The sequence below is a fragment of the Alosa sapidissima genome, chromosome 16 (genome assembly GCF_018492685.1).
Source record: "Alosa sapidissima isolate fAloSap1 chromosome 16, fAloSap1.pri, whole genome shotgun sequence".
Taxonomy (NCBI): Eukaryota; Metazoa; Chordata; class Actinopteri; order Clupeiformes; family Clupeidae; genus Alosa; species Alosa sapidissima.
The window spans coordinates 31739779-31873089 of NC_055972.1; the positions used below are offsets into that span (position 1 = coordinate 31739779).

Consider the following 133311-nt stretch of genomic DNA (forward strand, 5'->3'; position numbering starts at 1 on the left):
AAAGGTTTTATAACAATGCTACATCTTCTTTGGCTATTCTACAATCTATTCACCTTTTCAGCACCAGTAGGCTACTTTCTGTGCAGCCGCACACACACACTCAGGCATGCCAAACAAGCATACACAAAAGTTTCAAGAGTGGGGGATGGAGTAAAATATGGAGACAAATTGAAGTGTGATTTATTTTCGCGGAACGGATGTACAGGACTGAGCGGCGGTCATATTGTGTACCGCTATGCGGTACATCTAGTTGTTTTTGCACTTGTTCGTGATCGCTCCTAGCGGAACTGCAACAGATTGCAGGTACAAGAGAGCAAAACCCTTCAGTGACGTTTGAAGCTTCGGACGTCATCAGTCACGTGCTTATGCCAATTTGATACAAGCTCTGCTACACTGTGTCGAAACAGTTTGCTTGGCGGGAGTGATAGACTACCAGCTTCGGTGCCTCAGTGAACGTCCCATCACTAGTTTCAGGTTTCACGCTGCTGGCAATATTGGAACTTTCGTTACTGTCGCTAGTTTCACGCTGCTGGAGAAAGGGAGCAGAGAGCTTGAGGAGTCATTTTTCACCTGGATCCGTGTCGGTATGTAACCCCTTTACTAGTTCTCAGTACGAGTTCCCTGCTAATGAAATCGACACGGCAGCGCAATTCTTGAAACCGAGCGCTGCTGTGTTTAAAATAAACAATGTGGTTTAGCATGCTATCCTGTGGGGCGTTAACGTAACAAGCTACGGATTATCGTTCATGACCATCTTATTTGTGATACCGGTGTTGTGTGCCTTCTGGTTTTTCCACCTAGGCTACTGGTTTCCTTGTGCGTGCTCGCCTAGCTCACCACACCAGGAGTTGTCAAACATCTAAAACAATTGTTTTAGACAGATTTGAAGTTGCATTTCATATCAACGCAATGAGCACTGCACTACAACCACTCAGACGAAAGACGTTATATATATATATATATATATAATTGCAAACTATATCATTAAAGGTGCATTAAGCTTTGTTGGGTAACGTTACTTCTGTTGACGTTCAAACACAACAGAGAGCTAGCTCGCTACTCACTCCCAATTGAAACTCACAAACGCGCATGCCGTTGTGCTAGTTTAGGGCTAGTCCACACGTATCAAATCAATCTTTTTTTCCTCCGTCTTCCCTGGAACCTTATCAAGAATATTTGCGTCCAAATGGATCCATCTCAACATGACTCAACACGTTACTTCATATCCTAGGCCTATAGGTGGCACTGTTTCTCTTACAGAAATTGACCAAAGCTTGCACGCTGTAGGCTATACAAACAGACAGAATAGGCTAGGACGAAAATGGCTAGTGCAAGGAAACCAGAATTGTTTGTGTGGACTGATGGTGAACTGCCAACTGTAGTCAACTGTAAAACTAATAAACTTAATTTTTACAGTTTGTGAAGGGTACAGTCCCGTCCTTTATTTGGCTAATGCATGTACAAATAATCTCCTTTACTTTCTTTGGTTGTATGATAGTCCGCGATTCACATTAGTTTTGGCTATCACCGCAAATGCATAGGCTACTAAACGCTAGGTCTACCCAAGTTAGGCTATTCTGTCGCCACATTTATAATATTGCTATAATACCTTCGTTAGTAACAGTTAGGGCTGTCATTTTTGTGAAAAAATCCTGTTCGATTTGTGTTCATTGAATCGATTGTAAAATCGATTGTTTTTATGTCTAAAGACGTTTCCATTTTCAACGTCAAATATAGGCCAATCCACAAACAACTAACAGGCATTAGGACGAACGTAAAGAGGGCGCTTGTAGACGCAAGCTAGCAATATTTCTGATTATTTATTGGCGTGAAGTTTCGTGCACAATGACAAACAGGAGTGCAACATTCTCGAAAAACAATAAGCCGAGTGGACTGCCATATTACGTCAGTGACAAACATGACTGCAGGCTTCAACGTAGCTGTGTTTGTGTTTACGATTAGAAATGTCAAACAAATTTCGCCTACGTAGAACTCGATTGCACAGTTTACATAGCCTACCGCTTTGTTCTTCTCCATAGTTTGATATACCAAAAATCCGAAGTACTTCCACATCGAACTCCTCAAGTTATTAGGGCCTATCATTCGTCTCTGTACATGTCGCACAGGTTGATCGTGTTGTCCTCCATTTTTTGGCAAAACACGAGCAGCACAGCAGCTGATTGAAACGGCTGTTTCCGGTGCGTAAAATTGGTGGGAATTTTCTTTTTAGCTTTCGCAATGCTTACTGCACTTCGGAATTCTTTTATATTCTTGTTTGTGACTTTTGTTACAGCTATCTTTTTTATTTGTTTAATTCGTTTAAAATTAATAGTGTAAATATTTGGTTAAAATCGATTCCCTATTTTAGTTTTCGAAACTTGTGTTGTTTGGTCCAATCGATTGTGCAATCGATTTTCGAACGTAAAGTGACAGCCCTAGTAACAGTCGATACTTTTGCCTGCATCAAATGCATCGCGCATTCGCATTTAGTGCGCATCTACCATATAGGCTTAACATGAGTGTGTATGTCTTTGTATGCTCATATCTGACTTCACTAGACTATGAATGCTTTTATTTATGTTGTAAGACATTTAAAATAAATGAATGACACCGGCACTACGCACAAATTAATTTAAACTTACACCGCACTTCCCTAATAACTTCTGACTAGTTCTCTCGCGTCACCGACGATAGCTAGAAATGCATCAAGAAAACACAGGGAAAACACTGTTCAGTCCACCAAGTCATGATAATGATCTTCTCATGCAGTCATGAGAATGAGTCATGATTGGCGCTGCGCAGCACCAGTTGTGATATTTATCCTGAGTGTAATCGTAGGTAATGTCATGTATGAAAACTAGTACTACTATTGTTAGGCAATACTATAAGTGTCAAGTCCAGGGCAGCTGAGGTGTGGCGATGACATCACTCTGCCTCCGCCCCTCGGAGGTTCACATTTTCACGAAGCAGTGAGCGACAGAATATGCAGAAAGATCTTGCCAAATGCGCGGACATCAGCGGTTCATGTAGGCCTATCATGTGGCATTATCCACACAAAATCCTTTACAAACAGGAACGTGTCAAAGTAAAACAACAAAGGTTTTGAAAAAATCCTGTTTGATTTGAGACATAAGAATCGATTGTAAAATCGATTTTTCATGTCTAAAGACGTTTCCATTTCCATTCCATTCCATTGGCCCTTGAGCCAAAAAGTTTGGCCACCCCTGGTCTACAGTGTCACAGTCGGATGATGATTCAGAGTCAGAGGTTTGTGTGGCGAAAAAGGCCCGAACCCACCATTTTCAGGAAGACTGCCTGCGAGAATACAGCTGGTTGAGGAGAAGAACTCCATGAACTGCGAATGTTGCAGTCGCTATCCCAGAACTGAGGGGAACACGAAGTTTGCCGACAGTGCAGGCACTTTGCAGTTTAAACACAATACACTAGATAAACACAATTTAAGCCTCAAGCAGAGAATATGCCGTGATATGTTAAAAAAGTGCACAATAAAATGTGACACTGAATTTGAAACGGCACATTGTAATTTCTGCATCTATTATCAAAGTATTTATTAGTAATATAATGTAAATTGGTAGAAATGTGAATATTTGATTAGCATGTTGATTTACGGTGTGTGCCCCTAAATTTCCTGGTTGTGCCCCTAAAATGTTCAGTTGGGCTCCTAGTGAACACATGTAGTCTGGAGCCCAGAATGATGTCCATGTTAACTGGTGATAGGCCCTGCATGATGTCCATGTTAACTGGTGATAGCCCATGACTTGAGCAAACACAGCGAATGCAAGCCTTGAACAATGCAGATTTATTTTGCCTCACATACCAAAACAGCTACAACAAACTGGCATGACCCCACTTCAGACGTTGTTCATTTTTGGGGACAGAAACACACATTGTGATTATAATGGTCTCTCCACATCGACTTTATCCAGAAAAAGGCCCAGCAGAGGTTATACTTCCTGAGAAGAAAGTTTAATCTGCCTAAGGAGCTGCTGACCACTTTCTTTCTACTCAGCCATCATTCAGTCTGTCTGCACCTCCATCATTGTCTGGTTTGGGTCTACCACCAAACGGGACAGGGCCAGACTGCAATGGACAATTAGGGCTGCAGAGAGGATCATTGGAGCTGACCTTCCCTCCATCCAGGACCTGTACCGGGTCAGGAAAAGGGCAGCAAAGTGATCAGACTTAACATCGAGGCGGCTTGATCAGGACCATCTCGAAATTCCCCCACAGCAAATAAACAGAATGTAACAGTTCAACACCGCCCAGAACCAATAAGCAGTCCGTAGTATCTCGTCGGCTCCCTCTGCCACTGGACCTTCACAGCCAGAACAGCGCAACAGTCGGTAACTCTTATGTCCGATAACATTCTCGCTTTACACAAGGTGTGATCTTCCCATGCTACCGTCCATAGTATAACACGGTCCATAATGTTATCCATACAAGATATCAGAAAACAGTCCATGTATGAGCTAGCGTGTATGTTGTATATGCATGTGTGGGTACATAACTGCTGATACGGAGGGCAGATGAGTGCCAAAACTGCAGTTTTGACACTTGTAATGCAGTTATTTTTTTTGTAAAGGCTATTATAATTATGTCTGGGGTAGGCAATAGGTGAGTTAGCCCACCAGGAGTGTGTGTGTGTGTGTGTGTGTGTGTGCGCGTGTGCGCGTGCGCGCGAGCGCGACAAAGAGAAAGGGATGAGTGTGTGTGTGATGAGTTTTTTTGGTGTATTGCTCACTTGAATTAGTTTACTACTTAGAATTTCCACAACTTAACATCATATCGACTCACAACATTAGTCTACTGCCGTTACAAATACCATACGTTCTAACTAGCTAATACATTAAATCAGGGAACATCAGTGTTTACATTGCCTTGTCGGCTACGCTTCGTGTGCTGGTGTTAACAACTGGATGCTTTCGGCTCAGATGTTGAATCATCGTTGACGTGCTGTTATGGTACGGTAGTTCTGCTTTGCAGTGGACACATTGCACCTTGTCTTCTTTTCTAAGTTTGAAATGATCCCAAAACATTCTCTGCCTTTTACGGACGGTTATAACTGTCCGTGTGAAGCAATAATCCCTGAGCTGAGTAGGCCACATCATTTTCCATCACTTTTTGTAATCGAATTATTTGAATTAGTCGAGTAATCCTTTCAGCCCTAGCCTAAATGAATTAAATTCCATAGCCTAGGTAGGTTAGCATCATAAACTTGAGAGGTGCAAGTCAGCACATCAACTTAACATTAGCCTACTATTATTTGTTGTGCGGCCATAGCATCACTTAAACTAGCAGCCATGTTTCGCTACTTTTCACATGACAGCTGCAGGTTAAAAGCTGCGTGTGTGTGTGAGGACGAAAGACACATAAGCTATGGGATGTGCCGACTGTCATTCTCTAATACAAATTGGTATTATGACATTTCTAATTTCAGGGTATTGCGATACTTTTGTAGTATTGATGCACGGTGCAACACTAATCAAAGGAGAACAAACGCTTAGTTCATGGAGAGACGGCAGATGCAAGGAAAGTCTAGGCGCTGACCCGTATGACCCAGGAAAAAATTTTAGTCACACCCTTAAAAATTTTGGTCACACTCTAGAGCCCTGTACTGCGTAGCTACGGACCAGCTGGCTACAGTTACAAATGCAAAGTCAAGAATATCGCTCATTCTCTTGTCCTTTCAAGTGTCTGTTAACTGTTGGTGGGAAGACATCTTAACAGTATGGTGCTCCAAAATCAATTACAACCTCTCTGTCTTTTCTAGAATGGAGCAGTCAATGGATTATGGGAAAGAAAGAGTTGTTGCTCTGGTGGATATGGACTGCTTTTATGTACAGGTAGAGCAACGGATCAACCCTGAATTAAAGAATAAGCCATGTGTTGTGGCTCAGTACAAGACATGGAAGGGAGGCGGGTAAGATTCTATCATGTCTGATTGTAGTGCATGTCCTCTTGCATAACTAGGGTTGGCCAATATGCATTAACATGCCATGATAAAAAAGTATCCGTCAACACGAGACATTTACATCGATTGTCTGCCGTTATAATTTATTTGCCTCCGGTGTACTTTGGAGTGGGTAAGACTGTTTTTAGTGGCACATACACATACTGACATACTGACAAACACATACTGATGACGTACGCTAGCCTAACAACTGCAAACTCTGCAATTAGAAGGACTGGATGAAACGTGTTGGAAAAACGGTTTCCACTAATAAATGTCTTACTTGCTAACTTTGAAATGAGGTCCTATGCCCCTTTTAAGATCCAATTTTGTCATATTTCTTTAGCATCATTGCGGTGAGTTATGAAGCAAGAGCACATGGGGTCACCAGAAACATGTGGGCAGATGATGCCAAGAAATTATGTCCAGACCTCCAGGTGGCAAGAGTCAGGGAGTCTCATGGCAAGGCAGATCTTACACAGTGAGTTAAAAAACATTTTAATCTGCATCACATTATGATGCTATCCAATTTCTGTATGTAAAACCATTTTGCCATATCTTGTAATTGCTCCCATCATGAACATGCTGAACCAAACAACTTGTCTCATGCACATATTTAAGTTACTGCATGCACTGGGTTTTGTACACAAGCATGCATGTTGTACATGACATTTCCTGAACGAAATACCAATGCTTGCAAAGCAAAAAAAAAAATGTCAGTGTGAACACAAAACCAACAAAGTAGCCTAAAAGATTATAAAGGTTAAGTAGTGAGAGTTAGATCTACAGGTGGGTCTCAAAAAATTAGAATATTGGGGAAAAGTTCATTTTTTTTTCTGTAATTTATTTTAAAAAGTGAATCTTTCAAGTGCTTCGTATAATTAGAATATCATCAAAAAGTTGATTTATGTCAGTAATTCCATTCAAAAAGTGAAACTTTGATTTTAACTGACAACTAATGAAAATCCCAAATTCAGTATCTCAAAGTTAGAGTATTACTTAAGACCAATAGAAAAAAAGTTTTTTTAGAAATGTTGGCCAACTGAAAAGTATGAACATGAAAAGTATGAGCATACGTCTGTACGTGGTGGTTCTTGAAGCACAGACTCCAGCTGCAGTCCACTCTGCAAATCTCCCCCACGTTTTTAAAACTCACCGAGTGGTTAGTGATGTCCGTTGATGTTCCAAAACAAGTAGCGTAGCGAAATACAGTTTCTGTCCTGTTTTATTTGCCATTTTGTAAAATCCCATTGATTTCTGTTGGAAGACACATTGCTCCTTAACCTGTTGAGTGAATTCTTTAAGACAATGCCATTCCCCAGAGAGTGAATTATTTTCCTGGCTCCTTCTAGAATTCTATGTGAACGTTCTATAGTTTCAGTGTTCTTAAAATTGTTTAATGGCAGAAAAGTCCCTGAGGGTAATTGTTGCGTCATGTTATAGAACCTTTTTTGAAAACGTTCTAATCACATATTTGTGATCGTACTCCCAGGGGCCCAGCTGCATCTGATCACATATTTATATTTGTGACCATACTCCTCAACAGGTTAATATCACTGCGCTACCGGAAACGGAAAGGGGGTCTGTTTACGGTTGTAGTCTTTCCCCCGCGAGACCTACTTACTGTCTTTGCTTCAGACTTAAATATTGAGTGGAAGTTTATAGCATAACCATTTGTAGCATAACCATTGTAATCTTTTTCTTGCAGTAAAGCTACTATATATTGGCAAAATTGTGGTGCCACCTCTGTCCCTTGGTGCCCTACGCACAGTGTGTGATGCGTGTGGTGTTAGGGCCAGCACTGATCACTGTGCTTTTAACAAAACTTTAAACTGAAACTTTCCACCTAAAAGCCACTCACCGTTCCTCTCCATCTTCAGCTAACTCTCCGGCCCGCGGCTACCCCTGATATCTGAATTGGGCCCCTCAGTCAAATAACATGGGTAACATTATGTGATATGTCTTAACCTGTGTTATATAGGGGCCATATTATGTTATTCACCCCTGATATCTGAATGGGGCCAAATAACACAGGTAAAGCTGTGTGCCATTCAGTTCACTCCTCTATTTGTTTGAGAACAGAAGATGGAAATTTGCTTCTCCTGTATGTATATTGCCCGTTATTTCATTACGATTCAATTTTGCCTTCAGCTACAGGGACGCAAGTGTGGAGGTCATTGAAGTGATGTCACGTTTTGCTGTGATTGAGAGGGCTAGTATTGACGAAGCCTACATGGACCTTTCTGCAAGTGTAAAGCAAAGACTTAGGAGCATAGAAGATGTACAGATTGAGCCACACCTCCTGACGTCCACCTTTGTTCAGGGGTACCCACAGGCTACCACCAGCCAGGATAAGACTGAAGATGCTATGTTGGATAATGGTCTGTCTTGAGTTACAACCAGTTTTCTTGGTGTCATATCAGTTGAAATCATATGATTGAATATCTGCAACACAGTCAGAGAACACAACAATTATTTTGATTACAAATCTTTATATCTTACCTTGCCAATGACTATTTAAGCAGCTTGACACAAGTGGGAGTGGTGTTAGTAAAGGATATCACCACGGCTTACCGAAGGCTTACGGAGTACCGAAGGTAACAGCCGTGTTTATCTTTTGCCAAACCACGACCACAAGTGTCATATTGCTTTAATACAACAGTTCCATTACCAACTAATTTAGTTTGAAGACACAAAATTGTGTTTTCTATTGCTTTTTAGATTTTTTTAGTTTATCCCCCACCCATGTAAATAGTTCCAATCTTATTCTTCTTTGTGCCTAGTTCTTGAGTTGATGTTTTTGATTGGTCTTGCTTTGTTTGTCCCCACAGATGCAGTCAGATTAAAGGGCCTGGGCCAGTGGCTGGCCTCTTTGCCCCCAACAACGCAAATGGATAGTGCAGACCTGCAGCTGGCTGTGGGGGCCATCATTGTAGAAGAGATGCGGGCTGCTGTTGAGCAGTGCACTGGCTTTCAGTGCTCAGCGGGAATATCCCACAACAAGGTTAGTCTCTTGTATAGTACGCTATTATAAAATACTAGTGCAGTGCCCGTTCAAACATGCTATTCCTGTAGAAAATCTGTAGCCCAGTTACATGTCCTCAGGTAGGCCTGATAGTATATTATAATATAACTAGAAAAGCATTTCCTGAAGGAAATACAGTGCATGAAAATGCAAAAAATATGATGTAAAATATCATACAGAGTAAAAACAAACTATATTGGTTGCTAGGTAGATGAGGTTTAATATAGTTGGAATGACTGACCAGTTAAATAGGTGGATAGTTTATGTGGTTAAATGATTTGCTTGGTAGATAAGGTTTAATATAGTTGGAATGATTTGATCGGTTAAGTAGGTGTTTAATTTAAATGGTTAAATTATTTAGGTAGATAATTGACGATAACTGACAGTTGGAATGGCTCTGAAATGTTTGCTAGCAGTTATGCTAACTATTAGAGCCCGACCGATCTATCGGCCGGCCGATATTATCGGCCGATATTAGGCCTTTTCCAAACTATCAGTATCGGCATTTATAATGGCGATAAATGAATATTTAAAAAATAAAATAAAAACGGACGAAACACCCTTCAACCATGTCATGAGTGTTGGCGTTGTATAGTTTGTCCACCAGAGGGCACTCTACACCGTCCCTGCTGGCAACACTCGTGTATAACGCGCCACACATCCTGCAACCTGCTGATCCAGCCAGAGTCGGGCAGAGAGAACCAGTTATCCGCGAGTGAGATCATCAGTGTGTTCATGGTGATTTAGTCACGAGACATACATTTCTTGAAATAACAATTAAAAGAACATCCCCATCAGTTCTCTTAACTCAAATAAGCATGACAAAATTCGTGAAAACAATGTCCAGTTTTGCTGCTGTTAAATAAGCCGAGAGTGAAGCGGAATTAGCTAGTAATTACGTTACGTTGTTACAGTGTAGTTGACTGTCTGTCCTTTTAACTTTTGACAATGTGACTGAAGATGTATTTCTTTAATAGCGTGACAGAATAGAGACGTATCATCTCTCCCTGGCCTGTTATTTTGAAAGCGTATGTTTTACAATTTGCAGTATGACGTAATCCATTGCTAAATTAGGGCTCATCATAGACTAGCTAACCACAAAGCTAGCTAATGCTATGAATATCAGTGGAAGACTGCTAACGTTAACATTAATGAGCTTGGAAACCACAACGAACTTATTCTGCCTAAATAAAGTAACGATTTATTACTAGTATATCTGTAGTTACAGTCCCTGCATTGTAAAATGTAAATTAGACGTGAGAGGAGTGAACATTTAGACATAGAGAAAAAGTATCAAACGTAGCTTGTGCAAAATGTAGCTTGTGCATAAAAGTTAGCTTTTCTTTTACACGTGTGTTAAATCCAATGACGCCAAGTGTGCGCTTCAGACTGTCGTTCAGCCGCAACAGAGTTACATAATGGATTTAGATCACTAAATAGTAGGTTTTAGAAGGCAGGCAGCAACTGATGATTGAAAATGGTTTGATGTAGCTTGATGGAAATCATTTTAAAAGTGCAGGTAAAGATTGTAATGACATTGTAATTATAAGGTAGCTTATAAGGCAATTGGGACTAATTATTACACACGCACACTCAAACATTTAAGAGTGACCTTTATCTTGTTTAATGATAATACAAATGATGATGATAGTAATAATGTCATCATTATTTTTTGTAATTGTTAAGTCTTAGTTCAAAGTTATATTTACGAAGCTTCTTGTTGTTATTGTGTTTTTGTTCAAAAAACTAAATTTCATATCTTAAGTTTCTATTTTTATACATTTTATTTATCAGAACTTTAATATATTTCGATGTTCCTCTGTTCCACTGTGACAATATTATTTAAAAATAAACAAGTTTGTTTTTGAAATGCATTATCATATTATTTTAGTCAATACTCATAAATAACTACAAATAACTAATGTTAGGGAAATCTGTTAATGTTTTGTTGCGCGTTTCTGAAAAAAAAAAAAAAAATATATATATCGGCCGATATATCGGATTTTTAAATCAACAAATATTTGTATCGTATCGGCCTTCAAAATCCTTTATCGGTCGGGCTCTACTAACTATGTTATCAAAGATAATAATGCTAACCAAGTTACTTAACTTAGTTAACTTAGCTAATGTTTTCATTTTTAGTAGTTATGCTAACTAGCATGTTAGCAATGCTAACATGGTAACTATGTTAACCATGTGACTTAGTTAACCTAGCTAATCATTTTAGTAGCTATGCTAACTAGCATGTTAACAATGCTAATATGCTAACCATGTGACTTAGCTAATCATTTTTAGTAGTTATGCTAACTATGTTAACTAGCATGTTAGCAATGCTAACTATGTTAACCATGTGACTTAGCTAACTTAGCTAATCATTTTTAGAAGTTTTGTTAAAAATGCTAGCAATGCTAATATGCTAACAATGTTAACCATGCTAACTAGCTACAGTGGGTAGGAGTCATAGTTGATGACAAGTAACAGTTACAATAGCTGAACAGTTAAAAAGTTAAGTAGTTTAAAGGGTTAAATTGTTTAACAGTGAAATATTGTAGTGAGGACTTCTAAATAGGGCCCGTTTGTATGCTTAAAGCCTGAGACTGGCAGTTGATCCAGGTGGCCGGAACACCTGCCATAGGATTCTAATTGCTTAACGGCTCTATTGTGATGTCATCAGCCCATGTTAAGTCTATGGGGAAATTTTGAGTAGTTTTTAATTAATAGTTGAAAAAGTATAAAAGTTACAAAGCTGAAAAATACATAGCCCACATGTCCTAAGTAAGACCTACGTAACATAGTTTGAATGAATTTTCTACGTTAAACGGTTGAAGCTGCATTAACTTCGTTAGAAGAAGAAGAATAAGTCAGAAGAAAAAGCCTTGGAATAACAGTACAGTGCATTTTCATCCGCTGTAATAAATGTGTAGTGGGCAGAATTTTGGACATTGCGTTAATGCACATAGTTTTTGACCTGTATGCCCGATTTTCAAAATTGAGGTACTGTTGGATCAAGCCGAGTTCAATCTACCCTATTCCACTATCTGCTCCTGTTGGTGAAACGCAACTGAGCAAGCACACATTGCAGTTCCTTGGAAATACTTGTAGTTTATATTCTTCCTTTTTACAGTCATGGAGGTAACCATTTCATTACCTGTTGTACACTGTTCAAGCTGTGTTTGTAATAAATAAATATCTCAATCTCTGAATCTGAAAAAAATATGGTCAGATGCTATTTTATAAGCCTACAATATCCTCCAGAATTATTGGCACCTCTGATAAAGTTGACTAAACACCGGTATAAAAAATAATCTGTTGGTGATTTATTGTAATCTCACTATGAAAAAATGAGGAAAAATCCAACCTTGAAGGGAAGAAAATGTATTTTGAGAAAAAGTAAAATCTCAGTCATCAAATAAATATCTTTAACAAAAACACGTCGCTCACAATTATTGGCACCCCTGCTTGTAATACCTTCTTAAGCCTCCTTTTGTGATGGGGATTTTGCCTCCAGCTTGTAATATTCCCCTATGACACCCCATAAAGTTGGAGAAAACAAAACAAGGGATTTAAGACAGTTCGTCTTAATCTCCCCAGATCGTCCAGATTCCAGATTCCACACGTGTGCATTGACCTCTTTGACTCACCCCACTATTTTTCTATGGAGTTTAGATCAGAGGACTGAGATGGCAACGTCCGAAGCTTGATTTTGTGTTCGGTAAACCATATTTATTTTGATCTGGATGTTTGTTTTGGTTCATTGACCTGATGAATGATCCAATCATGACCAACTTTTAGTGTCTTGGCAGTAGGGATGGGCATAATTAATCGATAGTTGATCATTAAGAATTTCGTCGATCACGTTAATTTGTTGTCGATTAAACTAATGCATGTTGCGTTACATAGTGTGTCTTGAAGCAATTAAATGAATCACTGTGTGGCAGCAATTAAGCATTATACCACCCGGGGACAATAGGTCTATTTGACGCTATAGGCTACTCAGTTACCTACGAGTTTCCGTTTTGATTTATGAAGAGTTCACGGTGAAGTGTGGCGTGGGACCATTTTATCTTTTAAAAAACGATTGTCAGATCTAAGCATTATTATGTTTTTGGTTGTTATTGTTTAACATGATTCTTTTTTATAATTTATTATTTTGGAACAAACGAGGGTCTGTTTAATCTGAACGGCGGCTCGCATTCCGCTGCTTTAGAGCACCGCAGCGTAGCGCTTGATATCTTAAAGTTTAGCCTAACCGAAAGTCCAGTTTAACTGCCACAAGTTATTCTTCTTGTGATAAAGATCTCATGGAGGAAAAACACACTGTATTTTTGTATTTTCATTGCCTTTTTAAATTTTAATTAAAATTAAATAAATAATTTTAATTAAAGTTAAATAAATAATGAATTTTAATATAGGCCTAGAAATATTAATAATTAATCGATAGTCGATCGTTAATTCTCCAGACGATCGACTATGCCCATCCCAACAGATCTCCTTTGAAAATGTTCAGGTTTTTCTTGGTGTTAATGATACCATGCACCTTAATTAGGTTCCCAAGGCCTTTGGGAATAAAAACAGCCCCACAATAGCACAGCCCCTCCACCATTATTCTCATTAGGCATGGGGTTCTTTTCAGTATATCCATTCTTCTATGTATGCCAAACACACCTAAAGTGCTCTGTTTTAATGATCTGAAACGCAAGTATCTTTGCGCAAAACGCAAGTAGCTTTGTGGGCGGATCTTGGGCACTGTTGCTATTTTACAGGCGGGATAAATGACTGTTGCGCCCGACGCATATTTAAAATGGGTGGGTCTGAAGTAGCAGTTTACTCATGGGTGTGGTTTGGGCGAACGTGCAATAAACCAATCAGAGAGTCATCTCGCATTCCCTTTAACAACAGGTGCATTTGTTCCATGGCGGATTGCTATTATGATGGCGGAGAACAGTCAGTTAGGAACAGTTTGCTATTGATTTTTCTTTTTGACAAAATGTAAATACAGAAATGTCACAAAGACATACTTTCCGATGTTTTGGGCTCACTCTAACTGAATCACTATGAATGCATGGTGATATTTTGCAATGTTCTTCTGTCAGATAACCTCTCCTCTCCCGTGCTGCTGCTTGGGCATTTGGGTTAAATTGCATCGGCATATGCAGTTCAACATCACGTCTCCTTAAGTCCTAATATTTCCTCATTTGTCATCAACACATCCATGATTCATGGAAATGTTGTGTACGCTAGATTTATGCTTATTTTCCCCACATCTTCATTGACACCACAATGATCCCTCGTATTTTCCTTGTAATTATATATGATTTGCAGAAATGGGAACTGCTGCGTCCGTGTATATGAGAGGAGCAAAGTGTATGTGCTTTGTGCACAACCTACATTATGGCCAAGCAGGTGTACGGACGTACGCACTGTACTTACCATCACGCAACTCAACAACGAGAGACAATTTCCTCTATGTGTGTCTTCACACCAAGTTGACCTACAATAACTTCCCAACTCTGCACAGTATCTCATTAACTGCATGACAGTAGGATATTTACAATATTTTCTGTAAAATAAGTTTGTAAATACGTTCAAAATCAACTTAATGCACGCACAACTTTTGTTTGAGCAGGAGAGAATAACAACACATGGACGCAGCAATTACAGAAATTGTAGGCTTGCTACTTTCTTTTACCATTTATGGTTGCTGGTCATCAGCACACAATAAACTGATTTAAGCTAATTCACTAACTCAAGACTTCAAGGCCATCATGGATATAAAACGTTATTGAAAACAATGAAAGGATGGAGGCAGCAAAGCTAGGAGTTATTTCAGATGGGTAAGGTAGGCAAAATTGTGGTTGTCAAAACATTAGTGTTACAGCTGGAATAATGATTATAGGCCAGGGGTCGGCAACCCGCGGCTCCGGAGCCGCATGTGATTTCCCTCCATTTCAGTCAATGAGAACACTTTAATTGTTATTGTTGATGTGTGCGCTTGCTGTAGGCTAGATAAGGAAAATGTCAAAAAGGAAACGTCAGCTACCACAACTTGCGAGAGTGAACACAAGGCTGAAATGGGAAAGTTTCCATCCGAAGACTGATTCTGAAAACGCGAAATGAACTGCCTGTTATATCGCACACTGCAATGAGTTAATATTGCTGTGTTAACCCTGTTCGGTTCCACTTGCATGTGAGAAATCTTTCTCACATATGAAAAATATAAAGACAAACCTGCGCTTACGTTTAAGGGCAATTCCGCGCAAAACTGTCAACAATGCCATGGTATTTAGTTGCCGTTATGGATATGACCGTTTTGCGTGGAGTTGCTCTTAAATAGTGACAGCCTCAATTCTTGCATGAAACTTCACCTCACTGAATATGAGCCAGCCAGACTCCAAGGCCATCACCAAATCTAATCTCTGGTAGGCCTAATGTGAATTGAATGTTGTGTTGTTAACTATGATGTTACTTTGCATACCAAAGGACACTGGAAAAATAGGGGGTGATGTTTAGCCTACATGGGAAGCCTAAGGTCTTGTCATTCCACTTTACATTTCAAGTTACTTGCACATTAAAACTAGTAGAAAATGTAGGCTAGCTATTTAAAAATCCTCTGTTGAATGAAAGTAACTGTACGTTAAATATCCAAACTTTTTCGGAAAACGGACAAATATTATCAATCTGTGGCGGAATTGTTTTCTGAATCTGCAAAATAGCACAAGGATTAAAGCCCCCCTGTGTAAGAAATTCTCCCATCTAGTGGTTAGGAGTTATATAGCAACCAACCTCTCAAGCGCTGCCTCCTTTAGAACTACGGGAGCCGTCACACATCAAAACTGACACTAGTTCGGGACTCCTAGCACGTCGAAGCATAAACTTCTCTCTGAAAGCGTAACTCTCGCCAGAATGCACCCTAGGGTGTTTTGTGAATGTACACAAGTCAAACTTTTGTTTAAAAGCAAAATTATGTCTGAAGCGCAACTTTCAAGCTTGTCCGTGTTGTCGTTTTTGGGTCAAGTGGAGTTTTGAATGGGAACTGTTTTTTGATACATGATCGCGTCAATATCGCTATTTTTAAAACACTAAGAAGGCTCGACACAACATGAAACTTCGATTGAAGTATCATCAGTGTCTCTACACATGAACTCGAGCATTGAGGACATTGTTCGTGTACACAGTGTTCACTAAAAGAAAGGTTTTGAACAACTCACTTGGGTGTTCTACTCGCTGCCATCATGCCAGTCAAGGATTGAGTTGTCCAAAACCTTTCTTTTTAGTAAACTGTGTGTACACTAACAACGTTCTCAATGCTTAAGTTCATGTGTAGAGACACTGATGATACTTCGATCAAAGTTTCACGTTGTGTCGAGCCTTCTTAGTGTTTTAAAATAGCGATTTTAACGTATCAAAATAGTAGGCTAGTACCTACGACTCCCATTCACGAAAGTTTGACTCGGGTAACATTACATTCACAAAAACACCCTAGGATGCATTTTGGCGAGAGTTATGCTTGAATAAGCAATAACAACATATTCATAACATTTGTGTTATTTTATTTTAACTATTTTATTGCCATTGCTTGTGCGATGCCAATGCAACTCTTTCGGACCAAGCTAGCTAGCTATCGTTAGCACAGTAAACGGAAAGTGAAAGGGAACGGCTAGGTAGTAGGCTACTGCAGCTAAGGACTTTTGTTAAACTATATTGTTGCAAACTAAACTGAAATAACACGTTCAGCAACTTTGTGGTCTATTAGTCCTAGCATAACTATGTTAGGCCAGAGCCTGTTTACGGAGAGCCGGATCACTCCCTATTAACTCCATTGTACCTGCAATATGTTGCAGTTCCGCTAGGGGCGATCACGAATAAGTGCAAAAACAATGGGGATCTATCGAGCTAGACAGCTAAATTTGTCTCTTTCACCTGGTTGTCGTTGAGAAATTGAAGATTTGATTGTGGTTTCTGCAAGCTCAATATGGATTATAGGTCAAAAGTTGAATGAACGAGTAGTCACGTCCTTTCGATTTCTTACAGATTGGGTCGTTGTTGCCCACAACACACTAGCTTTCTGCTAATGAATGACGTCATTGACACATTTGAAAGGCTTTTTAGAACAAATAAGTGACTCAAAAAATAAAATACTCAGCAGTTTGTATTTTCTCTGCCCCCTCTTTTGACTGCAACATTCGAATTTCTGAGCAAAAAATTATATCCCGAGAAAAGTGGATTTGATGGGTACAGCTCCATAAGCCTCCATTCATTCTGCACTTATTCGTGAGCGCCCTCATGTGGAACCAGAAAAGGAACTGCAACCAGTTCAGAAACCGGAAGTTTCCCGAGAGTGGCGGTTCTTCCCTTATTAGACATTCTCTGGTTAGGCTAGGTTGTCAACTGTCTCTGGGTCTAGAAACTAGAGATCAAGTGAGCTGGTGACAGATCACGAACAAAGTTATTTCTCTTTATTTATTTTGTTGGAAAATACAATGTCAATGTCGGACTGTTAGGAAGATATGACTTGTAGAATATGGGCTCGGAACTTACATTGCTGAATGTAGGGAAATTCTGCAGATGAATCCAAGCTAATGTTTTTCTATGCATCCAGACGCCAAAGACTGAGCTGTATTCGCATATTATGTCCCTTGCTGGCCACCGGTATTTTAACATGGCGCATGTACACGGCTAGTCGCCCCTGTGCTATGTAGATTTAAATTAGGATTTCTAAGCCAATTGGTATGCTTCGAAGTGGTGGTGGTGGTGGTAATTAAACATGAATGAGGCCACATTTATGAAGGGTAAATGTTGATTTTGTTAACAAACTGAAAACGTTACACAGGGGGGCTTTAAAGTTCTCTGTCGTACGACGGATTTCCGTCAATTTGATTTTAGAAATGCCATATTTGAGATCGATGCAGATCCGATGAGAAAAAATAAATAAAAAAAAGGGGGGAGGTCTATCACTTTTTCTTTTGCTTTTCTTAAGGCAACTACAAATATTAAGTCTGATGAATTAATGTGATGTTAAATGTTTAAAGACCTAATGTAGACCTAGTGTTCTTGAACTTTCTGTGTCTCAATCAGTGACAGCGCAAGAAGATACGTCAGCCATGAGTTTCGCTTTGTTTATGTTGTAGCTACACGCTTGTCTAATTAGCCTGTGGAGTGTTTGCTTAAAAAAAAAAAAAAAACACGTCTGGAGGACTAACGGTCTAAAAGTTGGATTATAGTAAGTATAAGTAAGTATACAGTATAAGTATATACAGTATACTCTTTTGATCCCGTGAGGGAAATTTAGTCTCTGCATTTATCCCAATTAGTGAAACACACTCAGCACACAGTGAACACACAGTGAAATGAAGCACACACTAATCCCGGCGCAGTGAGCTGCCTGCAACAACAGCAGCGCTCGGGGAGCAGTGAGGGGTTAGGTGCCTTGCTCAAGGGCACTTCAGCCGTGCCTACTGGTCGGGGTTCGAACCGGCAACCCTCCGCTTATAAGTCTGAAGCGCTAACCAGTAGGCCACAATCGAGACAGCTGATAAGGTTGGCAATCCGTTTAACTTTTTTGGATATGATGCATTGTGAGCTCTATGTGTGAAAGAGAAGGTGTCCGGCCTCATTGATGTTAATGATACCTTAATTGGCAGGGTAAAACGTCTTCCTGTTTCTGTCTTTCCTGTGGACTTTTCTCACAGGTGTCTGAGAAAACAGTTTAAAAACTAGATGTACCGCAGAGCGGTACAAAATATGACCGCCGCCCAGTCCAGCACATTTTTTCTACAAAAATAAATCACGCTGAAAGGCCTATATGATTCTGTCTCACTAAATTGCATTATCCACACTCAATTCTCACTGGTATCTGCTAGACAACAAGTACCAAAACATGATTAGTTCATAGATTTCACATGTAGAATTCATCTTATACAACCCCACCCCCATCTTGACTGTTCATAATTCTGAGAAATTCTTGAATTGTGTGCATGTGCGCCTAGGCCTTACGGTTCTCAAGATATTCACAGAAAACTGTGTCTGCCCTACCCTCCTTTCGGGGGGTCCAGTCCAGCGGGGGGCTACAGATCAAAACAAAAAACGATGGTTCCATGCTATCCATGTGGGGTTACATGCCCACCAAGTTTCGTGTACCCCAGTCTTTCAGTGTCCCAGGAATCCTTGTTGGTGTACGGTCACTAAATGTACACATAAATCATTTTATTGTAAGGCCCCCCATGAACAAAAGTTCACAAAACTTGGCATGCATTCGGAAGGTGTCATAATGATCCTACACTTTCAATTTCGTGCAGTTTTGACCATGTCAGCCAGAGATAATGTGATGCTTTTTAATTTTTAACTAGGTGGCGCTATACATGAAATAAGTGGTAATGGGATGGGTTGACATGCCCCCTTAAGACCAACATACAAAAAAAGGTGGACCTCCTAGGCCCTACGGTTCTTGAGATATTCACAGAAAACTGTCTCCGGCCACCTACAGGCCAGTTGGTGTATAGTAACATAAATTAATTTATTGTGTGGCCCCCCATGAACGGAATTCCACGAAACTTGCCGTGCATTCAGATGGTGTCATAATGATCCTACACTTCCATTTCGTGCAGTTTTGACTATGTTAGGTCACAGATACCTGCGATTACAACAGCTCATTTTTACTTTTTTGTGTTTAACTAGGTGGCGCTATACATGAAATGAGTGGTTTTGGAATGGGTTGACATGGCACCTTGAGATCAACATACAAAAAAAAATGGTCCTCCTAAACCCTACGGTTCTCGAGATATACACAGAAAACTGTGTCTGCCCTACCCTCCTTTCGGGGGGTCCAGTCCAGTGGGGGGGATACAGATCAAAACGAAAAACTATGGTTCCATGCTATCCATGTGGGGTTACATGCCCACCAAGTTTCGTGTACCCCGGTCTTTCAGTGTCCCGGGAATCCTTGATGGAAATTTGGACAAAAAAAAAAAGAAATCTGACTAAACCTCTTCGCTGCGCGGCGGTCATAATAAATGGATATGGGCTTGACTGTTGGAAGCGAGGGAGAACGGCAAGCCATGGTGTAAAGAAATGCAATAGGAAACAGTTTTAGCACGCCACCAATCAGAAGACCGCCATAAGGTTAATGTTCGTGCTCTTCAGGACATCTTCCCTACCTGGTGCAACTGCCACCACGACAGAGGTAGGCTATGTTTATCTATGGCTTACCGTGTTTGCGCTCAGAAAGTATGCATGTATGTATGCATTTCATAGCACAACACGACCTGTCCCTCACCATATCGCAACCTCTTGTCAACCTTATACGATCTGTTGCTGAAGACAAAGCGCCATCTCCAGATTGTCATTATCAAATGAACAGACCTCCTGCATGAGCAAACACAGTATTGCTGCTCATTGGAAAACTGAGTTGTCTGTAAAACTCAAAACTACCATGTTTTCATTAAATGCTGATGAGGCAACAAATGGAAATATGGACAAGATCTCGAATGTTCTGATTCGTTACTTTGATGAGGAAATGGGAAGTCTTGACAACTTGATTTTACTTGGTGTTGAATTGCAAAAAAAATCTCCCCTTTAAACACTTTTGGCCTGAAGTAATTAAATAAGAGTGTACGTTAAAGCCTTTCTACAATATTGCTGCAGTAGAAAAGAACAGCAATGGCTAGTCAGCAATGGTCAGGGATGGTACTGAAATATTGTTTTGTTCATCAGGAAAACTCAATCTCTATCAAGAACACTCACAATTCGCCTTATTCACACGACACTATTCTCTTTTCGCTGAACCGCCCCCAGGAGCGCAAGTTCATTTCGTAATTTAATGACCTGCATCTGTAGAGGGAAAATTCCGCTGTGCGTTCAATGCAAAATAGGAATGATACAAGCGGCAGTGTATAAAGTAAATTGCGCTATGTGCAAGATAGAGCCCAAAGTGTTTCTAGCCAAAGAACGCAATTTTCATTTCATCTGACAAAAGACCACACTTCCAGACAAAGTCACCGTACCATTCAGTAACTCCTGCCGTTTACATTGGTAATTAAATGACTGGACAGGCTTTTACCTGGCATGCCCTCTACATCAGCGGTTCCCAAACTTTTTTTTTTCCACGGACCACCTTTTACATCCTGACTCGGTTCGTGTACCCCCACCATCCAACACATAATAACGTAATACATTCTATTGACTCATTCCGGCCATCATGTTTAATTAGCCACCCTACATGATGACAAATAACAAAATAAAAATGTGCAACTGGTCTGAGCTAAAAAAAACAGTGTGACATTAGACTGGTTAGATAAATCCACGTGAAGCCTAGGCCTATATGCCTCATCATTTCGTTTTCTTCTTTTCTGTCTCGTCCTTTCTTTCATCCCCCTGCGTTCTGGAGCCACCTCCGCCTTAATCATTCTACCCCCATCCCATTGTTACCCGTCTCCTGCTGTTTCTCTCGCTTTTCCTCTTCCATTGCTTTGATTAGGCCTTTTGCACAGTGCCAGTTTTCCATGTTTGCGTACCTAGCCTATACTTCCACGAAACTAACGAGCCAGATATTCTGGCTGCCCGCAGGAAATCACGTGCATTGTGGGTAGCTTATTTTTTAATGAAAACATAGCCTACTATAGAGTTTACAAATGATTTCCTTTAATTTTACATTTCCATATCATTATAATCCAATTCGAAATTATGTATTATTAATTAGATTATTAATTAATTAATCATTTTAACACCTTTCTGACATTGTCCTTTTCATCTCGCGTACCCCCTAGTGGGAGCTCGCGGACCACCACAGTTTGGGAATCCCTGCTCTAAATAATCTATTATCAGTGAGGTCACTTTTGAAGAGTTTTTAGGGGACTTGGTGACCCCAAGATGATACCTTTGTCTGTAACTCTCCAACAGTGGTTGTTTTAACTGTAAATATAGGCATTTTCAACAAAGTACCTAGTTTCTATAGACATTCTCTGACTTACAAATGTCAACACACTATTTTTTTTTAATTTAAATTTAGCGTAATCTTTTGTCTTTCCGATGTTGAAAAATGACTAGAGGATTTAGCTTCTGTGTGACTTTATTTTCATACCATAGTGAAAAAGAAAGAAAGTCCTGAACTACTTCTGAAAGTTCAGACACTCTGATTAACTTAAATAAGTTGAAACTAGATAGGAAAATGCTTTTGTTTATAAGATTTTTCAGGGGTGCCAATAATTGTGAGCAACGTGTTTTCGTTAAAAAAAGTCGTCACTTTTATTTTTATAGCGCATTTAACATGCACAGAGTGCAACACAAAGCGCTCCACAAACAAGACACATAACAAAAAGACAAAAGATGCCGGACGGAGCGACGTAGTCGCCAGCGTACCCGAGACACCTAACGGTAGACATGCAAGACAGACAACAAACAAAAATGAACAAGTAATAAAATAAAAATAAATAAAATAAAAAATAAGAAATTAAAATAAAGAAAAGTCTGTGTTAACTTAGTCCAACTCAGTCCAATGGCAATGACATGGCGCACAGCTGCGTCTTCAGTCCAACCCGGAGGATCCAACGTTAACATAGGCCTAAGTAAGTAAGTAAGTGACGTTAGTAGGCCTACTTGTAGATTGCAGTCTAGAGATCACTAGAAGCATATTTATTCATTACAGTGTGGTGGTCTTTCTGCTGGGCCTTAGGCCTGTCGCACCTCCAACGGTGCCTGTGGTGGACTGCATGGCAGGGGTCGTTCACTTCCCCTGAGGCAGGCCTAACCCTGACCGCATACCGCACGGTTTTGCTGCAGGGTCTTCAGCTGGGGACCACCGCTCATTGACTTTTCGCCCCTTAACCCAGAACATCTCCTGGTGGTGGGGCAGTGAACAGGGACGTCTCCCTGACACCCCCTGCAGCAAAACCTAATTGGATGTTACTCCCCAAGCCTTGTCTCGTCGTTTCAGCCAGAGCCAGTGGCTTGCTTTCTCCGCTTCCTCAGAGAGCTCTTTGGTGGATCTGCTCAGTGTGGCTCCACATAGTCCCAGGTCCTTGAGCAGGCGTGATGTAGTTCTGCCTACAAAGCCTCTGGCTCCCACCTCCACCGGGTACAGCCTCACACTCCATCCACTTTCTCTGCACTCCGCGACCAGGTCTGCATACTTTGCCTTCTTTCTCTCATATGCGGCTTCCAGTCCCTCCTCCCATGGCACTGTCAGCTCGATCAGTATTGCGGACCTCACCGCTGCAGACCACAGCACCACGTCTGGTCTTAAGGTGGTGCTGCATTTCTCCTGTGGGAACTGGAGCTGCCTTCCCATGTCTACCTCCATCTTCCACTCCGCCCCTGGTGTTAATAGCTTGGCGGGTGGTCTCCTGTTGGTATGCACTGTGGGTTCCCCCTGCCTGAGGAAGTGGATACTGCGTCGGTTCTCTGATGGACTCTGGTTGTTTGCCTCCTGCCGACTTTTCTCCAGCACCTCTGCCAGCTTGCTAAGCACTTGGTCGTGCCGCCATCTGAGCCGACCCTGTGTAGAAGCTAACCGTCTGAAGTCATGGCCGATCCCGCAGATCAGCAACTTGGTGGACCCCCAACAGCGACAGCCTGATGCTCTGAGAGACTGCAGAGCTCCCCAATGTCAATAGTAGTTTCGAACGTTAGCAGCTAGAAGCTAGACTGCTCAATGATCAATCCAGACTCCAGGCAAGGCAGATGGCAGCTCACAGGTAAATAGCAGCTCGGCGGCCGCAACAGATCCCTCGCAGAGTAGGCCCAGGTCCAGCTGTCCCGATAGATCTCCTCGACCAGACAGTGAAGTGCAGCACCTCTCACGGATGGATGGATGGAAGGATGTCAGTCCAGGGCAAAAGCTAGTTCTAGCCATAGCAAGCTGCCAATGTACTTGGAAGCAGTAAAAGGGACTAAGAATAACATGACAATTATTGAAAATAACATAAATGAAGAGAGAATACATTTAACTAGACAAATAAATACAAAAAATTAACATGACATTACATAAAATTACGAACATTACATAAAAACAAACAAAAACATGATGCCAGACGGAGTGGCGTGTCTCGCCAGCGTCCCTGTAACTTAGCAATAGTAGGTGGAAGGGTGGATTTTTCCTCATTATTTTCATTGTGGGAGTACAATAAATCACCAAAATATTATTTTTTATACCTGTTTTTAGTCAACTTTACCAAAGGTGCCAATAATTCTGGAGGGTACTGTATTTAGGTCCGTGTCTAGTTAGTTCATTTGAAATTCAATTGAGAATCCAAACTCCAAAAAGGGAAAAAATAAGACTTATTTCTTTATGCTCAGATCAGATCAAAATCAGAAAATAAAGGAAATTGACCTAGCTTAAAGCTGGAAATTGGTCAAGTTAGTTACTACAATCACAACAAAAAACAATTCTCTCTCTGTTTCTCTTTCTCTCTCTCTCTCTCAGGTCCTGGCTAAGCTTGCTTGTGGCCTGAACAAACCCAACCGCCAAACAGTACTTCCCCTCAGCTCAGTTACCCAACTCTTCAGTAGTCTACCCATTAGCAAAATGTGAGTTCTGCATCATTTCATTTATGTCTTTTTTGTACATGGTAAGCTGTGAATGCACAGTTGGAACTGTGGGTAAACCATTTTGTCCTTCCTCATAGTCGTAATCTTGGAGGTAAACTGGGGGCCTCCATCACAGAGACTATGGAAGTAGAGAACATTGGAGAGCTGGCAAAGTTCACTCAGGGCCAACTGGCTCAGCACTTTGGCGTAAAGACTGGGTGAGGCCTTGAGTACAGTTAAATCTCAAGTTAACAAAAATTCTTAATTGAATAGATAATGTTGTTTATTTTGTGCTTGCTTATGTATTGGTTATATTTGAATGTCACATGCTTCTTTTGTAGTCAGTGGCTGTATGACTTGTGTAGAGGAATAGAGTTTGAGCCAGTGAAGCCTAGACAGCTGCCAAAATCCATCGGCTGTAGCAAAAATTTTCCAGGAAAGACCTCTCTGGCCACCAAAGACCAGGTAGCATTCTGCAAGTCTCATCTTTGCAAAGTCCATTGTAACAACATGTGCAAATACCAGTATAGCATAGATGGACACTTTTTACCATAACTGTTTGACTTAATCATTTTCTCAATAGGTCCAGCACTGGCTTGAGCAGCTAGCTTTGGAATTGGAGGAAAGACTGATCAAAGATAGGGACATGGTGAGGAAAATTACTCTGACCATGATTTCTTGCAGGAACCATTACAAATGCAGTCTTTGACTGAATCATGTTAAACTCTTCTGCCCCCCCCCCCCCCCCCACAGAATGGACGTGTGGCTAAGCTTCTGACTGTGGGAGTGAGGCTTGCTGGAGAAACAAAGCCTAGCAGTTACTCTCGTTGCTGTGCTTTGGCACGATATGAAGCCAGCAAGATCTCCACTGATAGTTATGCAATTATTAAGAGCCTGAATTGTGCTGGAAACCACCAGCAAGCCTGGTAAGTAAATGAAAGTACACAGGGAATGGTACCATCAGTATTCAGGATGTTGAGTACTTTCAATTGCTTCTTATTTCAAGATATTTAATCACAACTGATTTGGTTATATTTACTGTTACTCAGGTCCCCTCCCCTCACCCTTCTACACCTCTCTGCCAGTAAATTCAGCGATGCTCCCACAGCTTCATGTAGGGGAATCACCAGGTTTCTGAGAAATGATGTTATTTCCACCCAGATACCTCTTTCATCCCACAGTCCATCTGCTAGCTTGGCAATCAACAATCAACAACTACCAACACCTAAGAGACCAGGAATGATCGAGTCCTTCTTTCAGAATGTTGTCAAGAGAAGGCAAGATCATGTTGAACTTTCAGAGGGTGCTGAAAATGAACTTGAAGACAGTGGAGAGGAGGAAAGGACGGATGACAAAAAAAGTTTACCTGAAAACAGTGCCTCCACCTCATCCAGCATGCAAGTAACATCCTCATTCTTTCAAAAAAAAAGTGCAGAGAAAAAACACTTCCAGTCTTCCACCACCACAGCTGATGGTTCAGGTGTTGCGTCTTACCAGATGGTGGAGGATTCCTGTCAGAGTAATAAACATGCTGTTTTTCACCCTGATAAAAATACATATACACCTACCAGTGATGGCCTGTGTGGCATGACCGAAGATTCATCTGTTCCGGAGTCTACTTTGAGCCTCTCCTCAGATGACCATATGCCATGTGATCGGTGTGGACAGGAAGTGCTAGCCTGGGAGATGCCAGAGCACACAGACTACCATTTTGCACAAGATTTACAGAATTCTTTTTCCTCCCCATTACCTTCTCTCTCTTCATCCAATCAGATCCCAGCTAACCTGTCCAAAACAAATGTTTATCCAAGGTCTAAGACATCACCTCTCGCCACTGGTAGTAGAAAACCTAGCAGTGGTTCCGGAAGACAAGCCAAAAAGCCAAAGCTAGCGGGCACCGTCACCCTCGATTCCTTCTTCAAAAGGAGTTAACATTGAAAAGTTTTGATATAGACCTTACATTTATTAAATTTTCTATTTATGAGTAAATTAAAGCCAGAAATACAAGATTCAACTCAAGAGAAGCCAACTATCTCAATGCACACATTTCTCGTATTTTATTTTTATTTACATAAAAGATCCTGTGACTGCAAACTGTGAGCAAAATCACCATACTTGTATGCTAGTTCAGATGAGAGGCTGTTAATCTGTACTTTCAGAAAATTGGTAAATATAATAATGGCTTTACTGGTTGGTGGTATGTTTTCTGAGAAATGATACCCGCTTCCATGGCACCGCAGCCTCCCAGTCTGAAGACATTCCAGTTAACAAGCAACAAGTGGTGGTGTTTTTGTGTTGACAACGTTCTGTTGTAGATTTATTAATAGTGAAAGCATAAAATTAGGAAAATTAAAGTTTATTTACTACATTTCTCATTATTGTTGTACAGTAGCGTACACTTTTGATGTAGCCATTACATTCAGAGTATTCTGAAAATCAATACCAATTGAATGAATGAAATGCCAATTCTTCCATTGTGCTGCTTTAAGCAGTGGCATTTGGTGTTAAAGTGGTACCCAGTTAATCTAAAACTGACTGAAAGGGTCATCTTCCCTGTGCATAGTGCTAAACCAGATGGTCCGGGCACGCAATGGCAATTCAGATGCCATTCCTACTGCCAACTGCTGTGCAACTGCGCTAAATGTCACCTTAGTCATATGTTACAATGCTGCTATGCTCTGAACGTGTCAGATTGCTAATTTGTAGCTCTGTTCCAATGTGACTTCATTTAAACTTCTCAAGGAGTTTGGCAAATTGATATACAAACGTAATGCGGCCAAAAAACTGGAACTACGTCATAGGTGTGCAATTATCAAGGAAATAATTGATGTTCTAAACACTGCATCGTTAAACTAGACGTTTTAAACACGCAGTTGCCCCTGGGTCCATGATGGGAAATTTAAAATGACAGTTCCCCTGTTACTCCTATCCCTGCTCATTTTTGTTGTGTGTAGGCCTACTGTGTTTGTCATGGCCTAATTTGCCAACATCAAACATGTTTTGTATTCAAATATAAATTCTTCAAAATGGAAACATTGACTCACTGTAAAAGCAGTTCACTCACCCATCCAATTAGTCATCCACACAGGTTACTCCCTAACTGACACACCTCACATGTGTAGCCTAACTCACCTCTCACACAATTGAAGTTGCTTTATTAGCATGACAGTTGGTGGAACAGTATTGCCCGTTAGCAAACTCATTAAATTCAGAGTGATCACTCTTCACTCTTACTTTTCTAGTGTAAGAGAACAAAGGCTACTTTGTTTGTCTTTGGGCTTGTGATTGATTATAAGTGTTTTAAAACTTTTCAATATGTAAAGTATGATGTATTGATAAGAATGATATATTGAAAGCATGATTGATGGCATATTAAGATGTAGGCATGGGCAATAGTGTTGTGTGGGTCAACCCGTTACCCGCGGGTCGGGCGGGGGCGGGTAAGCTGGATCAAAAAATATCGCGGGTCCGGGCGCAGCAGGTCAAAAACTGACAAAGCACTTCTCACAGTTCTCACTTAGTTATTAATAATGTAGGCTACAGAACATTAAGTGCAACAAACCTCCTCCTGCATAAAACGGGTTAAGATATGATTAGTCTACAAGACCTTCTATCTTCTCTTCCCCTCTCCCTCTCACACAGGTGCGTGACAGAGGGCAGAGGGTGCGCTGCAACCCTCTGCATTAAGTTATACGTCTGCGCTGCCTCTGCAACCCTCTGCATTTAGTTATAGCCTACGTCTGCATTAAGTAGCCGATGCAGTTTTGTTAGGTTCGTGGATGCATGCTATAATGACAATTTTCAACTTTCTTTCATTAGACAGATTTCTGGTTCAGTTCATAAAAATGTAAAGTTTAGGCAACAGAACACATCTGTGTCAATGTGTGGATGCGCGCGCGCGTCCGTCCAGAGAGAGTGAGAGTGTTCATGTTAGGCTACATGATGTAGCCTATTACTTGTGTTTTACCTTTGAATACATCAATAAAGAATGAAGGATCTTTCAGTTTGTTTATTTATTCAGTAGGCCTAGCCTATGTCCATAAAGCTAGATTCAGATTCAATTAATCCAACATGCTAGTGAGCCAAGCCTAGTGCAACAACTTGCTTTGTTAAAGCATATAGCCTAGTGCAAATTCTTTTTCTTGTTTGTTTCAGTGTCTAGTTAATAAGAAAACATCGTCTCTACCTCAATATGGACTACAAAGGATAGCCTAGGCTTTATAGGTACATTGGCTTTTTTTTTTTTTGTCGGTTCGGGTCGTTAATCAGCGCATATTTTTGAGGGTCGGGTGGGTGCGGATAGACTCTCCTGACGGGTCGGGTGGGTGCGGATGTTAAAAAACCTTAACCTGCGCAACACTAATGGGCAGGGGTGGGCTAAGCCCATCCAAACAAAGGCTAGATTTACAAATAACGTACAAAAATGCAATGACCTACAATTTCAATAGCCTACAATTACATATTGTTAATAGTTATCAATAACAAAAAGCCTTCAATATGAAGAAACATTTGATATGACTCCCAATGAATGACAGCATATTTTATGTGTAGACCCTAATTAATTCCTATAAGTCTATTTTGATACCCATATCTAAGTGGGATTTATTATCCCAGCTGCACCAGGTAAATAGGGTTCAGTGTCCCGCCGGCGGGACGGTTACCCCACCTCCCCCCAACATTCTAAATCAATTGTATGCACCATATTGCTATGTAGCATAGTAATGTTATACACCATTTGAAAGCTTTGACTCTTCTCTTGGGAATCCAAAAATTAATGTACAATCTGTATAGTGCTTTACATTCTCAGATTAATCTTATTATGTCTCAATTAAATTTGATCCAAAATGCCCCCCTCCGCTTTTGGTGCTACCCTGACCTCTGGCTGCAGTGTAGCTGCAGCACAATAACTAGATGCAACATATTGGGTACTGAAATATTCACAAGAATCCATAGAAATTGAATCTTCATGTTGTATTATCCAATATTACAGATGTATAGTCTATCTTATACACACTCATTGAACCAACAAAGTAAATGCAAAAATAGACTTTTTTTGTAATTATTCCGTATTTTGTGTAGTCAGTCTATATCAGAACACCTGACATACAATCTAAATAGTCCACAAGAAACCTCAAAGTGTTACCTTTCATTTGAGACCAGGATTATGCGTCTACACAAAGGGGTTCATGTGCAGTAAGCATTTGATTGTCAATATGCATTTTGGATAACCAAAAGTCCTATGGGGAGTTTCCATAGGCATGTTAACAAAACGCATACCTTGGCAAATAATGGTCTAAAGCACTCATATTTTCATTCTGTATTGATCTACAGTACTTTTGCACACAGCTTCACACGACCTGGTGCTAGCGGATGCCGCCTTTTTCACGGCTGTCTGGGGGACTTGTGTGAATCGCGCAGATCCGATGAGTTTTTCTTTTTTTTGGGGGGGGGGGGGGGGGGGGCAGGGGTTGAAGTGTCTGATTGTAATTTCATCAAAGTTAATTCTGTAAATTAAAATGACTAAATAAACACATAGCCTACCGTCCATGGTCACATACAGTCCATGAAACATAGGAAGTGTAAGACAACACAGTTGGGCTCAGTTGTGTTTCTAAGGGATATCAAGACGGCTGACATGTGGTCAGTTTAGAGATGCTTGTAATCAGGCAGAAAGAAAAAACTATATTCTAGCCTCTGTAACTCTCTGTGAGTACATCACACAGTTATGTTTACTATTTCCAACGAAAACTAGGTTCTCAGCTTTCTAAAGAGGTCCAACATTTGATGGTAGCCTAGGCCCCAAAAGAGGTGGGAACACAATGCCCTTGTCACAGTGCAATTTCAGGCAAAAACTTGACATTTGTATTGAGATCCATGTGGTTAATGTCATAATGTCATATGCCCTTAGTAAACAGCACATCAAACAGACAACAAACAGTTGCAAACAGTCAGGCACGAAGTGCTCCGTGTTCCATCCATTATTAGAGTCTCGTGACGCTTGCTTGCTCAGTGAACAGCACATCAAACAGACGCAAACAGTCAGGCACTTGGTTTCATGAGAGATCGCTAGTACCCGCACCCAGGCAAGCACGAACGCACGGACTAGCGATTGCAGTGAATAGGCCTACCGGACAGCGGTAAAATTAACGGGAGATCGCCTGACAGGGAGGGCACGTCATCAAGCAGGTTTCGAACCGGTGATGCTGGGACAATTGTTCATATGCTCCGCACACCGACGTCTTATCCATTGTGCTACTGCAGCGATACTGAACCAAGTGCTCCGTGTTACATCCATTATTAGAGTCTCGTGACGCTTGCTTGTAGCGTGTGTGGGTCAAAGGCCCTAGTTTTCGTAAAAAAAGATTTTTATTTCTCAGGCTGTTGCAGTTGATATCAGTGATTAATATGAATGCCCTCAGTGAACAGCACATCAAACAGACGCAAACAGTCAGGCACTTGGTTTCATGAGTTTCAATATCCTTCACTGTAAAAAAATATTAGTTGATTCAACTTAAAAACGCGTGTAACCTGGTTGCCTTGGGATTTTGAGTTAATTGAAAATAATACAATAAGTTAACTAAATGAGGCAAATAAGTTGTGTCAACTTGAGATGGCTAGTTGATCTGACAAATATGACCTGTTCCATTAACTAAGGAGTCATTGTTGACACAACATTCTATTTAGTGGATGCAACTTCAATTATGCATCATGTCAACTAACCTAGTTGAGTTGAGTCAACTCAAGTCGTCATTAACTTAACAACATAGAAGTCGTACTGACTAGTATTTTGAATTTGTATTGACCAAACATTTTACTTAATACAACAAGCTTTATGAAGTTGATCTAACTTTTCCACAAAAGTAACCTGGTTGCCTTGAAAATTTAAGTTGTTCTAACTCTTGCTTAAGTGAACATGACAAATGCCCTTTGCTATGCATTGTGTTAACCAAACTGGTTTGTAATACAAAAATATATACGTAAACATGATGTACAAATCAAGAAGACAACATTTATTAAGCATATTCAATGAGCAACAGATTATATACAAAGATTTGTTGCTTGACAAATCCACAAGTGTGGTTGTGTGAGTGAGTGTGTGAATGTTTGACCCATCGACAAAATTTCTGTGCCCACCACTCTAGTTCATCCAAAACAAACCAGAAAAGGGACTCAGTAAAAGTCAGGTGTCTGTAAAAAGAGAAAGAAAGCATATGTTACAATTGACCCTGTCCATGAATATAATTAACTCAGCTTGTGTGACAAATAAAAGCAAACCCACAATAGCAGCCTAGAAGTCAGGTGCAATAGTTAGAAGTAATGGAGATATGTATTACAGTTGTGCTCATAAGTTAACATAACCTTAGCATACACATACATTTAAAAATCATCTGATCTTAATGTCGTAATAAAAAAAAATGAGGAAAAATCCAACCTTTAAGGAACACTTATTTATTTCATCATTCATTCACAAAGAAAATTGTTGTACTTAAAGGCTGGATTTTTCCTCATTTTTTTTTAAATTAAGGCATTAAGATCAATTTCCAAAAGTATCATACCTAATTGCAACACTGTCTGCAGAAGCTCTTTCCTTCTTGCTTAAACCACCTTTCTGATGCCTAACATAGATCCTCCCCCATCTGACGTGCAGTGCCAGCCTCTGGCTCCAGGCTGGGACTTGCTGGATGGCACCTAAAAAAATAAAACAGCAATTGCTATACATTATGTTATTGTTGATTAAGATATAAATCAAAGCATTACAAAATAAGTTGGTAAGTGAATCAGGTGTACAAACAAAAATGATAATTACCTTATGAAGGCACCCTTGCCACCATCACCATCAATGTTAATTCTTGATTTGTGACTTTATTTGTGAGGGTTTCAGTTTCTGTCAATAGAAAACAAGATTTAACAAAATTATGATTATGCACAGTTTGGCATATATTCAACACATTATTTACATTACCACCAACATAATGGTAAACATGGCTAAACTTCATGTGATGTAGTCGCCTACCGTAGATTACCTTTGGACATATTGCATTTGCATAGATAGCATTGCTAGGTAGGCAATGTTAGCCAACGTTTACAGTAGCCTATAGGCTATATATTTATTCATGATGCGCCCTTCTCAGCTCGTCTTAGCGGCACGGCAAGTGGCAAATAGTAGGAACAAACTCAGCGGAGAAAGATATCAGTAGATACTTCTGATTTGTATAGTGTTTTGTTCACTTGGATTTTGGAAATGTTACAGAGAAATATGTTAGCCCTTCTGCCTCCAGACCATATAGTTGCATCATAGGTCCTCTTGTATCAGACAAAAACGATGACTGGCTAACCACTTTAAACTACTTTAGCAAAGTCCTTGGCTGCATGTTGTGAGCAACAGGCAAACGCAAGATACAATTGCAGTCCAATGAGATGCAACTTTATTCTCTGCGATCATGGCAATGTTAGACGATGACGTTGGTGGAACAAATATAAGTTCGCCAACCTTGACTTGCCTTGTTTCCTTCAGCTGCGACGTGTACCGATGTATGAACAAGACAGTAGGCTATAAATAAATATCGGGGTAAGTTACAGCTGACAATAATGACGGATCTTTACTTAATGCTATTGAGTTTATTAGATATGGGTCCATACGTTTATCTACTTATATTGACGAGATGAAGCCGTAGGCTATGTGCTCTGCTCAGCTCAAATCTACATGCTACAGGCGATTATCACATAGAATAGTCTATAGAACTGGAATGTCATATCAACAATATGGCCGTGGCGGTGTTTGCGAATAAGCCCTATTATAAAAAGCTACAATAATGATGATTAGTTTCTGTATTAATGCATTACATTGCACATTTGTCAAACAAATTAGAGTGTGCACAGTGACATACCCCATAGCCCTCATTGAAAACACACACACACTTACAGCATGTTGAGGGCAGCAGCCATGGCTTCCAGACATAGTCAAGTAGCATGTTGTAGTAGCGGGACAGACCGACTTTGCCCTGGTCTGTTGATGAAGCCCACTACAGTCATAACAACAAACAGACACATGAAAAAAGGGGATAAACTAAACACAGTAACAGACACAAATACATGCAAATAATGTTATTTGCTATTCTACGTGTGTGTGTGTGTCTGTCTGTCTCTACCTGGTGAGTGAACTCTCTTGCGGGATTCGAACTTCTTTTGTATGGAAGTGGGACACATTTGGAATATTCCAGAATGCACTCAGTGTTCTCAGGGAAGCAGTCCTCACAATTTACTGCCTGCAAACAGGGAACAGAGGGAAATTAAGATTAATAAAATACACATAACATGAAAAGACCATCACTGAAGCACTACTGCCCTCACATGCATCTTAAATGAACACATGCCTTGGCACAAGTCAGGTACAACCAAATAAGGGCTATGAAATGAAGAACATTTTGCCTAATGCTACCCATACATCAGAATACTTTGACAAGATTTGGGAAAGATTGGCTTTTTTTAACTAATGCATTCAAGCTTTACTCATTACATTACATTACATTACATTACATTTGGCTGACGCTTTTTAACCAAAGCGACTAACAACATGGTAAACAGTAAGTTTTTAGAACAATTCTCACAATTTTAGGACAGTTTAAAAAAAAACATTAGAGTACAGTAAGAATAAGTGTGTCGGTGAGTGCTGTTTTTAACAGTTACTTGTCAGTTTAAAACGGCTGGTGAGTGCTAGGATCAGTAAGACTTGTTGTAAGTGTTGCTATGAGAGTAGATGTTCTCTAAAGAGCTGGGTCTTCAGGAGTTTTTTGAAAGTGGAAAAGGATGTCCCTGTCCTTGTAGGAACTGGCAGTGTGTTCCACCAACGAGGAACAACAGATGAGAAAAGTTTGGATTGGCTTGAGCGTACCGGTGGTAGAGCTAGACGTCGTTCGTCAGAGGAGCGCAGCGGTCTGGAGGTAGTGTAAGTCTGTATGAGGGCATTCAAGTAGGTGGGAGCAGAACCGGAGACTACTTTGTAGGCAAGCGTTAGAGACTTGAATTTGATGCGGGCCGCCATAGGTAGCCAGTGTAGCTGGATGAGCAGCGGGGTAACATGTGCCCTTTTGGGTTGGTTGTAGACCAGGCGCGCCGCCGCGTTCTGGATCATCTGAAGTGGTTTCACTGCGCAGGCTGGGAGACCTGTCAGGAGGGCATTGCAGTAGTCGAGTCGTGAGATGACTATTGCCTGAACCAGAAGTTGGGTAGCATCTTGAGTCAAGTAAGTCCTGATTTTCCGTATGTTGTAGAGTGCAAAACGGCATGACCGGGCGACTGAGGCAACATGATCCGAGAAGTTTAGTTGGTTGTCAAGAACAACTCCTAGATTTCTTGCAGTCCTGGTCGGTGAAACAGACAGGGAGTCAAATTTGATGTTGATGTCGTGGTGTATGGTAGGTTTAGCTGGGATGACCAGCAGTTCAGTCTTTGAGAGGTTCAGCTGGAGGTGGTGTGCCTTCATCCATGTAGCTATGTCTGAAAGGCAATCCGAGATCCGTGCTGAAACCAGGGGGTCGTCAGGTGGAAAGGACAGATAGAGCTGTGTGTCGTCTGCATAGCAGTGGTATGAGAAGCCGTGCGAACGGATAATCTGTCCCAAGGAGGTGGTGTAGATAGCAAAGAGGAGGGGGCCCAGCACTGAGCCCTGGGGGACCCCTGTGGTGAGATGGTGAGGTGCGGATAGCTGACCAAGCCATGATACGTTAAACGAGCGTCCTGTGAGGTAGGGTTCAAACCAGGAGAGAGCAGAACCGGAGATTCCCATGTCAGCGAGTATAGAGAGAAGGATACGGTGATTAACCGTGTCAAAGGCAGCCGATAAGTCAAGCAGAATGAGTACTGATGACCGAGCGGTCGCCCTGGCTTCTTTTAAGGCTTCTGTTACAGACAGCAGAGCCGTTTCAGTAGAGTGGCCGCTTTTGAACCCAGACTGATTTGGATCCAGAAGGTTGTTCTGTGAAAGGAAGTCAGAGACCTGTTTGGAGACTGCTCGTTCAATGCCTTTGGATAGGAAAGGCAGTAGTGAGACAGGGCGGTAGTTCTCGACTTGAGCAGGGTTGAGAGAAGCTTTCTTAAGTAACGGTGTTACCCGGGCCATTTTGAACGCTGTTGGAAATGTGCCGGAGGTTAGCGAGGCATTGATCACATGTGTGATAGCTGGAGCGATGGTCGGGCTGATGGACTGAAGTAGGCTCGTAGGTATAGGGTCCAGCGAGCATGTGGTAGGACGGCTGCATGTCAGGAGTCTGGACACTTCACTCTCGGAGAGAGGCATGAATGCTGAAAAAGATGTTCCAGCAGTCCCTAGAGGTTGTAGGAGTGCGGTATCTGAGTCAGATGCGTTGAGTGGGCATGTAGAGAATTGACTACAACCTTTCAATAATCTTACCCAAATCTGGTCAAGTCTTCTGGTGTAAGGATGGCTTAATATAACACTATAGGTTACCCTTCACAAACTAAAGATCCCTTGACTTGTCGGTATCATATTGAGGTAGGTCAACAACCTGTTCACGTTAGCCTACGTTAGTGGCTGCTAATGACCATGCAGGCTAAGTTATAGCTATCGATAGGTTAGCTAACGTACTCGTGCCTGATAGCCTTGGCCATTTCATTCAAACTAAAACTTTACATCCATAACGAAATCTCAGACAGACTTATTGTTGGATATGATATTACTACCATTCCAGATATTCCACACAATGGTAAAGCTAGTTATTGGAAAAGTTAACATTAACAGCTAACGTTAGCGATGTTAGCTCGCTAGCTAGCAAACGTCAGCTAATTCTAACATGACGGTTAACAAACGGTTTAGGTTAACATTAATGCTACAATATAAAAACAGTATTTTCCTAATTAATTCCAGTTTTCAATTGGCATACAAAAGTACTGTAGTTCTTACCTTGGATATGATGACGGCAGAGTTTGTACAGCTTGCAGTCAGATGCATGAGAGAAAAGTGACGGTTGAAGTCACCACCATGGGCTCTGGTTTACCCATAGACTGTATATATAGAACTGGACAGTGTGGCTGCATTCTGCAGTGTTCTATGGAATTGAAGCAAGGGGGCAGGCGAATTCCCGGAAGTAGAAGAATCGACGTAGGCTGGAGGGACCACCTCTCTGCTAACTCCCATAGAAGTCCATTCATTCTAGGATTTTTTTTAAATACCATAACTTCATATAACATATATCCTGTGCCGATATTGTAGCTTCTGTGTAATCTACATAAACACTACAAAGGCAAAACAGACTCCATTACCTCGTCTGTAACGTTGGTTACCCGTAAGAAGAATAGTTAGCTTGTTCGGTTGGAGGGAAGCTAGCTTTGACGTAATCTCTCTTTCGCGCCGTAGGGAGATAACCGTATTGTTTGGATAAGAAGCTCAGTCCACCTTACTGTCTATGACGGTAACTCATAAGCAAAACCCATAGATATATCTATGAGCAAAACCTAGCATACACGACCGTATGTTAAGGTAAAGCATTACACAGAGGCAACCTAATAATAATAAAAAAAAAGTAAACCTATTTTTTTTAAAAAACGGCACTAATCATTTCAGAGGTTTTCGATGGATTGACCGTAGGTCGGAAAAGTGGAAAGAAGATTAGCTTCAAGGCTATAACTTTTTTGTTTTGTTTTAGCATGACTGTTTTTGAAGATGATCATGTATGGTAGCTTCAACATTAACACGACTTGGTGAGAATGATATTAATAATAATACATAAATAAATGTTTAACTTTGATGACTTTGAAGGCGAAGGAAGTGTGAGAAGAATTTCTGTGTATCTATCATATGAGTTACAAGATTCAGTTCGATGGCTAACGTCACGAAGTTAAGTGTGAGTCTGCGCAGTACTGGGGGGACCAACTGAAAAATCGTTCTATTTGACTCAGTGCCCTCTCATTGAAAACGACGGAGTCTGTTCGTCCATTTCTTTTACTGTCTATGAATTGAAGCCGCCGAGGCGACGCCATCTTGGAAAATTTGGAGCCAATTTGAAGTGCGGCTGCGCAGCAAAAGTTGAAGCATGCGCAGTGAAGACAAAGATCCTTGATTACTAGCAAGATAGAGCAACGTAATTCGTTACTATGGGAGCAAAACGGGACAGTTCCGGTCTGCATAAGTGGGAGTGTCACCCTACGTCACTAAATAAACTTTCTCTCTTAATAAGCAATAACAACAGATAAACATAATTGTGTTCACAGTATTATTGTCCATAATCATGTATGATACCAATGAATCATTCTTAAGGACATGATATGAATAATTTAATTAGTCATGTGAACCGAGCTAGCTAGCTAGCTAACGCTAGCTTAAAATGCTATACAAGTGGATGGTAGTAGCTATGGCAATACAGCTATGCGCTAACAAGTGACTAGTAGTTGAAGGACTTCGCTTAAACTTAATATACTGTTGCAAATTCGCTTGAGTATAAACTATCCACTTTAACTAATGTCAGTAGTGTTATTCAGCTAGTTGTCATTTCAAAGAAATTACACTTCTCTGTTTAAAATGTTACCTTAGCTAAGAGGCTAGCTAGCATGATAACAACCGGACAGTAACTGGCAGCAGCATGGTCTAATATTAAGTTATTTTATTACAAATCCGAACACTAAAAAATTACACTATTAGGCTTGAAATGATCCCAAACACTTACAGATTATGACACAATTTTCCAAAAAACCCTCAACAAATCCAGAAAGACAAAATGACCAATTTATTGGTAAAATTCCACAAGTCTCCATTGACATTAGTGCAGCAAGGGCTTACTCTGGTCTGCATAAAGGGGGATATTCCCCCCTCCCCCTTGCAATAATCGAACGCGGAAATTGTCGAACGTTTGCGCCTCTCGCTCCGCTTGAACCCTCTCTGGTGAAGAGGAGTCGCGGTCAGGCACGCCCACTCAGTTGCCACTCAGCGAGTTAAACACGCCCCTTGTCAAGTGAAACCCGCCCCCTTCTCCTTTCCACAACGCAGGTCGACTCGGCGCCGAAGGCTAGCTGGCTGGATGAATTTTGTGTCTGTGAGTTAGCTAAACAGTACAAACAACAAGCGGTTTGTTCTTGTCTGGTAAGTGTTCCGTATCAACTGAAAAGTTTTTTTTGTCTATTGGTGTTCTTACGTCTAAGAGAGCTTATTATGTTGATTATAGACTGTGACAAGTTAGTATGGTGAATACTAATGAGCTAACAACAGAAATACGGACAGCGAATTACATGCTAACGTTAGCAGCAACATTAACGTTACCGTTAACGGGAGGCTAAGTTAGTCGTTGAAGTGAAGATTAGCACACAGCTCCCGTAACAGTCGATGCATGATATACTTGGTTTTATTAGTTGTTGCTGTTTTCAAATATCTCAATGTATGCCATCTCAACATGAAGTAACCATTGACTGTACATGGGGATTAATAACACTAGCAGCTAGACAGTCAGTACAGTATATAATGTGATAAAGCAACGGTATGATGTGATAAAGCAACGCAAATTAACGTAATGTGAAGCATGGACCTCATCAAACTCATGTTAATGTAACTACTAGCCAGTTTGCCAGCGTTGCATTTTTTCTAACGTTAACGACAGACACCTCTGTTAGAGCTACTTCTAGGTCGGTAGCATAGATAGACTGTAAAAAATAGATCGGTAGGTCTGTAGTTGTAGACCGCATAAGTGAATGATCGATAAATGAAACGCCTGCATTAAACACTACGCCAAAAACCAGTCACTTCCCAGGGACATCGGTGAACATTTGAGAAAGACCTTAGTTTGTCATCTAACGTCCATGATCAGTCATACTGATAACGTTATTTTTCAAGCTGACGCAAGTTAATAACATTCACACCGCATATTTAAATGTGTAGGCCTAGTTAACATTAGGTAGGCTGTGAAGTTTATTGCACACATATATTTAATTAATTGGTATTACTAGTGGCGTTGAGTGCCTGATTAGATGCTTTGTGATGTTGTAAAATTGTCTGACTAACTTTATTGTAACTTTCCTTTTTGCAGGTAAGATATGGGTGATTGCTGAATGTACTGGAGGTGGTGGCAGGGTGGTCTCCATGGTCTACATTAGTCTGCAAGCAAGGGAATGCCTACGTGAAGTGGTTTGGCTGGGGTGGTCTGAGGTGGCATGTCCTCCCCCTTTCTCCAAATCCCCTGACATCCATCTCCCTGACATCATCACCCACCGTCACTGGATCAACCTGAAGCCCCTTATATATGGGACATGGAACAGCACCACTACGTTCTGAAAACACATGACTTTCAATAACTTGCGTGGCACCAAGAAAGGTCTGCCGCTGCTCTGAACCTTCTGTTAATGTGACATCATTCATACTTGAAGCTGTACACATCCCTTTGTTTCTATTTTCTTTATTGATGTCACCCAAACTTCAACTTTCTGTATGCCCCTGAACTCACACAAATTGTAAATTGCAATGCGCCATTTAACCAGTGGTGTAGTCTAGTTAGTTAGTTGTAGTGGTGGGTATACTGTGAGCAACCCCAAATGTTATTAAATACGTATCCTTGCCTATTTTAAATGGGTATACTGAGATGATGATGCTTTTTAAATGGGTTTACTGTGTAGTCCTGTGTATCACGTAGACTATACCATACCACGGTCATTTAACTGCCTTGGTATTTAAGTCAGAGGCCATTGCTTAGTATTTAACTGTAGCCTACACAAAGATGTAGACATTACAAGAATATTAATATCAGAATAATTATTGGTTGATACAAAATCAATATTGAATGTTTTTTTTAATTTCTTTTGTGTGATATAACATTCAGAATGCTCCAACATGACTGGTCTTCAATCAGCCAAAGAGGACGCATCGTAACTCCTCTCCTAGTTACTCTCCATTGGCTCCCTACAGTAGCCAGAATTAATCTCTCACTTTGGCCTATAGGACACTGACTGGATCTGCTCCTTGTTATTTTAATTCAATGATCAAGATATACATCCCCAACCGCCCACTGCGGTCTTCTGATGAGCGTCTGTTGTGTCGACCAGTCTTAGGTCAAATTCAAGACTCTTTTTCTCAGTGGTTCCATGTTGGTGGAATGAGTTGCCCAGTGCTCTTCGTTCTTGTGATAGTTTTTGGTCTTTTAAGCACTTCTTATACATTATGGTTTGTATGCAGTAGTACTGTTTTATTTTCATTATATATTTTATTAAAAAAATATATTACATTGTTTATTATTGATATTCTCCTTAATGTAGTCTTACCATGTTTTTGTTATTATATTATTGATTTAATGGGCATTATCATTTATTATTGCTTTCCCCCCTAATTTTCATTGTTTATTTCATTAGGCTATTGATTGATCCCTGTTTTAAGTATTATATTGTTTTGTATTTGTTAAGGGTAACCATAACCATCATCATAATGTGGTATTTTCTTATGCACTTGAAACAAAGAATAAAAATGTTTCTTTAAACGTAGTACCACTTTAAACACATCACACACTGAACAGCAAAGTAGCTTCCTGATAATGTGTAAAATGTTTACAGAGTATCCTGATGTAGTAGGTCCATGTTCTCATATTTTTACAGCTGACATGAAGGCTGCAGTATTACATTTTTGATTTATAATGGAGCACCCGATCTCTGGTGAAAGACTAGCAAGCATGTGGTAGAGGCATACGATTACAGACATATTGAGAGAGCCTATAAATGAGTTGTCACAGTTTTCAATTTAGACGTATTATTTTGAAATGATGTACGTCTACGGGAGGATTTACACATCACTGGCAAGACCTGATCAAATCATACCAATGCAAAATGCTTCTCCAGCAGTGCAATCGCAGGTAACAATGATACCTTAACACATTTTCAGATACCGCTGTTCTGAGCATACTAAGCAAATTGGCCATTTGTAACTTTGAATCCCTCCTCACGTTAAGCTATGGTCCAATAATGTGTTCACTAAAACACAAGTAACGTTATTTGTCGGGCTGATTCATGAATGGGCATTCCAAGGTTGTCGACCTAGCAGGCTAGGTGGCGTTTATTGCCATTCGCAAAACTAAGCAAGAGTTAACGTTAATGAAACTTAACATCGCCTTCTCCAGTGACAAAGTGTATTCAAATGAAGTTGCAACGATGATGGCGGCAATCACTGGTTACGTTAAACCATTTGAAACAAGTAGGACTGTAAATTATGGTGACTATGGCTAATGTCACTTCGGATCAATATAGCAGAGCCCTTTTACTTTACCTATCAACTGGCTAATGCTAGCATGATGTAGCATGCTATGAGCTAATATACTTAGCATCTACGAAAGAACAGCACATATCTTTTTTCACAAAGAATCGGTCACAACTAACAACGATGTCTCTTACAAACAACTACACAATGTATGACTATCAATATGTATTTAGTCAGACTGTGATAAGATATAGCCTAATGATAATAACAGCAACACTTATTTAGGTTAGATGATGTGTCGAAATCAGGTGTCGTTAAAATAAGTGAGCGATGACGTGGTAGTGTCTGCAGCCTAGACGGTAAAACATAATGGACAAAGCGTTGTGTCTGCAGCCAGGCAGCTGTCAATCATATGTGTAAACACGCCCTTTTTAGATTTGTTAATATAACATTAAAAAAAAATATTTCAGCGAGAAAAGAAAAATTGTGTGTATTGAAGCATCTTGAAAACTTTTTTTCTAATAAAAAGTTGTTGATACAAAAATAGTTTTAGGTGAGAAAAGTGACACAGAAAGTTGGCTACTTGGCCATTGAAATACATGGGGATGGGTGGAGTTACACATTGTACTGCAGCCAGCCACCAGGGGGCTCTGGACTAACGCTCGCATCACTCTTAACAGACGGCACACTGTCCAGTTCTATATATACAGTCTATGGGTTTACCCATAGACATAATATACATAGACGCCGCATTGGCTGCTGGAAACAAGAAATGCGGCCGCCATCTTGGACCGGTCATACTCCTCATTGCGTTGCAGCAGAAAACACAAGATGACAGCACTGTGCAGCATGTTCCTGCTCAAATCGGCGGACCATACTCGGGGGATTTACTTTTCACAAGTAAGATTTAACATTACCGTACTATTGGTTGTATTTTGTATTTTCGAACAATGTGGCCTGTATCATAGCTACATGTATGACCTTTGCAGCAAAAAAAACCGCGTGAAAATCTGTTCGGTATTCAGTGAGATATGATTAATTAAGTGTGCTGACAGCTCATTGCACCGGCCAAACAGATTACACTGAGTGGAGTGGATGACCGGTCCAAGATGGCGGCTCCAAATCTCGTCAGCGCTAGTAGGGAGCAGCGGTCGATGCGGCGTCTATGTATATTATGTCTATGGGTTTACCCTCACGAAAAATTACTTCGAGGTGCGGTTAGGTGTCTGCGCATGCGCCATTTACGTGACGCAGCGTGAAACGGAGGTGAACTATGATAACTAGTGGATATGACAAGAAAAAATAAGTTGTACCAATTGTGTCATTGGTTTTCACCACAAAAACCCAAATATATAAGTTATCTGAACAACAGAGTTAAATTTAAGTCTACTTGGCTAAATATTACAAGTTAACATAACTAAAAGGGAAAATATTTTTTTACAGTGTTGTTCTCATACACTGTACTAACTGCACGACTATGGAAGTTCCATCGCGTTTGAGATGCCCGGGGCAACCTCCTTGCTACAATGCCGTCCAAAGTAGCGCTTCTCTTCGGAGAGTGTGAGAAATAGGCCGAAAAGCCACTGATGTCAGAAAAGAAGCATCGCACAGGTGTAATCGATGAAACAGCCTGTTGCCTCACCAAATTCAACTGATGTGCGTAACAGTGTAAGAAATGAGCATTTGGATAAATGTCCTGAATTTTCCTCCTCACTCCACCTGGCTCCTCGCATTACACTCGCCCCATCAAATGTCTGCGCTATCAGCCTATCCCTGTCCGTCTCCTTATCAGGTGAACAAACCACATTCAGCTGTTCCAGCAGTAGCCTACTTTTGAGATGGCCTCTGCAGTCGTGCCTCCACCAATTGCCTTGAAACAAAAAAAACCTCTCCTGCACTGTGTTGGCTGCATCTATATAACGTAATACAACAACTAGCTGGCAATGAGTTGACACATCGGTCGTTTCATCGGCCTGTAGGCCTACTGCCATGAATTCTGTGTTTTTCAGGTCCTGTATAATGTGTTCCTGCATAATGTCCAGCATACAGTCCAGTAGTTCATTCTGAATATGGTTGGACGTACCTTTGAACACCGTTGCTTTCTCTAAGTGCTCCCGCATTGCACTGTCCAATGATGCGACAAAATCTACTAGGCCAAGGAAGACACCAGGGTTGTCTGATGATTCAGACTCGTCATGCCCTCTAAGAGCCAGCTCGAATGCTCCACAGAATTGTATGCAATCTACGAGCTTTGACAGAATATGTCGATTTTGGTCTACCTCCTTATTGTGATTCCGCACACTTACATGGTAGCCCTCATCAAGCTGTGCAGCTATATTAACTTGACCTAACATGGCTAGTTTCATAGCACACTGTAAATGTGCTTTGCTTGACTCATGTTTCTTGGATCGTTCTGAAAAGTGTTTCACATCAGTCACACCAGTAGTCCATATATCCCCTTGTCCTGAACTTGACCGGAACAATAGGCATGGAAAACAGAATACTGTATTCCTTGTTGAGCAACCACTTAGCCACTTCTTTTTCTGATACCAGGTTCGGGAAAAGGTCCTGGTGTAAATCTTCCCTCTGTCCTTAGCTTTCTGTGTTATTTTAACGTCTGGTCTGTCTGGGCCAAGGTTCTTGATTGCTAACTTCTCCTCTACTTTCAGTCGTTCAAATGGATTTTTAATAATGAACTCTACAGTGTTTGACACGGCAGGTGCCATACCGCTAGCCATTTTGTTTATCTGATTATGTAGGCTACGTTAATGTGGTGGACTAATGTGTGAGTGTTACAGTGCAACAAAATATGACCGTGGGGGCAGACTCATTTCTGCCCATATGAGCCGCTGTTAGCGCTGACTGCAGTTCCGATCATTGACGACAGAGTAATACCATAAATCTACTGACTAATGCGGTCGTTGAGCTGTCCTGTCCCAATACAGCACGGCGAATCAAACTAAGAATATCTTTTAAAACTCAAACTTTCAAGGATCAGAAATAGTTAAAAATGCACAGAAACATGATAATAATACATTAATTCATATAAATATGAATTGACATGCAACAATTATTTATTGAGGAGGAACTAGGGGAGACCGGGGCTGGTTGGAACACTTTTCACTCTCGGTTATATTTCTCCGTCTTACAATGCATTGAAATGGTCAAATTGTGATTAACTGAAAGCTTGGGATCTCAGCTACAAAATGTATACATTCAATGTCAACCAATGATCCCTTGTTTTGAGTTATTTATGATTAAAGTGGTGTTGTGCATGTGTGCCAACCTGCCCCATGCACGGGGTTGATTGGCACATGTAGTCGGGGTTGGTTGGAACACCTATGTTATAGTCCTTTGCAGTACTCCTTTTGGTTTTGTTTGAAGTGCTCATCTATATCACTGCCTGTAGGGCTTTGCTGATGTCTTTCCTGTGTGTTTTCCTTCAGTAGGGCCCACCGTCAAGATCAATTTGCTCCCTACCGATTTTTTTTAACTTCAAATGTTTAAATTTGTCTGAAAATGTCTGAAATGCTTCCAAATGTAAAACTATGTTCAGTAATTACAATAACAATGTTAAAATAAAGATTGATGATGTTTTTATGCATAATATACAAAGTTTATAGATTTGTCACAAAATAGCCATAGGGAATGTATGTGCCAACCAACCCCAAAATCAGTGTGCCAACCTGCCCCGCCCACATTAGGTCAAACTTTTTTGCACAAATGCTGTTAGCCTGCTAATATCAGTCACCTCAGGTTTTCAAACTTCATTTTAAATTATAGATGAGTCCCCTAGCAATCAATTATAATCAATCTTTTTTTATATCCCTAACTATTACCCTTCTAGGATGTATTTAGTGGGAGGTGCATATTCTAAGTTTTGACACTACAAAATTAAAAAGTTCTCACCTAAAGGGTTAATGACCTGGAGACCAGTTACATACGTGAGTTTACTCTACTCAATAAGGCCGTCAATTTAGTGTTGGAATTTTGTTGCAGCTCCCTCTAGTAGCCTGGATATTAACAGTGTTTGAACCTGCCCCTGTTCCAACCAGCCCCGGTCTCCCCTACTTTTTTGGGTGGATGATTTTTTAGTAGCGCGTTGCCCTACCTGCCCATATGAACCGCCCGCGGCTGCATTACATGCTTCCATTTCCAAAGCAACGAATGGAAGCTGCTTGTAATAACTTAATATTGTGTGTAAGGGACCAGAGTATCACCCCCAAATAGTGTAGGCTCACTGGCTTTAGATGGTGGAGGTGGAAAACACACAAACCAGAGCTGAACTCCTTTATCAAAAATACAGAATATGTTATTAAAACAGCTTACCATGGTTGAGCAAGAAGGAGAATGTTTCTGTTTGTAGTTTTAATTTAGTGATAAATTACCTTGCCTTTTTTGAAATGAGTGAGGTTCGCCTCTAGTGTTGTTGCAATGGAGGCCGCAGTGACAAGTCGATGTTTAAGATTTCCATACGAGTCTTGGACGAGTTTAATACGAGGAAAATTAAACAATGTTAACCAAAAATTACTGGTTTTAATTTCTTAGGCCAGTGAATAAAACCAAAAGGACCGATATATAAAAACTAGATGGATAATTAGATAAATAGGATTAGATCAGACAGATAGGCTTCAATAAAGTAAGGATTTTCCTTTTTTGGGGGTTTTAGCCCATCTCTACTGCTGACCACCTTGGGTGAGAAATGGAGCCACACTCGTATAAGATTGTTTTATTATTAAAATACTGAATGAGATCATACAAATAAACAAAGTGTCACATTAAAAAAAATAATATATATATATATATATATATATATATATATATATATATATATATATATATATATATATATATATATAACAAAATCATTGGGATAATGGTAGAGTATGCATGTCCTTTGACTATCCTTTTTTGTATTTGACGTGGACAAAAAATAATCTTTCACCATTGTTATTCATCCTTCTACGTTACAGAAAATGGCAAGTAAATGGATATACAGAGAATTGGTGTAACAATGTTTGATATTTACTACTACTACTATTATTATTATTATTGATAATAACAATAATGCATTTATTTTTTACAATAACTTCAGTCCAGTGACTTCATCTTTTTGCCTATCCTTTTCAGTAACAGAAAACTGAATATAGTGTTAACTATGTTGAGTATTACAAATGTGCACATAGAGATAGCAGAATTAACATAAAAAGGGTGGTGACAAATGCTAAAGGTTAAACAATAATCAATTTGCATCAACAAATATCTAATATATTGATTCTTTTATTTTTATCCCAAGATCAACTCTAATATACGACATACAATAGTATAGAGGGCATCCATGCGTATAGTAAAAACCATGACTGTTTACATGCACACCATATTCCGAGGTAATTCCATAAGGTCCACAGTCTGGTTATTATATTCAGAATTCGCACAAAACCTGTGTGGAGTTTCTCACCCCCTTTTTCACCAGTGGTGTATTCTGTAAAAAAATTCAAACTTTCAGGTTTGGATACATAAATTGGCCTCATCTTCATTCAAGAAGTGCAAACGGTTAGTCATGCTTTTCCAGACCTGCCAACCTGATTGTATTTTGCGTAGCAACCACGCATTTTCACATCAAAGTACGGCGGTACTATTTTTTTTTATTACGCAACTAACTACGCAAAAATGAGCAGACATCCAACTTCTCCGGTAAGCTCCCTGGAGCCCACTAATTAGTGACATTCTTGACAGCATAAAGGGAGGCCACTATGCTTTGCCTATTTTTTTCTTCAGCCAATGGTGGGTTAAACAAGTGTTGACTCGCAGATTCCAGTTGCATGTGCAAGTGAAATTCTTTAAAAGCAATCAGTAATTTGCATTAGTCAGCAGGTAAGAATTGAACATTGAATGCATTTTTTAACAAGCCTCTATCTACTGTAGCCTATATTCAGGTGAATTAAATATGCTGGTATAACATAAGGGAAATATGTATTTCTTTGCAAAAAAAAAAGCCTAATACCTAATAATAATGGATTTAAAAGAGGTAATAATAGACCAGACATGATTGAATAGAGACCACATATAAGAAAATGGATATGAGAACATATCCACATCAGTCCCTATCAACATAAGAACAGGATTATTAGACTCGTTTTTATTAGACAGATCGTCAACATGAGCGCTACTGTAAAAGATTCAGTTTGCACTTTCAGGAACACATTGGATCAAATTTAGATAGATATCCAACATTAAAGATGGGTCACTATCCATAACTGTGTATCCTGCGTGTATGGCTATGTCTATTTTTGGATGCATGATTGAAGGCCGACGTGAGGATTTTTTTTTTCTCTGCTCGAGGTGCTACTCAAAATATCTTCAAGTTTGGCTGGTCTGCTTTTTGCTAGTTTACAGAGTTGTCAAAGCAACAAACCAAGCTACCAAAATTCCTTGCATAAACATGTGCAAATTAATATTCCGAAAGGGTAATTTTCCAACTAATGTGTTTACATGCCCCAATATTCTGATTAACTCAGGGATAGGCCAGGGGTCTTATCCGTGTTTTTAAGCAATTGGAATATAATCATGTTAAGGCAATTGGGTTAAGGTGTTTGCATAACTGGAATATTGTCATTATTCTAACTAAAGCAGGAATATGGTGTGCATGTAAATGCAGTCTTTGACCCCAGTGATTTCTGAATGAATCCACAGAATAAGTGGAAATGGAAAAAATGGTCCTCTATTACAATGACACTAGGTGAAGTGCTCACAGAAAAAATAATACACACGGATTTCCTTTTTCATAACACAAGGCAGATATTGCATCAAAACTCATTTGGGAATTCAATCAATGACCTGTATTAGATGTCATTAAGTAGAGGTTGCCTCAAGGACTTATTAACACCGGAGCACATGAAACGTGGTGGGAAGCTATTGGTCCCCAGGTAGCACAACCCCTATGTGCTGTGTTGTGCACAGTTGCCGTTTATATCGCTCTAACTCAACACTGCACCAATTTTGATCATTTTTGTCCCTAGAGAAAATCTGGAACTAAAACAGGGCCCAGGTTGAAATCCCAGGTTCCCTTTTCTGCAGGTCCTTGTGTTCATGTGTCTAACATGAGTATGAAGAAAGGCCTGCCTTCTGCTCCTAAACGCAAATCTCCATTTCAGCAAACCTCCAGATAGCGGCCATTGATTCATGACATTTAATATAGGTATGGATCTCCCTCTATTAAAAGCTTAGATTAAGAAATATACATGCACAACATAAATGATACATTTCTTAAAAAATGTACACATTTGTCATCTGTAAAAATGCTTTGGATGAGCCCAAAGAGTTACTGATTATAAAATCTTGATGGATATATATATATATTTTTTTTTTTCCCTCAAAGAAATCCTTCATATATTTTGGTATCATCATATTTTGACCGAGCTGTCCTTCTGGTAAGCTGTGTCAATCCAAAAATGAGCACCCTGTGATTCTTCAGTGGTTTGATGTTCCTCAGTTTGATCTGCTCCACATTGGCCAGTATCCTCCTCTTTTATGCCAGACTTCTCTGTCGTGGCTTTATTCTGGGATATAACTGCAGAATGAAAGGTTGCAAATCGTGAGATAATGGTCTTTCTAACAAATATATCTGTGTCCTTCTCAGGGAGTTTGCTATTCTATGATTAGCACACTTGCAGGTCTGTGTTTGGGAACATGATGGTGACTATCACAAGAGTATAACATTTTTACATCTGACATGTTGTAGGTACATGGCACACTTCATATGGTCTAATAAGACAGAACTACTAACACATGATCATAACTTTCTTTGTCGCGAACCAACAGGGTCTCTAAAATTATTTTGGAAAATGAAATTCCAAAAATTGCAAAGACTTCTTAGATCTTTGAGATCTGTTGCCATGTTTAACTGAAATGACTATCGAGAGGAGACAACCCCCAGCTTTAAATCACATAACAGCACTCAAGAAGAGAAAGATTATTCATCAGCTTTTGTCAACTTGGAACCCTACCTTATGTTGTATCTGCATTATGGAGTAAAACTTGTGTCACCTTAAACCGAATTTGAATATGAATTTGAATATGAATTTGAGCAATTGTATTGGAAAAACAAATTTGAATAGTATATGTTGAAACTGAATTCATTAGATTGGAACTGAATCCAAGCCAACTTGAAATTGAATATAATATTTTGAAATTGAACTCATTTGCTCTGATACATAAATTATTCTGACCGAAAATTTCGCTCTTGGAATTTTCACATTCAGTTCTCACAATTCAGTTTCAAAACGTGAAATTCAATTTCAGTCTACCGAGACAAAAAAAGCTGGTAGCTAAGGAAGAGCAATCGAGTGCAGAGCTATTGTGATCACGTGACTAGTGCCGAGCGCGAAGCAAAGAGCATAGCACCCTCTTAGCGAGCTGTCTCCTGAACCAACCCACAGATCAGTGCCTGAACCTCACAGTGTCAGACAGAAAAAGAAGACATGGAAGCGACTGGCACATCTAAAAACCTCCAAGTAAGTTGATATCATATGGCATGTCTGTTAACGTTACTTTATATGTACGTGAATATAATGTACATTATATGCTAGCGCTGGCTGGCTAGCCAGCATAGTTTCATCGACTAGCAGCTAAGTTCAGAACCAGTTAGGCTACTATAACGTTACTCTTTAATAGAACAATATGATTGGTCATTGTCATATCATTGTGGCTTTTAGGCTTGTAAGAACACGTTACAATCTCTGGTTAAACTAACATTCATGGAGCAAAACTGGATATGTCCCCCTAGTTAAGCTTTTTTCATCGTTTTGTTGTCTGTTAGCTGATGCTACGCGGGGCCATTTTTTGTGGGCAATGCTGCCGTGCCGTGATGTTGCTAGGCAACTGGATTGCGATAACTTTGTTAGCAAATGGTAGCTAGCTTCTAATAGAACTAGTTTTAAACTGAATATGTTTTATATCGATAATATGATCAAGACTCAAGAGACCCTAGTTTAACAGTATTTCTACAGGCTGATTTATGCTTCTTCATCGACTCCATGCAGATTTTGTAAAAGTTATTGAGAAATAGACACAGTATATTACAGTAACCTAACTAGTAATACTTTAACCGTGTGTTGTCTTGATACTTCTGTTTCAGTCATTTGTGTGTAGATTGCAAATCATGTGTTGTATGACGAGAGAAATGTCCTTGGTTCTTAATTAACTCATTGTATTGACCAAGTCATGTCTGTGTGCAGAGAAGGTGTAATGATATATTATGATGTATACGATGCAAGGTATGAATGTGTGTGTGTGAGAAACAACTGATTGTCTCTTAGGTGCACAGACTTGTCTGTATCCTGATTGCCTGATGCTTATGAGACCTCTTTGCGCAGAGATGAATAAACTATTAACGAGAAAGACTCACAGTAGACCTTTAAGCTAAACACTGATTGTTTGGGTTTTATTTTCATAGGTTGACAGGCCTTAATGAACAGTGGACAGTGAGATAGACTGAGGACAATGGACCTTTGGACTGGCACCGACCAGACATGGACACCGAAACTTGATCTCTCTTAATGAATATCTTTGCTAGATGAAACACATATTGTAAAACACTTTACACACTAATAAACATGTCCACTGTTGTTTTCTCTGGAATTTATTTGTTTGCCATTGGTGGTGATGGATTTCCAAATGGATTTCCAAGTGTATGGGCAATCTAAATTTTACAGTTTATGTGTGTAATCAGCTGATATTAGATACAGTATGATGCAATTGCAAAATCATGTAGGTTTATCCTTTGCAACATAAGGAAGATCAGACCTTATCTGACACAGGATTCCACACAACTTCTTGTTCAGGCCATGGTTATCTCCAAGCTGGACTATTGTAATTTACTATTAGCTGGCTTACCTGCTTGTGTAGTAAGATTGTTACAGCTGATTCAGAATGCTGCAGCACGCCTGGTCTTTAATCAGCCAAAGAGGACATATGTAACTCCTCTCCTAGTTACTCTCCATTGGCTCCCTATAGTAGCCAGAATTAAATTTAAATCTCTCACTTTGGCCTATAGGACACTGACCGGATCTGCTCCTTGTTATTTTAATTCAATGATCAAGACATACATTCCCAATTGCCCACTGCGGCCTTCTGAAGAGCGTATGTTGTGTCGACCAGTCATAGGTCAAATTCAAGACTTTTCCTCATTGGTTCCATGTTGGTGGAATGAGTTGCTCTGTTCCTGTGATAGTTTTGGGTCTTTTAACAGGGGTCTAAAGACACATCTGTTCAACATGCACAGTTCATTAACACTTATGGTTTGCATAGTATTGTTTTATTTTCATTAGGCTGTTGATTAATTTGACATTGTTGTTTATTATTCATATTCTCCATAATGTTACCATGCTATTGTTATTTTTATTATATTATTGACTGAATGTACATTATTGATTATTGCTATTTTCGCTTTTTTCTCATTGTTTGTGTCATTAGGCTATTGATTGAATTGACATGGTTGTTTATTATTGCTATTCTCTATTATAGTCTGACCAACATCTTAATTTGTTCCCTGTTAAATTTTAAGTATTATAATATATACATATTGTTTTGTATTTGTATTATGCTTTGGACAAAAGCGTAACCATAATTGGAAGCAAATAAAGGTAGCCTACACATCATAGTATTACAAGAGTGGCTTTAAACGTAAGAAAACGGTAATGATTTGTCCTTTGTGGTCATTCAAACATGTAGATTTTTATTCCCATAATAGGTTGTTGCCTTTTCTATCCAGTAGGTGGCAGTCCAGGATAAGAAATAGAGCAGTAGTTGAGTAGGAAAAACGAAAACAAGAGTTATGCCCATGACATTTTAAAGAATGACAGGCTAGAAGTTTGCAATGTAGTAGCCTACTAGCCTGGCTAGCGCCACCACTTCTCAATGAGACGTGGTCTGGGAACCAAACGTTCATTTTCTCGTATTTGAAAAAAATGCCCAGATCCGTTTATTGGGTGCCACGGATGTCTATCAAATGCGTCTGTGCATAGCTCATCATCGTCTTGCTTTCCCCCCTGTTCTGTGATTGGTTCCCTATCTCAGGCGAAAATTTGCTCCATGGTCTCCAGGCTGCCTTAGCAGCGTGAATCAAATCGTGCGCAAGGCAGCATGGGAACACCCAGGCTAGTAGCCTACTGCAATTGGTAGACAATACATTGATGTTTGATGGCTAGCTGGGTAATTCTGTATTTCAAGGACTGACAGGCTGGAAGTTTGAAATGTAATACTGCAAAAAATGTTTTAGCCTATTTGTTTAAAATGACAAAAACGGTAGGTAAGACAGATGTTTGATTGCTAGCTGGGTAGTTCTGTATTTCAAGGATTGACAGGCTAGAAGTTTTAGATGTAATACTGCAAAACATTTCTTATTTGTTTAAAATTACAAAAACGGTAGCGCTAGGTAAGTAGGCTAGCAGCTACATCGATGTTTGATGGCTGGGTAGCCTAGGCTAGTTCTGTATTTCATGGCTTGACAAGCTAGAAGTTTAGAAGATAATACTGCAACAGATGTTTTATTTGTTTAAAATTACATAAACGGTAGGTAAGACAGTAGGCCTACAATCGGAATGTGTTTTATGAATCCTGCAGATCTAATAACCGTGCAAACCAGGTGCCCACACTATGCTCTTTGCTTCGCCAGAGCCCGTTTACTTATTAGACATTCTCTGGCTTCGCGCTCGGCACTAGTCACGTGATCACAATAGCTCTGCACTGGATTGCTCTTCCTTAGCTACCAGCTGTTTTTGTCTCGGTAGACTGAAATTGAATTTCACGTTTTGAAACTGAATTGTGAGAACTGAATGTAAAAATTCCAAGAGCGAAATTTTCAGTCAGGATAATTTATGTATCAGAGCAAATGAGTTCAATTTCAAAATATTATATTCAATTTCAAGTTGACTGAGATTCAGTTCCAATTTAATGAATTCAGTTTCAACATATAGGCCTACTATTCAAATTCGTTTTTCCTATACAATTGCTCAAATTCATATTCAAATTCGGTTTGGTGACAAGTTTTACTCCATACTGCATTCCCTTGCAATGCACATTTTGCTATTGACCTTGTCACCATGTGACTTTCACACCTCTATATTCTATCTAGTATGCATACACATTTCTCAGGTAGAAGTTTTTACTCTGCGCTTTAATCAATCATGGTCATGATATCAAAGCCTACATACAATAACTTTACTTTTTCAGTTCCAAAAGATGGCAAACATGACTTTGCACTCACCCCCAAGAGGTTGCGAGGTATGTATCCCTCCGTGTTGCCTATACGTGCCCACCACCACTCCACCTCATCCTCATCCTCACGCCGAACAATAGTCATGCAGTCACCCTCCTGGAAACAAAGCTCATCACTGCTCTCCTTTTCGTAGTCCCACAGGCCATAGACTACTCCTCTGTTCATGATACCCATCTTTTCCTGAACACCTGAGGAATTAAGATGATAATATTCCTGTATTAGGACACCAACCCAAACATCACTCACTGACATAAAAAAAACTAGGAAAAGAAAATGTTAAAAATATAGTTGTGCTGATTACCAATTACCTTTAACTAAGGATGGGAAAGCCCCAAGATAGTGCAGAGATTTCCATACTTGTCTACCTTACTCACCATAGAGAAACTGGGAGCACTGTGTATAACCATCTTCCATCTCCTCACACTTGTCTGCTGCTGTCTGCATGTCACTGTAAGTCATGGCAAATACAGCAGCCCCAGATTCCACCAAAAACTTACAAACTTGTACATTATTACAGGAGGCGGCACAATGTAGGGGCGTCCTAAAGAGAAGAAGGAATGTGATTACTTATTGTCATTCAAATCATTCTACTAGCTCACATGTTATATTTATATAGTATTCTATGCCTTGTTTAGTCTCCCTGTAAACTTTAGATTTAGTCTACGTGAAAGCATTCAAAACTCACCAGCCATCACTGTCAGCTGCATTGACATTAACACCAAACTGCACCAAGAACTTGACGATCTCAGTATGCCCAGCGCATACAGCATTATGCAGGGCCGTAATTCCTTCATCATTAGGCTGACTGGGATCCTCAACCTAATTCAAAAGAAAATGCCTTGAACAATGACAGTAATTTCATTCAATTGTGATGTGCAAATACTGTGTTGCAGCTATATTTCATGTATGACTCCATATGACCTGACCCTTTGACCTTGAATACCTAGCCGGTTCATCTGGTTTGATGAAGACCCCATTTCTGTGCCTGTGGTTCATCGACTATGTCGTTGGAATCCTTGGACCAAGTAGAGACATAAATTCCCACCATATTGGATTTCCTGCCGTACTTGATTTTATTTACACTGAAAAGTTCTCATAGGTCACATTTTTTTCACAGATGCTAATTTGCAAATTTGGCACAGCCTAAGCTTCACAAATTACTTTATGAAGCCATTTTTAAAAGTGTTCACCGGTCACAGCCAACTGAAATCTCCAGACCAAGCCTCACAAAAGCATTGAATTAGATTTGTAATATTTGAAAATGTCAAAGCAAATCTAAACCAAACAGGAAGTGACCTTACACCTCAGGTCTTTGGTTGCTTAACATGAAACTTGCTGTGAGTGCTTACAGCCATGTGTCTAATGTAACAGCATCGAGTTGCCATGGTAACTCCGGCCTGCTGGGCTGCCTGACCCCTCATTGCTGCTTGCAGCTACATTTTAAATGAGGAACAGTTGTGCTGCAGGTTGCTGCGACTGGCGTAATTGTCTGCCTAGAAAAGGCATTTTATTTTGAATGTAAACGTCAGTCTCAAATACAGTGTCAGATACACACAGATAGTGTGCCCTAAAGCAAGAGTTGCAATATTCATTCACTTGATAAAAGCATGGACATAGGCTAAAGTAAAATTATAATGCTCAACAAACAATATCCAATAAAAGGACCACCTGACAAGTAGCCAGTAGGTAATTTGAGTTTGATACTCTCAGTTACCCTCACCTCATAGATGATCCTCTGGACTAAGTCATACTCTCCTTCTAGGGAGGAATCCAGCAGAAGTGCCAGTGGGTTAAACTTAACCCTCATGTTGTGGTCGATGCGTTCTGATCCAGCTTTCCGCAAGTTTGTCCTCTTACCCTGGAAATCCATGAAGACACACACAGTTAAATTAAATCGAATGTTACCAGCTGACGATGCTTCCTAACAAAAACCAACAAAAAAATAAACAACCATTTCTTCACTGCTTCACTGAAGTTTGTACCAATCCACATTTCAAAATGAAAATCTTTAGTTATAGACAATCCATGAGATGAATTACTTTATGTGCTGCAGTGACAAATTCACCAGCCTGTGAAATTTGATCTGTTTAGTTGTACTCTGATGTTACCTAAGTATCTGTTTGCTATGAATGTAGAATGAACATGAACACTGCCCAGGTCCATAATTTTTTTTAAAAGAATTCTCACTAACAGGCTGTGTGATTACTTAATCTAAATGTATAGCAAATTAATCACAAAGCATGTCATTAATTGAAAGATTTATCTAATCACTTTGTAATACCATTTTTATTTTTTATTTCAGCAAATGAGCCTGAAGTTACTGTTGCCTTTAAAGATTTAGCAGACCAACTAGTTAAAAAACAGTATTTTGCTTTAAGAAAACGATGGTTTTCCACCACCATTTGAGGTGCATGTAGTAGTAGTAGTAGTAGGAGTAGTTGTTGTTCTTACTGGAGGCAGGGTGACCTGGCCTGTGACCTCAGGTGGCTCCATGTTGAAGGTGTCCTCCCCAAGGCTTTCCTGTTCTGGTCCTGCTCCACTACTAGGGTAGGGAGGGGGTGGGTATGGGGGAAACTCCTCCAGGAAGGTCTCAGGAGGTGGAGCGGGCAGGTTCAATGGTTGATCCTGAGCTACTTGTGTGGACAGGAGAGAATCCTCTGGACGTGGTGCAGGGTGAGGTGGTGGTGGTGGTACGAAATCATCCTCTTTAGTCTCAGAGACAGCGGAGGAAACAGTAAGTGGCTCAAGCAAGGTCTCCACAGGAGCCACATTCACAACGTCATCTAAGGGAGTGATCTCAGTCACAGTTGCTGGAAGAATGGTTGAACTTTCCTTGTCCTCTTCAACAACACTTGGTTGGTAAACTGGCTCAGAGGCAGTGGTTTCCATGGCAGCCAATGTGGTTTTCTGGTAGAGCAGTTTCTGAATGTTGGGTCCCGCAGGACCCTCAGGCTCAGTGATGGAGCTACGCTTCTTAAGGGGGCGTGGTGCATTATACAGCTTCTTGCGCAGAGCCTCCAGGTCCACATCACTTTGGTGCCGGTAGGGGTTGGAAATGAAGGGCAGTAGCTTAGTGGGGCTGAGGGGCCTTGGAATGCGCTCGGTCTCCTGGTTCTCAGGCATACCAGGACCCAAAGTGCCTTGGTCTACTTCAGAGTCTGGGGTGTTGCTGCTGCCACTAGGTCGTTCCATGTAAGGATTTTCTGGGTGCTGGTTCTGAGATACCTGGGACCCTCCAGAGATTACTGGTTTCCCATACACTACAGAAGAGTGGCAGAATTGCAGAATTGTAAATATGTAACATGTATATTATGGTGCAAAAATATCCTATCAGAAAAGACAAATGGTATTCTTTACTTTCCGTTTTATCTTGGCATCATTACAGAACACTGCCAGAGCACTGAGGGACTGCCCTTAAGTCAGGCCTTTAAAAAATATATTAGCCATTAAGTAAGGGATAATGTATTGTCCGCCGGTAACTTTTGGAAAATAAGTCCCGACAGGGCGACCCCGACGCACAGCGGACAATTCTTTATTATAAGGTTACTAGCCAAAACGAGAAAAGAAACTTAGCACAATGGGTCTTTAAAAAATATTTTGCTAAGGTTTTGTTGCTTCCACTGACAAAACAAATAGTTCACCATACAGATATAACTTGAGTTTCAGGTGTTGCATGGCAACGTCGTACTAGCTGACTTTCACTTACAATGAAACTCCAGTGTTTCCTCTATGTTGATTTTAGCATGGCGGCCCGCCACGGTAAAACTAATGCCGCCATAATATCAGAATCGGGGCAGACTCACAATGTCGCTGCGGTTGCCTTTTAAATAATCCTGCCGACGTATGTCCCCCGCTGGCTGCTGCTCACATTGCAATTTGACAATAAGTAAAACTAGTCAGAGGTTATTATGGCCCGTCCAGTTTCACTTCACATATTACAAGTATAAGTATATTAGTATTTAATTTAAATTTTAAAACATTAACTTTAAAACATTAACTTTCTTCTCAGTGTTTCCTCTTCATTTTGTAGCGGTGGCCACTGCTTCAGAATTAGGGCAGACACACATTATTTTCCAGACGCATAGTTAAATGCGGTCCGCTGGCTGCAGATAATTGCAGTTTAAAATAAACAGCAATGCTAATCTGAGGTACCTGTCTAGTTTTATTTCATAAATATATTGTTTTTATATACGTTAGTGGCATGCACCATCAAGAGCTTCCATGTGCTGTTTGTCAACATCGCAAAAACAACAATTTTGTGGAATTGTACAACACAACTTGGTGGAAAGGTGTAGCACAGGCTAAGGAAAACCCATTCATTTCTGGAGCTGATCGTATTCAAAGGATTTCCCATATCGTAGCCTATTAGCTCGCAACAGCGAAAATAAAACATGGAGAGTGGATGTCTCCCCGCGGAGACTCCGCTGTTATTAGATGCACACTCAATTGCGATTCGATGCAGGGAAAAAAACATCTTGTAGTAACGGAGGTAAGCAATTTTGCAAATGTGGGGACGGCACAAAAATTGACCATAAACATTTTGTATGCACTTGCGGTGATGGCCTAGTAATGTGAATAGCGGACTATAACCAAAGAAAGTAAAGAAACCAAATTTGATCTGCACCAAATAAAGGCTGTGTTGTGGGTTGTGTTTCTACAACATGCACAAAACGTTCAAGCAATGACATGTGGTTTAATGCATGGGTTAACGTGACATGAGTCAGACAGAAGATGGGCCTGTCTTTAGTTCCTGAATCCTGTCCCTCTCAAATCACGTTAAATGGTGTGATTAGCAACTAGAATTTAAAAAATTCCCGGGGTGACACCCCGTGTTATTATTATTATTATTATTATGCTATAGGTTCAAATTAAGCTATAGGCTATAGGTCCTATGAGTCTAAGCCATAGTAAAAAAAAGCCTACTGCTAAAACAAAAACTAGAAGAATCACTGAATTCCATTGCAATAAGCGAACGGACTTCTTGCGGAATGATATGAAAGACCTGGATCAGAGGCACAAAACCCGTTGCCATTGACAGCGGTCATTATATACTTTGCAGCGGTAATTATATTGTTTTAACAGACCTCCGAACGTTGGGAAGGCCCATTCACGTGAATGGAACTTTCTGCAGCACTCCGGAGAGCCATATAATAATCATATATACATCATGCACTATGTCATATAAGTTAACTTGATATCTAATATCTAGTTTTCCCAGCTGTGGCGTAACAGAAATGCTCAGAATATAGCAGCAGGTCCTAAGGTATATCATATGCTCCTAACAAAATAATACAGGAAAGCATAACTAAAATGAAGGCTGGCTTACCACTAACAAAATGATTACGGTTCTGGGATCTTGATAATGCTCCCTGCACACCCTGCTGGGAAACTTCACCTAAATACATCTTATAGATGTAGCTTGCAGCACCAGATTGTGGCTTTTGAAGCCCATTTGCATCTTTCGTCCCAGCGAGCTCCGGGGTGAAGGGACGAACTGTGGCCGCTGGTGGGGCTTCCTGCTTCGAGGGCAGAGGGAGAGTGTTGCTCTGACTTGAGGGGAGAGGCAAGCGACTCTGTGAGCCAGCAGTTTGTAACTGGATGGGACCTTTCACTTTGCCTGGGAAAGTACTGGTGTGAAAGGCCTGCTTGCCATATGGTATCTGAGCGCCTGGTGGAAGGTTGACCTGTCTGGGTTTGTTGGGCACTGGTGGTGGAACCTTTACGACCTTTCCAACAATCTGTAGGCACAGAAAATTTGTGGTTAGATTTAATGGCATAGAGCATGATCTCATGTCCTGTAAAGGAGCCATTAATGTCATAAGATGAACTGAAAGACTTGTTCAACAAAACACATAACATTAATTTCAAAAGCTGTAGTTTTACTAAACTATTGGTGAAAGACATAATGATTTCTCAGCAACCTCTGATATAGCTGCCCAATTAGCGTGCCCCAACCATAATTACTACTATATAGCTACTTTGATTTTCCGTTAAGATACTTTAACATACTCATTATTTTATTTAATGCAAATCAAAGTAGTTACACAACTGAAAATTATGGTCAGGGCAGGTTAATAGGGCTGCTCTAGCCGCTAAGAAAATCAAAAATGCCTGAGGCTTGATTTGAGTCCAGAGATGGACATTTCTTGTGAGATAAATTATTTTGACACTTGAGGTTACTGAATGGAGATATTCTAGCTCGAATACTGATGTTTTTTGTAATCCGTCAATATGTGTGTGACAGTAGACACGTGCAGCTCTAGACTGACATCCATCACACCAAATGCCTTCAAAGTCTGGTTTTCCTAGTAACCTGGATGGATCTTTGCTGGTATGAAATATTACTTTGTTGTGTTTAAATGACACATGAAACGCAATAAGGTAACAGATAGACAAGTGAGACGGAGAGACAAACAGATAGACAGACACGCAGACAGACAGTGGGACAGGACGATGACAGAACTGACAGGACGGGACTCAGTTCTTTGCAATTGAGTAGAAAGGTCTGAGTGGTCATGATCGGGTTATGGGAAAGGGCTTTGGTAACATGCTATGTTTGGGTGTTGCTAGTGTGTGTCTATATGTAGAGTGGTGAATGTAGGGGGGAAAGGAGGAAATAAGGTTAAATAAAATAAATAAAGTTTAATCAATTGATTAATTAATCAAACAATCAACCAATCAATCAAACAAACAAAGAAATAAAGACAGAGAGGGGGGCAAGGAAGGGGGGGGGGGGGGTGTTTGTTGAATTTAAAAATGATAGAAAAGGGGACCAGGTGTTTTCAAAGGCTGACATTTGCTTCTCTCTATGTGCATGATGTTTCTCTATTGTAATATATTCTGTGATTAAGTTTTTCCAGTGATTGATATGGCATGATTTCTTTGATTTCCAGTTTTGGAGGACTACTTTCTTAGCGACAGTTAGAGAGATGAGCAAGGGGTTTTTGAAGTGTTGCGTAATGTGAATTTCAGAAATGTCATTAAGAAGACAGAGTGTTGGAGATGATGGAATTCTGGAGTCCAGGATGGTACAGAGTGCCTCAGTGATTGTGATCCAAAAAAGTGTACTGGTTGACAGAGCCACATAGCGTGCAGATAGTCGTCTGTGCTACCTAAAGTGCATTGTGAACAAATATCTGTGTTGGTTAAGCCCATTTTAAACATTTTACTTTGAGTGATGTGAGCTCTATGAATGAATTTATACTAGTGCTGGGCGGTATGACCAAAAATGTATATCACGGTATTTATCAAAATTCTTACGGTTTCACAGTATTTGACGGTATTTTTTTTCCATGCATAATCAGATGTTCACAGCATTTTGTACAGGTTGAGAGAGGAATTGCTGCAGTACATTGACTAAGGATGGTCTATTTTACTGTCATGATGTAGATTAACTCCACACTAGTGGTAATACAGTTTTGCATGGCCCCAGAAAATTATGCTGTTTACAAAGAGCCACTCATGATTCTAATGAAGAATCTAATCAGAATGCAAAGACAATTGCAGTCAAAATACAGAATTTTTACTGTGCAAATTTCACAAACATCTTGTATAAAATCAATACAAAAAGTAGTGCAACTTGCAATAATTATACTTTACTGAAAATTATACAATTTAAAATAAAACCTCTCTGCTAATATGCTTACTCTGTCAAATAGGCCTATCAGAAATCATACCCGTCAACACTCCTGTTTTTCCCGGGTTTCTCCCGTATTTCAAGGTCATCTCCCAGCACCCTCCAGTTTTGTTATTTCTCCCAGAAAACTCCCGTAATTTGCATGGCCATCATACTTCATTTTAAAATCATTGATCCATTCAGGTTGCCAGGTTGTGTATGAAATACACCCTACACATACACGATTACTTAGTTTCAATTTCAACTGTTTTGTCATAGGCTAAACCCTGGCAACCTAAAACCCAAATAAGGAAGCGGGTGTCAACTGCTGAGTCTCGTTGTAAGCAAGCGGGCTAGTTGAATGGCCTACTCCAGAACTAGCTGTTGTGAAATTGTTGGGAATTTAATTGATTAACACATCACATAAACTGTTATTGAGTGTTGTTGATACACTGAACTTGTTCCCTCGGAACCAAATCTGACAGCAAGCAGCTTTGGAGTTTTAGAAGTAGGCTGCAGGCAGGCAGCTGGTGGATACATAACTGGCATGCGTAAGGTAGCCTAATGGTAAGGTAAAAGCAACGACCGAAATGCAGTGTTGAAACACGTGTATGAAACGTATTAAAGCAACACCAAAGAGTTTTTTCTACCTTAAAATAATGTTTCCAAAATCGTTTCAGTGGTTCATCAACTCGTAACAGGGTGAACGGCACTTCTGCATTCGCTTCGCGGCCCTCTATCGGCTATAACCGCACTATGTAAGTTTGCCAGATCGGGTAGCGCAGGGGTCCCCAACCCTTTATGGGGTTCCATGTTCCATATGTGTTGTGCATGCATTACTTGAAAAAAACTAGCTCCAGTTATGTATGAACAGTGAAGGTAACGATCTCTTGTGAAAAACGTGAACTTGAAGAAGTGAAAATTGAACAATATGAACTATGAATATTGAACAACTTGAAGCTAAAGTGTGAACATGCTTAACAAAATATGGGAACAAAACATGGGAACTAAACGTGCATTACGAATATAATCAGTGTGAGCCCTGCTTGTTTCCCTGCAACACGAAGCTTCCATCTGGGGGTGATGGAAGACAGTGACACCCTCAGTGTGTTTGAAATGTCCAGTCGATTGCGCAATTTGGTCTTAGTTGCAGTCATTGCCGAAAACTCGGCCTCGCATAGATACGTGGTGGGAAACGTTTTCAGCGCTTTTACGGCTATCTCGGGATATTCTGCTTTGGTTTTGATCCAAAAACCCGCCAGAGAGGTTTCCTTATACACACTCTTAAGACCACCGTCATTTGCAATTTCGATCAACTGCTCTTCCTCTTGCGCTGACAAGTTAGGACTATTCGGGATATTGACAAATGGGTTGCGGACCCACTCATTGGTTTGCCGTGGATCTTTGGAGGATGGGAAGTAACGCTCAAACTCATTTGAAAGCGCAACAAGGTGATCGCGCACCAGCTGCGAGAGAAAGGGCCCTGCCTCAGTCTCTCCCAAAATCCCCACTACTGTTTGGAACATATCAAATACACCCCGGTCCACTCGTCGTCCCCACAAATCAAGCTTGCTTTAAATGCAGCGACTTTATCTGCCAGTTTAAAGACAGTCGTCATTCTCCCCTGGAGTGACAGGTTGAGGTCATTAAGCAACCCGAATATGTCACACAGGTAAGCGAGTTTTGACACCCAGTCCTCATCACTAAAATGTGCAGCTAACGGTGACTTTTTTTCTGTAAGAAATCTCTGCAGTGGCTCTCGCAACTCAAACACTCTGGCCAGTGACCTGCTAAAGATGCTTGTTTTTTGTTGCTCATTCTAGCAGTTTAGCTAACTTCGTGTGACACTACCGTTCGCCAAGAACTGATCAAGTGAAGTGAGCTGACCTGAGGCTGCGCAGCGCTGAAGGCAATATGTAAAAGTGTTGAAGGCGGGACAGACAGACGTAAGAAAATAGACCTTGCAAAATGCAAACATGCGTGCAATCAAACAACTGCATATAGACCTATGTCGTAGGCTACGGCCCGGTTAGGAATGTCCTGCGGCCCGGTACCGGGCCGTGGCCCGGTGGTTGGGGACTGCTGGGGTAGCGGATCTGTAGTTCGATGGAATGACACATAAGAAACTACAAATGTGACTTGCATCTGATGTCGCAATACATCGTACTTTCATAAAATCATGCAACATATTCTACCTTGTCTGTGGACATTGTTATTTCCAAAGCCAGTGCTGGATAAACAAATAGTGCGTGCGACAGAGGAAGAGTTCTTTGGTGTTGCTTTAAATATGCAAACACAAATCCGGTATAAACACTGACCCCCCCCCCCAAAAAAAATCTCCCGTTTTTGGAAGGCTAAATGTTGACTGATCAGAAACACGCCTTATTGTTATTGTGTGGTTTACAGTGGTCGGCTAACGTTAACTTGATGTGGATGTCTTGTTAGCCTGCCATGAGCTTCGGTTCGGTTCGCTAGGCAAAACATTAACAAAAAAGTTCGTTTTGGTCCACTGATGACAGTCAGGATCTTTTCTAACTAGCCAGCTAGTATTGCTCAGTGCATGTCTACAACACATGCTTTACTTGCTACCTGGATAATTTCAGCGAATATTCTTAAGGTGAGATGAATGATAAGAACATTAAACTTCACTGTGTTCGGTGGGTTGCTAACTAACATCACCTACTAGCCAGCTAGTTACAGCTGTTGAACCTTTCAATGCAGTATCCCTTAACGTTTTTCCTTAACTAAAGAAAGAATTTAAGGTATTCTGTGCAACACCCTTAAATAAACCCCTTACCTAAGGAGAAATTAAGCCTTAAGGGTCATACTTCAGGGGAAAAACGTATGGTGTTTTGTGTTTACCCTCACTATGCCTCGCAGTGGCACCATGCGTGAGTGTGAAAAAAGTCCCATCTGAAACACTGTCGCGCAGCACAGCGTTCCAAACGTTGTGTAATCAAATACACCGGTATGGCGGTATATTAAAAATTCCTATCATAACGAAAATATACACCGGTATACGGTGTGAACCGGTATACCGTCCAGCACTACTTTATACTGTATAAATTGTAGGTTTGTGTTAGTGGTCATGGAAAATGTGTTTTTGCAGATTTGTTCCCAATAATCAGGGTTGGGAGAGAACGCCAAGTCATTTTCCCACTTGTTTATTGGGAGTGTTATTGTTGTTTTTAGGTTTGTGATCAGTGTATATAGCTGGGAGGTTAATTTTTTGAAGTTATTAATTTTCATAAGTTTTTTTACAAGTTTAGATGGTTGTAATGTGTTGTTGGTGAGGCTTGTTTTATCTTTAATTTTAAGTTTAAGCTGTTGATATTGAAGGAAATGTTCTCTCCCAACCTCATATTTCTGTGTCAGTGTATTGAATGACATGAATTGGTGGTTGTCAAACATGTGGTGAAGATGTGAGATTCCTTTTTGTGCCCATGTGGAGAAGTGAAAAGGTTTATTCTGTAATATGAACACTGGATTGTGCCAGAGTGGGGTGTACCTGTTTAGTGCTAGTGATGATTTTGTGATTTGGTTTGTTTTCCACCAGGCTGTCAGAATTGAATTGATGGTAATGCGTTGGCAGAAGTTGAATTTTTCTATTGATTCTGAGTGGAAGGGGAGGTCTGCTATTGTGATATCTGTACATTGGTTTTGTTCTAGTTCCAGCCATGGGTAATTGTGATTTTGTATGTTGATCCATTTAACTAGGTATTGTAAATGATTTGCCAGGAAGTAGTGATGGAAGTTTGGTGCCTCAAGCCCGCCATGTGATTTTTTTATTTTGCAGTGTTGAGAGTGATATTCTGGGTTTTTTACTTTTCCAATAGAATTGTGTTGTTAATGAATTGAGAGTTTTGAACCAATTGTCTGTGGGAGTAGTGGGGATCATAGAGAAGAGGTAGTTAATCTGAGGGAGAGTTTTCATTTTGACAGCGGCTATTCTTCCGATGAGTGTGAGTGGGTGTTTTGACCAGCGTTTGAAATAGTCTTCAATTTTCCTGAGAGGAGTATAGTTGAGGCTAAAAATCCTGGAGGAAATATGAATCCCTAGGTATTTGATGTTGCCAGTTTGAAAGTGGGGGGAAATATCCTGAGCTCCAGAATCCCATGCATTATCGAAGAGGGGCAGTACAATTGATTTGTTCCAGTTGATAGTGTAATGTGAAACACGAGAAAATCTATTGATGATATTGAAAGTTTCTTTAACACCTGTGGGTTTTGTATGTAAAGTAAGAGGTCATCTGCATATAAACTGATTTTGTGTTGTACGTTTGCTGAAGTGATTCCGTTAATTGTGGCCCTTGGTGATGTGTATAATGTTTTAATCCAGTGGATGAACGACTCTCCGAAGCCAAACCTGTGGAGAGCGTTGAATAAAAATGACCAGTTTACCTTATCAAAAGCTTTTTCTGCATCAAGTGAAATGATAATGGTTTTCTGTTGTGTTTCTTGTGAAATATTGATTAGGTTGAACAGTCTGCGGACAGTATCTGTGGCGTGTCTATTTTTCATGAAGCCTGTCTGATCTGTCTGAATGAGTATGGGAGTGACTGTTTCTATTCTGGTGGCTAGTGCTTTGGTGATAATTTTCAAGTCAGTGTTCAATAGTGAGAGAGGGTGGTAGCTAGAGGGATGAGGGTTTTAGTTGGACCCTTCAAACTGGGCAAAATTTATTTAAATCGGTAAAATGACCCCCCGCATCACCCTCTGCCGGGTTCTCTCGTGGACACACTCTCAATTAGTTAGCTTGCTAGGTTTAGTCCAGAGATTCCTTCTGTTGCTTTAAATACAATGAATTGATTTGATCTTAATTAAAATCTATTTTGTGTAGACCTAAGAGAAATAGGAACATCAATGAAAATAATCAAAAGTTAAAGTTGGTTGTAAAAAGTGGGCAACACTTGAAGATGGGTATACCTGGGCATCCCTGACCAGATCCTCACTGCTTTGGTTCTTTCGGAGGGCGGTAGGAGGCAACTCTGTGGCAGGCAGCTCACTGGATTCAAACATTGAGAAAGGGCGCACTTTCCTGTCCTGTCCTCCTCGCTTTAGTACCTCAGTGTCAACCTCTGCTACATCGGCAAAGAACATATTAGCAGTTTAGACACACTTTCTGCAGACATTGGCGGAAATTCATGATAGAGCTAGTGTAGGGTAGTGCCGGGGTGGGGTGCAGGGACTGAGTATTACCTTGTTCTTCTGGGGTGTGGGTATTTGTCCTGGGGAGGGTGGAAGACAAGCCATGGCTCACAGTAGAATCTGTGCTTGTAGTAGAAATGCTCTGGTCAGACAGACCGGCCACCTTTGGTGAATGGACACCTGTGAACATTGAGCCTTTTGAAAATGAGTGACGTCAGTATCCACTCAAAGACTTACACCCACAGTGCAAAAGGTAGAGCTTTAGGCAGAATAGAGAAAACACAACAGAGCAGGCATCACACATATCACACTTGTACCTTTTCATTTTACAGCACACAGTAGAGAATACAATATGCAATCATGACAGTGACTGAGTTCATAATATCTTGATATGATACCACTTTTTCATGCCCTATGCAGATGCCAATGCAACAACCTTGAGTATCTGATACCCATACAAATCCAATAATGTGTTTTCCCCTATTAAAGCAACTAAGCTGTTAATCATACATGTGTCTGGATGCCTGAAATGCAACAATGGATTCAGTCCACCATTCATAACAAATTATGGGTCAGTCTATTCGGTATGACTATTCGGTCATATTTCGGTCACATTTTAATAAGAGCTAACAAATATGTTCCTATTTTTTAATCATCCGAAATTAAAAATGTGATATGTGACGATATGTTTATGCTTGCGCAACTCAAATCTACGGACTCACATTTGGCAATGAGCAAAAGCAACTATGCTTTTGGGAAACGCACCCCGGCTTAGTATCAAATAAGGCAAAATGTTGATGCTTAATACTAATAAGATCATTGAGATAAGGAAAGTTTGTAGTGTTGCCATTGTCAGTGATAGAGCCCTCACTATGCACTCTGCACACGTGTTGCCATCTGATGTGCAAACATTATCGGTCCGTGTAACGCTTTGCAGTGCTGTGTTCTATTTGCAGAATTCACATGAAAAAAATATAAAAATGGGCTTAAAAATCCGTTATCCATTCTTTAGGACGGCACAGTAAATGGGTTATTGATGCTTATTTTGATTTTCAATTGAGCACAGTTACGGTTTTCTTTTTTTTTGCTCAATGTGAGCGCATGAAAATACATTTTGGGTGGAAATCCCAACTACATGAAACTTAATAGTGAACCATCAAATACCCCCCAGATTTCAGTGCCCATCAGTCCCAACATTTAGCAATATAATCAAACAGTCCAAAAGTAAATTAAATCCCAAATCAAACCGAACATCATCTGCTTTTGATAGCCTAATAGTTTGTCCTTAACTTTTTTTAATTGTAATGGAGCAATGTCATACATAATGTTTGCCTTTTTTTAATTAAAGTGATCCAATCAGTCTTCTACTGCAGTGTTTCCCAAACTTTTTTTCTGGGGACCCACTTTTTAAAAATAACAGACCATCGCGACCAATTTCACTTCAAATCTACCCTGCAACCACCAATATTGTTTTAGGCCACAGGTTCTCCAACTTTTCTATGCCTTCCCCAACCATACATTGCTATCTAGATAGATCCTGCTTTGAACACTGTTGTGTTGCATTTTGAGCACCATCAGCGTGAAAAGTTGGAAATGACTACTGAAAAGATTGGGGAAATTCTCGGATGTTGCGCAGTAGTCATTCGTCAGCATAGTGAGCTGTTCCTGTAATTCTAAAAAAAAATGTTGTACGTTGCGTTGCAGACAAATGGGTCCATAACACTGTGGACGTCAATTCCGATGTAAACAGCAAATAACTCAAGTCGTTATATTGTATTGTTGTATTATATTACATTGTATAGTCGTTATATCAGAACAAGAGGCTTTTGCGCAATAGCCGGAAGAATGCGCCTTTACTTTGGAGTTAGCGAGGTAGAAAACGAGAGGAATAGTGTTTAAAATGTCCATTTAAATTGTAGCCTAATATAATGCACTGTTGTGCATTTTAAATCAGAAATAAGAATGTGAGGAGGTTGCTAACTTTAAAGATTGCATCTATAATCGAAACTATCTACATGCAAATTGAATGGCCTTATGTCCGGTCTATGGTTGTCTGCTTTAGTTGACAGCATGGTCACTAGATTTTAATCGGTAAAGTTGAGGAGCTGGTATCTGTTAATGTTCGTGCAAATAGGCGGATTCATGTCCCTTGTAGTTTGCAACTGCGAGGTACATGGCAGGCGCCCCACAGAACGGTTTTATTTTCGAGAGGTAGATCCATGCTCTGGCACCCCCTCTGCGATGCGTTCATCCCCCAGTTTCATGCGCCAGTTTCATGAGCTTTTATGACAAAAACGTGACTGTGGTATAGTGTTAATTTCGTCAGACGAGACGAGAGGAAATATGTTCGTCAACAACCTTTTTTTTCATGACTAAGACGAGACGATGACGAGACGGCAGTATTGTCCTGAAACACTGACTAAGACTATCTTAAGATGCATTATTGTTGACGAAAAAAGACGAGACTAAAATGTTTTGCATGAAATAAGAACCAAGATAAAATCTCTCTTAATTTTCGTCTACAAAATGAGAAGACAGAATATCTAGCCGTTACGTTTTCAAAATATTCCGAATGAGTTCATACGCAACAGCTTTCCTGTAGGCTAGTCTACGTGCTGTTGCTGCAACCCTGTGGCTGCAACACGAAACTACATAGAACAAGAACACTGGAGATTTCTGCCAGAGTTAGCAAGCTAACTACCTACGCTTTAAGTTGAAGCTTCTCTCATACAAATTAACATCCCCCAGAATGTCCATACGAAAATGTTCATCATGTAATGTCAACTATTTAACTAGTTAGACTGATGATGCAAAGTTTGCTAGCAAGTAAGCTAATATGGAAAGTTCTCTAGCAAGTAAGCTATGGCTAAGATGGAGAGTCTGTTTGGGGAATGTGTTGTGTTTGGGCGCATATCGCCATCTAGCGAGGCGGAGTAAAACATTAATACTTTGGCCTACGATAGTGTTTCTCAAACTTTTTCAGTTTCAGGACCACTTAACTAACCCTAGCTAAAAAAAAAGAGATTAGACCTACTTCAACAGTAGCCTATAATTAGTCTACACCAGGGATGTCAAAGTCAAATACATTAGAGGGCCAAAAAAAAAAATTGCTACAAGCCGAGGGCCGGACTGGTTCAATGTTTATTAAAACATATTAAAATGACTGCACGTAACCTATTGAACCAAGACGTGTACTGTATTTTATTTAATGATTAAATGAATAATGACTGTGACTGAAGTGCGGGCAAAGTTTGCACAGAAATGTACGATTTTTCCCATCCTCACCGAACTTCATAAAACTTAAATGATCATACGATGCCTCCTTGCTGCTTTGTCGTCTACATTAGCCTCTCTCAAACTTCTTTGACCTGAGGCCCAGTCAAGGCATACTTTGAGGTCATAGGGCCCACCTACACGAACCCACCCCCTCCTCCCACCCCCCATCAAATTATCATAATGATATCACAATTATTATTATTTTTATACTATATTGCTATACATGCACTTCAAAACAGTCAATGTTTAAAGTGCTAAGATTGTTCACAAAAGTTTGTGAAAACATGCACATCAGAGTACTGTTTTACTAATGTAAAATATAATTAGGCCTACAATAGTTTCATTGTTTTTGCATTGTTGCATGATGCTTGCATGAGAAATACTTCTCAAAACAACAGCAGTTATATGGGTGCCGTTGTTTTGGGATGTTTCCCTCATGCAAGCATCATACACTGATAGAATATTCATATGCTATTTAATTACATTTAATTTGAATGCCTGAATGTAAGGATTCAGGAAACGCAATACCAGCTTTTGTGAATGGTAAATGGCAGATCAGATCATGCGTAAATCACTGATCTGGAGATCTTTAACTATCTTTAACTAAGACTAATTAATAGCTTTTGGCTGACTTTAATACTTAATGCCAACAGTGTTTTATATAGTCTGTGCTCTGTTTTTTTTATGGAAGTTGCATAAATCCACGTCGTTCTATTAAATGTCGTTTCATAATTAAATAGCTTTGCTACCAACGTGCACACGCATCCATTTAATAAACGCTCATACCACGACTTAATTCTATGCCTCTATGTTTGATGACACCAAACAAGTATTTCCTACTATTTGCAGAAATGTTTGTTTTCTTTTTCTGTCCGCGGCTCCTTGATCAATTGCGCAGCAAATTATCAGACGATGACCGGGAATAATTTCACTCTGCAGACCACTGTCCACATTGCGGACCGCGGCCCATAGTTTGACAAATGGTGACCTGCATGCTGCCATATTAGGGCCTTTTACGGTGTTTTTTAGCCGGGTTTTCGTGTGAAAGGCTCTGTAGAAATCTGACACCCTATTCAACGAAATTAAACTGAAAGAGCTTGCCGTCACAGAGACCAGAATGAACGAGTTCTCAGTAACAGTCATCAGGCAGTAGTAATACAGTATGTTCAGTTCACGTTCAAAATATGAACGAGTTCATGAACTTTAGTGCGCCGCAGTGAGTTTGTGGGCTACCGTTGCATTGTGGGAAAAGGAGAATTGTTGCGTGCAAAACAGCAGCCGGTGGCTGTGGCCTGCGGGCCGGTTCTAATACTAATCAAATTATTAAATTATTAATTCGGGCCTTGACTTTGACATGTCTGGTCTACACAATAGGCCTACTCACTGAACCACCTTGCTTATTGTGTTTGCACTTTGCTTATTGTGTCAGAGGATTCATACTGTATGATTTAAACTGGCATATCTTACATAGACAGTGTTGCAGAACTGTTTGGATTTACATACAAGTTGGTTCAATATTGCAAACAACTCATCTATATTATATTTCACCACTCTGCTCGCGGACCACTTGGGATAGCTTGCGGACCACCAGTGATCCCCGGACCACACTTTGAGAAACACTGGTCTACGAATATGACAGTGGTCCAGTCAAATCTTTTACTGTCTATGGTCAATGGGGACATAGACACAGCAAAGAACACACAGAAATGATAACACCAGGTCTACAACAACTGTAGAGACATTAAGACCCTTTGTGATAACAAGGTCAAGAGTATGGCTGAGAAAGTGTGTTGGCCCCTGTACATGCTGTGTTAGGGATTAATCAATTAGTGCAATTAATTCCTTGGCATAATTGTTTTCAGGATTATCCACATGCAAGTTTAGATCACCTGATATAATAAGACAGTCAAACTCTATGCAAATGACTGACAGCAGTTCACCTAGCTTTAGACAGAAAGGCTTTAGCTGAATGATTTGGAGGCCTGTAAATAGTCAGTAATAAAATCTGAGAAGACTTAATATGTGCACACAGATATTCAAATGATGCATCACCGAATGATGCCTGATTGCAGGTCACTTGTCATTTCATGTTAAAGGCAAAAATGCTTCATCCTTGCAAATGGACTATGTGATTAACTGGCAGAATGCTGCAGATTGTGCCGAGCGTTTAATCATCTGTGCGCATGTACATAGCTGACAAAAGTGCATGTATGGGGATGACCGAGTGGGCCAGTAAAGAAAGGTATAATTGCAATCATAATGGCTAAGGCAGAGCCATATTAGAAATGCACCAAATCTACTGAGCCTCATGTGCTTGCTCCTAAATTGAGACACTGATGATGGGCTAGGCCCGAAACGTTTGTCTATTTCTGTTTTTCATGGCGTGTAAGGCCCAGTCGGCACTTTGAGTGCGGTCTCTACTTTTCTACTACCTGACTGAACTTTATCTTGGAGTTACACACCGGGCATAACGAAACGTTTACGTAGACGAAAGGCGCAGACCTACTTGCATGAATGCAACCATGTGAAAGTTTTGACCACCACGATTAAATGTGTATTAGAAACCTATTTTTCCATTAAACACCTTTAAAATATGCGTGTAAAATATAAGTGTTTCTCTACCTGTGCTAGACTTAAGCTCTGGAGTGGTTCTCTCTTGTGCTGGCAAGGTTGAAGTGCCATCTGGAAAAGGAGGCTTCACTAGCTGCTCATGCCTCAGTTGTCCACGGGGCATAGTGGAGGACTGGATGTAGGGTCCCACTGCTGCCACACGGGACCCACCTGTCTGCTGTTGGATATGGATGTCAGATGACACCTGCACAGTGCACACAAACAATATATATATGTAGCAATACACACTGGAAAAAAAACGTTAAAATAGAAACGCCTTATCACTTACTGTTTTGATTACTTTATTGATTAATGACAATATTTTATTTAATAGACACACATTTATAGATACGCATTGCAAAGATGGTCCAAGATTCATCATGCATTCAATCACATGTACAGTTTAAATCTAACCTAATTCCACACAAGGCTATGTTCCTACTATATGGAATAAAATATGAGCTCTCAAAGCCCGTTCATACAAAAGTTACATTATTTCCTCCAGCAAACATTATTTCCTCCAGCCATATACTATTGTGAATAGGATACTGACATTAGACAATGACCAGATGGAGGGGAAAGAAAAACATTGAAACATCTGTACACACATAGACAGCATCATTCAGTTAAGGATTTTACCTTAGGATGAGAGTCTTTAGAAGCCTTCTCTTTAACAGGAAAGCCATTCTTGAGAAAACAAAAAATACAAACTTGAAATAAACCAAGCCCTGTTAAAACCAGGTAGTTATTTTTACCTAACACTGTAATGCATGAGGAGACATGAAGTTTTAGTCTGCCCTTAGTCTGGGAAGCTACATCAACTTGTAAACAGCTACCAGTGTTTCAGGGAGGCTACAATACAGACCTAATCCCTTTGTGTCCATCTGAAAAAGGCCTTTTGATTTAAAAATCTCCTCGTAGCTGCCCATGGACACAGGGACCTTTCTCTCATCTACGAAGCCACTCTACTCTTTGCTCTCCATGTTTTTTTTTCCATGACAGATCAAATAGGGCAAGTACCAGAATTAAATCAATAACTTTCAAAAAGGCAATATACATATACAATATACATATATATTTTCAACTGATAATCAATTAATTAATATGAATCAAATTCAAAGCTTCAAAGTATTGGCTGCAAACATTTTTAGATATAGGAAATTCTTTGTGCTATTGGTTGGTAATACATAGTGGTCAAACCTCTCACTGTAACACAGTGGCGGCCGGTGGTTATAAAAATAATGGAGGAAGGAAGGTGCGCTTGATTGGTGTTGGTGGCAAATGTGAGGTTGTGATGTTGTTGGTGGCATATGTGAACAATAGAGTAGGTAGGCTGGGAAGTCAGGAAAGATATGTAGGTCTAATTATGAAATACTGTTTTCCAGATGTGCAAAATTATGGAAAGTCTGGAGGTTTTGCTCAATGTAATACATTTGCAGAAAAATGTATTATACTAAAAATAGACACTTGTTTCATAAATCAAGACACTTGTTTCACCATGTAACTATTTACCATTTAGAAAATAGACCTTAAATTTCGTTATTTGTAACATGCTATTGTTTTAAAGCCAAATCGCTATAATTTAATGACAGGTTGTAGGCCTAATAGCCAAGTGGGAATTTATACTCGAAAGGCTAATGTCATTGAAGACGTCATTAAAGGAATGCATCATGGTCTGAAACATTCATTAACAATGTTACCATACAAACATAGAGTTAGAAAGGTGAAAACGAGAACATATTAACAACAAGAACATTATTTAACAATTGTTTAGTTAAGGAATAACTTGGATGATAACAACGCATAAATATCCAATTTTTTTGTATCAGCAAATCTCTGAACTGTCCACGTTTGTGACAGGCCAGCAGGCCGATTGTTTTCTGTGCTACCAGTTAGCCATTAATATTTGTCATACTATGTAGAATTCAGTAGCCTACACTAGCCTTACCATCTTTTTTGGAATATGAATTTTTGGAACTGGTCTTCCTGCTGCTTTGATCCCAACCTTCGCATTGTAGTTGAATGTATAAAAGATGGACAATGTCCTCTGATTCCATTGTACTCTTTATTTACGAACAAGCTTTCTGTTCAACACAAGATTATTCGCTGTATGACTGCAGATAATGTTCTTGCAGAGCAGCTAGCTGCTCATTGGTTAACCGCTGGCGCTAAATTCCAGAGCCTCTAGCTAGACCCGTCCACTCTAATGGATGAGCTTCCTCCCTTGTCCATTGAAAACGACGGGATTCACGAGCTGAGGCGTTTATAATGGACTTCAATGAGGAGCTTGAGGGGGAAGCTCCTCCATACAGTAATTTTCAATTGCGATAGGGGGTGCTGTTGTCATTTTGACCTAGGGGAACGATTTTTGTTCATTCAAAGTGTTCAAATAGTAATATTAACAGTAATTTATCAGATTAGTAATTCACTTTATATTTTTTTTTCTTTAAAATTTTAGGGAGGATGTTCCTCCCTTTCCTCAATGAAGGAGCCTCCTCTGCTGTAACATGCAAGTACTCATACCCAACTATTAGTATCAGAGTGCATGATTGCTTTATTTTTAAAGCTATTTTGAGTGAACGCCCAAAGTAAAGGTGACAGATATTTGGACTTTGCAAAGTTGCCCAAATGGAGATTTTGCCAGACGAAAATTGTGAATATCAATCAATTCAATTGATTGTTATCAGTCTTCAAGCGGAGCAATCCTAATAATTTAATAATAATTTCTTAAACACTAAAATGAATGCAATTGATTACTCAGGGCTGCATAGTACAACACACACACACACACACACACATACATACATACATACATCCATCACATGTACCCCCCCCCCCCCCCCAAAACACATTGTCATCTGAGTGCTTCCTTCCTGGGATTAAAATTAGGTTGTTTTGTTTATGTTGTTTTGTCCATCTGGTATAAGGTACAAGAGTATGCAGACCTGTACCAGCAGATAGAGACAGTTTCTATCCACAAGCCACCAGGATGCTGAACTGTCATTCCACTAGCTAACTAGCTCGGTTAACAGGCAAAATAAATGATTTATTCCATGTCCGAAAGTGTGTTACATTGGCATCGCACATAAGCAATGATAAAAGAGAAGTTTAGGCTATTTAGGAGTCCGGAAGTAGGGCCATCATCTAGGTAGATTCGCAACGAGATGAGCTGTGACTAGATATGGTAACGTTAAATGCTTTGTGATGGCTTGCAACAGCTGGCAACAATGTGCACCATTTAATTCACACCGCTGCAACTCCTTCTGCAACGGTTTCGTCTCGACGTGGATCTTTGGTGTGAATTGGGTGTTATGTTTTTGATGTGCGACGGCTACCGTAGTTCTATTAGGTTGCAATATAATCCCTAAACACTAGATGGGAGAAGTTCTTACACATGGGACCTTTAATGAAAATTAAGACCTACATCGCACCCATTATGCGGTCGTAAAACATCAGATCAAATCCCCATAATGACTATTAAAACAACACTTCCCCATGATGTGCCGTCTCTCCTCACAACTGAGTATGTGGATTCATTGCCGCTGGTGAGAAAACCAAAAGTATTGTTTGCACATACTCGATTCGATACTTCTTAAAAAACGTATTTGATTTGGGGGACAAATCAAATCCAGTGGCCATCCTAGATTCTGCTTGACTCTCTCCACACACAAACACATATGGAAAATGATGGCTTATGTTATGTTTCTATTTCATATATCTTGGAATTCATATAAAGTGTATATTTTGTTAACAATGTATAGTAGTTTATAATCTGCATAATTACTACTAGCTAAAATATTTAGTAATTTGAAAACTTACAATGGATTTTTACATGTAGGCATATCTTTAATGTGGTGTGTAGAGCTAATTAAGTGCACATTGGTGGTGTGTAGGCCTAGGTGTAATGGAGTGCCTGTCACTTTAACTCATTGAATGCCAAGCTGTTTTCGGGAGCTTTGTCCTAGAGTGCCAGCAATCTAGACCATTGTGGATGATTTTTGTACAGCGACAGCATATTCTGTGTTATAGCTATGAACACATACAATAGCTCGATTAAAAGGTGAGACTTTAAGCTCTCGGTGGGTGCAAACCATGTATTTCTACATGCCTCTGTTCCTGAGAAATCCCAAGCTAAACAATGGCTAGTTTTCATCAAAATCACTGATTCGACCCAAAGCGGCAAGCGAGTTAAAATGTCCAGATAAAATGTCCAGATTGTGTGTTTTCATAAGTTTCACGATCGTCATATATTTCATTTCCATTCATCACAGAGTTCCCAAAATCACATATAAGGTGTGTTAAGAGTGTCTAGTTTCGTAATTTAAAAAAAAAAGAAGCTAAAAACGTAATATTACGTTTTTGGCACTCAATGAGTTAAGAAATATGTGAGAGTAATAGCCTTCAGTCTCACGGTTTTAGGCTAGTGAATAATAGTTGCACATAGTGCATAAGAATATGTGGATGCAATTCATTATATTTTCTATGTCATTAGATAAAATAAATGTTCAAAAAACTAACAAGTTGAAGAAAATCTTTCTGGGATCATAGAAGAGATAAGTGTCCTGCATTGTCCATTAATAAATAAGTATAGTATATATACTCTTTTGATCCCGTGAGGGAAATTTGGTCTCTGCATTTATCCCAATCCGTGAATTAGTGAAACACACTCGGCACACAGTGAACACACAGTGAGGTGAAGCACACACTAGTCCCAACGCAGTGAGCTGCCTGCTACAACGGCGCTTGGGGAGCAGTGAGGGATTAGGTGGCTTGCTCAAGGGCACTTCAGCCTTTCCTACTGGTCGGGTTTGAACCGGCAACCCTCCGGTTACAAGTCCGAAGCCATAACCAGTAGGCCACGGCTGCCCCCAGGGCTGTTTTAGTGAGAACAACACGATTGACGTGGACCCACTAGCGATCATGTGACTTGCTCTGCTGCGCTAGGGGGCGTCTAGATTTCTAGGCTAGCAGCCAGCGGCTTCTCTCACTTCTGTTGCATGTATGGGTTTTCAATGCATGATTTTGAGTGTTTCCCCCCCTAAGTAATTTAAATACTTGATAACGTCAATTTGCACATTGTTAAAACAACAATCACAATGTTATCGCAGACGATATATATCGCCCACCCCTACCTGTGTCTAACATCAATCTCATCTACCGTAATTTCCTGCATATAGGACGCATCATATAGTATACAAAACAGCATGCCTGTATTTAATATATGTGACCCTGCCTGTGATAACATTAAAAAACGACTTTAGCTGGGTTATGTATTTTTTACATCAGATCATTCTACACAGTATAATGAATAGGCAGTGAAAAAAATTTCTCCATGATATACCTAATATTGACTGAGTTAGGCCATTTCAAAGATTTGGAGAATTCCAAGCTCTGAATTTTAGGGTTTTGAGAAATTCCAATTTGAAAATAAGTGAGCAGTGGCGCTGCATACGGTCAGACTGTGTCCAAACACCGAATTGCATGACACGTCCTTAAAATAGGTTGGTTAGATTTACATCTATTTACTAATTTACTAATTTACTAATCAGTTCACCTGAAATGTCCGTTGTGATACGAAGCAATCCATTGAGAAATCCATACCCGGCTTAAGTCGAAACTTTCCTGCCATACTGAAAACAGAGCTAGGTGGCTAGGTACTGCGCATTAGTACGGTGTCTTGTGTAATCTGGATTTTCTTGTAAAAATTGATTTTTTGCATATTTTGCTAGTAAAGAGTCTAAGGAACAGGATTTTTTTTGTCTCTTCAAATTTTCACGATTCATTTTCACACTTAGATGACATCATTTATATAATGCATAATTAAGACTGGGACTACTATCACTTGGGGGTCAAATGTGAAACACTGGTAAAGACGGTATTTTGCCTAATTTTTGGGTGCTGGTTCTGAATATCATATTTACTTAAAGGAACACGCCACCCAATGTCAGTAGTAATATATGTTCTTACCTTAACTTTCACAAGTTGAGTCATACCTCTCCCGTGTCGGTACGTGCACTCAAACGCTCTGGTGCGCGGCGCGAATGTGTTAGCATGTTGCTACTCGTGCAACTGTATTTAAGTAGGGAAAACGTGGATGTTTTTGATTACTGCCATCTTCCTCCCTCTATGGCTACGTCTGAGCCCGCTAGCATAGCAACATGCTAACACATTTGCGCCGCGCACCAGAGCGTTGAGTGCACGTACCGACACGGGAGAGGTATGACTCAACTCGTGAAAGTTAAGGTAAGAACATATATTACTACTGACATTGGGTGGCGTGTTCCTTTAACTGATTTTTTAGTTTTAAAACTGCTAATTAGCATTTGCGGCCTAAAACTGGCCTGCATAGGTAACATAGAACGGGTGAATAGGGTAAAAAATTAAACTCCTTGATATACTTATGAAACTTTACTAGTTGATTATTTATGTAGAGACAATATTTTTTTTGCATTACAAGTTTTCTGAAAATATATGTTTATGGATATAATTTAATAATATCTCATTGATTATGCACTAATTTGCATACATTTCAATTACGGACATCTGAATATTGGATAGTTAACATTGAATGTAGTCAGGTTCAGGTTTGCCATCAGAACTTTTTCTGGATTTAGAGCCTTAAAAGAACGGCTTGTTCAAGTGCCAGTCCTAGGTTATGCTGATTTCAGTCGTTTCTTTTATCTTAGATACGGATGCAAGCCATGCAGGATTGGGGGCAGTTGTGTCACAGGAGAAGGATGGGTTACGGCGACCAATAGACTTTGCTAGCCGGGGCATGCGGCCAAGAGAGGAACATGTCAAATTATAGTGCCATGAAACTCAAACTCCTTGCAGTCAAGTGGGCAATCACGGAAAGTATCTCCTGGGCAACAAGTTTACCGTGTACACTGACAACAATCCCATCCAATACCTGCAGTCAGCGAAACTGGGCGCTCTGGAACAGTGCTGGGTTTCTCAGCTTGCCCTCTTTGATTACAACATCAAATATTGTCCTGGGACAGCTTATCACAATGCTGATGCCCTTTCTAGACTTCCCACAAGCCCAACTAACACTTTGCGATCTGGGTCACACGGCCTGGACATCCCCCTGCCGATTGCCATAGCCAACATGTAAGCCTCGAGTGCACCTATCCAAGACTCTTGGATGGCAGAATCTTGTATGGTGGACACCATCCCTGGTTGAACCAAAAGAGACCTGAAAGTCCTGCAAGGGACTGATCCCTGTATTTCCAGATACCTGTGGTTTTGGCGACAGGGACAACCACCTACCCGTTAAAACAAGTGGAGTGAACCAAAGGAAGTCCAGCAGCTGATAAAGCAGTGGTCCCAGACACAGGAAGTGGATGGGACCTTATACCAAGCGATCCAGGCTCCTCCTTCCAGGGATCCAGGTCTGCAGCTTTTACTGCCCAAGGTGTTGCAAGTGGAAGTGCTCACTAGCCTACAGAACAACCATGGCCATCTGGGGGGTGGACAGGACCACAAATTTGATATACCAGAGGTGCTACTGGCCCCAGTTGTGGCATGAAGTGCAAAAGTGGTGTTCTGAGTGTGAGCACTGTGTGGTTGCTAAAGCAAGATAACCCAAGCCAGAACCTTCTTGGGAAATCTGTTAGCCACTAAGCCTTTGTAGATAACTCCATTGACTTTACTCTCTTGGATTGGGCTAGCACAGGACAAGAGAATGTTCTGGTAGTCACAAAAGTTCTGTCAAAGTTTACCCAGGCCTTTCCCACCCCTGATCAGAGAGCTTCCATCGTAGCTAAGATTCTAACTGAGAGATGGTTCTATGTGTATGGCGTGCCAAGGAGAATCCACTCTGATCAGGGGCGCAGCTTTGAGGGGGGAGCTGTTGAAGCACCTGTGTGACATCTACAGCATAACAAAGAGTAGAACCACCACTTATCATCCAGAGGGGAACGGTCAATGTGAACGTTTCAACAGGACACTTCATGACTTGCTCAGGACCTTACCCCCTGAAAAGGGTAAATGGCCCCAGTTGCTCCCTCAGCTCCTGTTTGCCTATAATACCACCGTGTACCAGTCCACACAGCACTCCCCATATGAGCTGATGTTCAGTCAGAAGCTACAGTTACCAGTCGACCACCTACTTGGAAATGCTGGAGGTGACCACAGGAACAGTCCACCGACTGATTGGGTGGTGCAACATTAAGAGTACCTGACTTCTGTCTATGCTAGTGCTAGGAGACACTTAGAAGAGGCTGCGGCATATCGTAGGCATGGTGGTCCTGACACAGTACCCATATTACCACCTGGCACTCTAGTGGGCGGTGGTAGTGTAGTGGTTAAGGAGCTGGGCTAGCGTGCAGTAGCCTGAAAGTTGTCGGTTCAATTCCCGGCTTCCACTGTTATGCCCTTGAGCAAGGCACTTAACCCCAAGTTGCTCCAGGGACAATGTGATCCCATGTAATATAGCTGACATTCAAAGTGACTTTGGTCAAGAAGTATCTGCTAAATGTAATGTACATGTACACTCTTTTGCAGGAACCATTTTCACGGTCGCCACAAAATCCAGGATACATGGGTGTCCACCAAGTATGAAATTGTGGAGTGTCTGGATGGAATTGGCATACACTATAAGATCAGGCCGTATGGGGAAGAGGGCCCCCTTAAGACCATGTATCGCTCCGAGCTTAAACCTGTTCCCACCGGTCAAGATTCATCCAGCCCACCAGCACCGGCTGCTCCACAGCCTCATGGGGATATTGGGAGAGAGCCAGGTCTCTGTAACCCTGCAGTTAGAGACCCGTTGAGAGTAGCCATAGTCCACACCAGGACTAGTGCTTAGCATCACAATGACCAAGATGGTGTTAACTTTAGCCATGACCAACTGTCCCAGGCTCATTTGGAGGGCGTACCAGATGTCCAACCCCCCACAAACAGCGCCAGCCACCCGGCAGCGGCAACATTTAGCACAGACACTTTGGAAGAACCAGAGCTGGCCTCAAGCATAGCAGCAGGTGAAGATTTTCCAATTGTGCGCCCCCTGGAGGAGTTGGGTCTGAACCCTGATCCGGTTCTATCCCTCCAACGTTCCACTCATAATACTGCCGGACAGCATTCAAACCCCTTCCACAGTCTGTTTCACAGGAGTTCTCTGCCAGGGGTGTATATGGAAAGGCTGAGCGCTGGCACAGGCCCACCCGTGGGTGGTGATCATTTACGTAGCTTCCTCTCTGGGATAACAATGCCGGTCATTTGAATTGTTTGGCGCATGGGTGCTTGTGGTTGTTGTCGTTGGAAGAACATGGCTTTATTCTTAATTAAGACTTCATTGCTTCTCTCGCACACCCAGCCTGTTGGCTGTGGATAACCCGTTGCTTTTAAAGAGAGCAAATGCACATGGTTTAGTGTCTGACCAATGTTTTCCCTTGAGTTATTTGTTTTTTGTATTAGTTCAGGCTGTGAGAGGGCCATCCGTGGTTTGTCTGTCTGTCTGTTTGTTTGTTTGTAACTTATATCCGTGGTTTGTCTGTCTGTTTGTTTATTTGTAACTTATCCGTGTGGTTTGTCTGTTTGTTTGTACCTTATATTCTTTTGTTTGCTAATTTTGCCTACTGCCACTTAATTACCCATGCCTATGACACCTAGTGGTGTACTGTGTTGCCTGTACTATTATAGATTATTTCCAAGACAAATTTCTCTTAAGGTAGACAACAGAATGACATGGCAGGTCAAGGAAAGATTAAGAAATCGTTTTTGACATAGGCAACAAGGGAGGAGGCGTTTTTACACTTTTCAGACACTCAAAGTTTAAAAACTATGGATATTGTTTTAGAACCAACAACCTTTCTACATTATCTGGGGGTTTTGTGTGCAAAAAGTGGAATTAACTGTCAAAAACTTGTAAATGTGAAAATCACTTTTCGGACTAGATATAATCGCTCATCTTAAAACATACAGATAAAAACACTAAAGATGGATCGTGAAAATTGGAAGACAAAAAAAAACTTGTTCCTTAGACTCTATATTAGCAAAATATGCAAAAAAAAATCAATTTTTACATGAAAATCCAGCAGGAACCTATTTTCCAAACACAGCGTACTGTACTACATTGATATTATGGTCTATATTAACTTTCTAATGGGAAAGAAGAAGTTCCTGAACCAAATGACACCCAAATTATAGGGTGTTTTCCCGCCAACATTAAACTCACAGCCGATTGAAAATGTGACATTGTGGAACTAACTTCCGGTATTTCTCGGGGAAAACTTTAATCGTAACGTCAATAAAAGTGTTAATTTTAATATTTATAATGTCAGAAAAGATCATTTAAACACTACATTTCGAAACATTAGTATCTTAAGCTATCATGTACAAGTATAAAACAAATATCCCATATTTTTGTCATTTTTTATGACTAGGACTACTTAACGCTCATTATCTCAAAATAAGATCTGGCGACTTTAGCCGGGTTCTCATGGGCGGGGTCACATATTTATAAAAAATGAATTGTGTACCTTAATTCCTCATATATATACCGGGACTCTCGGGCTGGGGGCCTGGGCGATACGTACAAACAGCCAGGCCCCAAATACAGGCCGGGGGAAAAATGCAGACAGCAAAATCTACATCGTAAATTGGCTAAAAATCAATGCAAATGTATGAAGATTACAACCGTTTGAGACAAAAAATTAATCACGACCATACACATTCAAGCCCAGGTTTCATGGCCCAGGCTGGCCAAGGCCGTTTTTGTTGCAATTTTTGGAGCTTGGGCTGTCCACAGGGGCCGCATTTTTCTTTTACAGCGTTACACATTCAAGCCCGAGTTTCATGGCCCAGTCTGGCCAAGGCTGTTTTTGTTGCAATTTTTGGAGCTTGGGTCGTCCACAGGGACCGCATTTTTTTACAGCGTATTCAGGGGACAGGCAGCTAGCGGATTGTGAGGAGATGTTTGCTTATTGTGACAAAAAAATGGTCTAGCTTAGAAAACGTGTAAAGACTTAATTTACCTTACGAACCTTTAATATTCTACTAATATTCAATTTCTCTCATTAGTATTAGCCATGTTAGATAACTATGGTTGGAAATAGGAAACATAAGGTACTAGAGTGATTTTTCCACTCACAGGTAGGTTCTCTCTTTGTTGCAGAGCCGCCTTCTTCTTCCAGAGGCGCTCTCTGAGCTCATTTACACGCTTGTCCATGGTTGCCACCTCCTGGTTACGTTTGTTCAGGTTGTCCCGTTGTTGCTGAAGCTTAGCATTCTGCTCTTGGTTCAGCTTGTTCCTTAACTGTAAATGACATACAAACATGCCACTCTAATCAAACCCTTCAGTGTAAGCATTTTTTCATTGAGTATTTTCGGGGAATCTGAACCAGGTATGAAAATGGTGACCACTTATTTTCAACCTTCAAATAATCAAAGTGAACATTACACGTGCTTGAAGTTCACAAGGGTTACAAGAAATCACATTTATTTCACCTGCAATTCTTTGTAGAGGGAGTCCAGTTCAGCCACAGAGCTCTGGTTGTTGTTGAAGGGGTCCATTTTGCAATTCTTCAGTATCTCTAGCTGTCGGCTCAACTCTTCTACCTTAGAAACAGCTACAACCAGCTCACGCTGCTTTTGCTGGAACAGGCTATTCATCTGTTCAATCTCCTCCACTGAAATATATACAGTAGAATAAAAATCAGACTGACCGAAGGTGACCACACCATCAGAAGGTGAAATATCACAAGAGTGTATTAAACCGACATTGAAATATAGTAGAGGGAATAAGCTTTGCCTACGGTGGACAACTTGACCAAACTGCCTACATATTGAAAAGGTAGTACCACTCCATCCACTTGGAAACCAAGTTCCCTAATCACTACACATCCACCAGTCTCAGTATTTGAATTAAAACAACAGAGTACTAAATTTTGTTTAGTGGTGTTTTTGGTATTTGGTTATTGGTATAACACATGTGCATACCTAAATCCTCAAATTATGGCCAGGATTATATTTATAGCCAGGCCTCAGATTCAGACAAATAAAGGCCAGTAATAATTGCCTACATTGTTTCGATTTAACTCATAAAAGAGCTCTTCTTAATGTTTTACATTGTTGGTTGGTTTAATATTGTTGCCAATGAAAAGTCGCTACACCATGGGTCTCCAACACGTCGCTCTTAAGCTACCAGTCGCTTGCCGCCCCCTTCTGAGCTTGCCAGAGGCTTAAGTAGTAACCTACATTTAAACACAATTGTTGCAGCAAGGCATTCCAGCCTACGAATTTTATAAAAAAGTAAATCATACATAATTAAAAAGAAAAAAACTCAATTTAAGCTATCGTAGACCTATTTGGCTATATGCAATAAGGTTTCCATTACAGCACAGTGCACGTTTCATGAATGAATGAAAGCGGATGCCTTGTCTTGCAATAAGCGGATGGAAATCCCAACACTCTTAGCAATATAATCAAACAGTCCAAACGTAAATTAAATCCCAAACCAAACCAAACATCTTCTGCTTTTGATAGCCTACCAGTATGCTGCTCCAAATGAAATGTATGTCTCACAATAAAACACACCACGTACGAAATAAAGGCCTGCCTTGAATACAAGCCTGCTCCAAATAAAGGTGGCTTTGCGCAGCCTAAGTAAATAAAAGACCCCAGCCATAATTTGAGGATTTACGATAGTCTGTCTCCTAAACATTCCTCACCCGTTATCCAGACATGCATGAAAACATTTGAAAACAAAACTCACTGCCATAGGTTATTTTGAGAATGATGACTTTCCCTTCTCCATTGTCCTAACCGTTAAAACGAGGCATATATGACGAGGCATTGCAATAATCCAACTAACTCCAAAGCTCTGGAATACCCTCCCTCCACATATCAAATCCTCCCCTACGGTGGGTTTCCACACAGCGAAACATCTCGCGATTTTCGGCCAGCGAAATTTCACCTCGGGGGCGTGACGGCGAAACCGCTAACCTTTTGACTGCAGTGTCTAGCCAGTGGTGGCAAGCGAGCTAATTAGGCTAATCAGCTAATTCAAACGTTTAAGTACTTAATAAAGATATCCAGGAGTCTTTATGCCTCGACTAAGTTGATGTTGCCTATAAACAACAATTCATGTTTATAGAAACAACAAGGTCAATAAGACATAATATATTTCATACCTGTGTTGCAGCATGTAGTCTAGTTGTCTAGCTAGGTTTACAATGCAATCCAATGTCCTAAAATACTAGCATTTCACCTGTCAGCTAGCTAAAAAGATTGAGTGCTTAAACTAACGTATATAGTGGTCTATTTAATGGTGTATGTGCTCTGACTAAGTTCGTGTGGCATACAAACCACAATTCGTGTTGATACAAGTGCCAATGTTCGTGTAGAAACATTTTAATCACATACACAATTTTCGTGTTACAGCTCAGGTAGTCTCCGCCATCTTGGTCAGACTTTTTTGTAACTCCCGCCTCCAAACACAAAGACGCGGACCTGATTGGTTCTCGAATGGTCCTCATTTAAATAAAGTTAAACTTTGGCCAACTTTGTTTCGCCTGCCTCGGCGATTCGCTTTCATTTCGCCCAACCAGGGCGAATTTCGTCTCCATTCAACCTCAATGAGAGCGATGCGAAATTTCGGTGTGTGGAAACACACCGCTGCAATTACCTAACCTGACTCTCGCTAGATGAATTTCGTTCCGCTTAGCTCCACCTAGCTTCACTCACATCCATCTGGGACCTCTTCCATTGAGAGTGATTTCTGCACCAGATTTTATGCTAGAGCCAATCAGGACGCAGGGCGGGAGTTTTATAGATGTGACATAGCGTAGAAGTGACTGTGAGACTGTTATCACAGTCACGGGTTGGCTTCGATGTGAGTGGTTGAAGTAGCACGTCAATAGATGACGGACAAGTGGCTTATTCAATCATATGCAAGCATTTTTTGATTAGGCCCAGCCTTCTGAAGCAACACTCCAATGGATTGGTCCCAGATGGATGAGTGGAGTTAGGCGGAACGAAATTCATCTGGCGAGAGTCAGGTTAACAATTACCTTCTTCAAATCCAATCTCACGACATATTGACAGAATTATGTTTTTGGTCTTGTTTTATTTTTCTTATTTATTTTTATTTATCTTATCTATTTTCTTGTTGCTGCTACTAATGCTGTCTTGCCACAAATAATCACACTTAGTTTGTGTAGATGTATGGCCTTTGCGTAGATGTATGGTCTTATTGATATGACTTATGAGCTAAACTTTTTCTTTGTTCAGCACTTTGGCTCAACCCGTTTTTAAATGTGCTATATAAATAGATTACTTGACTTGACTTACAGAGATACACTGTAAGGTGGGCTGCAAAGATTATGGAGACTGTTACAATTGACTGACACATGCACGCACATATTATTGAAATTATATGCCGGACGCTTTAGGCTATATTCATTCTACATGGGTTTAGTTAATGATCGGGCTATAATAAGACAAAACTTTAATAGTGGTTGGTGTAAACCGGGACATTTTAGCGTCCCAGGCTTTTGTTGGGATTCGGGACACGCAACTCAAAACCGGGACGTCTGGTCACCCTAATTCTGTGTGGTAGTTGAATAACTTGCCTTTCCAGATTAAATGTCCATACTGGCTAAGACAGTCATACAGTCTCTAAAATAAGGGTAGCTTCCTTAGTAAAGCGTTGTTGAAAGTTTGCACGTTCTATTAAACGTGCATCTTTTTTCCTCTCTCGCTCTCTCGGAGGTAGCCTGCCGAGCATTTGCTCTGCTGCCAGCTTGAGCCTAAAATGCGACCAAAATGCTTCATTGCATTGTCAGCTAAATTTTCATGTACCACATCAGCATTTTTGTTCAGTGAATCTTTTGTAAATTGCTTTACAATTAGTGCCGGGCCCTTGTTGGCAGCCTTCGTTATCGCCCGGCTCGCCTCAACTGGCAGCATTTCACTCCTTCCTCTGCATGTTCTTTTAAAATGTGCATCTTTTTCTCTCTCGTTCTCGGAGGTAGCCTCCCGAAAATTTGCTCTGCTGCCGGCTTGTGACTCCATGTCGCCCAAAATGCTTGACTGCATTGCATTCTCCACATTTTTAGCTAAATGTTCATGTACCACATCAGCATTTTTGTAAATTGGTTTACAACTAGATGTACCGCATAGCGGTACAAAATATGACCGCCGCTCAGTCCTGTACATCCTTTCCGCACAAATAAATCACACTAATCAATGTGTCTCCATCTTTTACTCCATCCCCGACTATTGAAACTTTTGTGTATGCTTGTTTGGCATGCCTGTGTGTGTGTGTGTGTGTGCGGCTGCACAGAAAGTAGCCTACTGGCGCTGAAAAGGTGAATAGATTGTAGAATAGCCAAAGACGTTGTAGCATTGTTATAAAACCTTTAAAATCTCTAAACAATCACAAGTAGGGCAGTTCATCACAGTTCATCCATTGCAACTGGATTGACTTACACCTGTAGGCTACATTGTATTTGGAAAAAGCAAAAGGTATCAGCATAATGTTATATTTGTATTTATTTATTTATGTATTTATTTATTTATTAATAAACAAAAGCATCTCTGTCAGTTCCATGCCGTTTTCAACAGCTATCAAAAACAAAGGTCATTTTTGGATAGATGGATTTTTTGTGAATGTTTCTTCTTCTGCATAAGATTTTAGTCATCTTTAGTTCATGTGATACTTTATTGTCAATGCACAAATTAAGTAACAGTAGTCTGAAACGAAATGCTGTTTTACATCTAACCAGTGGTGCAAATAACTGACATGTCCAAATGGGCCTTGATGAAATGCGTCGCTAGACTGTTCATACACATTTTAACGGGCCAAAGTTGAAGAGCTGTTGTCCGTTGTTGTTTGTGCAAATATAGGCCGATTCATGTTCCCTTGCATTGTGTAACTGAGGTCTATGGCTTGTCTGGCTTTCACCAGACCAAGCTCAATCTTTTAAGAAATCAAAAAATAAATAGTGGGCAGATCAGGCTGGGTTCACCTAGCCTAGTCCATAGGCGCCCGATATTGTTTACCGTAAAACTTCAAATAATCGCCGAGTCCCTAAGAGACGCCTGTCTCTTTTAAACGCCTGGCGTGACTACAGGTTTGGGTTAAAGGCCGGTCTCCAGTAGAGTTCTAAAACCCGTCAGATCGTCTGTTTAAAGATTCGCAATGACACAAAACCGTTACAGAAAGGAGGTTACAGCAGTGTGAATTAGATGTTGCACGTCGTTGCAAGCCGTCGCAAAGCATTCACCTTGTCTGGTCACAGTTGCAAGGTTTTAGAATGTTGCATCAAGTTGCTGCTCATCTCGTCGCGAATCTTGGGTGTGATTTGGGCTTAAGTATGGCGCAGACGCCGCACGTGATTATGACATTAAAAGACTGCGGTGAAAAGCTAGAGTTCAAAATTGTATAGCTTTTTTTCCAATATGAACTATGCCTATATGTCCGACTTTGTCATCGTTCAGTTCATCCCTTGTGTTTAAAATTTGCGGATAGGCCGATGGTGCGGCGTGTTTTTATGCTGGCAACAAAACCAGAACGGTTCGCGAACGTTATTCTTTATTCTAAAGGCCATGGCGATACAGAGAAAGAAGTCAGAAAAGGAATTTACCTTAGACTAGCCTATATCAGAGCCCGTCTACGGACATTCTCTGGCTATATACTGAAATAGGTTAATGATGTAAAGTCAAGTGCGCTTCTATGGCACGCACAGTTTTTATTGATGAGTCGGAGTGGCAAGTGATGCGCATAGTTGAGGTGGAATGTGGCTGCCCAGGGCATTATAAAACGTCTCACTCTTAGACCTACTCATACACGGCGGTGAAATGGCGTATTTAGCTGTCTATATTCGAATCATATGCTGGGGGAGAAATCGTCGGACATCCATGATAAGGCGCGCCTGCAGGTGTACGTCCGTACGCACTGTGCATACCATCAGGCTACTCAACAGCGAGAAAAAATTTCCCTTGTGTGTGTGTGTATTCACACCAATTGGTGATGGGTGTGCGTACCATAGCATCAATTCCTGCAGGCGCCCCTGTCCATGATTATTTTGTTATTCAGCACCCCTGGTCAAAAATATGTTCCCGCGCACCTGGAAGTATGATTTGAATGTAGACTGTTGTCAAATTTGGTAAATACAAAACGGGAGAAACAATATGGTTCATGCTCTCTAATGCTGTTTCATTCGTGCCGAAAAGGAGGGAGAATTAAACATTAAGCACGTTCCACTTTTGCATAAATAATTCCTGAACGGTTTTGGTCTTGGCTGATAATGCAACTGTATTTGACAAAGGACCGATATAGGCTATTTGCTAGTGACAAAATATGAGCTTTCAGTGTGATACGATCTCTTTGTAAATTACGTAATTAAAACGTGTTTCATCTGTTCTGGCTATCCCTGCTATTTGGATCTTACTGTATCTCACTCAATGAACAACATCTCAACACTAAATGAATGATGATCTGTAATTGTCATCAGATAGCCTAGTCATATAGGTAGACATTCAGTGTGTTTGAAATAATTAATTCGATAATATTTTCCATCTTTGCAGAGGAAAAGTTTTGTGTAAAGGGAATTAAAGGCCTGTCTCATATAGACGCCTGTCTCTAATACTAGCCGGTGCAGTTTGGTGATTTGGGAAAATAAAAGCCCGGGCTATTATTTGGAGTTTTACGGTAATTTTCCGATTGAGATATCCACGCTCTGGCTATTCTAAATGCAAAAATGCATAAGGGAGTTATGACAAAACTGTAACTAACAAACTAGATCCTAATAGAAAGCTGTTATCTTCCCTAAGCTACAGGTAGGCCTATAAGGTATGCCTATTTACAACATAAATTGTCAATAGGCTATGCTGGCGACACAAATAAAATCTCCTTTGGAAACCAATGGCTTACGCCTTACAGTATCAAGTGGACTTAAACTGCCATATCGTGGCGAAAACCGACAAGTCTGTTTGCTGCACTGCTGCATGGCCCTTGTAGTTGTGATAACACAAGGGAGAATGAATTTCTCGGGGGAAAAAGGCAATGAATGAACAAATTTAAGACGTGACTAAATGCCACGATGTCAAGATTTGACCAGAAGTGCTTAGCTGAAAAAGCGTGTAATCAGGGGCAGAATGCAAGTAAGAGTTGTTTACAGAAGAAACGCATAGATTTTGGAGTAGCTCCTCCCAAAACTTGTAACTGTCTCCATGGCGTGTAAATTACAGACTTCAGTCAAGTGCAGAAGACGCGCAGGCGGAAAAGTGCTTAGTTGCACGCTTTTTTTGGACCTGGACACGAACATGGGAGAATTTGTCCCTTAGCATATCTAGGTGCAAAGGTTTCCAAAGCAGCTCTGGTACTCACCCAACTTTCCATTACTGAGGCGTTTCTGCTCCACCTGGCCCTTGAGGGCCCGAACTTTCTTCAGCCGAATCTCCTGCTTCTCTACATTCTCCCGCAATCTCTGCAGCTTCTCCTGCTCCAAGGCCTGCTGCTGTTTCCTCTGATCCTGCTGTTTGAGGAAGCGCAAGCGTTGCTCCTGTTGGGATAGGGGTGATTTGACTTTTATCACACAACCATAGTTTTATCTTCCCTGTGTTGCTACTGGGAAATCCAAAGGTTTTGAAAACTTGACTGGCAACGTGTTTTGATAGAACAAATCTACTCAATGTGTGTTCTTTGTGCCATATTTAATCTGTTACTGCAGAAGCGCCCCCTAGTGGGCCCACCGCCAGGCCCGTCTGAGTTTCAAAAGTTATCTTTCTGTAAACTTTGAATATCCTTAAAACACAATCCAAAACACCCAACTCACATTTGTTAGTACTAATATAACTATGTGCAAACCAATTTCCAGCCGCCCACATTCAACTGTTCACCAGAAATTTGAAAACACAGTGAACTTTCCCTATTGTTTACACATGGAGCAGGCTCTTAAAAATGTAGCCCTTTAAATATGTTAAACAATTAACATAACCTCAGATTACATGTCAGAAAATTCCTTTACCCTCAAATCATCTCAGTGACAATTAATTCCATGGATATGACTGTAAAGTTGTTTATTTGCTTGCCATGGCATAGTACAAAACATCCATTCATTTTTGTAGCAATCCTAAAGCAATGTTCTCGAGCTCTACTGAATCACTCAATGTTAAGTTTTCATGTCATGCTATTAGGGGTTAACCTGACCCTAGCCAGATGAATTCCGCTCCGCCTAGCTCCACTCATGTATCTGGAACCGATCCATTGAAGTGTTGCTTCAGAAGGCTGAGCCTAATCAAAAAATGCTTGCATATGATTGAATAAGCCACTTGTCCGTCATCTATTGACTTGCTACTTCAACCACTCACATCGAAGCCAACCCGTGACTCTAATAACGGTCTCACAGTCGCTTCTACGCTATGTCACATCTATGAAACTCCCGCCCTGCGTCCTGATTGGCTTTACCATAAAATCGGTTGCAGAAATCACTGTCAATGGAAGAGGTCCCAGATGGATGTGAGTGAAGCTAGGCGGAGCTAAGCGGAACGAAATTCATCTGGCTAGGGTCAGGTTAATTAGGGGTGTCACAATTCTCCAAATCCTCGATTCAATTTCATTTTCAATTTTAAAGTCACGATTTGATTCGATTTTCGATCTTTTTATAATTATATTACTATTAATGCATTGCTTAACAGACATTAACATAGACGTAAACATAGTGAAATGAAACACAGGATGATAATTTGATTGTTTCAGTACACTCCAAAGAGACAAGGTTAGTGTTCATGGAATATTGCACTTATCAATGTGCACTTTATGCCTTAAAGTGGAAATGAACAGTCAAATAAAACATGTCTATAGCACTAGTTAAATCTACCATAAATACAAATAAGGTCGGAAATATGACCCGTTATTCAGAGCACAAACACAAACAAGTTGCATATATATGCAACTAATATATATATATATATATATATATATATATATATATATATATATATATATATATATATATTTTTTTTTTTTTTATTAGGGCTTTCAAACAATTTCTTTTTTTTTTTAATCACGATTAATTGCTGAATTCCTACAGTTAATCACGTATTTTATCACATGATTAAAATTCTATTATTTTGCATTTCTGAACTTTCCAGGAGTCCATATTAACAATATAAAGCAATTATTGTGTATCTTGATTGGGATTCAAATGAAAGCAAACCAATTTACTTTATTAACTTAACTTTAAGACGTACGTTTATTTGATTATTTCAAATCAAATGTCAAAAGATGTGCAGCAGACAATAGCAGGCAACACAATATATTCTTCAGAAATATAGGTGAAAACTGAAATAGGTTGGCGGTATTATATCAGTGGGGGCAGTGGCCTACTGGTTAGGGCTTCGGACTTGTAACCGGAGGGTTGCCGGTTCGAACCCCAACCAGTAGGTACAGCTGAAGTGCCCTTGAGCAAGGCACCTAACCTCTCACTGCTCTCCGAGCGCCGCTGTTGTTGCAGGCAGCTCACTGCGCCGGGATTAGTGTGTGTTCACTGTGTGCCGAGTGTGTTTCACCAATTCACGGATTGGGATAAATGCAGAGACCAAATTTCCCTCACGGATCAAAAGAGTATATATTAGAGGGAGAGCAGCTTCACAGAAGAGAACTTCTGACGGCAAATTTGAGGAAAAGTTGGTAAACCACCTTTCTTACCTAATTTGAAGGTGCTGATTCTGAATATTTTGTTTACCAAGCTCAATTCTGAGTTCTAAGCCGTGAGGATAGACTTTTTTCCACTTCATAAATAACCATTGCTATCTGCTATAGCTACAGTACAGGGAAATTAATCAGTTCATAGCTGAGGATTTGTCCTAGGTCCACTTCCCTTTCAGCATCATATGCAGTAATGATGCACTGGAGAATGTTTCTATTTGTTGCACTATAAAGGATATCTTTTCTAATTTTTTTGCAAATAATGCAATCTCCATAGCACTCCTCAAACATGCACACCTCCATTTTTCTGCATGGCTGGAATTTGAATGATGGGAAAGAGCACCAGTGAGATGTTTTAAAGGCAAGCCCAGTCGCCTTTACAGTAAAAAAAAAATACAGTGTAAATCTGTAAAGACTGACTGTCAATTTACTAACACAGCAGTTATGAAAAAGTATGTGTATATAACTGACTCATGTTGAAACTATGTACATTAGCAACCTAATTGGTTTCCAATACCCCAATGTTGAGGACGAATTTAGCACGTAGCTACACTTACCATAATATCCCATGTAAGACGGTTAGCTTGCTAGCTAGCTAACTGTGGAGCTTCAGTATAACATAGCCAATTGTCTCAACTAGTTGTAGGAAATAGGCTACGTTCATATTACAAGTGATAAAATGAATGTGTGACTTATGTTTAGTTGATGTTATGACATGTAAAGTTAAGCTTGCCGAACTTAGTTATAGTCAGCCACGGGCAGTTTGACTGTGCCTACATTTGTGACACTCCTGTTAGTAAACTGGAAAGAGCAAAAAATAGAAACATAATGGTCACATTAATCCCACACAAATAACTTGCACCAACTTTATTTTGTGCCTGTTATTCACATTTGTTTCAAGATTTAGTAAGTATAAGCCCTTTTCGCTCCCCACTTCGATGCAGCATAGGTTTCCATTATATTCAAACAGTCATCTTTTCCCTAAAGGGGGCGTGTATGTGCAGCACAACGTTCCATTCCATTCGTCAGTGCATATTGTTTAGTTTGCGGTCTAGCTAGATCCGGTGTGGTGTTGCAGTTGTTCTAACGTTACTAGCTGTTGCAACAGCATGTGAAAAAACTACAAAGTTTGTTAGACCAAAAAGAATGTTAATCTCGCAATAAAAAAAATTACGCCGTTAAAATAGGTTTACGTTAACGCCGTTAATAACGTGTTTACCTGACATCACTTAGAGTCTGTCTCAATTGGTGTACTTATGTGAGTACACTTTTGTGTAGTACACTATGTGCACTGTGTGCTTACTGGCGGAGTGCGCAAATTTTAACAAAATAGTATTGCCTCATATCAAACACTAACTCCATGCACTTCACGGAAATGACGATCGCAAACATTTTAATATGACTTTATTGGCGTCCTCAGTTCGACAGTGACATGGTCATACTGTGTCAAAACATGAACCGTTTATGTTATAACTTGCTTGTACCTCCATAAAGTCTGTTTTCCACTGCTGCTGCTTCAGCTTTCTCAACCGCGATTACCACGAGTTTGAAAACGCTCCCTCCCCTTCCGCTATTTGGCCAAGATGGCGTCCGTTAAGGGCGAAAAGTGTCCAGCGTTGCACACTCAGCTTTTTGACCGTTATGAGTGCACCATCCGGGAACTTGCAGCGCCCTTCGTGTCGTTGGAATTTTCAGTGTGAACACCCTCATGCACTCAAATTAGGTATTGTAAGTGCAGAAGTACGCGATTTGAGACACAGTCTTAAAGTGATCTTCTCTAAACTTTTGAATGTGCACGTCCAACGGTTCAAAGTTTCCGTACTTTCTGTACTGAAACATAAACTTTCACCCAAAAGCCAGATATCCCTAACTTTTTGTGAGTAGTGTTAAGTTGGATTATATTGCAAATTTGCTCAAAATTACAGGAGGAGGTTTAACCCTTTCGTGCCCGTGCCGAACATTCCATTTTTGGTGCTGGATGACCTCCTTACACAAAAAACCTTATTTCTTGAGTATAATACATACCATCAATGGGATATACATACCATTGTAATCAGAAGGGTCAGTTCTATCAAATGATGTAAAATACATATGGTAATGTTGATATAGTAATGAACAGTCTTTGAAAATCCTCTCCAAATGTATACCAAAATTCGTTAAAATTGAATTTCATTCACATAAAAATGAATTTTCATCATATTTCTATACGAGATAGAGAAAAATATAGAGTGTATGACATGTTCAGCAAGTTGTGGGCTATTTAACAAAAAAGACTGAATTGGAATATCATTAACCTTTCAAAAGTTATGATAAATTAAGTGATAAGTGTAAAAAAATGCAGGAAACGGGATTTAGAATGTTGACAGAATTCACATTCTCTTTCTCACCAAAAACATAAAAGTATGCATAAAAACTAATAATGAAGTCAGACACAATGGTTTAGATTTATTTGGTCCATAAGAATAAACCATTTATTTGTATATAAGCAAATGCTACAGTCAACAATAATGATATATAAAAGAAAAACATGTACCTTACCAGTAATACAGGAAGTAAGTATACTGTATATTTATTGAAGATCAATTCTGAAGAGACATAGAATACATTTGATTCAACAGATACAACTTCCTTATATAAATTAATGTAATATGAAAATGATATACATCTATAAAATGTATTATTTATGAAAAGCTAGGAATACAATCAACTTCAACATCACTCAAAAATCAATGTGTCTAAACATTTGAAAGTGGATTACATAGAACAAGCCTGTTGAGAATAAACACATACACACATATAAACACAAACTCACACACACACACACACACACACACACACACACACACACACAGAGGAGGATAGGGAAAGGTGGGGTGGGGAACCTGAAGGTTAAACACAGAGGACCTATGACTCATAACGAAACGCATCCCCTTCTGTAGAATGCCAAATCTGACAGCAATTTTGTTTACCAAAAAAGCAGTCACCTACCGCTAAACTCCAGGCCATACAAGCTACTTTAGTGTTATTATGTATTGTTTTTATAACAAAGCCAACAATTTTTCTTTGTCTCCTGCTGTACAGGAATATGTACTTGATGAAAAGACGACAGAGTAGTAGTTGGAGCAGCTGAAGGCGAGGCTGAAATTTTGACGGAAATGCCTGCCAGCTGTTGTGATAGATTTTCGCCAAAGTCTTTCTGGCTGTAGCTACCAAACCTAGGTTCAACACCAGATTCTGCATTGCCAAACTTGAAATAATAAGAAACTACTGAAACAGCAATGTCAATGGAGAAAAAGTGTACACAATATGTATTTCTCATTTGGTCAACGCTCCCTGATCCCTTCAGAGACTTGGTTCCCCAGTAGCAATGGATATTAGGGAGGGAAGTGAAGTCCCATGTCAATGATCAATCCCAGAAAACTGTGAAACTCTTCTGGGTTCTCTTCGTCCCATGCCCCTGCACTGTGTGTTTGCATACGACGGCCTACTAAGCACAACCTCCCACCCGTTCCGGTGGGTAAAACCACATATGCCTGGGACAACAACATAAAAATCAACATAACAAGTCTATTTCACAGTGTTTTAGTGGCAGTCTACACCACCCTACGCACGCCACCTAAATCTATACCTTCTTCCTCCATCCTCACATGGTCTTCAACATTGTGATCGCAAGCTCATCAGCAGTCAGCCACCTCTTCAGGCCTGCAAGGAGGTCTGTGTAGGTCTTGTCATCCTCCATCTGAAACAACAGTAAAATCATACAAATGTAATACATTTATTAATTTAAAAAATAAAATCACAAAACTACAGATGTGTGCGTGTGTGCACATACATACACAAGAAGAGGTAGCCTAAACTATTGAAGCATTTTGAGTAACTCAAAAATATTTAGAAGTATGAAAAGTCATTTTATTACACATGGGTTTAGCTACCCTAAATCTGATTGCCTGGCTGGCATTAAGATAAAGACAGATTACATTTCATCTAGTAACTAACTGCTTAAATGCAATAATGACATTTCTGACATAATATGTGATTTCACATCATGTTTTCTATAAAACTACATATTGAGAAGAGTAGAATATCAAGTCATGCCATCTTAGAAAATGTTGAGACAAGCACGTCTGATGTTTGTCATTTAGAAGCAAGGTAAAACAGTTCACTACAAACTGCCTAGCGAGGTAACAACCCGATGAGAGGCAATACGTCAATTAGCACTACATTTCTGACAGAATCCGTGATTTCACATCTTGTTTTCTACAACTACATATTGAGAGGAGTAAAAATATCGCTCAACTTATTTCATGTAAGAGAACGCAACTTAGAAACGCGGCGCCCATTGATTTATTCAGCTTTGGTATGCTATACTGACTTGCCAATATAATGCTTACCTAACAAGCACATTAGTACTAGAAAACAAACTTACTTACAGGTTATATACTAACAGGTTTTTAAATGAAATTGTCAAATGAAAATAACTGATATCAAAAGCAAACGAGAATACTGCAAGCAGTTCAGAGTAATGCAGCTAGCTAAAGTTACATGACGATGCACTTAGCCCCCGCTATGCCATAATGTTGACGCTGATGAGAAAGCATATTACTGTCAAATAACATGATTTTATGACTACAAATTAAGATTAACCATAACTAGAAACGATGTAAAATATATATTACCTCAGTTTATCCAGCTGTGTGGTTTCCAGTCGAGGTAAACTCCAACGAAGTGCAGGTGGCATCTGGCGGTCCATGTTAAAATGTACGACTGAAGTGAAAAGTTTTTTTCATGACTCATCTTCAAGTATCCAAAACATTTCGCGCCATAAACCCCTTAACCAATCATATCAAATTGAAGCTTATGTTGTCAGCATTACGGGGAAGATTTCAGAAATAAAATCAGTCATTGGACAGCTGAGATATTAGATGATTGGTCATCGTTAAAATTTTAACGAAATTAGAACGGTCGGGCTTGTAAGGGTTAAAAGAATAAGGAAGCACTTTGAAAAAAATCCCATTTTACCATTTTTAGGAATACAGTGATAAAACTCACTTTAATTCACTTCCGTTTCCCATGAGTTTGTTTTCACTTAGTTGTCTCAAACCAGAAGTGGCCATGAGGTTGAGAATTACATAAACATCAAGTGTGATCAATTTTCTAGAGCAGTGGTTCTCAACCGGTGTGCCTAAGCAGAACACTGGGCTTTGAAAATAAGGGATTGCCCGGGATTCCACCCCGAAACACGAGGCATTGCTTTATCTCTCTACCAACAGCAAAACATAAAGGACTAGGCTATTGCTCAGCTTACTTGGTGTTAATTTGGTAATAATTGAAATCTTTTTTTGTCTACCTATCTCCGAGCCATATCATCTTTTTAAAAGGTTCAAAGTTACTTTATTGGGTCTCCCAAGGGAGAGATTTAATTTGGATAGTGGGTAAAGGCTGCCACAACAATACAAAAAACATAACAGGATATAGCACATATGATACACATAGAGTAAATAACAAAACACATTGCGAAAGAGCACACATTCACAACCATCCGCCATTTATCATCATTCTAATAATTTTTCAACAGTGTCTATCTTCTTGTGGTCTTTATTCTCTCTTGCACTGAGTACCTTTGAGGCCAGGAGTTGCTGTTGAGCGTCAATCTGCTGCTGTTGTCTAGCTGCCATCTCTTGTAGCTCTGCAAGGGTCATGTCCATGCATGGAGCAGTTACCTGTACAGACAGTTTTAGAGGTCAAGAAAACTAACAGAGTAAGAACTGAAAGACTTGAAAAATGCAATCTCTTTTGTGATTATTCCTGTTCCACAAATGCATCCAATTCAATTATAATAACATTGTGTATAATAACATAGTCAAAAATGTATTTTAAGACACAGTAGTCATCAAATGAAATCAAATGATTTAACTAGGTCTTATAAGGTTTTAGGTTATGCTGGTTAGGATATGCCAATTTCATAGCAAGTGGTCTGACAAATATGTTACTAAAACTTTGAGCTGTTGCAAGCGTTCCCCAGCCAAAACCCTGGTTCTAAAACTTTGTTTCAGGAAGTTGCTAGTTTCAAAAAAGTTGCAGCTCTTCTCGTCACACGTCTTTGATCTGAAATAGCCTTTAAATGTTCTGTTCGATAACTAACCCCATTCTCCATCCTTCTATCCACTGGCCCCTTCAACCCATTCTTCTTGTGCTCTGTGCCTCTGGAACTACCTGTGGAAAACAATCAGAAAAATGTAATTAGGTACCCAACAAATCAGTAGGGGTTAAGTCATTTAGAGACCTCAGACGAGTCCAGGAAGTGACGTCAATTCCGTAAATAAGTACATAATTTATTTTACTCTTTATGGAGAATACAGCGGGAAAACACGTATTTTCTTCTACAGTTTATTTAAAAAAATAGTCACATAAGGTAGAAGCTTTTTATTATTATTCGTAACTCACATTTGTTTATTAAATAATCGATTGCGAATGACTGTCCACGTGATCTGCCAGAGTCAGCTGGGAGGAGCTCGTGACTCACGCATAGGGACTCACGGCAGATATTGCGTGAAATTTTGGTTTATGGCTATGGTTTAAATGTCCTTCCTATTCATTAACATGAACATGATGACTGACGAAATAACCTACTATGATGTTTAATAAACCATTATAGGCATGCATTTAACAAGTCATCATTAAATCACATCAATTAAGTGTTTTCTATAGGCTAGGCTACTGTGTGACATGCTTTACAGCCAAAAAAAAAAAAAAAAAACAACAAGTATAGGCTATCAACACGTTTTCAGTATCACAGTTGCAGAAATCACATACAAGAAGGCATCCTTTTGACTGTTTGTACATTTATGCACATGCCAACATAAGGAAGCAGCATGAGGGAACTTGTTGTTTTTCTGCCTTATTTTCGAACTAATTTTACGAGTCTGCAGTATCACCGAGTACAGCTGAAGAGGGTCTGGCGTCTCTTTGTTATGATGCACTTCCTGCGACGGTCACTCATCTCTAAATGACTTAACACCCTCTACAACAAATTCAATTCAGCACGAACATCTTCAACAATGTGACCTACAAGAATGAAACAAGCACCTTTGCTAAAATAGACAAAATGACACAGAAATGTATCATGCATCATATTCGAGAGTGTGTTTCGATATGGTGATTATGCAGCTACTTAAAGGAGTGTTTCATCGCTGGGAAGATGAATGTGTATTTAAACAGGGTCATTTATGTAGTTGACATGTGGAGTCAAGTTGTAGTTAGTGCCTTCTTGACCGTGTGAAAATGTGTTTTTGGTTCATGTGGATGAAAGCAAACAACACCCATAATTCCCTGCCTTTCACTGCTCTTCGCTGCCCTACCAAGCCACTCCCCCAGGAAGTAGCCGAGGCCTAGCTAGCTGCACACAGAGGGACTCATTAATGCAGTGGTTCTCAATTTTTTTCTGTCATTCCCCACTTTGGAAGTAGGGAATTTTCAAGCACCACCTGACTCCATCAACAGTCAAAAAATGGTTCTACGTTGTATTTCCTGTCTTGGTCCGCTGGATCAGATGCTATTTTAATTCATGTGTCAGTCTGTTTATGACTCCTGTTTGTGTGTGGCTATTTTGTTTTGAATCTATGATCTTGTCAAACAAAGAAAGGCATTATTAAAAATGAACAAAAACAAAAATCCTTCTGTTCATCGCACCCCACCTGACAGGTCTCTATTCCCCACTAGTGAAGTTGTGGGAAGTGTTCATAGCTTAAACTTTATGTTTCTTTCATCCCCCATGCCAGTTTCATTTGTTTCATGAAACAACCCCTGTTCGACTTCTGCTTCAATAACTCCTAAACTGTTTTGTTCAGAGCTGAAAATGTGACTGTATGAGGACAGATGTAGGTTGCTAGTGACAAAATATTAGCTGTCAGTGTTGTACGATGTCTTCGTAAATGACGTTTAATTACAAACGGTTTCATTCGTGCCCAGGGCTGCACGAGTGTTCGCACCTTGCAGGCGGCTCACACACACACACGAAGGCCAAAGGGGAGGGGTGATGGGGGATCACTGTCTCCCTGACTGGAGGGGGAGTTGGTACAAACAGCACATTAGTTAAATGTCGGATATGCTAGCCTATGCTGTCAATTTGCGGGACACTGGCATGGATGTGTGTGTAAAATGCATGATTTTCGTGCAAACAAGTAGCCTAATGATGGGCTGGTAATGTTTGCAAAATAGCAATTTTTGAAAATGTCCATATGTAGAACAGGACCTTCGATATATGGCCACAAGATTCAGTGTAACATAAAACAATGATGGTTTTAATTTTAAAATCATTAATGGCAAAATGTTATATTAATGAGAGCTTGTATCAGAGCCCGTCTACTGTATCTAGGCCTCAGCTACTTCCTGGGGGAGTGGCTTGGTAGTGCAGCGAAGAGAAGTGAAAGGCAGGGAATTATGGGAGTTGTTGGCCTTCATCCACGAGCTAAAAACACATTTTTAGCTTTTTCTCGGTCAAGACGGCACTAACTACAATTATGACTCCGCATTTCTACTACATAAATGACCCAATTTAAATACACATTCATCTTCCCAGCAGTGAAACGCTCCTTTAAGTACAGAACTGACTGTGCGCCCAAATTTTTGTCTGTGCTCGTAAGTGTTTTAACTTGGGCGCACAAGCGCTCCTCAAAAAAATGTTAGTGTAGACCCCTGGTTCTGCACATTGTTTCCATGAAGATTCTGCAATGTTTCACAGACATAGCAACAGTAACTGGGTCATTCTATGAAACGGGTACCTTTTCCATTAGAACATTTAAAACATATTAAAATCATAAGCGTCCATAACACTGATTTAACTTTTGGCCCATATCACCCATCCCTACCTAAAGTTAACATTATTCTAATCTTACATAAAAAGAGGGTCTGGGTCTGTACACATGCAGTACTGACCTGACTCATGGTTTGATGCTCTGTTATGCCGCAAGAGGAAGCGCACCTCAGCTCTCTGTGGTCCCCAGCCCTGCAGCAGATCCAGCATCCTCTCCCCATCACCCACTGGACGCTCTAGCGGACAATCAAAGTCAAATCATGCAACATTTTATTCAACTCATTTACATTCAGACTACCACAATCAAAACCAAAGAAATGGTATAAGAAAGGCAGTTACATATTTGTTTGATGATGGTAAACGCACACCTTGTGAGGTGCTCACGATGGTAAATAAGACTTGAATTTAGAAGAAGTGTCGTGGAACTTCAATATGCAGTAATTTTATTTGACCGTTTCGGCTTGCGCCTTCAACGCCAGCTTAAACAACGCATAGCGGAGCATAGGAGCACAATTAGATGTAGAAACGACACATACCCGTTAGCATGTCACTTTATTGAAATGGAACATACTGTTGCCTCATTGCGCTACATTGGTATTGAAAAAGTCGAGAAACCTCGTCAGGGTGGTAATTTGGACAGAATCCTTCTACAAAGAGAGGCTGAATGGATATATAGATTGGGCTCTCTAGCCCCTCATGGTCTTAACACTGAATTTGATTTAAAATGTTTTCTATGATGAGATGTATGAATGAACGTATGTTTAAATGTATGGAGATGATGTATTTGAAGTAATTATTTAAGCTTTGATGTATGTAAAGTAAACATATTTATAATAGTTTCATACATAGGGTGTTCATAAGTGTATGTCTTGTATGTCTGCACCACTGATCAAAACCACACTGTGTTGCAGCAGCAAGAGCCAAAAGCCGTGCGTTTTGTCATGTGGATTTGTGAATGGACTCCTGACACACCCCCAATTAACACCTTAACACCTGTCCAATCAAGAGACTCATGTGTAACATAAAGGAATCCTGAATGACTTGTGTTGTATGTGAAAATGACCCTGATGAAGGCGCAAGCCGAAACGTTGGTCAAATAAAATTACTGCATATTGAAGTTCTGAGTGTGCCACGACACTTCTTCTAAATAAGAAAGGCAGTTGGCAAACAATGAATGGGGATAGATGCTGGTTGACAAACAAACAATGGTACATTACCGCCAACTCCTGAAACTAGATGTACCGCAGAGCGGTACAAAATATGACCGCCGCCCAACACATTTTTTAAACAAAAATAAATCACGCTGAAAGGCCTATATGATTCTAACTGTCTCACTAAATTGCATCATCCACACTCAGTTCTCACTGGTATCTGCTAGACAACAAGTACCAAAACATGATTACTTAATAGATTTCCCATGTAAAATTAATTTTATACAACCCCACCTCCATCTTGCCTGTTCATAATTCTGAGAAATTCTTGAATTGTGTGCATGTGTACATGTACATGTTTATGTTATGTGTGTGTGTGTGCGTGCTTGTGTGTGTGCCTGCGTATGTGCCTGTGCATGCATGCGTACATATGTCTACTGTGTGAGTATGTGTCATACGTATGATTACTGTGAATGTATGTGTGCGCGTGTGTATCTGTTTGTGCACATGTGTGCATATGAAATGGGTTAACATGACCCCTGGAGGCAAACATACAGAAAAAAATGGTCATCCTAGCCCCTGCAGTTCTCAAGATATTCACAGAGAACTGTGTCTGCCCTACCCTCCTTTCGGGGGCTACAGATCAAAACGAAAAACGACGGTTCCATGCTATCCATGTGGGGTTACATGCCCACCAAGTTTTGTGTACCCCGGTCTTTCAGTGTCCCGGGAATCCTTGTTGGTGTATGTCACTAAATGTACACATAAATTATTTTATTGTAAGGCCCCCCATGAACGAAAGTACACAAAACTTGGCATGCATTCGGAGGGTGTCATAATGATCCTCCACTTTTAATTTCGTGCAGTTTTGACCTTGTCAGCCAGAGATATTATGATGAAAACACCTAATTTTTTGCTTTTTAATTTTTAACTAGGTGGCGCTATACATGAAATAAGTAGTAATGGGATGGGCTGACATGCCCCCATAAGACCAACATACATAAAAAAGGTGGACCTCCTAGGCCCTACGGTTCTCGAGATATTCACAGAAAACTGTCTCCGGCCACCTACAGGCCAGTTGGTGTGCACATGAAATGGGTTAACATGACCCCTGGAGGCAAACATACGGAAAAAAATGGGTCATCCTAGGCCCTACAGTTCTCAAGATATTCACAGAGAACGGTGTCTGCCCTACCCTCCTTTCGGGGGGTCCAGTCCAGCGGGGGGGCTACAGATTAAAACGAAAAATGACGGTTCCATGCTATCCATGTGGGGGTACATGCCCACCAAGTTTTGTGTACCCCCACCCCCTTTTTTTGACTTTCCACTCTTGAGAAAATAGACTTTATTTCAGGTAAGTGTTTAGCTTTTTCTGCAGTTTGCTGACTGGTTGCTAAGCCAGCTTGACAACAGATAACAATCAGTCTGTCAGAAGTAGAAGCTAGCATAGGAAGTTCTGAAAGACTTGCTGCGTATAAAATATATTAAATTCTGTACGAAAACAACCACCAGCCTAATACAACCTTCCACAACGAGACAATGTTGTGTTATGACGTAGAGCGTTAAACAGAAAGGAACAAGCCCCATTTGGCTCCCATAGACATGAATTGCGATTAAGTGCTCCGACTATCCACAATCTTTGGTTAAGCATTTTTTTGCGATAATAATATAGTGTTAATTGTGGCGCCCCCTTTTGGCTGATTTGGGTCATAATCAGGTACATAGCTTATATGTGTCACATAGAATGAGCCTATGACGTTTTATTAAGATTGGCCAATCACACTGGCATACTGACAGCTGAAATTCAATTTGGCTGTTGGTGGCCATTTTTAAGAGCAAGCAAATTGGCAAGTTTAGAAAATATTTTTAAAGGCATCCACAGGGTATATGCAGGAATCATAGAGTTTAATTTACTACTTTTTACTACCTCCACAATATTTTTTTACTACCAACACGACATCAAGCAGCAGCCCTTTTTTTGGGGGGGGGGGGTTATGCAAAGCGCCACTTAGCCTACTACTTGCTATAAGGTATAAATCAATATTAGGTACACTAACAATTTCTAATTGTGATCATTAAGTATTGTCATTGTCAACAACAATGTTTTTTTGTAGTGTCGAGTTGAGTTTCAGTTGTCCTTAGCCCCTAGGTCATCACTGTGTCTGGAATGTTCATAAATTCAGTTATAAAAATAACTGTAAATATTGTTCTATTGTATTTAAAGTAGATTTAAAAAAAAAAAAAAAAAAAAAAAAAAAAAAAAAAAAAAAAAAAAATCACTACTCACTACTATCTTGCTTCATGTCCCTTCATTTGTCAAAAATGTTTTTTAACCTGACATACGCACTTTAAATGTGAATGCCATAAACTTAATTCACCATTAACTAGATTATTGGTTCTTCACGCAGTTGTTATCTAAATGCAGTGTTTTGTTAGCCTGACGAGCCAGACCCACATTAAAATGTAGGGTCTGGGCACTCACCGTTCGCAGTGCTCAGTCCGAGGGGCGGGATAATCGGTTGTCTTTCAAATTCCCTCTGGACGCAATAGGACAGCGGCAATGCTATGAGTCTCATGTGTTTCCCACCAGCGGAGCTAGTTGGCTAGTTAAAACGTTTGCCAACTTAATAAAAGCTTATCTCGTGTCACACTGTTCGCTAACAGCAACATCCATCTTATTTGTTTTCAAGTAGCAGGGAATTCAAGCCAATCCATTGCAACTCTGCCATCAATCATTATGTTAAGCCCACCTAACGACTCTATGCACGATTTCATTGGCCAGATTTAGTTTCGATTTCTGGAGCTCACAAGCCAACGGAGAGTTGCTAGACTAGCCCTGGCAGCAAAAGTAATTTGCTGCCGCTAGGGGCGCGTCTAGATTTCTAGGCTAGTGTTTTGTAGGCTATTTAAAGCATTTCACTCAGTTGTGGTGTAGGCCTATGTCTTGAGTGATCGCTGTCCCTTTAAATGTCTGGGACTTTAAATTACGTTTTAACTCCATGCTGTTTTTGTTGATCGACAATAAATGACACACGCACTTGCGTGGTTAAAAGCAAATTGTTTTCACTCGTTTTCTTGCAATTCCCACGTAACATTAGATACTACAGTAGGTCTAGGACGGTTACATTTAAAAAAAAATTTGTTGATTACTATGTCAGTGACTAACTTTCGTTCGAACTTTGTTACTGATGGGCTAGGTGGAATAATTTCATTATTGCACGGTTCTGGATGATCACAGTCAGATGGCAGCGCCACTGTCAGCTGAATGAAAGCTTACACTAGTCAAGTCCACAGTTGTTAAAACTTCCAGCTGAAGTAGCCTAGTGCGAACTGAGAGAGTTGCCTCCTATATTTTCTTAGCTGCTATCAGAGTGATGGGCTAACCTACATCTACCGCTCCTTTGCTACATGAACAAATATTATCAGAGGAGTGACAGAAGCACCGGGCATTTGACCAGCAGGCCCATATGATAAACACGCTGCTCTGGTTCCTCTGGTAGCCTGAGGTAGGGCCAAGATGACGTGAAAAAAACGAGTCGCCAAAAAGCATCCCTGCATCGCCCGCCCGAAAAAACTCTTCGGATCTGCACGATTCATAGAAGTCGCCCAAAGGAACGTGAAGGAGGCACCGAAAAGCGCGTTGTTTGCATCCCTGTAATATCAACTGAGGCGAAAATGTTGTTGGCGTCGCTGATAGGCTGTCAACCACGGAACGCTACACAGTTTACTTTTACGTCATTGCTATCAACTCCGACTGACTCAGGTCCTGTTAGCACGTATACATTTTTTAATTAGGTAAGATGAAGTTAAAACATGACACAAATATTAAGCAAAAAATGTAAACTCATTATATATTGAGGTGGTGATGAAAAATTTACTACCAAGTCATTGCCAATACCAGACATTTTACTACCGCGCGGACACCCTGATCCAATGCAGTTTCAATGCATTTGTTTTGGAGCCGAAGGACTAGCAACAGGCAAAAACAATCTCCAAAGAGCCAGGCTATGTACTGAACAGGTAATGTTGCACAATTCTCGCAATATGTCTCCTGGGCGCCAACAGCCAAATGCAGGCGGTGTACGAAATTTCACATTTTCATGTCAAACGGTTCTTCAGATATTGACATGTGGGATCTGTAGCACCCCCTTAAAGACGGAATTTCACAAAATTTAGTGCAAGTCCGAATTGTGATTGTGTGTACCAAGTTTGTATTTTTTAATTATTATGATTTTCATTGACTAAGAGTGAAAACTTACATTCTCCAGTGTTTGGGTACGAAGGTACAGAACTATACAGAATGATAAAGTTGCCAAATTTTACCTGATCCACGCCACATCTCTGCAAGGTGACAATCTATTTCTCCAGGCTCTTTGCACAGCTCCACCACATCACGGCACACTGTGTCAGGAGTGATGGGTACCTCTGTAAAATGCTGGTCATTGTTGCTGAGGTAAACAGTCAAAAACATCTGTGGAGGAAGGCAAAACACATCCTAAATTTAAAAATTCACTTAACCCATTTACTCCTAAAATGCCTGCTAAAAAACACCTATAGAATCCTATGGCATTCTAGACTAAATAACCTTATTTCCTGAGGGTTTTCTGAAAACATACTAAAAATTGTCAACGTCTACCAAAATTTAATATCTAAGCCTCTGTAGCACCTAGAAACATGAAATAAACAGCATGCTGCACTACGCAGCATCCAGCGGGAGAGTCAATGTTGCGCTATGCAGCATCCGCCAGGAGATAAAATGTTGCGTCATGCAGCATCCAGCACGAATGGGTTAAAGGGGAAATCCGGTGTAAAGTGGATTTTGGATGCTAGCATAACGATTTGAATGTTCGTTGGGGAGCAAAAAACGCTAATGCGATGTATTCTAAACTAGCCTGTTTTAAGCCGATGCTTTCAAAATGCTAACACTGGTAGTGATAGTCGTTTGCCGGTTTGTCTGTATACAGTCCTTTATAATAAACTATCTGTATACAAAGTTGTTGATGCCTCGTTTTATATATGTTAGGACCCTTATTATACTACCAAAGAAGTGTCGGGCTACTTAATGGTTCGTAAATGGTTTAAAATCTTTTTACCATGATAAATGCCATATCGCGACCAGTGTTAGCATTTTGGAAGCGTCGGCTAAAAACGGGCTAGTTTAGAATGCATCGGATTAGCGTTTTTTTTTGCTCCCCAACAAACTCATTATCATGCTAAGCATATCTTACACATATCATTTTACACCAGATTTCCCCTTCAACAGGGCTCGAGACCAACTTTTTGCATTGGTTATACTGGTGCGTCTAACTTATTTTTTTTTTAGGTGCATACCGAAAACATGTCCGTCTTCCACCCTACAAAGTTCGGGCAGGCTAGAAATAATAATATATAATATAAGATATATCTAATATAAGATAGATTAATCTAAGATATTAATGCCCAAACATGGCTTCCAAGATAAGGCATTGAGATAGGAGTGAAAAAGATATGAAAGCATTGGAATTTAACAAAACTAATTTACAGGTCTTAGTTTGGTACCTAAATATTAGGTAGACAAACTTTTATAAAAAATTAAAATGGTGCAGCAACCCTTTTCCTGGGGTGGTTAGGGATAACTTCAAGATTGTCTTGGTAGTGTGTAAGTCTAATTGAGTGTCACTTTAAGACGTCCCTTGCAGTTTTAACAAGGTTAAATATCGCAATTCATAATGTTTTCTACGTAGTTCGTTAAAATAAAGGTTCGTACTTCTCCTTGGGACAAGCACTTTTGAGTTTTGGAAAACACTTTTCCATTTACATCGGGACTTTGCAAACATTCAGTGTCAGAGTCAATAAAATGAATAGAGCCCTGCATGAGTAACCTACAGTAGATATTGACAAGCAGCTGCAACTAAGCACGCTAAGATCGACATCCAAACAGTATTCTAACGTTAGCTTAGAGATACGGCTTGATTGCATAACTTAACTTAGTTTAGTCTCCCCAATGTACTTTGTTGATAAGACCTTAGTAGAGTTAACTTGAATGCAACAGTTTTGAACAAATTTGCGCAGGATGGTCACAATGCTAAGCGGATTTAATAGCAATTTAGCCCGCCATCTTCTATGCGATACTTCTATGTGGCAACAACAATCCTTAAACAATTGTTAAATAAGGGATAATGTATAGAACGCCAGACATTATCGGGAAACAGGTCCTGACAGGGCAAACCGGACCCCGACGCGCAGCAGAGGGGTCTTGTTCCGCCCTGAAGGGACCTAACGTTAGAAGGGACCTAACGTTACTTGCAAGCCCATGTCTTCTTTCTTAAAACAAACAACTCAACTACCCTGCATCTTGTCATTTGCGTGAAACGTAGGCTAACGTTAGCCTCCGTTCTCATGGATCATAAGTCTCTTATTAAAATGATATGCTGAGGAATATGATAAAACACTTAACGTCACCCTATGTTATTTAGCCTACATGATTTCAGTTTTTCCTCTTGAGCATGAAAATAACATTTGTGGCATAACTTCGTAGCTTCATAATGCATGCTTCATATCCAAATGCCTGCCTACTTTATTGGCGTTTTAAACATTTTTAGCTTTTAACGGACACATCACAAAAGAATTAGAGGTCTCCTGTACCACACAGGGGAAATTCAGAATGCTTTTCTCTGCCAAAAGTTTCAAGCACCTTGCGTCTTTCTTTCAATGTCTTGCTATATGGCTCTGGGTTTGCTTGTCCTCAGAGTTCGTACTTAACAACGATTGTTAGGGACCTGAAACGGTCTATTGGCTATAGGGGAGCGTAGTGCGGGTAAAGTAGTGCTACACAATTGGCGTAATTGGCGAACGCGGCCAGTTGACGTACGTAATTTGGGCCTACCTGTGCTGGGCCGAATGTTTAGAGGGGAGAGATCCACACCGATTGTATTGTGTAGGTTTTGTTTTTGGCTTTTGTGTGTAGTTGCGTTGCAGTGTAGAGCTTTGGTTCCAACCATATTGATTAGTAAAGTGTATTGCAGCTTGCGTAGCAGGATAACAAATTTTGGCGCGATCGTTTTAACCCTGTTTTAAAGCGTTTTTGCGCTGGGGATTAGGCTGGAGTGTCACTGGTGTCTGGACCGAGGACATCGCCATGGAGAAACGACTGAATTGGCCTAGGGTCGGGACAGTATGACTCCAGAGGTATTGGTGAGTAAAGAGCTTGGTTCTTGGACACCGTGTAAAAATGGGTTCAAATATTGGGGGGCAAATGTTTAGGTATGGGGAAGCTTAATGATCGATTTGTCCTGTTGCAAGAACTGTTTCCACTTCACATAGTTGTTTTTTTGGTTGGATGATCTGGATAGATAGAGATAGAGATAGATACTTTATTGATCCCCGAGGGAAAATTCAAGATTCAAGGAAGGCCGATGTTTAGTTTGAGTTGGGGGCTTTGGTTGGGTTTTGAGACCGATTTGATACATTGCTGAAGTGTTGATTAAGTGCTAAATTATGAGCGTGTTGGATGACTTTTTGAGCGCTCCATCTGAGAGTTTGTTGTTGGCCTTGATGAAAGAGCAATTTTTTAATGTGGCAGATCACTACATGATTGAGATGAGACTGTCAAAATCTGCTAAAAAAAAAAAAAAAAAGAGCAATTAGTTGATTTTATTCGCGAACATTTAAAGTAGTAATTTCTGAAGTTCTACCATGGACTCTAACATTTTTTGTAGAAAACATGTCTTGGTTACCTTGTTTCAAGCCATTCTAGCGTGGTATAGAAAGCCTGCCGGAAGACTCAGCTCGATTTGCACCAGATCTCATTAATATTCAACAAGCTAAGCTGCTTGACTCTGATTGGCAGCTAGTCGGTTTCACTGTTATCAACTAATTTTACCTTCATGGCATGAACTTAGCTTGGCTAGCGAGTGCTAGCATTGTCCAGATGGACATAAAACATGCTAGGCTAGCGAGTGCATTAAACATGTATGACATAACACTTCCTTGAGTTGACAATAACGTTTTACTTATGGACTGGGCACTGGTCGTAGACTGCCGCGATGGTAGCCTACTGCTCCAGGCTTCCTTTTTGCCATTTGATCCTCAAGTCTGGGTTCTTGGGCAAAATGCATTGTTGAAGTTCTATTCATGCATAGCGCACAAGCCTGTTGACATTCAGCCATTCTTGCATATGACAACTGTCACAGAGCTAGACGAATTCTGTGGGCATGGTCTCAAATGGGCTAGCTCATGAATAATAATGAGCTCAATCAATTCCACGTCAAACTGAAGAGCTTTTGCAATTGGCCTGATTCCTCCGCTTATTTCTTTTCAGTGCCTAGAGCCGACAGAGGAGGTAGCTGTTCATTTTCACATTCAGGCACAAACACATATGGACCCATCATATTTCAAAAAATAGTAAAGTAAAAACAGTTTTGTGTGGCAGGGCACCTTTAAAGGACAAACAAGTGTTGCCTGGGGGTACACCATTAGACACAGGACCATCGTTCCAGTTTTACCCACGAAATCTAGCATGCCCTCTCCTGATAGTGGATTGACGTTCGAGCAGCAGAAAGAGCTGTTGCAAATGCAACTAGAACATAAGAAATTAGAGGCACAAGAAAGGGGAAAAGATTGTTTATTGCATAAGGAAATACAGCGCATCAGACTCAAACTGGTAACCGAAGGGAAAATTTCCTCCAGTGGCAGTGGTGGGAACTCCGGTTTAGCTGGTATGATAAAGCTCCTTTCCAAATTCAATGAATGTGACCCTGATGTATTTTTCTCCCTATTTGAAAATGTTGCCTCTGATCGGGAGTGGGATGACTAGGATAAAACTTTGCTTTTGCAAACTGTGTTGGTTGGGAAAGCGCAGGAGGCATTTGTTGCGTTGCCCGCTAGAGAAAGAAATATCAGAGTGTCAAAGATGCAGTTTTAAAATGTTACGAATTGATTCCAGAAGCCTATAGACAACGTTTACATTATTGGAGGAAGACCGATAGACAAACCCATGCTGAGGTAGCCAGAGAACTCAGTAGTTTTTTCCATCGCTGGCGTACGGCTGAAGGCATTGGCGATTTTGATGAATTGTGTGAGTTGGTCATTTTAGAGCAGTTTAAAAACATCTTGCCAGAGCGAATTGCCACTTATGTAAACGAGCATGAGGTTAGGACGACCGCTCAGGCTGCTGTCCTGGCTGATGGATTCGTGTTAACGCACAAAAAATATATGTGGGAACATCCGCCATGACATGAATACAGCCACAGACAATCGCCCTGGTCATTTTAAAGCAGGTTCTTCTTGGAGACCCGATCCAACTCGTAGCAGAGCGAGGGATATGGATGCCGAGAACAAATGTCACTACTGTTTAGAACTGGGCCATTAGAAAAAAAGTGCCCAATTTTGAGTGCTCGTAATGAGAGCAAAGCGGGCAGCGGTAAACCTGCAGGCTGCGTCTCTTCCGAGTTTACCTGCAATGTGTTTACAAGGTGTTAGATCAAATGTTGCTCTGTTAACCGTGTCGTGAGCAGCCTGATGCACCAGTAGAGAAGATTGACCTTGGAAAACAGAAGTGTCTGACGTCGTGAATTATACTCCATTTATCATGGAGGGTTCTGTCTCACTGGTTGGCGATGCTCAGAGAGTCCCAGTTAAAATTCTGCAGGATACGGGAGCCTCAGAGTCTTTTATTAGTGAATCTGTTCTGCCTTTCTCTTCAGCTTCAAACACGGGGAATGTTTTAATTCGTGGAATTGGTCTTCAACCATTTTCAGTGCCATTGCATAAGATTCAGTTGTTTTCAGGGTTTTTCAATGGGTACTCTGGTCTTTATTCTGTTGTGCAACAGGTTTTAGAACCCTATTATTTGATGTTTAGACTCAATTTGCCCATGCCTTGTTAGTTCTAAAAATAAAATTCTACAACAGATTGCCCAATAAGAAATAAAGGCCTGCCTCGAATACAGGCCTGCCCCAAATAAAGACCTGTGCTTTGCACAGGCTAAGTAATTAAAAGACCCAGGTCACAATTTGAGGATTTACGGTAAGAGGGTCGGATCGCGGGTCGGGTATAATTTTGTCTTAATTAATATTCGCGGTCCGAGTTGCGGTCAGGTTGATTATAATATCGGGCGAGCTTGGGCCGCTTGTGACCAAACCCGCGCAACACTGGTAGTAGTAGTAGGAGGCACTATTACATTCAGTATCAAACCACCTAGATGTGGTGGGGGCGGCGCAAAACAGGGTCGGGGGCCTTCATGCACTGTAGAACGCTTAGTTTGTGGAGAGACAGCAGATGCAAGGAAAGTCTAGGGCTAGGCGCTCACCCTTACGACGTAAGGTGCACCAGTGCGACCCAGGAAAAATTGTAGTCGTACCCCTAAACATTTTGGTCACATGTGCAAACAAATTGGTCACACTCTAGAGCCCTGCAGCAGGTGGGGGGTTACACTTTCTGTAAGGGGCAACAATGGATGAATAAGGTCTGCTTTTATAAAAGAACATAAGTAGATGAATAAAGTCTGTTTTTATATCAAGTTTATATAAGTGCAATACAGTGCATAATAATATGCATTTCTCATTCATGGACTCATCTAATAAATCAAAACAATTTGATACCCGAGTTTGTATGTTTATTATTCTTTTTTTTTAGCATAGTCTACTGTGATGGTTATTTTAACATTCCAATTACGTTTTGACACCCTAAATATAACGTTTTTTAGAGGGTTTTTTTACTGCAAACAAATGGGGACATTCTCTAAAGGTTGCCCCTTGTTTTTATTTACATGTTTCGGGGAACGTTACTGCAACCAAATTGGAACGTTCTCTAAATGTTGCCCCTAGATTACCATAAAACAAACATTGGGAGAACGTTCTGTAAACCAATACCAAAAAGTATAATTTCCGTCAGAAAAACTTTCCTTGCAAACATATAGGACAACCAAAGGAACTTTCAAGCAAGGTTCCCATAACAAAACAAAAAACGTTCGCCTAACGTTCTGATGACTAAAAACTGCAGAGATAATAACACATGTTCATTCTACAAATCGGATCAATCAGCTGAACAAGTAAGTAGCAGGGCTATCCTGTAGAAAGCCGATTTTCAGCCAAACTTTCCTAGTAAGATCTCTTTGATTTGACGAACCGTCAAATAGTTTTGTTGCAGACTTGTTTAAACTGACTGCACACACGTCATTGACTTAAAATCGACCGAATATGTGCCGTGTAGCAGATATGCAACTAAGTTTAAATCGATACGCTATCGTTGACGTACGTGTTAGAAAGGTGCATTAGCTAACATTATCTCATGCTTTACGTTAACGTTATCTAGGGTTTCTGCCATTTCCGTGTAACGCTAAGCAAGCTAACTATGAGCTAACGCTAAAGTTACACTTCCAGAAAGAACGGTTTCATTAACGTTGAGTGGCAGTAAATTAATGTTAACTCCCAAATGTAACATTAGAGTTGGTCAAAGAAAATGTATCCTGGCATTAAACTCACCGGCATCATCTTGGCGTCGAGCAGTCAATTATTCACGTTAACCTTAAAGTTAGAGGCTAATCGTGGCTCCCAGGAAAGCGTCGTATAATTCCTGTAATCCAGGAGTAAACTGCATTCGTTCATGGAAGACTTTATAACTCTTTGCAGGAGAGTTAACGTTATCCTACCGTTGCTTAACTATTTAACGTTGCATTCACTTTATCTAAACATTCGTAGTCTAACGTTGAATGTTCCAAAAAGATTCAATGGGTGCGCTATTTGAATTTTTTTCGGGAGATTGACCTGTTGTGATGAAATAGGAGACTGTTGCCAGAAAAGTTTTCTCTTGCTAGCTACGTTCTATAGCTTAGCTATCAGCTAGGTTCTAAGCATCTCGGTGACGTTCCAAGTTTTGTCAGCTTTCAACAACTATCGCCTATCTTGATCGAAAACTTCGCAGCCTTGATTCAAATTGTGGCTACTCATCCACAAACAAATGGTTAACGGTACATTTAAATCCAACAATAACGACGCTTAAGAGGTTTCGATGCGTTTCAAGAACCTGCCGTCCAACCCAGGGTGACGTAGTACTAAATTCATCCCTTTGGAATTTCAGACCCGCCTCTCACACCTTATGCCTGCGCAACTCCTCGTATCCTATTATTTAAGACTGCAAAGTACAAACCCCAACAATTTTGACAGCCTCACTCATTATAGGCTACACTGCTCAAAAAATAAATAAAATAACACTTTGAAAACACATCAGATCTTAATGGGGGGAAATCATTCTGGATATCTGTGATAAGGACTGGTAATGTGTTAGGAATGAAAGGATGCTACATCGTTTTTTGGAAATGAAAATGATCAACCTACAGAGGGCTGAATTCAAAGACCCCCCAAAAAATCAAAGTGAAAAAATAATGTGGCAGGCTAGTTCATTTTGCCTAAATTTCATCGCAGGTAATCAGTAGTTTATCCTCACTGTGTGGTGCAACCTGTGGTGCACACGGTGTGGTGCAACCTGGCAGTGTTGGATAGACCAAAACATATCAGTATAGTGTATATATATATATATATATATATATATATATATACTCTTTTGATCCCGTGAGGGAAATTTGGTCTCTGCATTTAACCCAATACGTGAATTAGTGAAACACACACAGCGAGGTGAAGCACACACTAATCCCGGCGCAGTGAGCTGCCTGCTACAACAGAGGCGCTCGGGGAGCAGTGAGGGGTTGCCTTGCTCAAGGACACTTCAGCCGTGGCCCACTGGTCAGGGCTCGAACCGGCAACCCTCCGGTTACAAGTCCAGAGTGCTAACCAGTGGGCCACAGCTGCCCGGCGGGGGCAATGGATCAAAACGATATCCCATGGTGTTCTATTGAATTTAAGTCAGCCTGTCTTGTGGAATTTCCTCCATGCTCTTGAGACTGTGCTGGGAGACACAGCAATCCTGGCAATGGAACGTATTGGTATGCCATTCTGGAGGGGTTGGACTTCCCGTGCAACCTTCTGTAGGCTCCAGATAATGGCTTATGCTACCAGTAGTGACACTGACCCTAGCCAAATGCGAAACTAGTGAAAAATCAGTGTGACTGACTTGACGCTACTCCTATGAAACAGTGTTTTTTTGAGCAGTATTTTAATGTAGCCTAAGCTGATTTACTGAACCTAAAACAAATTCTGTGGCTAAGTTATTATTATGTCCGCCGCGCAGCGAAGCTTACAATCCATACATTTTTTTGTATGTTGGTCTTAAGGGGCCATGTCAACCCATCCCATAACCACTCATTTGATGTATAGCGCCACCTAGTTACAAATGAAAAAGCAAAAATGAAGTGCATGGTCAAAACTGCATGAAATTGGAGGTGTAGGATGACACCCTCTGAATGCATGCCAAGTTTCGTGGAATTCGGTTCATGGGGGACCATACAATAAATGAATATATGTGTACGTGACTGTACACTACGCATGCACACACACACACTCATGAACACACGCAAACACACACATAAAGATACATGCACACACATGCAGGCACACACCAGGGCTCTACACTAACATTTTTTTTCACAGGAGCACTTGTGCGCCAAAGTTAAAAAATGTAGGAGCACAGACAAAAATTTGGGCGCACAGTCAGTTCTGTACTTAACTTACACATAATTTAACATTATACTGCAGCTAACAGTTAAACATGCCAGTGCACCAATTGCGAATATTAAGAATGACTGACAACATTTAGGCTACAGGTAACAGGATTTTAAAGATCAGTGCCTACTTTATTTTCAGTCTGTTCTATTTTCCTACATTTTGTTAATGTAAAATAATATAATACATTGCCATATTTGCATTTAGCCTGTATATCAAGTATCCTGCCAAATGTAGGCTAATTTATTTATTTGTGAATCCATCTATAGCTAATCCAAATATGCCCATGGTGACCTGTCACTGCATACTGCCTAATACTACTACTAAAACAGTCCATTTCCTCTTCCACAAAACCCAACATAGGCTAATCAAGGATATATGTTTTATACTTATAGTTTTTATTTGAAATATCTGCATTGATGGGGGCAGTAGGCAAACGTTAGGCCTACTTTTGTTTTGCACTTCAGCTTGTATTCGGTGTAAACAAACAAGCATGCGTGGAAGCCTGGAGTTGTCAGTAGCGTTCTACCTTTGAATAAAACGGGAGTATCACGGGAGGCTACTTTTGTGCCGGTTCGCTACAGCTATATTTTGCATATTGCAGCCAATACGTCAACTGGGCTAAAAGGTTACCTTTCCTTCTCTCACTGCATTCTCAGAATCTCATCCTGTTCCTCCTATATCCAATGAATTCGGTGGATAGAAGAACTAATTTCTTCAATCTTTGCATCTTGGCTGGCTAGTCTAACTTTCCGCTTTTTCCTGCGCGTCCTTGGATTTGATAGAAGCGACTACTAGCGAGTCACAACGCGAAACTGCTATGGGAGGTGTAGTTTTTATGCTGCATTCGCGACGTGATTCTATGGTTTGCACCAGTAATATTTCTCGATGTTGCGGTGTATTTTGTAGACAAACATTGACATGATTAGAAGTCATTCGCACCAGTGCGCCTAAATATTTTTTTGCACTCCCACGGCATCATTTTTACCCGCATGTGCGAGTGAAATGGGCGCACTGTAGAGCCCTGCACACACACAAGCACAGACACACACACATGCAGGCACACACACACACAAGCACAGACACACACACACAGATACACACATGCACACGCGCGCACACATAAACACACACACACACACATAAAGACACACGCACACACAGTAGACATGCAGGCATACGCATGCACACACAGAGGCACGCACACACAGACTCACATGCACGCGCACACACACACACACACAAATACAAACACGTACACACACACACACACACACACACAAGCGAACAGAGATGGGAAGTAACAAAGTGCAAATACTTCGTTACTGTACTCAAGTAGATTTTTCAGATATTTATACTTTACTATTTATTTTTGAGGCGACTTTTTACTTTTACTCCTTACATTTTAACACGAATATTGATACTTTCTACTCCTTACATTTTACAAAACTGGCTCGTTACTTTAATTTCAAATAATTTCAGTGGAGTTACCGTTATTATTTTTCAAGTCATCAATAGCGAATTCAATCTAATTGGATGGGAATATACGTTGCACTTGACGGACCACTACAAGATGACTCGACAGATTTGGGGAACGTTAGCATTAGGGCTGAAACGATTCATCGAGTTACTCGAATAACTCGATTACAAAAATTACTCAAGGCAAAAACCCTGCCTCGAAGCCTCGTTAAATTCCTATGACACGCACTATACGCGCAGGGATTTTATTGTTCCAAATGGACCGTTGTTCGGGAAGCACACCACTAGCGCGTGAATCGTGATACATTCTGAATCATAGATTATGTCTATGTTCTGAATTAGCTGGCGCGATGGCGGAGTCAAGATGTCCATAAATGGCAGAGAATGTCTAAAGTTTTCAAGTAAAGTTTTGGGATCATTACATACTCAAAAAAGGAAAAGAACAAGCATCTGAACCGAAAACATGCACTCCATGCTGTTTCACCAAGCGTCAATAAAGTAGGCTATCTATCAATCTATCTAGCCCATAGACTGTATAGAACTGGACAGTGTGGCTGCATTCTGCAGTGTTCTATGGAATTGAAGCCGCCGAGGTGATGCCATCTTGGAAAATTTGGAGCCAATTTGAAGTGCGGCTGCGCAGCAAAAGTTGAAGCATGCGCAGTGAAGAGGAGTCACGGTCAGGCACGCCCACTCAGTTGCCACTCAGCAAGTTAAACACGCCCCTTGTCAAGTGAAACCCGCCCCCTTCTCCTTTCCACAACGCAGGTCGACTCGGCGCCGAAGGCTAGCTGGCTGGATGAATTTTGCGGCTGTGAGTTAGCTAAACAGTACAAACAACAATCGGTTTGTTCTTGTCTGGTAAGTGTTGCGTATCAACTGAAAAGTTTTTTTTGTCTATTGGTGTTCTTAAATACGTCTAAGAGAGCTTATTATGTTGATTATAGACTGTGACAATTTAGTATGGTGAATACTAATGAGCTAACAACAGAAATACGGACAGCGAATTACATGCTAACATTAGCAGCTACATTAACGTTACCGTTAACGGGAGGCTAAGTTAGTCATTGAAGTGAAGATTAGCACACAGCTCCCGTAACAGTCGATGCATGATATACTTGGTTTTATTAGTTGTTGCTGTTTTCAAATATCTCAATGTATGCCATCTCAACATGGAGTAACTATTGACTGTACATGGGGATTAATAACACTAGATAGTCAGTACAGTATATGATGTGATAAAGCAACGCAAGTTAACGTAATGTGAAGCATGGACCTCATCAACCTGTTATGTTAATGTAACTACTAGCCAGTTTGCCAGCGTTGCATTTTTTCTAACGTTAACGACAGACACTTCTGTGATGGTAGGTCGGTAGCATAGACTGTAAAAAATAGATTGGTAGGTCGGTAGTTGTAGACCGCATAAATGAATGATCGATAAATGAAACACCTGCATTAAACACTACGCCAAGAACCAGACACTTCCTAGGGATATCGGTGAACATTTGAGAAAGACCTTAGTTTGTCATCTAACGTCCATGATCAGTCATACTGATAACGTTATTTTTCAAGCTGACGCAAGTTAATAACAGTCACACCGCATATTTAAATGTGTAGTTAACATTAGGTAGGCTGTGAAGTTTATTGCACACATATATTTAATTAATTGATATTACTAGTGGTGTTGAGTGCCTGATTAGATGCTTTGTAATGTTGTAAAATTGTCTGACTAACTTTATTGTAACTTTCCTTTTTTGCAGATGAGGTATGAGTGATGGCTGAATGTACTGGAGGTGGCGGCAAGGTGGTCTCCATGGTCTACTTTAGTCTGCAAGCAAGGGAATGCCTACGTGAAGTGGTTTGGCCGGGGTGGTCTGAGGTGGCATGTCCTCCCCCTTTCTCCAAGTCCCCTGACATCCATCTCCCTGACATCATCACCCACCGTCACTGGATCAACCTGAAGCCCCTTATACATGGGACATGGCACAGCACCACTACGTTCTGAAAACACATGACTTTCAATAACTTGCGTGGCACCAAGAAAGGTCTGCCGCTGCTCTGAACCTTCTGTTAATGTGACATCATTCATACTTGAGGCTGTACACATCCCTTTGTTTCTATTTTCTTTATTGATGTCACCAAAACTTCAACTTTCTGTATGCCCCTGAACTCACACAAATTGTAAATTGCAATGCGCCATTTAACCAGTGGTGTAGTCTAGTTAGTTAGTTGTAGTGGTGGGTATACTGTGAGCAACCCCAAATGTTATTAAATACGTATCCTTGCCTATTTTAAATGGGTATACTGAGATGATGATGCTTTTTAAATTGGTTTACTGTGTAGTCCTGTGTATCACGTAGACTATACCATACCACGGTCATTTAACTGCCTTGGTATTTAAGTCAGAGGCTATTGCTTAGTATTTAACTGTAGCCTACACAAAGATGTAGACGTTACAAGAATATTAATATACTAAATCAATATTGAATAATTTCTTTTGTGTGATATATCATTCAGAATTCTGCAACATGACTGGTCTTCAATCAGCCAAAGACACATCGTAACTCCTCTCCTAGTTACTCTCCATTGGCTCCCTATAGTAGCCAGAATTATCCCCAACTGCCCACTGCGGTCTTCTGATGAGCGTCTGTTGTGTCGACCAGTCTTAAACGCTAGGTCAAATTCAAGACTCTTTTCCTCAGTTGTTCCATGTTGGTGGAAAGGTGGGGGAGGATTGGAATTGGGGGGGGCACCAACAAGGAGCACCCAAGAGCAACAGGGGCAAGGAAAAACTCCCTTACCAAGGAAGAAACCTTGGGCAGATCCACGGCTCAAGGGGCTAACCCAACTGCCAGGGGTCTTGGTGTGTGTGTTGGGGGGATGACAGGGGAGATGGGATAGTGTGCTGTGTATGTGGGGAGAGGCGGGGGGGGGGGGGCAGTGTACTGCAAGTATGGTGAAGGGACTTACTATTGCAAGCAGAGTACTGTATGTATGATGTATGTGAGTGATAAATATGTGTGTGCGGGAGGGGAGTGTAGCAGTGACTGTGTGTGTGTGTGTGTAGTGTGTGTGTGGGTAGGTGGGGGCAGTGTGCTGTAAGTATGTAGAGGATGTGTGTTGGAGAAGATCCTGAAGACAATGTGCTGTGTATGTAGGGAGGGGGGGGGGCAGTGTGCAGCAAGTATGTAGAGGAGGCTTACTGTAGCAAGCAGTGTGCTGTATGTATGTGAGGTGATGACAGTGATGATGTAAGTGTGTGTGTTGGGGGTGGGGTGGGGGGCAGAAAGGCTAGGCAATCAAGGACATGGGTAGATGGAGGAGAAATCAAAAATAATAAATAAAAAGTTCTATGGAGATGTGCAAAAGTTGGAGAAAGTCAGATATGTGTGTGTGTGTGTGTGTGTGTGTTTTGACGTGTGATGAAATAAGAAAATAAATAAAAGGTCTATAGCATAGGGTGAGGGATGTAAAAGTGCTAAACGTCTTGTAGGTGTGTGTGTGTGGGGGGGGGGGGAACATTATGGTTTGTATGCAGTAGTACTGTTTTATTTTCATTATAGGCTGTTGATTAATTTGACATTGTTTATTATTGATATTCTCCTTAATGTAGTCTTACCATGTTATTGTTATTATATTATTGATTGAATGGGCATTATTATTTATTATTGCTTTCCCCCCTCATTTTCATTAGGCTATTGATTGATCCCTGTTTTAAGTATTATATTGTTTTGTATTTGTTAAGGGTAACCATAACCATCATCATCATAATGTGGTATTTTCTTATGCACTTGAAACAAAGAATAAAAATGTTTCTTTAAACGTAGTACCACTTTAAACACATCACACACTGAACAGCAAAGTAGCTTCCTGATTATGTGTAAACTGTTTACAGAGTATCCTGATGTAGTAGGTCCATGTTCTCATATTTTTACAGCTGACATGAAGGCTGCAATAGGCTATTACATTTTTTATTTATAATGGAGCACCCTCTCTGGTGAAAGACTAGCAAGCCTGTGGTAGAGGCATACGATTACAGACATATTGAGAGAGCCTATCAATGAGTTGTCACAGTTTTCAATTTAGACGTATTATTTTGAAATGATGTACGTCTACGGAAGGATTTACACATCACTGGCAAGACTTGATCAAATCATACCAATGCAAAATGCTTCTCCAGCAGTGCAATCGCAGGTAACAACGATACCTTAACGCATTTTCAGATACCGCTGTTCTGAGCATACTAAGCAAATTGGCTATTTGTAACTTTGAATCCCTCCTCACGTTAAGCTATGGTCCAATAATGTGTTCACTAAAACACAAGTAACGTTATTTGTCGGGCTGATTCATAAATGGGCATACCGCGGTTGTCGACCTAGCAGGCTAGGTGGCGTTTATTGCCATTCGCAAAACTAAGCAAGAGTTAACGTTAATGAAACTTAACATTGCCTTTTCCCAGTGACTTAAGTGTATTCAAATGAAGTTGCAACGATGATGGCGGCAATCACTGGTTACATTAAACCATTTGAAACAAGTAGGACTGTAAATGATGGTGACTATGGCTAACGTCACTTCGGATCAATATAGCAGAGCCCTTTTACTTTACCTATCCTAACAATCTTTGACCTATGTATGACACAATGTATGACTATCAATATGTATTTAGTCAGACTGTGATAAGATATAGCCTAATGATAATAACAGCAACACTTATTTAGGTTAGATTATGTGTCGTAATCAGGTGTCGTTAAAATAAGTGAGCGATGACGTGGTAGTGTCTGCAGCCTAGACGGTAAAACATAATGGACAAAGCGTTGTGTCTGCAGCCAGCCAGCTGTCAATCATAGGTGTAAACACGCCCTTTTTAGATTTGTTAATATAACATTAAAAAAAATAATTTCAGCAAGAAAAGAAAAATTGTGTGCATTGAAGCATCTTGAAAACTATTTTTTCGAATAAAAAGTTGTTGATACAAAAATAGTTTTAGGTGAGAAAAGTGACACGGAAAGTTGGCTACTTGGCCATTGAAATACATGGGGATGGGCAGAGTTATACATTGTACTGCAGCCAGCCACCAGGGGGCTCTGGACTAACGCTCGCATCACTCTTAACAGACGGCACACTGTCCAGTTCTATATATACAGTCTATGATCTAGCCTATCTATCATCTATCTACGTAGCCTATAGCCTACATTGATGTTGGCTGATTTTAATCACATACTGTATTTGTAGCGATGTCGTGATTTTATGTTTTTAAGTAGTAAACTTATTCACGTTCAATTGCAAGACAGTATGCCTAAAAAAGAACCCATTTTTATACACACATGCATGCACCCTCATCTTCCCTCACGCACCGCACGCGTGCACACACACACACACACACACACACAGGTTGCTGGGTTACCATAGCAAATACGCTCACCCTAGAAATTATTTTTTAGTAGCCTAATGGTAGGCTATTTTTTAGTAGCCTAATGGTAACATTATTTGTTAGTAGCCTAATAAATAGATGCTGCAAGTGTAGAAATCTACATAAAACAGATATTTACTTTGATGTCAAGTCTAGATTACAGCATGAAACTTGTTGTGCATATTAATACATTAAATTACTTTCCCTCTTCTCCCTCCCAGCACTTCACAACATAGTATGGACAGCTTTGTTCGTCCAGCTAAGTCATGCACAAGAGGCTGCAATTTTACAGAGAGCATTTTGAACATTATTTAATTGTTGCCACTGGCACTTATAAACACTAAATGGGTAAATTGCAATAAATGGTCTTAGTTTTGGAGCCAAATGTTGGAGTTAGAATAAATACCTCTGTGCCAATCGCTTGATCATTTTACAGCCATGTCATTTTCGTTATGCATTATTTGTTTTGGTTGTTTAAAAATGCAAAAAAACATTATCCGATTAATCGATCGATAAAGTGCTAGATTAATCGATTACAAAAAGAATCGATAGCTGCAGCCCTAGTTAGCATGTAGCCTAGTAGTATGTCTCAATTAAATTTAGTCGAAAACTCGCCTTTGGTGCTTCCCTAACTTCTAGCTGCAGTGTAGCCTATATCCTTAGCAATAAGTATGCAGCACAAAGAGCCACTCATGATTCTAATGAAGAATCTAATCAGAATGCAAAGACAATTGCAGTCAAAATACAGAATTTTTACTGTGCAAATTTCACAAACATCTTGTATAAAATCAATACAAAAAGTAGTGCAACTTGCTATAATTATACTTTACTGAAAATGATACAATTTAAAATAAAACCTCTCTGCTAATATGCTTACTCTGTCAAATAGGCCTATCAGAAATCATACCTGTCAACACTCCCGTTTTTCCCGGGTTTCTCCCGTATTTCAAGGTCATCTCCCAGCACCCTCCCGTTTTGTTATTTCTCCCGGAAAACTCCCGTAATTTGCATGGCCATCAAACTTCATTTTAAAATCATTGATCCATTCAGGTACACGATTACTTAGTTTCAATTTCAACTGTTTTGTCATAGGCTAAACCCTGGCAACCCAAAACCCAAATAAGGAAGCGGGTGCCAACTGCTGAGTCTCGTCGTAAGCAAGCGGGCTAGTTGAATGGCCTACTCCAGAACTAGCTTTTGTGAAATTGTTGGGAATTTAATTGATTAACACATCACATAAACTGTTATTGAGTGTTGTTGATACACTGAACTTGTTCCCTCGGAACCAAATCTGACAGCAAGCAGCTTTGGAGTTTTAGAAGTAGGCTGCAGGCAGGCAGCTGGTGGATACATAACTGGCATGCGTAAGGTAGCCTAATGGTAAGGTAAAAGCAACGACCGAAATGCAGTGTTGAAACACGTGTATGAAACGTATTAAAGCAACACCAAAGAGTTTTTTCTACCTTAAAATAATGTTTCCAAAATCGTTTCAGCGGTTCATCAACTCGTAACAGGGTGAACGGCACTTCTGCATTCGCTTCGCGGCCCTTTATCGGCTATAACTGCACTATGTAAGTTTGCCAGATCGGGTAGCGGATCTGTAGTTCGATGGAATGACACATAAGAAACTACAAATGTGACTTGCATCTGATGTCGCAATACATTAGCCTAGAAATCTAGACGCGCCCCTAGCTGCCAGGGCTAGTCTAGCAACTCTCCGTTGGCTTGTGAGCTCCAGAAATCTAAACTTAATCAGGCCAATGAAATCGTGTATAGAGTCGTTAGGTGGGCTTAACATAATGATTGATGGCAGAGTTGCAACGGTTTGGCTTGAATTCCCTGCTACTTGAACACAAATAAGATGGATGTTGCTGCTGGCGAACAGTGTGACACGAGTTAAGCTTTTATTAAGTTGGCAAACGTTTGAACTAGCCAAGTAGCTCCGCTGGTGGGAAACGCATGGGACTCATAGCGCTGTCGCTGTCCTATTGCGTGCAGAGGGAATTTGAAAGACAACTGATTATCCCGCCCCTCGGACTGAGCACTGCGAACGGTGAGTGCCCAGACCCTACATTTTAATGTGGGTCTGGCTCGTCAGGCTAGCAATACATCTTACTTTCATAAAATCATGCAACATATTCTACCTTGTCTGTGGACATTGTTATTTCCAAAGCCAGTGCTGGATAAACAAATAGTGCGTGCGACAGAGGAAAAGTTCTTTGGTGTTGCTTTAAATATGCAAACACAGATCCGGTATAAAAAATGTATCTCCCGTTTATACAGATAAACAGATCCGGTATAAAAAGAAATGTCCCGTTTTTGGAAAGCTAAATGTTGACAGGTATGATCAGAAACATGCCTTTTTGTTATTGTGTGGTTTACAGTGGTCGGCTAACGTTAACTTGATGTGGATGTCTTGTTAGCCTGCCATGAGCTTCGGTTCGGTTCGCTAGGCAAAACATTAACAAAAAAGTTCGTTTTGGTGCACTGATGACAGTCAGGATAATTTCTAACTAGCCAGCTAGTATTGCTCAGTGCATGTCTATAACACATGCTTTACTTGCTACCTGGATAATTTCATCAGTGAGATGAATGATAAGAACATTAAACTTCACTGTGTTCGGTGGGTTGCTAACTAACGACATCACCTAGCCAGCTAGTTACAGCTGTTGAACAATCTCAATAGAATTTTCGTGACGGTAAATCCCTTTCAATGCAGTATCCCTTAAAGGGACACCAGGCAAGCCTGATGTTTTTTCTCTATGTAACTCCCCCTCGCTCGTCTGAAGCTCTTTTCCTTTTCTTTGCGTCTTCCGTCAAGGGTTTTCGCTGCTTCTTCGCCGGCTCTGCCATTATACACACGTTTGCAACAATCTCTAGCGTTTTTTTGGCCTGCCACTGTGCTGTAAACTGATCCTGTTTCGGTCGGGTAGGATACACCGAACTTGCAAGTGGGATATTCTTCCTACATACATCGGTATACGGTGTGAACCGGTATACCGCCCAGCACTAGTCCACCTTACCGTGAACAAAAATATTCATACCCTTGGCAAATATTGATTCAATGTTGATTTTCTCTATATCAATATGTTTGTTCTGACTGAAAATGACACCACCACATGTCAAAAGGTTGTAAGACAATGTGGAAGAAACATGGAATCAAAAAAAGAAGCATTTTGATCCTTTTCAACATTTTATGAAAAATGGCGTGTCCAAAATTATTCATACCCTTTTTAAATAATCACTGTAAAATGGCGTGTCCACAATTATTCATACCCTTTTAAAATAATCACTGGAAACATCTTTATTTGCAATCAAAGCTCTCAAAATGGTTCTTATAATATACCAAGCCACTCCATGTCTCCACAATGATTGTAGACCGCACCTTTTGTCTTGACCAATATGTTTGTTCTGACTGAAAATGAAAATCCGCCGTTGCCAGCTAAAACTCTATAGTTCAAAGAAGAAGCCGTATCTAAACATGATCCAGAAGTGCAGACGTCTTCTCTGGGCCAAGGCTCATTTAAAATGGACCGTGGCAAAGTGGAAAACTGTTCTGTGGTCAGACGAATCAAAATGTGAGGTTATTTTCGGAAATCAGGGACGCCGTGTCATCCGGACTAAAGAGGAGAAGGACGACCTAAGTTATCAGCGCTCAGTTCAGAAACCTGCATCTCTGATGGTATGGGGTTATGGGGCATTAGTGCGTGTGGCATGGGCAGCTTACAGATCTGGAAAGACACCATCAATGCTGAAAGGTATATTCAGGTTCTAGAGCAACATAATGCTCCCATTCAGACAACGTCTCTTTCAGGGAAGACCTTGCATTTTCCAACATGACAATGCCAAACCATACTGCATCAATTACAACATCATGGCTGCGTAGAAGAAGGGTCCGGGTGAACTGGCCAGCCTGCAGTCCAGATCTTTCACCCATAGAAAACATTTTGCGCATCATAAAACGGAAGATACGCAAAGAAGACCTAAGACAGTTGAGCAACTAGAATCCTACATTAGACAAGAATAGGACAACATTCCTATCCCTAAACTTGAACAACTAGTCTCCTCAGTCCCCAGACGTTTACAGACTGTTGTAAAGAGAAGAGGGGATGCCTCACAGTGGTAAACATGGCCTTGTCCCAACTTTTTTGAGATGTGTTGTTGCCATGAAATTTAATACCACCTAATTTTTCTCTTTAAATTATACATTTTCTCAGTTTAAACATTTGATGTCATCTATGTTCTATTCTGAATAAAATATAGACTTTTGAAACTTCCACATCATTGCATTCCATTTTTATTTACAATTTGTACCATGTCCCAACTTTTTTGGAATCGTGGTTGTAGATTGTTAATCATTGAGTGCCAAAAACGTAATATTACGTTTTTCCTTCCCATGCGTTTATTGCCAAAAACGTAATATTACGTTTTTAGCTTTTTTTAAAAAACAAAAATTACGAAACTAGACACTCTAACACACCTTATATGTGATTTTGGGAACTCTGTGATTAATGGAAATGAAATATATGACGATCGTGAAACTCATGAAAACGCATCTGGACATTTTATCTGGACATTTTAACTCGGTCAGGTCAAAACCAGGCCATTTTCATCGGTCTATCACTAGGTGGCAGTCTCGCCAGGTCTCGCTGATCACTTCCCGGAAAGTAACACGAGTAAGTAACAGGCAACACTTTATATTTCATGAAAGACGTTATATGGCCATTTCTAGAAAAAAAACAACAGCGATTTTGATGAAAACTCACCACTGTTTACCTTGGGATTTCTCAGGAACAGATGCATGTAGAAATACACGGTTTGCACCCACCGAGAGCTTAAAGTCTCACTTTTTATACGAGCGGTTGTAAGTGTTCATAGCTATAACACAGAATATGCTGTGGCTGTACAAAAATCATCAACAATGGTCTAGATTGCTGGCACTCTAGGACAAAGCTCCCGAAAACAGCTTGGCATTTAATGAGTTAACAGAACTGTTTATTCCATATTTGTAAAGAGAGTTGCAGAGAGTTTAGAGATGATGACTGCACACATGCAATAAAGTTCAAGTAAGCAAGACTGTTTTAATCGCGAGTTCAATGATCAAGCAGTTTGACGAGTACTGCAACCCAAAGGTAAACAAGACTGTGGAAAGGTACCCATTCTTCCTGAGGAACCAAGGATTGGATGAAAACGTGGACAGCTATGTAACAGACTTGAAAATGCTTGCTAGTAGTTGCAATTTTGGGGACATTAGAGATTCACTGATTAGAGATCGACTTGTGTGTGGTACAATTAGCTCAGCACTGAGGGAGAGATTACTCAGGGAAGTGAAGCTGACTCTTGATACATGCCTGCACATCTGGAGAATTAGCTGTCAAGGGAGAATAGCAGAAAATTGCAAGGTCAGACAGTGGAGGAGGTACATGCACTAAAACAGGCAGAAGAGAGACAAAAAGACAATGAGATACTGTGCAAGTTGTGTGGTAGAACACACAAGAGGAATAATAAAACATGCAAATAGAGAGGATGAAACTGTAAACCAGGTTAAAGACAGCCACAGTCAGCCACAAGAAGATTTATACAGACAGTACCTTCAGAAAGTTTACCATTCGCTGCCATCTTGAATTTAGTCACGATAAGTCGAGCGACGAGTACGAATGAACAGGTATGATAAGATAGATAGATAGATTACTTTATTCATCCCCAAAGGGAAATTATGGTGTTACAGCAGCAATTAATAATATAAACATATATAACACATAAACATACATACAAGTTAAAAAATAAATACAATTGGATAGTCTCTGTTAAAGAGGTTGTAAACTGCATTGACTCTCAGCATAAGATTTTCTCTCACGGCACAAAGGGGAGTTGTTGTAAATAGTTATGGCAGTGGGCAGGAATGATTTTCTATAACGCTCCTTGCTACAGCGAAGTTGGAGCAACCTCCAGCTGAAAACACTCTGTTGTTTGACCAGTAGTTCATTCAGTGAATGTGAGGTGTTGTCCATAATGTTAAGGAGCTTTTGCAACATCCTTCTCAACAACTAACTCTAGGGGTTCAAGTGTACTTCCAATTACAGAGCCAGCTCTTTTAATCAACTTGTTGAGTTTTTTGTTGTCATTTGCCCTGATACTGGTACCCCAGCAGATGGCCGCAAAGAAAATGGTACTAGAAACAGTAGACTGCTAAAACATGTTCAACATCCTGCTGCACACATTAAAAAACCTAAGCTTCCTCAATGAGTATAGTCTGCTCTGTCCCTTCCTATAAACAGCCTCAGTGTTGCACTTCCAGTCCAGTTTGTTATCCAGATGTACACCCAGATATTTGTAGTTTTCCACTACCTCCACCTCTTCCCCCATGATGGAGACAGTGTTCAACTTTGTCCTAGCCCTCCTAAAGTCCACTACCATCTCTTTGGTCTTGGCCACATTTAAGAGTAGGGATCAGATTCCAAAAATAATTACGTGGAAATGCATGGACTCCAGTTGCTGCTTAAAAATAATTCCGCCACAACTGGAATCCATGTGGAAACACGCCGCTCCTTCTGGCATCATGTTTTTGTTTGTTTTTATGTAATGTTCATAATTGTATGTAATGTTCTGTTATTTTTTTGTATTTATTTGTCAAGTTAAATGTTTTCACCCTTTATTTACGTTATTTTTGATTCTTGGTCCTTTTTTCTGGCTCATAACTAATGGTAACGTTAGTTTCTATTCGACTGGGCTGATGAGCTTGCCTTGACTAGCCGTCCCTCTTCCATCTGACGCTGCACATCCTCTGTCTGGACTGGACGGAAAGATTGCTCAGGGCAATGGGCCTACTCTGCTGTGCCTGGAGTCTGGATTGAGTGCTGACGTGGGGAGCTCTGATGGCGACGTCAGGAGCCATGAAGCAACAAACTGTCCTTGCTAAAGCACCGAGCTGCTGATTGGCAGGAAGATCGCCCATCATGACTTCAGACTGTTGTTCTTCCAGTGCTCTGCTCTCCAGACTGCTAGTAAATTCTCTGAGTTGGTCAGTGGCTGTGCGCAGTTTCACACGGGTCATCATTGCCCTTGGACATTTTCAGCCGGTTGGAAATTGGACTAATTTTAACATGATTATTATTATTTTATTTATTTATTTTCAATTTGCTTGTTGTCTGTCTTGTATGTCTTAGTGTCACAGGAATCCTGGCGACTACGTCGCTCCGTCCAGCATCTTTTATGTTTGTTATTTTTTAAATGTTTTTGTCATGTCTTGGTGTCACGGATACGCTGGCGACCACGCCACTCCGTCTGGCATTTTTTGTGTCAGTGTCTTGTATGTGGAGCGCTTTGGGTTGCACACTGTGCATGTTAAATGCGCTATACTAAATAAAACTGACTTGACTTGACCGTTGACGCCGAAACGCGTCTGTAGTCAAGGGCATGGTGCAATAAATCCTTTTAAAAGTAACATACAAGAGAGTGCGGTTTCCTCCACTTCCAGACTGACATTTTTAACTCGCACCCAAAATACTTCAATAAGTACGTGAGTGAGCGCGCCTATATTGCTGAAACATGCGCTTAAGACATAATAGGGCCCATAGAGACTGTTTCAGACCATTTCAGCAGAGGTTGAGTGCCATCAGGGCTGCAACAAAAGATGACACAAAGTTACAGAGTGTGGCAAACAGAATACTGTCAGGGTGGCCCAAGAGAAAAAAGGACATCAGCCGTGGTACCTGACGCACTCAGGGTGGACATCACAGGATCCACTCCTCTCCCCTGGGAGTAGGATGTCTGAGGCGAGCGAGGGAGTGTGTATACTGGCTTGGAATGAACAAGGAGATCAAGACCTTCATCTCCAAATGTGACATATGTGGGTCAGTGGACCCAAAGCAACAAAGAGAGACACTACACCCACATGACATGGCCAGCAGACCCTGGGCCAAGGTAGGAACAGACCTTTTCTCCTTTCACATTAAAGACTATCTGATAATAGTAGATTATTATTCAAACTTTTGGGAGGTCGGTTATCTACCAAACACTAAGAGCAACACAGTGATCAAAAAACTCAAGGCCCACTTTACGATTCCTGACATTGTTATCACGGATATCGGACCCCAGTATGCATCACAAGAGTTTCAGCACTTCAGCCAGAAGCGGGGCTTTGAACACAGGACACCGTTACCAGGATAAACGCAGTACGAGTAATGGGAAGGCGGAGCCAGCGGTAAAGATAGCCAAGCGCCTGATGCTGAAGGCTGCAGCAGCGACACAGGATCTGTATTTGGCCATGCTGGACCATCACAACACACCGGTCACCAGGTCAGGTCAGCCCCACTACCTGACAAACTATACTCAGGGCCAGATGTACATACATTTGCGAACATAGCGTTATGGACAAACCGCAGATTGCGAACGCTGTCAGACCCGAGTTTCCGTCGTATTTATCAAACTAGTGTAAACTGCGTGTTTCTCTGCCTTTCTCCGCCCATAAACGCAATTTACGAACGTCCACAACTGAACGGCAGAGCCTACATACAAGCGCAGTTGAATGAAGTTAACTGATGACAACATTAAAAAGAATCAAACGTTTAGTGATCATGAAATAATACCATACATGATAAGATGTCAACAAGCAGGGAGATAATGAAGATCAGTAGTTTTACTCAAACTACTTGTGCACGTAGGCTATGGAAAATTGGTCAAATCTAGAAAGTAGGAAAGTTTAAGTGAATGACGTGAAAGTGAAAGTAAGACATTCGAAAGGCCAACAAAAGTTAAGGTTGCTTTTGATAGTACAAATACTTACAAAACTGGTGCTCTAAATAGCGATTCTGTTGTCTTTGAAAGGTTCTCTTATTGACACATTGCTTTTACAAGGTTGAAGTATTTAGGCGCAGAATAGACGTGCGCTTTCAGGAGCAGTCTTTGTACATACCGCGGAATACATAATTAGGCGCTCTTTACGCTTCCCCTCCCATCTAAACTCCCACTTTCCCTGAAGTGGGCGCAAAAGCGTTAGTACATTACAAGTGTTTATGCACTTGTTGGAAAACTGATGTTTTGAACTGTTGATTTATTATTGCTTATGTTGTTAGATCTGTTGTAAATGAGCAGATCATATGGTACAGCAGCGTTTCTCAAACTGTGGGTCGCGACCCACTACTGGGTCGCGGAGACATGCCAGGTGGGGCGCGAACTGACGTGAAAAACAGGAGTTTCTTTTTATTTATTTTTTTATCTGTAGCCTGGGCCCAGGTAGCACCCGATGCGCAATGGACGCACTGTGTTATTCACAGGGAAGCGCTCGTGTCAAGGCAGCTTAGTTAGTCCCAACCTACATGAGATTTTGAACATTGTTATGAGAGTGGTGAATTTCATCAAAACCCGGCCCTTAAAAGCGCGTCTATTCTCCGCACTTTGCGAAGAGATGGTAGCTGACCAAAAGGCTGTACTGTTTCACAGCGAGGCAAGGTGGCTTTCCTGAGGTAAAGTGCTGTCGTGCATGTTTGAGCTCTGAGTCGCCTCTTCTTGGAGGAAGAGCGCATGTTTGAATCGGCAAGCACGTTCACTAATGAACATTTCTTGACGAAGCTGGCCTATCTTAGCGATATA

General features: G+C 40.4%; 2 protein-coding genes and 1 long non-coding RNA gene across 7 annotated transcripts; 1 reads left to right on the forward strand and 2 right to left on the reverse strand.

Annotated features, from left to right (window-relative positions):
• The first annotated feature begins 355 nt into the window (after positions 1–355).
• polh (polymerase (DNA directed), eta) lies at positions 356–27548 on the forward strand. 3 transcript variants are annotated; one of them, XM_042065862.1, is made up of 12 exons: positions 356–584; positions 5792–5941; positions 6318–6452; positions 8123–8352; positions 8803–8975; positions 24412–24515; positions 24614–24733; positions 24857–24980; positions 25099–25164; positions 25269–25441; positions 25565–25842; positions 25876–27548. In XM_042065862.1, the coding sequence occupies exons 2-12, from the start codon at positions 5793–5795 to the stop codon at positions 26445–26447; spliced, it is 2124 nt and encodes a 707-aa protein (XP_041921796.1). In that variant the 5' UTR covers positions 356–584; position 5792; the 3' UTR covers positions 26448–27548. The 3 variants fall into 3 exon arrangements, with proteins under 3 accessions (XP_041921796.1, XP_041921794.1, XP_041921797.1); XM_042065860.1 differs by having other exon boundaries at positions 357–584; positions 25565–27548; XM_042065863.1 differs by lacking the exons at positions 356–584; positions 5792–5941; positions 6318–6452 and adding an exon at positions 7712–7914 and having other exon boundaries at positions 25565–27548.
• A 3989-nt stretch (positions 27549–31537) lies between these two features.
• Positions 31538–36450, reverse strand: LOC121685284. The gene is made up of 6 exons (XR_006023320.1): positions 36436–36450; positions 33665–33781; positions 33439–33538; positions 32323–32400; positions 32072–32204; positions 31538–31703 (listed from the first exon to the last, which is right to left on the reverse strand). It is a non-coding gene; the product is annotated as an uncharacterized LOC121685284 (long non-coding RNA).
• Positions 36451–48866: 12416 nt separating this feature from the next.
• tp53bp2a (tumor protein p53 binding protein, 2a) lies at positions 48867–115281 on the reverse strand. Of its 3 annotated transcripts, none has more exons than XM_042064782.1 (19): positions 114699–115281; positions 107560–107707; positions 102208–102321; positions 99416–99486; positions 98892–98993; positions 90952–91126; positions 84066–84247; positions 83710–83874; positions 73257–73304; positions 72630–72822; positions 66783–66911; positions 66510–66664; positions 59295–59706; positions 56420–57228; positions 55689–55826; positions 54654–54787; positions 54343–54509; positions 53957–54156; positions 48867–49261 (listed from the first exon to the last, which is right to left on the reverse strand). In XM_042064782.1, the coding sequence occupies exons 1-19, from the start codon at positions 114705–114707 to the stop codon at positions 49220–49222; spliced, it is 3393 nt and encodes a 1130-aa protein (XP_041920716.1). In that variant the 5' UTR covers positions 114708–115281; the 3' UTR covers positions 48867–49219. The 3 variants fall into 3 exon arrangements, with proteins under 3 accessions (XP_041920716.1, XP_041920715.1, XP_041920714.1); XM_042064781.1 differs by having other exon boundaries at positions 66510–66661; positions 66783–66926; XM_042064780.1 differs by having other exon boundaries at positions 66783–66926.
• Between the last annotated feature and the right edge of the window lie 18030 nt (positions 115282–133311).

What these genes read in the sequence shown, in the direction of transcription:
- polh (XM_042065860.1), top strand. Translation starts at nt 5,793, where the DNA reads ATGGAGCAGTCAATGGATTATGGGAAAGAAAGAGTTGTTGCTCTGGTG. An exon ending in GGCAAGGCAGATCTTACACA is followed by an intron (nt 6,453 to 8,122) that starts GTGAGTTAAAAA and finishes TTTTGCCTTCAG; the next exon opens with CTACAGGGACGCAAGTGTGG. An exon ending in GGAAACCACCAGCAAGCCTG is followed by an intron (nt 25,442 to 25,564) that starts GTAAGTAAATGA and finishes ACTGTTACTCAG; the next exon opens with GTCCCCTCCCCTCACCCTTC.
- tp53bp2a (XM_042064780.1), bottom strand. An exon ending in AGCATCAAACCATGAGTCAG is followed by an intron (nt 99,487 to 102,207) that starts GTCAGTACTGCA and finishes TGTTTTCCACAG; the next exon opens with GTAGTTCCAGAGGCACAGAG. An exon ending in GCAGCTGACAGTGATGGCTG is followed by an intron (nt 54,510 to 54,653) that starts GTGAGTTTTGAA and finishes TCTTCTCTTTAG; the next exon opens with GACGCCCCTACATTGTGCCG.